The 144,179-nt window shown below is 40.3% G+C and overlaps 1 protein-coding gene across 4 annotated transcripts; it reads left to right on the forward strand.

Moving 5' to 3' along the window:
* The first annotated feature begins 2,775 nt into the window (after positions 1 to 2,775).
* PCDH19 (protocadherin 19) lies at positions 2,776 to 117,383 on the forward strand. Of its 4 annotated transcripts, none has more exons than XM_045805137.2 (6): positions 2,776 to 6,565; positions 9,291 to 9,431; positions 10,142 to 10,469; positions 65,011 to 65,069; positions 73,505 to 73,677; positions 116,122 to 117,383. In XM_045805137.2, the coding sequence occupies exons 1-6, from the start codon at positions 4,419 to 4,421 to the stop codon at positions 116,709 to 116,711; spliced, it is 3,438 nt and encodes a 1,145-aa protein (XP_045661093.1). In that variant the 5' UTR covers positions 2,776 to 4,418; the 3' UTR covers positions 116,712 to 117,383. The 4 variants fall into 4 exon arrangements, with proteins under 4 accessions (XP_045661093.1, XP_087716512.1, XP_045661090.1 ...); XM_087860386.1 differs by having other exon boundaries at positions 73,508 to 73,677; XM_045805134.2 differs by lacking the exon at positions 9,291 to 9,431.
* Positions 117,384 to 144,179: the final 26,796 nt, after the last annotated feature.

Here is a 144,179-nt window from a genome sequence, read left to right on the forward strand (position 1 = left end):
ATGTGAAAGAAGGAAAGCAAAGGCACACTCTCTGCCTCCCTCAGAGCCTGGCTTCCATAAAAGTGGTTTGGTATAGCTAGAAGTACTTGGGGTGCTCTGCTTGGAAAGGAGGGGCGCCTGAAGTGTGAACAGTAAGCTGGAAGCAGGGAACCCGATGCCATCTTCTTAGCGAACAGCGCTTTTGTCTTTGCAAATGCAGAACATGTCTTTACAATGTGATTGCAATTACAAAGGTAATGACATTGTACGTGAATTGAATTCTCCTATTTATCTTTAAAAGACAGCAGAATATAGACATTCTATTAGCACTCCCCAAGGTAAGAGGTCCGCAGCCTTCTTATCTTGTTGTGTGCATCTTTACAGATGCCACGGCAATGTTAATCATTTTACCTGAGTAATTCTTCCATTTCTCGTTACCTAGGGGATTGTTAATGGCCGAGAAGACTTCTCAGACTCTTTGCTCCCGCTCCATCAAGCCATGGAGGCGCCAGTTTACTTTTATTGATCAGCGGGTTCCTGACAGCCTTCACCACAAGGAAGCAGCATCATCCTTTTTTAACTTAAAGGGGAACAGATCGCCTTAAAGTTTACAGCTGAAAGCTTCTAAGCATAGATGCAAACATTTTAGCATGATGCTAATTGTTCTGTTTAAATAGTCCAAGCAATATTTTAGAAAGCTGCCAAACGCCGAACTCATATCCCGAGATCAGATAGCAAACCCATTTCAAATGCCTTTTTAGGGCTTTTTAATTATACTAAGATGCACTTCATTCCCACTCCACTCGCTGACATCAAAGGTAAATAACTGATAAATCAAACGAAGCCCTTCTCTGCGGAGCTCTGAGATGCGCCCACGCTGCCTTCCATGTTGTCACTCTCCTTTACTACTTGCCCATTTTTACAACCGGGTCTGCAGAAAACCGGGAGGGCCACTGGGTTCCCTTGAGACATAACTCTGCTGTTCACCCATCTAAATGATCAAAATTAAATGATACTCATTGAAGATGCTCCGATTTTCTCCCTTCTGTTTTGGGCTGAATTGCATCCTAATGCAAAAGAGTGAAAGGATCCCCACGCCAAAAGCGGATCAGGTTGCCCGAGCCCCCCCCCCCCCCCCGCATGGTTTCAGATGCACGTTCAGGGGGTTGTAACGTCACTCCTGAAATAATTCCTTTTTGTAGGAGGAAGCTGTCTTCTCCTTCCCGCCAGCAAGGTAAAGGCTGCTAAACTAGCTCCTCTTGGAAGGAGAAATATTTTTAAAAAGAAGCTGGGTTGCTTTCTGCAAGAAGATGGCATTTTCTGAGAAAACCTATTATGTTCCAAAGCCATTTCCCCTTTTCTTGTTTAACGTTTTTAAAGGGCAAAAGTGAGGCTCATTTTAGGCCCACAAGCTTGGGCCAGTGTCGCCGGGGCTAATTAAGAGTTTGCTCACCCAAGACTCCCAAATATCCGAGACGACTCACTCAGAAGGTAGGTTTACTCTTCCAAGTATTGTGAATTCAGGAGCCGGTCCCCGCCACCCCCAATCTATGATAAAAAAAAAAAAACCAACTTGTTCAGCGGGGTGTTTTTGATCCTTCCTGCTAGTGACCTTAATTAAGAGCCACAGAACAGAGCGGGGAGGACCCCTCTTCTGTCCTCAGGGCGCCTTAGTCCGGAAGGCAAGCCGAATTTGATGTCAGCCCCAGCCGCGCGGGCCTCCCGCTTCCCAGCACTGGCACAGGCCTCAGCTGTCGCCACCGCCGTCTGAGAGGAGCTGGCAGTCCCCTGAGACTGAGACCCCGCGGAAAGGCTAGGGTGCCCAGCACACCGGCGCCGGCTCCAGCTGCCGGCCACCTATGGGGACTGCGCGGCCGCCTTGCAGCTCCCGCAGGGCTGGGGGCTCTCCCGGCACCGCGCAGCACGGCGGCGTCCGCTCTACCCACTCTTCTCTAGCGAACAGTTTATTTATAGGGAGCTAAATTCTCCAACAGGGTGGGGTGAGGGGCGACAAAATTTGTCCAGCCCTCTCCGCAGTTCAATCCCTGCGACACAGACCCCATTCGATTAACAAGCAACGGACAAGAGCGAACCGAACCGGGCCAAGGGCCCTGCTCTGGGAGAATAAGTGCTGTGTTCGCCGGGGAAAGACGGATGGAGGTGACGGTCCGGGAGGATGGCTGCCGCGGTTCTCAGCTGAGGTGAAGACTCACCGGCCAAGGGCCGGACGAATGACCACCTTGGGGGCGCTTTCTCCTTTCCTTTTTCCTTCCAAAACCCGAGGAGAGGAGAGGAAGGCAGAGAGGCAGACAGACAAAACCCAGGGTGAAGAGACAAAGAGGGAGGAGGAGGGGGTGAAGAGAGAAAGAATGTAAGTATGAATATTATATTCGAGATATGAGCATATATGAGTGTGATGAACACGCCGAGAAAATCAAATCCTCATCTTTTCTGCAATCTACAAACAGAGACTGGCGCGCAGTTCCCGGGGATGCTCAGCAGCATCGCCAGCACAGCCCCCTCCCCACTTCACCCAGTCCTCTTGCCCCCGCCTGCCCTGCCCGCCGGGCCTCCTCAGACTCCCGCCCGGCTCCTCCGGCCCGGGGTACCACTTGGTCCCGCCAGTGTGTAAGTTTCCGGCTGGCCCCGCCCAGCCCCGCCCCCCCCAGCGCCTTGGCCCCGCCCCAAGCCCAGAGCCCGCTGGGCGGTGCGCTGATTGGCCAGCGCCTGGCGTAGCCCGGCTCGGCAGCTCGGGCTCTCTCTGGCTCTCTCCAGACTCCACCGCCAGTAGTTTGCGGCATCGGGAGGAGCAGCAGCAGCAGTAGCGGCGGTGGCGGGCGCAGGGGGAGACGGACCAGCGGGCGCGGATGGCAGCACAGCTCCAGCACACCATGTCGGACTTGCCCAGAGGGCAGTGGCACTCGCGTCCCTAGCCTGGCGCAGGCCCTTGGCGCGTTACGCTCGGCGGCATTCCGGCTGAGTGCATTCATCGGAGATCCGAAACCTCCCACCCCTGCTCGCTCACACTCCACACTCACACTCCCCTCACCACACACTCTTCCTCTCTCGCACTTTCACACACAGCCTGACAGAAAGCGAGCAAGACAGACCTCCCAAGCGCGAGAGCGTCCGGGAGGCAGGGAGCCCAAACGCAGCGCGGCCAGCGCCTCTCTGGGAGGATGGAATCAAGACGCTCCCGCAAGTAAACTTTGGCGGCGACATAACCGTCGACCGTGGCAGCTGCCGAGGCGGACCTCAGCGACATTCGACTGAGCTAGGAGGATTTCTTCCCACAGCGGCGGCGGCGGCGGCAGCGGCGGCAGCGGCGGCCCTCAGAGAGACACCCCAGCCTAGACGAAGGGAGGAGGTGAAGCCCCGGGTACCCGCGGCAGCGGCCCCGCCTCTCCTGGCCGGTACTGTTGTCGCTTTCCCTCCCCTCTTCCCCATTCCCCGCCCCCCACCCCGGGCCATTGGAAAGACTGGACGTTGATAAATCGCCATCGCCCCGTTTTCACAAACTTGACGTGGAGGCTCGGGCTGCGTTGGTAACTTTGATTTCCAAGACGCAAACGCCCGCAGTACAGCTGCTCTGTGGAGGGGACCCCGCGCCCACCTCCCATCCTGGACAGACGCGCCCCCCAAGCCTTCTGAAGCCAACCTCGGCGGGAGGGAGCAAGCTCTCGTCTCAGCAGCCTCCCTCTCTCCCCTCCCCCTTCTGCTGGCCCCTGGACCGCCATCCGGCTCAGCTGGATACCCGGGAGCCTGAGGCGCTTGACAGCAACTCAAAGTCCCACCTTTGATCATCCTTTCTCCCCAACAGACCTTGAAAAGGCCAGCGTGCCCCCCCCCCGGACCTCAGAGGGCGCGTTCCAGGCGGGTTCTCTCTCCGCAGCGAGCCAGAAGAGCTGGGGGGAGGTCTTTGCGCATGCCAGGTGCACAGACAACGCGTTCCGGAGCCCCAGTGCCGGTGCGCCGCGGCGGGCTGGGTAGTGCCTGAGAGGCTGCACCCCCACGGCCCTCCCGGTCTTTGCCCCAAGTGCGGTCCAGACTCAGCCTTCCGTCGACTAGGCAGCTCAGACGGCTTCGAATCCGCAGCCCTGCGCCGCTGCGGCCAGTCGCGCCCGGCTAACTTTGAAGGGGGAAAACTGAGTAGCCGGGCTGGAGGGAGGGGGCTCGGGGCCGCGTGGCGCTCCCTTGGCCCCCCGGAGCCCCCGGGCCCCCCGCCAACCCCCTCCGAGTCTGCTGCAACCTCAGCATTGGAGCCGGCGCGGGTATCTCCCCCGCGCCGCCGGGCCGCCCTGGGCGGGACTCCTCCCGAGGCCTCCGGGGCCCCGGGGCGCGCTCAACAGGCGGCCCGAGTCAGCGGAAAGCTGGAGCGCCGGCGGCGTCGGCCTCGGAGGGGTGTGGAGAGGCGAGGCCAGGCAGAGCCCCGCGCAGCCATGGAGTCGCTCCTGCTGCCGGTGCTGCTGCTCTTGGCCGTACTGTGGACGCAGGCAGCCGCCCTCATTAACCTCAAGTACTCGGTAGAAGAGGAGCAGCGCGCCGGGACGGTGATCGCTAACGTGGCCAAGGACGCACGCGAGGCGGGCTTTGCTCTGGATCCACGGCAGGCCTCTGCCTTCCGTGTGGTGTCCAATTCAGCTCCGCACCTGGTGGACATTAACCCCAGTTCGGGCCTGCTTGTCACCAAGCAGAAGATCGACCGCGACCTCCTGTGCCGCCAGAGCCCCAAGTGCATCATCTCGCTCGAGGTCATGTCTAGCTCAATGGAGATATGCGTGATTAAGGTGGAGATCAAGGACCTGAACGACAACGCGCCCAGCTTCCCAGCGGCCCAGATCGAGCTGGAGATCTCAGAGGCAGCTAGTCCCGGCACGCGCATCCCGCTGGACAGCGCCTATGACCCCGACTCGGGCAGCTTTGGCGTGCAGACATATGAGCTAACCCCTAACGAGCTGTTTGGCCTCGAGATCAAGACGCGCGGCGATGGCTCACGCTTTGCGGAACTTGTGGTGGAGAAGAGTCTGGATCGCGAGACACAGTCGCACTACAGCTTTCGAATCACCGCACTCGACGGCGGCGACCCACCGCATCTGGGCACTGTTGGTCTCAGCATCAAGGTGACCGATTCCAATGACAACAACCCGGTGTTTGGCGAGTCCACCTATGCAGTGAGCGTGCCAGAAAACTCACCTCCCAATACACCAGTCATCCGCCTCAATGCCAGCGACCCAGACGAGGGCACCAATGGCCAGGTGGTCTACTCCTTCTACGGCTATGTCAACGACCGTACGCGCGAGCTCTTCCAGATCGACCCACACAGCGGCCTGGTCACAGTCACCGGTGCTCTAGATTATGAAGAGGGCCACGTGTACGAACTGGACGTGCAGGCCAAAGACCTGGGGCCCAACTCCATCCCGGCACACTGCAAGGTGACCGTCAGCGTTCTCGACACCAATGACAACCCGCCGGTCATCAACCTGCTGTCAGTTAACAGCGAGCTGGTGGAGGTAAGCGAGAGCGCCCCCCCGGGCTACGTGATTGCCCTGGTGCGGGTGTCTGATCGAGACTCGGGACTCAATGGGCGCGTGCAGTGCCGTTTGCTGGGCAACGTGCCCTTTCGGCTGCAGGAGTATGAGAGCTTCTCCACTATCCTGGTGGACGGACGGCTGGACCGCGAGCAGCATGACCAGTACAACTTAACGATCCAGGCGCGCGACGGCGGTGTGCCAATGCTGCAGAGTGCCAAGTCTTTTACTGTTCGAATAACCGACGAAAACGACAACCACCCGCACTTTTCCAAGCCTTACTACCAGGTCATTGTGCAGGAGAACAACACACCTGGCGCCTACCTGCTTTCCGTGTCGGCCCGAGACCCCGACCTGGGTCTCAATGGCAGTGTCTCCTACCAGATTGTGCCGTCGCAGGTGCGGGACATGCCTGTCTTCACCTATGTCTCCATCAACCCCAACTCGGGCGACATCTACGCGCTTCGATCGTTCAACCACGAGCAGACCAAGGCATTCGAATTCAAGGTTCTGGCCAAGGATGGAGGCCTGCCTTCGCTGCAGAGCAACGCCACGGTTCGGGTCATCATCCTCGACGTCAACGATAATACTCCGGTCATCACGGCCCCACCCTTGATCAACGGCACTGCCGAGGTCTACATCCCCCGCAACTCTGGCATAGGCTATCTGGTGACCGTCGTCAAAGCAGACGACTACGATGAGGGTGAGAACGGCCGGGTCACCTACGACATGACCGAGGGCGACCGCGGCTTCTTTGAAATAGATCAGGTCAATGGCGAAGTCAGAACAACTCGCACCTTTGGCGAGAGCTCAAAGGCTTCTTATGAGCTTATTGTGGTGGCCCGCGACCATGGCAAGACATCTCTCTCCGCCTCTGCACTAGTCCTAATCTACCTGTCCCCTGCTCTTGATGCCCAAGAGTCAATGGGCTCGGTGAACTTGTCCCTGATTTTCATTATCGCCCTGGGCTCCATTGCCGGCATCCTCTTTGTCACTATGATCTTCGTGGCAATCAAGTGCAAGCGAGACAACAAAGAGATCCGGACCTACAACTGCAGGTAGAGCCAACTTTTTTTCTTTCCTTTGTCTTGGATGAATAAAGTGTATCTGTGTCTCTGTGTGAAAATCCGAGTGCTTTTGTTTCTTACTTAAATGCATGCTGTGTACATACTGCGCTTCTTTTTGGAGGGGGGCAAGTTTGTGGTAGTCCAAGTTGATCAATTCTTTTGATCTGACAATTTGCTGGAAGACAATCATTTACTGTTTGAGTGGTGGATTCTGTCACATAATGATGATGAGCAGGAAAGCAATTATCATTTTAAAATTTGCGCAGCTGTCTCCATGAAGTTATGGCAGGAAAAAAATGAGAGAGAGAGAGTCAATTTTCAGCAGAACCACCAACGCCAAGTCCACACTTGATTTCAGGGGCACAGTGTTTTGGGGACAGATACTGAAAGGAGAGGTAGTGCTGGTACTTGTCCGGTCCTGTTGTAGGGATAAACTGAAGAGAGCCTGTGAGTAGGTGTCTAAGGTAGGAAACAGAGAGTTGAGGGAAGAGAAAACAGGAATGTGTGGGAAAGCAGGTGACTAGTGTTTTTTAAAAGTGTTTTCTTGGCTTGTTTTGTATCCATTCCTCAAACATCTGGCTATGTAAGGTGAAATTCTACCAGTCATTCACGTTTTCACATATCTGGTTGGTTGGTGGGGTAGAGACCAAACATCCCAATAAGGGATAGGACTTCACTTCCAGATGTTGCAGTAAAAATAGCAATCTTCTGAAGCTGATGGTGTTTTTCTGTAATGTGGGATTCAGCTGTGGCATTAAGATCTGGTCCCTACCAGTGGATGTCACTATGGGCTATTGTGTTACAGTTTCTCTTGAAGCGTATGTAGGGTGTGTGTGTGTGTGTGTGTGTGAGGGGGGGATGAGAATAGAAACGCAGAAACTGGAATGACAAGTAGTATTTTTTTAAAAAAGATTTCCTGATAAACACAGAGGGTCTTGTTGAAGCCCTTTCTTACAATTGGACAGAACAAATAAGTCTAAGTATTTCTGGAGTCCAATTTAGGATAATACATGTAATTTTTTTCCAGCAGTGTCTCATCGAAACGGTTGAAAAAAAAAAGTTGTTTCTTTAGTTTGCTGAAATTGAATGATGCTGCTGTTTGCAACCAAGGTGTGTGTGTGCTTTCAACACACCTACACATCCAGTGTGTCTTTTGTGCCATCTGTGCTTGCATGTTAATCAGTCAAAATATGTTCCTGTAGGTCCAATTTGTATTTGACACCATCTGAAATGCACACTTCTGTGAATCAGAGCCCCCTGAATATGTAACAGCCATGCAATTATTGTTTCCCTTTTACTATTCTCTGCGTTACACAAGTTAGTAGACAAATGCTAACCACACATGAATATCAATCAGGTGCCATAAAAGAGCAGCTGCAATGCCTCATAAATGCTTTAATCCTGTTACTAGTGAAATGGCCGTGACTTTCCTTCAGCTCTGATTCATTTCAGATGGGAGAAATGGAAATTAATATTTCTCTTACCTTTGAAACCTGTGACTGCCAGTGGCGATTTTTATAGGAGAAAAATGCAGGGTCTGTAAAATTTTATTTATATGGAGATAATGATAGAGTGGACTCTTTTTAAGCCATTTCCTTAGTGTAAAGTAAATGTATAAGACCCTTTTCTTGATGAAAAAGAAATCATCTTGAAATAAAGATAGTGAAGGCTTTGCCACTTCTTGGTGATGTATGACTAGAAGTGAGAGCTCTTTCTGAGAGCTTGCCAGGGAGATCATTAAACAGGGAAGAGAGCATTTGAAATTAAAAAAAGAAAAAAGATAATTTCAGTGTTCTCCAACTTCACTCACATGTGTATTTTGTAAAGAGCTCTGTTCCCTATGATGGTTTGGGATTCATGAAGTACAGTTTAATTAAATAATTGGTCAATACAGAAAGGGCTTCTCAGTGAATGCCTCAGCCAAGTAATTGGACGGGGCATTGCCAAACTTACCCATCATGGGTAAACAAAATCATTAAAACTTCCCATTGATTCTGTAAACAGATTAGAGAAGAAAATAAATCCTAGTCCTGGGGTCTTTGGGATTTTATCTGCTCTCAAACTCCAGTAGCATCAGCTTGCCATCACTGCAAGTCTGCCTGAACACAGAGGGAAAGGGCGAGGGGAATGTAACTGCTCAGCCCTAGGAACATCCCCGGGACAGAGTAAGAATTTGCCTCTGGAAATATGCAATCTCCCTGTACGCCTAGACGTTTTAGAAACCTAAAATTCAAAAGCCTGTCTTCCCATATATTAGACAAGAGGTTTCCTTTTCTCAGCCCCTCCTGAGCCTCTTCCTCAACTGCATTCATTTATGAGACTTGCGAGGTGATCTGCAATTGCTGCTGAATTGGGCTCCCTTTTTATATTCAGACAATTAGCTTTGTTGAACGAGAATACAGGCATAGTCTTTCCCCTGTAAAGATCAACCTGTATTATTTATTAACCTGATTGTTTTTGCTGATTATTGCCCAGAAATTGAATTTTCAAACAATAAGGTGAATCATTATATGCAAAGTAATAAATGACTTTGAGAATCTGGCTAAGTTTTAATGTATTTCTTTTGACAAGTCTCTGAATGCTTGGTGTCTTTGGTGCACTGTGTCAGTGTTAATTAAATTGAGCTCTTTATGTTCCAGTTGCAGCACAGCTGCTTGTAGGTACACCTGAATGGAGAAGGATGCTGAAATGCACTAACCTTTAAATTCCTTTGCAGTAATTGTTTAACCATCACTTGTCTCCTCGGCTGTTTTATAAAAGGACAAAACAGCAAGTGTCTGCATTGCATCTCGGTTTCTCCCATTAGCAAGGAGCAAGACAAAAAGGCAGAGGAGAAAGTGAGCCTAAGGGGAAAGAGGTAAAAAGCACTTCCCCTCATTCAAATGGGTTTGGCTATCCTATTTCTCCAGGAGAGGAGGGGGTAGGGTGGGGAATAGAAGGGAGTAGGACTAGGGCAGGGGGCAGGAGGGTGTGGAAGAGAGATGCTGAGTGTATGTCAAAGGATGGGGTTTGATCTCCTACCCCAGTGCAAAACTCATCAGGTCAGTCAAAGAGGAACCTGACTGAGAGTGTTCACCACATGGCAAATGCCTGGAGGAACTGGAAAGGAGGTTATTTTTTAATTCCTTCTATCTCCTCTTCTGTTAAATTAATACTTGCTTCTTATTTCACCCAGGGGTTCCTTTGGGTTCCAGGGGAGCTCCAGATTTGAGCATTTTCATGCTTTCTCTCCCATAGGCTCAACTTTCCCTGTCCTCCCCACCTTTGCTAAATAGCCACTCACTATGAGAAATTCCACAATCAAAGTATAGAAACATTTTTTGGGAGGATGGAGGAATGGGAGGTTTGTGTGTTTAATATTAAAACTGTATGGCCCTTAGCTTGTGTTCACATGTAAAAAGCACAGGGAGAAACCCGATGATGTAATGCACCAGAATAAGAAGGTGGAGCAGAGATGGGGTGCAGCCCTCTGGGGTGCTTAATATTTATTAATCAATGCATGGTTTAGGAGGGCATTAGCAATACATGTTGCCTTTTTTTTTTTTTTTTTTTTTTTTGGTCACACAGAATCGCTGAGTATTCCTATGGGCATCAAAAGAAATCAAGCAAGAAGAAAAAAATCAGTAAAAATGACATCCGTCTGGTACCCCGGGATGTGGAGGAGACAGACAAGATGAACGTTGTCAGTTGCTCCTCCCTGACCTCCTCCCTCAACTATTTCGACTACCACCAGCAGACACTGCCCCTGGGCTGCCGCCGCTCAGAGAGCACTTTCCTGAATGTGGAGAACCAGAATACCCGCAATACCAGCGCCAACCACATCTATCATCACTCTTTCAACAGCCAGGGCCCCCAGCAGCCAGACTTGATCATCAATGGTGTGCCTCTGCCTGAGGTGAGTGTGGCTAAGAGGCTCTGTCAGGTCCTCCCAGATCTCTTTCCCATGCTGCTCCCCCCCTCCACACACCGCTTAGGCTTCTAGGCTGGAGAACTCCCTGGTAGGGGTGGGGAGAACTTCTCTGCCTAAGCCCAATTTGTAGTCAGGGTTTGCTACCAGGGTCTCTTGGGGAAAAGGGTAACCCAACATATTTGGCCTTGTAGGGGTGGATGTTGGGAGTGAGAGCTCAACGGGTTGTGCCTTTGAAATCTCCCTACGGTGTTCTGGCATAATATGAATTTGCTCCACCTGTTGCAAATGCAGTATGTTTGCCAGCCAGTGATTCCAGCATTCCAGTTAAAGTGGCGGAGAAGGAGTCAACAAGTAGTGTTAAAGATGGGTGAACCCTGGAATGCTCAGGGGCCAATTTCCCAGCGCGAGAGTGAGTCAGCTTCCTGAAGCCCCTTTTTGCTTTTTCTTTGGCCATATGTGTGCCCTGCCAAAAATATGGATGGGCTGTTTAAGGGAGGCAAACAAAAAAATTAAAAAGCCACTTTGCCATTTCTTGGTAGTTCTTAAGGTAATGTTTGACAAACTAGGAGGTGGGAATTGTCACTAATAATGAACATTTCAGAAATAAACTATGATTTGAGTTAGCTCTGTTTCCTTTTACCAGGTATGAATGTTTTCAAACAGAAGCATTTTTTAAACACTATGTGGTCCAATGTTTGCTGGCTCTTGAAATATTTCAGGGTGTAGGGTGATAACATGGATGATGGTGGGTGGGTGTGTGGGTGGAAGGCTATAAGTAACAGTTCTTAAGTTGGTTTCATTTTCCCATGAATTGCTTAAGTCCCTCTTTGGTTGGAAATTTGATGCACTGGGAGGCATTATACCCTCTTCCAGGCCACTATTGAAAGGAATACTGTGTATTTGTAAGGCACTTTCACATTTTTTGAACCACCTGCACAACCATTGTCTCCTTTGATCCTTGCAATAGTTATCTTGATAGATTGCCCTTCAGTAGATGAAACAGAGTCCAGAGACGGTAAGGGAGTTGTTCAGACTCACGGAGCAGGGCATGGAGAGACACACAGAGAAAGGAGGGGGATAGGGAGGGAGAAGAAGAGGGAGATGGAGAGAGAGAGGGAGGGGGGGAGGGAGGGAACAGGGGAGAGACTAGATGGCAGGGCTCTATAAACTCTCTGGCAAGTGCTGTTTCAGTGACACCTTCCTGCCTCAGAAATAATTCAGCCTGACATACCTAGGCTATGATGAATGTAAAATGGTCTTATAGTATTTGTATCAATTTCATAGGGCAGAGGGTTTTAGGACTACTTGAATCAATTGCTTTTCCTAGTTTCCTGAAAAATCATTCTCATCAGAAGTAATTGGACCAAACAGCAATGCTTTTAATGAGAAACCAATGATCTTCTGCCAGCAACAAAAGCACCGATATTTTCAGTCTATAAATCTATAAATAAGGATTTATTGAAAATCTAATATCATGCTACAGAGGCACAGTTATAATTATGGATAGCAGTATATACTACTAGGAACTAGATCACAGACTTTTTGGAGGACTACTTGTGGACTACTAAGTTCAGCAACAGAGAGGAAGAGGTAGTGTAATGTGGTGGAATCAGGTAGAACATGATTTTGAATCTGGAGGACACCTCTTGGTATGGAATCCCTCTGAGTCTCTGTTTCCTCATCTACAAAATGGGCACATCTACCATGCAAGGTTGGTCCGAGGAATAATATGATTTTGTGTAATGTAAAGGGTATGACACATACACGTTCCCTGAATCATGGATCTCTTCACTCGACAATAATTGGAGAATTATTTATAACGGCCTGCACACCCGAGTGTCACCCCATAGTCACTGTAACTAAAGGGAAATTTAAGTTGGTTTTATAAAGATAACACCTACAAAGTGGTGTGATTGGAGTATCCATATTGGACATTAAACAATGGAGGTGAAAGATGGTGAGGTTGTGGGTTCAGGTGCTGACTGCTATTGCCTGTGGAGATAGACAAAAGAATAATCATCTGAGGGCTTGGTGATTATTTCTGGAATCAATTCAAGGCACTAGAGAAATGTGGGCCCTGGTGCTTATGAGATACTTAGAGGGGGCGGGAGACATATATGACTGTGCCTGCGTGGTTTACCAAAGATCTTGGTGTTCTTTTTGATTCTCCTATAGGCGGAATGAAATAAAATATTGCTTCAATTATTCAGGAAAGCCATTGAAAGTCTGAATTCTGATCCTCTCCCCAACTCACAAAGCCCCATGCTCTCCTTATTTAACAAAATCACAGAGAGATGTAGTGTCTAGGGCTAGTCAAGGGCCAAGGCAGTGTGTACTAGACGCAGTCCTGTGAGTTCAGCTGACAAACCCATCCAGAGAGGAGAGACCCTCTCACAACTGAGCATTAATCAGGCCATTTTAACCTGCATCTGTCACAAAGTTATGCATGGGGAAAATGACACTTCTCCTTTTCTTTCCATATCATAAGCCCCTGAACGAGGACTAGGGAGAATACTTAAGTACAGTGAAATCTACAGAAGAGCAAGAATGGTTGATTCATACATTCAGCTAATACTTATTGAAGGTACACTTTTTTCTGCTCTAGGCTCTGGTGTTATAGAAATAAAAAAGATGTTTTGTCGTCTCAAGGAATGTACATTCTAACAGGGGAGACAAGCAAACAAATAGGTGATTTGCAGTATGGAATGATTCCTGCTACTATTGCGTTCAATAGGATATTCTCCGTTCCTAGGATAGTAATATCCTGATGTATTTCCTACCTTCTCTTTGTATTTTCTTATTAATTAATTAATCCATCCAAGAAACCACTATTTATTAAGAAGTTATAACAGAGTGGTGAGTGCTATGATGTGATAAAAATGAGATTCAGTGGAGATTTCTGTATTGAATCTTAACGTCACTTACATTTTTCTTTACATTATTTCATCAAACCATTCTTTTATTTGTTCATTAATTAACCCCAATAGCATTTGTCACACACTTAGAATGTGCTAGACACTGTACTACTTGCCCAGGATCCAAAAATAAAACACTTGATCCTTGACCCTAGGGAGTTTACAAGGAGACAGACAAGTAAACAGGTCAATTCAATTCAGGATAACATTTCTTTTCTGAGCATATGTTACATTATTACTCTCCAGACTGGGACCAAAGCACTGCACATTAGGTTTCTCTGCTGGGCTACCTTGTGACAAACCCACTGTTTCGTTAGCTGCAGAGTCAGTTACAAGGCTCATAATAAAGGAGTCAGAGCTTCTTCCCTTGCAGCACTCCATCATACCGTATCACCATGGCATTAGATATCTGTAAGCATTATTAGAAAATCCAATGTGCTCAGCTGTCTGGCAGGTACCATGGGGATCCCAAATAAATATGAGATGCAGCATCTGCCCACAGAGAGTTCAGTCTGGTTGGGGAGCTAAGATCACCCAGTGATTTCCCTGCAAGCAATACAAGAGAGTTTCTAACCACATGTTACTTTGTAGACTTCGTGCTCCCCTTCTGCTTCTTCCTTGGCAACCCTGCTATCATTTATATGTAGACTTACTGTTGAGCTCCTAAGGTTTGGTGCGGCCTGCAAGAGGGTAACTTTTGCATCAATGTGCAAACCTAGCCACATCTGAACATTGTTGGCTCTAGAAACCAAAGGGAATGTGATGTTAAATGCAGTTAGTAGGTAAGGTAAAGGGAATGGAGCACGAGTCTGGGGAATTGGAACTCAGCCTTTAGTGTCACAGAGACTGTCTTGCCTAGAATAGCATATCGTTATTTACCAGTCTTGTGATGTTGGTCAGGAAATCAGCTATGTGGATTTTGTGGTTTTGTACACAAATCTGAGGAGGGAAAGTGGAAGATGTCTTTGCTGTTTACAGAAGATTTTTGTAGAATTAGTGATGTGAGCTATCCCTTAATATTTTAAATTGAAGGGTGAGATTTGCATTTCTTGGCATCCTGGTATATTTAGTCCATAGATTTAGTATATGCATAAGTGAATGCATGTGTGGTGGGAGGAGAGTGAAAAGAGGGGAAAAGAGATTGAAAAAGAAAGAGAATGGAGGAGAGAGAATAATAATAGTTTTGCCAGTTTGCTAAGATTTTTCTAAAAATATTCCAGCATTTTTTGAGTCTCCTTATTATGGCAAATACTTTTTCTTCCAATCTTACAAAATGAAGGCGTGCCTACTGGGCACCCCCTGGATGCTGGAAAGTGTTACTCCTTTGTACATCAGCATCTGTGCATTACCCTTTTGTCACTCAGACTGTGATCATTGCTGGAGGAAGATGCAATTCATTTCTTCTACTGCTAATGGAGACTTGGGGTGGGACCTCTTCCTGCCTTTAGGATAGGTCAAATGGCCCAGATATTCAGTCTCTTTGGTGAAGCATGTTAAGATTTTAGTCTTCTAATGTTGAATGATTCTGAGCTGACACTCTGAGGGAGTCATAGTGAGCAAAAGCTTCCCGAATTCTAGTCATATGTGCATAGGGATTTAGGTTTTGGTTTCAAACTCAATCTTGAATTCTCTCTATTTTTCTACCTTTCACTAGCAACTGTAGCATCTTCAATATGAGACATCCTAAGGGTGTGTGTGCTCTGCTATGGCACTGAGCAGTGGAAGAGTTTGCAGACTAAGGATGTATTTGGCAGACCAAATGAATTCTTCCGATTATCTTATAGGAAGTCTCGATGCATGTTATCGTACTGCAAATAATGAAACTAAAACATCAGTTAGGCTTTGAAGGAAAATAGGAAGAAACAGCTCAGCATGCTTTGGTTCCTAAAACAGTTTTAAAGTTAGGGATTTGCAGAGATTTGAGTGAAACCCTGCGTTAAGGAACTAGAAGAGCAGCCACAAACCAATCAGATGTCAGATTCAGAAATCACTAGGAAATTGATACGTATGATGAGGCTGGTTTGGATAGCAAGGAAATGACACCGCCTCCAATGAAAACAAACCAACAAATAGTTCAGTGAGCATTTTTTATTTTACTTTTCTTGTTATGACAGCGTCTTGGAACCGTCTAAGTCTTATCCCTAAGGGTCAAAAGTAACCCTCAGGCTGCAGAAGGAAGCAATGGAAAACAGTGCAAACCTCATCTTTTCAGGCATATGCGCACTCCAGTTTTCTTTAAAAATCAAAGGCTCTACTTCTGCTAGGAGACATTCTAGGGCCACCTATTGCCTACATTGTATCTTATTCGCCATTCACATCTAGCAGAGGCAGTATGTTTCCCAGTGGGGATCTGCTTGCAAGATGTGTTCTAGAATAAACCGTTCCTCTGTCGTCTCCATGCAACTGCAGCAGAACTGAGTTAGTTTACATTAGTATTTGCTAATTTATTATTATCATTCCTCATTGGCAATTAACTGGTTACCTTAGAGATCACCTCTCTCCCCATACACCTTCACTAAAGTTGAGCTCAGCCAGAGTGCTTGCTAATGATCCTGAGATTTCTCTCCCTAGGGGACTGGAGGCAGGACATTTTCCATAGAGGGCTCCGAGGCTTTGGAATTCCTCTTATCTGACTGAGGACCACTTGTTTTGGGCCCCCATGGCCCTACCTGGTTTTTCTTTGATTGTGGATCAGATCGGACTTAGAAGGTGGGAGGAGCTGCAGCCCTCTCCTTCCTTATCCTTGCCCTAGTCTTGGCTGTGGTTTTGGTGTTCTGTGCCCAGAGGCTGAAACTAGGGGTGTGGGGGCTTGCTTGTTAGGAATTAGAGGGCTAAAAAAGGATGAAGCCACCTCTTGGCAATGCTGGAGTCTTTGAATTATGGTGCTGCAGTGGATCTGAGGCAGCTGCTTGGAGTTTCAGATATTGACCACTCTGCTTGTGTATCTCAGCTTTCAGGGCTTAGGGGAGACCAAGCTTGGCTGGATCGAGTGTCTCAGATGTGGTTAAATGAAGCCATTTGTACAAGAGGCCTGTGTGTGAGAGTTGGGAGGCTGGCTCTGGAGCGGCCATTTTCCCCTACTGGGAGGAGGCTTAATTTCTTGATGTGTGACTGGCTGGCCTTTAATGTGAGCCTCATTTACTTCGAACAATTGAGAGGCTTGAAGTGAAAGTCCCAGAGGATCAGTTGTTTGTAGAGGGAAATGCTCTTCAAGTTACATTTCCTTTTTGGCTGTTGTGTAGTTACGAGAGGTTTTTGTGTGGGCTGCACGGTGAGGGTCACTCTGCTTCCAGTGGGTGTACCCAGGCTGCTAGCGCCTCCCTGTGTCACCCCAGGGAATGGTGTGGAAAGTACTGCAGCTGCCTGGAGAACAGCTCTGCAGGCTTCAGGAACTTGGGCTCCCATGCAGAAATCTCATTTGTTGTATCATTCAGCATTTTGCTGAAAAATATTGGCTAGGACCACACAGCTCCACAGCATCCCTGGAAGAGATGTGACAAGGAACCAGTATTTACACTCTATAATCATGAAAATGGAGTTACAGAGAGGACAGATGGCTCAACTAGGCACACAACATCTGGGGCCAAACCTGACTCCCATTTTGCTTGACGGCGGTTCCTCTGGTGCAGCTTCAACGTGCTTTCTGTCACAGAACAGAAAACCCGATTGGGTGTCACAAGAGGACCTATGGATATACCTTTGAACGGTAGTTGTGTTCCTGAAAAGCCTTGCAGCAAGTGAGTGTTTTGTAAATTAGATCCTGTATTAACCACAGTGACGGCATTCCATATTTATAGAAACGCTGTGGTGGATTCGTTCATAAAAGAAAGAGCCCCATGTAATGTGAATCAACAACTCCTGACCAATGTCCTTTGTTAAGTCTGAATTTTTCACATATCTTGTTTGCTTCAAGTGAGATTCCTCACATGGGTGAGATTTACAAAACCTTTGAAAGGTGGGCCAATGCGTTATTCTCTTGAATGCTTACGGTTTGGCTTCCCTGGTTGAATTTCATTTAATTAAAAAATGTAATTATGTAATATTTAAGATACATGGAGTCCAGAGAAGACAGGTACATATCACCTGGATATAACAAATGCTACATTTCATTTTTCTTCCCAATTAAAAAAAAATAAAGGTTACCGCTACCCTCTTCCCATCCTCTTCATCTCCCTCCACTCTTTGTAAGTCTGTGGCTGGCAGAACGGAAGCCTGTGGGGAATGTGTTTGGTGCTCCTTGTTTTAGCCTCCTGAGCTCACTCCTCAAAGACATGGCTCTCACTTTGCTGCTCCAGGTTCTGAACGCTCCCCAAGTCAATAAGCCTTCCTCAGATTCAGTAGAGCCTGGGAATTACTTTGGAAAATGAAAGGGCTCTCTTATACTTCCTTTAAATTCAGCTTTTGGGGAGGTAGAATATTACTTTTCAGAAAGAAAAAGAATGAGAGTGAGAGTTAGATTGACAGACAGACAGGTGTTAGGGGTAGCTATCTTGAGTTTTGAGCAGACCCTTTGTGATTGAAGCAGGCGGGAAGCTCCATGTAAAGTCTGAATTCTCCTTGAGCTCAGTGTTCACGGACGAGCACCAGGCCTTCTTCCTGTCAGATGCGTAAGCTCTGCCTTGATGTGCATAGGCTTCGGATGCTCCATTAAGTCTCTGAGTGCCAGGGTGGCCAGTTTTCAGCTTCTCCCACTGGGCCCCATCTGGCTGCTGTTCTGTGGCAAGCTGCTCTCTCTCACTGCCACCAGCACTGGCCTTGGTGGTCTCTGCTTTCTGGATTATTTTCATTTCTAAATCTGATTTCCAGAGCATGAAGGGCACCTCTTCTCAGATTGTGTAGTTTGCTCTTCTCAACAAAATGGATTCTCTATGTAAACTGGCAAGAAGATAAATTCAGTCCAAAGGCTAGACGCTCTCCCTTTGGAGGTGTGTGTTTCTGTGTGTGTGTGAGAGAGAGAGAGAGGGAGGGAGAGAGAATGATTTGCTTCTCTCACGCACTTATTTTGCCTCTGTGATGATGGAGTCTTTATGGCCTGATTATACACATGTCTATGAGCTTAGGTGCTCAGAATCCCCCTCCCCGCACTTTGACACTCTGCTGGTTACCTTCCTGAGGAAAAGCTTCCAAGTCTAGTCACAACAGGGTGTTATTCCCCCTGCATGTGAGGCCAGGACACCCCAATTTGATATAGCCCAGGAACAGATCTCCTGGGGACGATTTTTAATCGAGAGCTCTGAGTAGAAAGCAGCCAAATAATCATTGCTATGTGTGCAACCCAGCTAAAGAAAACCTTATAGGGAATTTCAGTTCCTTGGAAATTATTTTCTGAGGCTCAGTTTCTCTTTTTGTGCCTTTTGGACGTAATTCTGTTTCAAACTCTCCTCTAACCCTTTAATTCACTTGGCTTGAGGAGATCTTATTTGGGCTGCTGATGCATACAGGTACTTAGCTATAAAACCATATCTTTTCTAAGTGAGATGTATGAGCAGGGATCAGTCTGCATTCAGGGGGATTGGTTTAACCTTTAAGCAACTTTTTTTTTTTTTTACGACTAAAGATGTCTGTAATCTAGCATTCGTATTTGAAACTTGACATGTTTGAGGGATGCAGGACCCTGAAAATGGAGGTCCAAGCAGAGACATCTGGCTATAGGTAACAGTGAATGGCTTGTTGGAAGACTGACTTCCTCCTCTGTGCTGTCAGGCACAGTGGCCCATGGTGAGGACACAGGCATACTGCACTCAGAAGATTGGCATTGACTCCGATCTTGCCATCCTGGTCATTTCTTTAACTAGTGCATTTCCATTTTCTCAAGTATAGACTCTGAAGTGATGGAGTATGCTAATGGCAACATTTATTCCTAAGAGCTTAGGGGAGAGAATATGATGGCATTAGCATTAAATAATAGCTTTTCCATGGGACTTTGACTGATTTTTTAAAATTGCAAGACAATTTATGATAGTTATGGCTCTTTAGAAACACATCTCAAATGCTACATAAGAAACACCAATTTTCTGTATGGCTTCTGAGCTTGCTCCTGGGGTGTATGTCCTTGCATCTCCAGGTCACTCTTTTAATTTTGTCTCTACTAGGTAATTTTTTTAGAGATGGAAAAAGGCCAGGTGCCTTGTCGTTGTTAGAAATACAGTAAGGAAATGTCTGAAATGGAAAAAAAAAGTTAAACTGTCTTCGCACAAACTATACTTTGTAGAGTGACCTGCTAGAGCAAAACTTGATAAAACTAGTAAAGCCATAATGCCACGGCACCGGGCGTCATTGGAATGGCATCAGGGCACTCAGTCTTTGCACATCTGATCATCTGGTGTCCGCAAAAAGAGATCACGGAAGGTGGATAAAAACCCGCAACTGCAAAAGTTTGTGGCTGTGCATGGTGCCATATTGGGAGGTATGGGAATCAAAGAATGTGTGACATTTGCATTACCTTGCTCGCCTCACCCTCTGAGCCTAGCAAACTCCATCAGGACAGTTATCTCTAATGTGTGAGCCACCCCAAGTCACTGTATTCCCAAAGATAACAATCTAGAACTGTAATTCTGGGATAGGGGAGGAGGTCACTAGCACAACAGGTGCAACAGAATTAAAAACCTCGTAAAAGAAGAGCTTTAGTTCATTGAAATCTTATTACTAAGGAAACCACTCCAAGACATTGAGAATTTCGAAAAATCCAAACAGATGTCAAACTGCATCAACCCTGGAACAATTATGTGAGGAGATTGGGTCAGGGTATCTCCAACTTCTTTTGCAGCTCCGACTGTAATTCTGTGAATTTTATAGCATTGGTTTGAAGGGCTTCATATAGCTGACTGCATTAAGGTTTGAGTCCATGTGATTACAACAGCCGCTCCGTAGGTTGTATTGAGGGTAAGGGACTTATCTATGACAGGTGAGGCAATAGGTACAAGCCTTTAGCTTTTAAATGAGGGCGACATAGTATGTGTCTAATGTAGGCTATATGTCAAAACTCAGTAGCTTCCCCATTCAAATAGGTTTTCTTGTCCAATGTAAGTTCTGTCATAAAGGTGGCAATGAGTATACTAACCTTGCTTCAGTTGGTCTGTACTTGTTCTAGGGATGTGTAGCAGATAGATACACTCTTCTTGCCTGGTAAACTAAACCTTTCAGAAGAACACAAATTCACTTAAATATAAATTATGTTGATTATCATGCTACCTAAAATTTCACAGAGCTGGAAGTCACCGAGATCTCCTTTTTAAGTTAGGTATTCTTGAGAACTGTTTTGTATATCATGATAAATTATCTAACCTTTCATGCTGTGGAAGGCCAACATTATGGAAATAAGCAGCTTTTTATTCCATTCTAAGGTCAGTCTAACCAAATTATGCAACTTTTAATGCAATTGCTTGAAGCTTCCACTTTGAAAGTTTTCTCATTTTAATACCTCACACGAGATAAATATTTTAGCTACTATTCATGCTTAACAATGTATTTCACCGATTGTCATTCTCTTTGTGGCATTTGTTGGCATGAGGGGCAGTTAGTTCACCATGGCTTTGTTCATTTTGCTGTTTGCTATAGATAATCAGCAAAGAGCCAGAATTCAGTAAAAACATGTATTTTTGTTGTCGTTATTTTTAATTTCAGACCATGGGAGGCTCACTGAGCCCTACAAAATCAATATATGTGCGGCACGGGGGGGTTTTGCTTGAAAGCCAAAAACGAGGTAGATTTTCTTTTAAAGTAGATTTGATTCCAGAATTATTAACCATTAAACTCAACGCATGTTGGAGACTGGCGGATGGGCATTCAGCAGGATTTGGGGCACTGTCTGTAACAAAGCAATCTATTTCTTGCAGAGAGTAAACTGCTATTTCAGGGGAAGGGGAGGTCAGTTGGGGAGCCCTTGGGAAGCTCTGTTTTACTTTTAAGCCCCCCAAAGAATATTTTTCAGAGGCTCCTTGAAGGCAGGGACCAATTCTATACAATTCCTTTTATATGGTGTCAGGTGTTACCAAGTTTTGTTGCTTACGGGTTTCTACAGTGGTTGTTATGCCCTTATCTTAAAGGGCATTCATTTCTTCTAGGTGAATCCTGCCCCTCTGGATATGATGATTTACCTCCAGATTTTAGTGAATGGACTTTCTGTTTGGTAGTTAGGCTCTTTTCAAAAAACATATTTTGGCTTGAAAACATTCACCCATTCATCCATCTACCAATTATTTGTAGATCATCCTTTACCGACCAGCTCCATACTCAACTCTGAGGGATAGAGAAAGTATAAGGTACCAACCCTCATAGCTTATGTTATTACTGAGGAGACAAGATTAGAGGTTAAATACATTAAAAAAACAATGGGAAAGGTAAGGATTATTTACTAAATGGTGCTATGTGATTATATTATTGGAAAAAATAGGTTTTTATTTCCCACTATATGACAAAGTAAATTCCACATTGATTAAAGAGTTAAAATTTTAAGATGAAAATGCAAATAATGAAATCAATTGAAAAGGACTTCAGAGATATAAAAACAATGGAAATGAACACAAAGACCAAAAGCTCTGACTATTAAGATTTAGAAATGTCTGTATGCCTAAAAAATAATAAGCTAAATTAAAAAATTATAAGATGGGAAAATATTTTAAATTTATATAACAAAGAACCTGTATTTATTAATTCTATAAATATTTATATAGTGCTTACTATGTGCTAGTCAGTAAACAAGGTGCTGGGGATATAAGAGTGAACAAAACAAAGTCCCTGTCTTCATTATGCACACAGACAAACAAGAAACAAATAAATATATAATATGTTAGGTGATGATGTGGAGAAAAATAAGGAAAGATAAAGGTTACATGTTCTGTCAGGAATGGGGGATCTCTACAAAGGTCAGGGAAGACATCTTGGAAAAGGGGACATTTAAGCAATGCTTTAATGTATAAAGAGCTCTTACAAATCAATAAATAAGACAAATACTACAATATGAAATTATGCAAAAGACATGAATAGTTAATTCATAAAGAGGCTATACAAATTGCCAGTAGATACAAAATATTTTTTTATTATGATATGTTAGTCACCATACAGTACATCATTAGTTTTTGATGTAGTGTTCCATGATTCATTGTTTGCATATAACACCCAGTGCTCCCTGCAAAAATATTTCAATCTTAGTAACTTAACAGTAGCAATGGAATGCCATTATTAACTTTTAACTACAAACACTATACGTACTTATTAAAAAGTATAACAATATAGGAGCATATAAAATAGGAGCTAAAGTCTCCACAACTCTCTCTTTATGAATCCATTACCTCAGGGGAACCACAGACAACAATTTGATGTGCAAGATATCTTATTTTTCCTTAGAGAATTAGGAAAAATTTAAAAACATTATATTCAGCATTGGCAAGGGTATGGCTATCATATACTGCTACATGGAGTATAATTGATAGAATTGAAATTGATATAATCTTTCTTGGGGGCAATTTGTCAATACACATTAAAAGCCCTAAAATATCTAGTTTCTTCTTCTGGAAGTTATCATAAGGAAATTATTTTAAATTTGCCTAGAAATTCATGTTCAGGGGTGTTAAATTCAGTATAATTTATAGAACTAAAAAATTGAAAATATCCTCAATATCATCAATATGTGGATGTCTAAATATATTATGATATGTACATTGCTAGAATACTGTGAAGACATTAAAATAACATTTTGATGAATATTTCATGATTCAAGAAAACACTCTTTGTATAACATACATTAATTGAAAAAAATCAATAAATGAAACAGCATATATAGATTGATTCCGATTGTTTAAAAATACGTATGCATAGAAAAAAATACTGCAAGGAAAATTACCAAAGCGTTAATAGTTATCACAGGCCGCAGGAAAATCAGGCAATTTTTACTTTTGAAATATACTTGTCTAATTTCCCAAATTTTCTATATTGAACTTGCAGTATTTTTGAGATCAGAAAAGCAATTATTTAAAAGAGATGACTACTATACTATACAGTAAATATTAAGGACCAACGAGGTGGCATAAAATTATAAATTGTTCTGAGGCAGGACATGTCATTCATATTCTTTTCATTTTCAATCAGATCATACCTTCTAAATTTTTATTTCTCCTTTTTTGGAGGTCTCTGTCAGATGAAGGTTCACATTAAAAAATAACCCTTTTCTTTACAGTTTACCTTTTAAATATGAGAAATAATATTATGAAAAATATTTTTTCCTTCTTCACTTTTCTTGCCCATATGTGTACTCTTGTGAAAGTTGATTTATCTCACCAGCGTTAGATATCTGGTTCATAAATTTTAACTTTAAAATGAGAGATTTTTATAATAGTAACATTTAACTGTAATCTGTCAGATTTTTAATACTATGAAAATGATATGGGCTTTGTCTAAGGGTCGCTTTTGGCAAAATGTATTTTTTCAGTGTCCTTTTCAGGACCAAATAGCCAGTTTGAGGAGGACCTTTTTAATATTCCTCGATATTTGATTTCATATTTGGGCTTCTTGAATCTGAGGCATACAGTAGCCCCCAACAATTTGGAACAAAAAAAAGGAGGGTGTTAATGAGTTAGCTGTCACTGAGATGCTGAAAATTTCAAATCTGGCCTTGGCTAAATGCACTCTTTTTTTCCGACAAAATAGAATGAATTCAATCTTCCTTTTTTTCTTTTCCTATTTTTTTTTTTTTGCTTTTTAATGCTTTATTGAATTCGACCTTTTTAAGAAAGGTACATTTATTTGATTGACTCCCCATTTAATAGCCTAACTTTGTACAGCATAAATAAAAAAAAAACAGCATCCTTTGGTACACCTCTTTAATTGTTGGCTGTATAAACTTCTCATATAGTAAGCACTGCACTTAAATACAAAATGTTTATTCAGTGGCCCTGTGTAGATACCAGAACTATTTAGATATTGTAAAGAAAATTCTTATTAAAAAACAAACAGATGCTTCTCTCCCCCCTCTCCCCACCCTGCCGCATAGCTAATAGAAGAGAATGTCATCTGTACAATGTCATCTTGATTGTAGATGAAGTGTTTGCCTGCTACGGAAAAACATCTGCAGCCTAATTCTGTAGTCTGTCCCTTGGATAAATAAATGGAGACTATGGTCTTTGGTAGATTGTATTTCTTATATGTGTAATCATTTAACGAAATGAGTTTCAGTTCAAATTATATGCTTTTTGTGTTTTAACATGGACTATTTGATAAAAATAAATATCTGCTGCTTTTTTGTGTTCGTGGGAGCACAGGAAGAAGGGACTAAAAAGTAAGGGAAATTAAGGAAAACACCACTACCTTCTCCCCAACCTCCCTCTTTTCTTAGTTCTTTAATGTAAAAGTCCTCATATAAAGAAATATTGAGAATGCTTCAAACTTGGTTGAAGCAACTTAAGGAAAGATTCACATTGTTCCTTTGTATATAGCTTACAGATGACATTGTTTGGCTTAGAAAAGAATTTACAGGAAATTATTTAATTGATTTTAAGCCAGAATTTGAAAGAAGTTAGTGTGATAAAGCAGAGTGGTCTGGCTGAACAAAGTAAAATGTAATACTATGCAAATTCATATCACTGCTGAAGTGAGTATAAAACTCCAGAAGGTGATACGAATAAAAACAAGGAATTTGGTGTCTTGAATTCTGATCCTATTGGCAGTTGACAGTCAGTGGGGTTTGGTACTGGCTCTGAGGAAGGCCCCACTAAACACAGGCTGCTGCACAGAATGTATGTCAAGGTCTGATTCTGAACTTGCTTATGGGCCCTGAACGGGCCGAAAGACCTTGGAGTTCTCCCTACCCTCCACTCTCCATGGCTGCTGTTGCTTAGGACCCAAGAACAGAATTGATGTTGTGGCTGAGATGTTCTTGTTTACTAGTGCCATTATGAGGGAGACTGAGCCACCTAGGGAGATACAGATACGCAAAAGCCCCCTGCAACAAATGATAATCTCAGTGGGTTGGCATCTTTGAAGACACTTCCTTAGTTGGGATAATTCCGTTTCTTTTCCCATCTTTATGTTGTATCGTAAGAGTTTTTTCTGTGTCATTAGAAAATATTTCTAAGCAAGTTGTTTTTAGGGGGTTGAATTGTATTCTGTTCCATGGATAAAATTTATTTTACTCAATCTCTAATGTTTACCCTTTAAATTCTAATTCTTTAAATTTTGTCCTATTATAATATCCTGTGATATCCTTATACATAAATTTCACTGTGATCTCTAATTGTTCCCGTAGAATAAATTCCCTAGAAGTGAAATTGTTTTATCTGAAGGTTTACGTGTTTTAAGACTTGTGATACATATTTTCCCCAAAAAAGTACCAGTATGCAGTTCTACCAACAGTGTATAAGAGCCCATTTCACTGTATTCACAAAGCATTATTATAATTTTAAGTAGAGCCTGGTGAAGTCATAGGGAAATAGGCAGTCTCATATATTGTCTCATATATTGTTTGTGGGTGTATAAACTGGTACCAGTAATGTCCCTAAAAACTGCAAATGCATATACCCTTTGACCCAGCAATTCCATTTTTAGGGTATTCATCTTATAAATATGCTTGATCATGTGCAGAATGATATAAATACAAGATTATTCATTGATGTATTATTTGATATGGCAAAAATGGAAACAATGTGTATGTCATTTTTAAAAATGAATATAATGTTTTAGGGGTGCCTCGGTGGCTCAGTCGCTTAAGCATCTGCCTTGGGTCAGGTCATGATCCCAGAGTCCTGGGATTGAGCCCGGTGTCGGGCTCCCTGCTCATCGGGAGCCTGCTTCTACCTCTCCTCCCCACTCCTGCTCTCTGTCGCTATCTCTGTCTCCCTCTCTCAAATAAATAAATAAAATCTTAAGTAGATAGATAAATAAAATGAATATAATATTTTTAAAAATGAATGTTTTATATATTGATATGGAAGAATCCCTATATTGTTAACTAAAGAAAAGGAAGATTCAGAAAAATATGTGGGCAGAGTATCATTTGGGTGAAAAAGGGGATAAAAGAGAATATATATTTTATTGTTTTAAATATTCATGAAATTGTATGAAAGGATAAGCAGGAAATTAATTGGAATGTATACCTGTTGGGAAAATGGCAAATGAGAGGATAGGGAACAGGGGTGGGAGGGAGAATTATTAGTTCCATAGATGAAAATGGATTATCTAATTTTAGTTTAAACTTGTATTTTTTGAAAAAAAATTTCCTTTTGTTGCAAAGACTTTTTTTCACTGTGTTGTATGACTTTTAATTGAGTTTATGATTATTTTTTTATTTAGAGTGTTTTGCAAGGAATCATTATATACAAAAATTTAAAAATTGTATATATGTATATATATATATACATATATATATATTTACCTATCTCACATTTTTTCCACTATCCTTATAAATTTTTTATTATGTTTTTAATTCCTTAGGAATTTATTTGGGCATATGATTAGAAGTGACAATGTATAAAAATATTTTTCTAGAGGGTTAATTGGCTGACTTTGTACCATTTATTGTTTATTTCTCTACTTCACTGCTTTCTGGTGCTGCTTCTTTTTTAGATTTTTTATTTAGAGAGAGACAGAGAGAGCGTGCGTGTGCACACACATGCTCATGAGTTGGGGGAGGGGCAGAGAGCGAGGGAGAGAGAGAATCTCAAGCAGACTCCACGCTGAGCCAGGAACTAGACACGGGGCTTAATCCCATGACCCCAGGATCATGACTGGAGCTGAAGGCAGATGCTTAACCGACTGAGCCCCTCAGGTACCCCACCCCCCATTTTTTGTTTTTATTTTGTTTGCTTTTTTTTTTTTTAAGATTTTATTTATTTATTTTACAGAAAGAGAGAGAGTACAAGCAGGGGGGAGAGTGGCAGGGAGAGGGAGAAGCAGGATCCTGCTGAGCAGAGAGCCCAACATGGGGCTCAATCCCGGAACCCTGGGATCATGACCTGAGCCGAAGGCAGAGCTTAACCGACTGAGCCACCCAGACATGCCACCCCAGGTTGTTTTTTTTTTTTTTAAGTAGGCTCCGTGCCCAGCATGGAGCCCAATGCAGGGCTTGAACTCAGGACCCTGAGATCAAGACCTGAGTTGAGAGCAAGAGTCAGATGCTTAACCGACTGAGCCACCCAGGCACCCCTCTGGTGCTTCTCAAAAACATAATATATAAGTTTTTATATGTGCTAGGATGAACTCTTTTCTGGGTTACTCTTTTTAATTTTTTATTTAAATTCTATTTAGTTAACATATAGCATATTATCAGTTTCAGGGGTAGAATGTAGTGATTCATCAGTTGCATATAATACCCAGTGCTCATTCCATCAAGTGCCCTCCTTAGAGCCCATCACCCAGTTACCCTGTCGCCTCACCCGCCTCCCCTCCAGCAACCCTCAGTTTGTTCCCTATAATTAAGAGTCTCTATGGTTTGCCTCCCTCTCTGTTTTTATCTTATTTTATTTTTCCTTCCCTTCCCTTATGCTCATGTTTTGCTTCTTAAATTCCACATGAGTGAAATCACATGATATTTGTCTTTCTCTGACTGACTTATTTCTCTTAGCATAATACCCTCCAGTTCCACCCACATTGTTGCAAATGACAAGATTTCATTCTTTTTGATGGTTGAGCTGTTTATTTTTTCTTACTGATCTGTTTGTCTACTCTTGTACCAATATCACACTGATTTAATCATTGATGGTTTATAATAGATTTTAAAGGTGGTAGGGTTAGTTTCTCCTTCTTCTTTGTCTTTTCACAAAAAGTTTTTCTGCATTTTTTAAGATAAACTTTGGAATCGTGTTAAGCTTTTAAACATGTTGGGATTTTTTTCCTAAGTAGGCTCCACACCCAGCATGGAGCCCAATGCAGGGCTTGAACTCACAACCCTGAGACCAAGACCTGAGTTGAGATCAAGAGTCAGATGCTTAACTGGCTGAGCAAACCAAGTGTCCCCCAAAAATGCTGGGATTTTGACTGGAGACATGTCAAACTGATAAATAAATTTAGGAAGGATTGACATGCATATAATATTTAGCCTTTTTATCTAGGAACATGACATCTTTCCATTTAGTCATGTTTCATTCTAATGTCATCAGTAAATTTCAGTACTTCTCCTTACGCTTCTTGTTAACCTTATTTCCAGCTATTTCATAGTTTTGCTGTTATTTTGACTGGGCTCTTTTTTCCATTACATTTTCTAACCGGATAATGCTGGTAGAGTATGTAGGAGAGCTCTTAACATTTGCAGCTGTATTTTGAAAGTAGCCCTTCTTGTTCTCTTAGACATGGCTTTCACTTGCATAGTTGGGCAAAAAAAAAAAAAAAAAAAAAAAAAAAAAAAAAAAAAAAAGCAGTACGTGGACTTATACAACCTGGCATAGAAAGGACATTGTGGTAAGAGCTTGGATTCTGGATGCAGACTGTCTTTTAGAGTTCTAAGTACACTAGTCTTTAGCTGAGTGACTTTAGGGAAGTTATTCTCTGTGCCTCAGCTTCCTCATTTAAAAATGAGAATAACAGTACCTGACTCATAGATGTTTGTGAAGATTCAATGTATTAGCACCTGACACAAAATAAGGCTTCAATAAACATGAAATAGCTATTATTATTATCATCCTTTTATGCCAGGGAAGACATAGAATTTGTACTCTCAATCTGGATGAAGGCAATCAGATTCTCGTCTCACTTAACAATGTACTGCAGAGGACAACACAATCCAGTTTCGAAATTAAGGAAAACTTCCATTTGCTTCTATTTAATTTTTACAAATAAATTCCATCCCAGCACACTTTTTCGCTTTTAGTTATCTGAAGTCCCTTTTACATGACAATATTTATTATTTTTCTTAGTGGTTCCTTCAAGGTTTCTCATTGTTCTTTACTATGATACTCATCTGTAGTTCAGTTGTGAAGTTGGAGGAGGTCCTACATGAATCAGAGTTAGCTAGATGTGCTGGCAGGAGAGCAAAAAGCCCTTCTCTGATGTTATCCCTTTGTGTTTTCTTTCTAGAGTCAGTGGATATCAATTTAGGCCTTAATCTGGCATTTTTCAACCTTTCTCCTTTGTGACTCTGTGCTGGGCATCTCCATTAGCTAGGAAGCTCTGGAGATGGCAATTTCATGGGCCACTGGCTTAGGGTTGTGACCTGCACTTTAATAAATACTGCCCCAAGTCTTTCTTCTCCTGTGACCTGCTGCTTCTGCAGACTTGGGCTCTGTTTCAGGGCCACTACTTTTTCTTCTTTCCTTCATGCGAGTGACTTACAAATGAATTTTAAATAGCCAGTTCATGATGAGGAACTTTGGAGCTCAGGTTCCCAGGACTGTGCTCTATCCCAGACATGCCTTCCTTCCACCCGGGAAACTAGTTCTTGGTGTCTCTTACCTAGGAATATTTTAACCCCCCCCTTTTTTTTTTCAATTTTGGGATGGAGTATGGTGGCCTAGGGCAAAGGCTCCAATTCCACTTTTGCCACCTGAGGACCAATTTATACTTTGGGGGGTTTTAGGGAACTGCCAGGAGGCTGCTGGGAGGTGGGAATGGAAAACAAAAACTTGGTTCTCTATTATAATATTTAACTTGAATTAAATGTGTGAACCCTGGCAAATGTGTTCTCACCGTAAGTGAATCATTGCTGCCAACAAAATAGTAGGTAGCTGGGTTCCACTCTTTCCTAATCAGGTTTTTTTTTTTTTTAATGACTAGATATTGTTCCCTATAGAGTTAGCAGTTGAGTACCAATCACTCTGTGTTTGTTCAAGTACAAGCTGATCCCCCCATCCTGCTTTTAGCTTATAAAGTTGTAATCCATGCACGTACAATTAAAATGATATCCAAATGCAGCTCAGGGTTTCCTTTGAATTTGTAGCAGCTTTCATGCTTTTGTGCGTAGGGAAGGTTGTTGCTCTGCTGTAAACCACAGACCCAGAGTAAACCTCAGCTGTGCTGTAGCTATTTTGGACGACAAGTTTCTAGTTGCTTGTGTGTAATTGCCCATATTACATCATCCTAATCATTGTGAAATGTGCAAAATACAAAGCTTATTTAATGATTCATTTCAGGTGGACAGTTCCTTTGAAAGTAATTTTAGAAGGGTTCCTGCATGAAACAGATTCCCTGCTTTGTTCTTGCTTTCTTGTTCAGGTTGAAGGTAATTCAGTGATTGATAACGATGTAGCAGAGAGAAGTGTATCATAATATGTTGCGCCCCATAACCTTGACAGTCTACCTAAAAGCTTCCACGGGATGTAGTTTCTCTTGGTTCAAGTAAAGAACCAAGGGGAGAAAATTTCCCTCCACATGAAATCAAATCAGCATTAACCCCAAAAGAAATTTAATTTCTCTATCACTGAGCAGCAGAAAAAAAAATATATTTTCAATGACCACAAGAGGCTTGGAAGCCTATCACTCAGTGGTCTTAGCCGGTTCCACTTTGTCAGATTTTGCTGTCTTTTGTGATGGTAGATGTATTCCATACAGAAGACTTTAAAAATGTCTCTGTTGGTGGATAGCATTGACCCATCTTTAATTCAGATATGTGAAATTCCACTAAGCTAAGACTTTTTGGCATTTCCCTACCACTGTTAAACATTCGCAGGCTAGGTAGTAGGTCATGTTTACTCACCTATTAGTAGGAAGAGGAATTTTAAAATAACATTTCTCTTTGGCCATGGACCTTATATATTGCACACAGAGTACAGTTTGGTAAAAAGGCCTTATAGATAATATTTCAAAGTGAGAAGAAAAAGATTGGAATCTGAAAGGTCAGACATGGATCAAATAATTCTGGGTCCTTTTATTGCTAAATAATGGACTTTGTAAATACCATATGTGACTATTAGGTCAAATGAGAATACATAGAGTTCAATATTAATTGGTTCAGTATCAGGTGGTGGCCAGTTTGCAGAATACAATGAAATTATGTTATCAATATAATGTTTTATCAACTCCTTGGTTTGCAAAATTAAATAAACATAGCATAAGCACTTGCTGTGTAAGTTGTAGCAGGGAACAGGGCTTTGATTTGGAATTTGAAAACAGAATTAAAGGTGACTGAAGTAGAAAGCAGGCTCTGGCATAAGATTTTTGCCAGCGTTTCTTGAAGTAACTAAGTATATCTGGGTGTTCGGGAGGAATGAAAACCAAAGAACAGAGACTTGCGGGGATGTGTTCCAAAATGCTTTCTTTCCCCCCCCCAAGATTTTATTTATTTATTTGACAGAGAGAGAGAGAGAAAGAGAACACGCACAAGCGGGGGGTGGGGCAGAAGGAGAGGGAGAAGCAGACTCCCAGCCCCAAGTGGGGCTCGATCCCAGGATCCTGGGATCACGACCCAAGCTGAAGGCAGATGCTTAACCGACTAAGCCACCCACGCTCCCCCCCAAAATGCTTTCTTAAGGCTTCTGCCAATATTAGCAAATCCTTTTGTTGAATAGTTTAACTTGTTTTGGTATGGATATTCGCTTATGTCATTATATACTTTTTCTTCCCAGTGTCTTCTTGGTATTTCTCTAGATAACAGGTTAAATAGTGGTGAACAAAACTGACATAGTCCCTGCTTCCATGGAGTGGGGAGACAAAACCCTGATACAAAATTATAGTCTTGTGAAAGAAATGATCATATCAAGAGACAAATGGGGGAACTTGATCTAGTCTAGGGGATTATGGAAGTCATATTTGAGTTGCCACTTGAAGGGTGAGCAAGAGTTAGTGATGGAGAAAGCTGTGGGGTGGGGTGATGGCTCAGAGCTGAGGAGTAGCATGTGTGAAGACCCTGCATTGGGAAAGAGCTTTAGTGGAGCCATACTGAGAGGACCAGTGGAGTCAGAGCAGGTGGGCAAGTGGGAAAACCTCCCATGCTGTGGCTGGTGAGAGATGGATCTGAAATTAAACCATTGGCCTGATCTCAGGGAGACCTTCCTCCCTCCCCCAGGTTGTTTGAATCTGAGTGCCGAAGTCCTGACCCTAGCCATTGGTTGGAAAAGTGGAAGGCGCTGAGGCAGGAGGGTAGTGGCGCCAGTTCCCAGGGTCTACTGTGGATAGATACTGCGGAAAGCAAATTCATTTCAGAAAAGCAGCCATGGGAAGAATTGATTTCAAAGTAAAGAAAGAAGCAGCCTGCGGCCAGCTTCAGATGGATGGTTTGTGGCTCGAGTCCACTCTTAACAGTCCCTGCTCGAGGGCCTTTTGCGGCCGTGCAGCGCCCACACGTGATGGTGGCGGTGTGCAGCTGAGCTCTGTAAGATGGGTGTCTGTGGCGCGTGCACAGTGTAACTAGTCACATTCACCGTGCGCAGTCAGTAGTTTCAAGGCGATATTTATGATTTTATCTTCGTTCTTGGCTGCTTTTGATCGAGAAGAAGACAAGGAGTTTTTCCTCTGCCTCATCCCTCTGACTAAACAGGCTCCACAGATGAAAGGACTCCTTCCTTCCCTATTTCCTGCTTCCAGTCTCCGCTGCTTTTCCCCTCTTCCCTTTCCTGCTCTTTTTTTTTCTGTGAAGTTCTGCCTGATAGTCACCAGAGGGCGCACAGATGCACCAAACTCCAGCCTTTATTCCTCTGGCTACAGAAATTTCATTGTCTTTCTCTTTTCATCTTTACATTCCTGAGAGACAGGGATGCATCTTGGCCTTTTCTCTTTGTACTATTTCTATCAAGGGCAACCATTCTCCACCGATTTTTAAAAGGTGGGCAAAAGTTACTGTCTAGATGAAAAAGAGAAATGTATTGTGTTCCTGAGACCTGGGAGGAAAATGTGTGTGTGTGTGTGTGTGTGTGTGTGTGTGTGTGTGTGTGTGAGAGAGAGAGAGAGAGAGAGAGAGAGAGAGAGAGAGGGAGAGAGAGAGAAAGAGAGAGAGAGAAAGACCGAGACTGAGACTGTGATAGATCACAGTTGCTAGTATCCTGTGTGACTAGTTCGGGAAGGACTCATTTTGCCATTAGTCTGGGCTCCTCTTCTTTTTTGCTTTCCGTGGGCTGTTGTCCTCATAGCAGCTGCCCTGCTTCTTGACATGTCCTAATAATGAGGCTGATGTGGCCAGGGGGAGATTCATCTTCTTCCCCAATCTGACTTCTTTATTGAATTTGCTCCTTGCTAAGTCCAGAGAGGATTGTCTCCTCTTAACTGTGTGCTCTGTTCACTCTGCCCAAGGTCAGAGAATCCAGCTGCGGCCTGTCTGCCTCCCACGTCACCGGCCATACAGAGCAATCTGCATATGTCTGTGACAGTTCTGTGCCTGATGTGTGAGAGGCAGAGGAGAGCTAGTTTGAGCTCTTCCAAAGATGTCTGGGCATGGCAGCGCTGATGAAAGTGGAGACTTGTTTGTGTCAGTGACATAATCAGAGAAGACAACCAGGACCCAGCTGCGGGGAGTGAGGAGGTGTGCGGTTTAGTATGGTCTTCTGACAAAGGCCCACGCGCTTCACATTTGTCTGCCCCTAGTGCCAATCTCCTTTTGATGTCTTAACCTGACTTCTGTTCTGGTTTGCTCAAATAATTCTGATGCCACAAAGAATTGCTCGGCTGGTGGTAGTTATCCTGCTAGCATGTTAATATAGATGCGGGACACTTAAGGACCAACTAGCCTCGTAATGATAACTACACACAAGGAACAGGCAAGGTTTAGCATATTCCGCCTGTTGTAAAGCATCAGGCACAGTTAAAGCTCTTCATAAATAATACTGATGGCTCCGAAAGGCCATTTTTCATGTAAATTTCCTTACTGTTAGCAAGTTTGCAAAACAGCTGTACTGAAGAACAGGTTATTTAGAAAGCAGAATGATTTCCCAATAAAATGCTTTCCAGCTTTTCCGCCTGGGGCTCTGGGGAGCCCCCCCCCGTTTCAGAGATCCACGTGGGTAGATTGCATGTTAACTGGTGAACCCAGTAGCAGCGTTCTTACTTTCCATGCCAGCAAAGTGCTAATACTCTAAACACAAAGGACATTTAACACAGTAATTGTTTCTGATGGAGCAAGTGGCGCTGCCAGCTTGCTCTCTCTTGGATGGCTTCTGTACGATGGGAGCAAGACTGGGAGTCAGGCCCAGGCTACTCCTTGGTTTGTGTGTACAAATGAACAACTTAAAAAAAGCGTTTGTATAGCCAAGGTCATTCCTGCCCTTTCTCAATAGACTTGCAATCCTGGGCTGAATGCTTATCTGGCTTGGTTTTGTGTTTTGGGAACAAAGGAAACTTCCAGTGACCAGTCTGGTTAATCACCAGCGCTTATTCCCTCTTCCCTTCTATTTTGTATCGGTTTCCTTCTACTCCAGTACATTGGGTTTCCAATCACATCAAACCCTATTAGGCTGCTTTCCATTCATAGCAGATTAGATTCCCTTACACCTCACTGCCTAGCAGGATTTTCTTCTCCACAATGCGTAGAGTATTAGGTTCCCTTACATGGGTTGCTGCTTGTTAAGTTGTGTTCGGTGCTGCGTAGTATTGCATTCTCTTTCTCATCAGCAATCACTGGGTTGTTAATTACACACTTGCGGATTCACTTCTTCTGCACATTCTGTAATGGACGTCTCTCCACAAGCTCTGACGGGACACTTCAATGCCTTAGCCACATCTGCTCACGGGTTCAGTTCCATTCAGCTGTGTGATATTGAGCACCTGCCTGTACCCCAGAGTCTGTGCTAGTTACTGCAGGGTTTACAGAAGTGAGGGGGGGATAATCCTCGCCCTCAAGGAGTTTATGGTCTACTGGGGTGGGGATAGGGAAGGGCAGTGTCTAAGATGAACTGTGTGCATGACGGCTAAGTGTTGGTTATACTACCATCCTAGTAACAGTTTATTATTTGGCATATTTAAAACACCTTAGAAAGCAACTTGTTCCTTACAACCACTTCTAAGTTGGGTAGAAGTACTTGGTTATAAGTTGGTGATAACCTCTCGTACACTGATTACTTATAACCAGCCATTATTATCACCACTCTGTTCTGCAATGAAAAAAATGTTAGGAAGGACAATTGCCTGGAAAGTGGACATTTTACCAGGTTCCACTGCAGGTATTGGAAGCATTGTGATACAACTCTGGTGTCTTTTAACTCACTCAGTCCTGCTTTCATATGTACCTAGCATGATATTAGAAATCATGTGATTCTAAGAGATACCCATCAGGCATGAATAAAGTAATAAAAATTCAAATGTAGACTATTCTATAACATGCATGGACGTTACACACAGAGTAGGGTCTAGCTCTATTTTTTTTTTCTTATGACACCAAAACATTGTGCAATTTTACTCATCTCTGGAAAGGAGGGAACCAAAAGTAATGCAAAGGGGTGTGTGTCATGGCTTCCCGCAAAGCAACAGAAGAGGCATTACCGATTGTGATCTTAATGCTCAGGAATCTCAGCTTGGTGGCAGAATCACAATCTTGTGTCTCACACTAGTGTAAATATTGCCTAATTTCTTCTTCACATAGCTTCTCATTCCTTGAACACTTACCATGTGCCAGGCAGTGTTCCAGGTGCTTTATTGCAACATCTCAGTAATTGCTCACCACAAGCGAACCTTCTCTGTATTTGCTGTCATAAAAAAAAAAATCCAAGTTTATTGGCAACAAAGGGATGTGTTTTGTATCTCTTTCTGCCAGCTCAACCAGAGCGCTTCATTAATGCCAAATTTCTAATTGGCTGTGAACAGTACTTACAGCATAGTCTGAAGCTTGGAGTGACAAATAGTCATCTCAAAAGAAATGTAGTTTAGAAAAAAGACCTAGATAATAAATGAAGTTATTTGTTACAGGAGTTAAAGAAACACCAATAATTTGGTTTAAGGCTTTTTTTCTTCAACACCAAAATATCGTGCCATTTTCTTTAAATCCCTGGAAGGAGGAGAACCAAAATTAAGGCAAAAGAGGAAGAAGTGACAGGACCAATGCTTTTGCAATTTACTCAGTCTTGTCTAACTAGTCAAATATATAGTGTTTCTAAAACCCAGAGTAATGATATCTGTATTTCCCATTCTAATTGTGTAAAGAGATTTTACTGGTATGGAACTGTGGAACAACATTCAGAACTCATTTTTCAAAAGTGTGTTACTATTCTAACATATGGACCATAACGCTGCTGCATTAGAATAATGAAGCATTGATCTTTCAGCTGAAATGCCCTGCCTACTTACTTGCCCAAGGTCATCACCAGTTGCCAGGGGACTGTTTCTTTTCTTTTCTGAGGCTTGTCCTTATTGCATAGGGCTTAACATGCACATCTGGATACAGACTTACTATTCCCTAACACTGTCCCCTACTACGTGTAATGCAGCATCCTCCTATCCTCACAAACTCTCCTACCAGAGTTTATTAACTTACATAACTCAACTACTCCATGTTTCGTCGTTTTTTGAATCCAAGACTTGTGATCATAACTTACGGATCATGGTTTCAGAGAAATAGTCAATTACAATGAACCCTATTATTCCTTACATGTACATTCCTTTCATAGTATAGTTTCCACTTTCCCCTATTGCTAGTTTTTAGCTATAAAGACTATAGAGTCAGTCACTGACTCAAATCTCTCTACCCTCTTTCACATTAATAGCATAATGGTGAATATTCTGTACATTGCCTGTGACTCACATAATCACCATGCAAAATGCATCATTCATAAATTGTTTAGTGCGACCTTTTGCACAGTAGCACTAATTATTATTATCACAGAAGCCCAGTAAACTAGACTGGTAATTATCAGGGATTTATTTGAATGGACAGCTAAGCTATTCTTGGCAAGTTAGGCAAAGCAGTTGTCATGACAGCTATACAAATATGTCTTATGAATTGGGTTAATTAGGGTAATTAATAACTGTTATTTGGCCCCCTTTCCCCAAGGTATTCCCTAAGCATTATCAAAAGAGGAGAGATAAAGTTTAAAAAAAAGTTTGCCTCCCCCTTCTAAGAAAGCTACTTTTTAAATCAATGAAAGCTACCCAGTCTCCAAAAGTAGCTCCCCTAGAGAAACCCTTACTTTTATGGGGTCTTCACATACTTTTGAGGGTTTCAGAGTCAGCAAGCACAAGCCACACTGAAAAAAAAATGTAGTTAAAAAGAGGAGCTAAATAGTTTCCTAAGGCTGCTGCTTTCTTTTTAGTCACCTGGGAGAGCTCCCGAGGGACCATGCCCCTGGTTTCGACTTTTGGCAGAGTCCTGCTTTGTTTTTGCTCATCTACAACTTTCTTGCCTTGCTCCCTAGCCTGCTCATTGTACCAGTTTTCTTATTTTTCCCTCACAAGGAAGTTGTAAGTTTTCCACACCCGGGTTTCTGCTCCTCTGAGGTTTTTCAAGTTTTAATTCCGTTGGAGGACTGGTGTTTTTGTTTTGTTTTTGTTTTTGTTTTAAATGCCTTGGGGACCATTTAACATTGCCTGGTGGCATTTTTGCTCTTTTTTTCAAAGAAAGAAAAGGGGGCTAGCTTTGAAGAGCTCTTGTCTTTCTCTTCCCTTAAAAAATAAGTAAAGGTTAAGAGTCCAGGTTTCTCTCTGTGCGTTGCAGCATATTAAGACATTTTCTTTATTATAGTGCAGAGAAAGGGAGAGGTTAAAAATGAAACTGGGTTTCATCAATGAAATCATCCTTTGAGAGGATACCATCGTTCACACAAAGAATTCAAGCCTTTTCATAATGGTTTTATTTATTTATTTATTTATTTATTTATTTATTTATTTATTTATTTATTTATTTTAAAGGAAGATTCTTCCATTTCATCACACTTTAATCTAAAGTCTAAATACTCATCTTTTTAAAATGTTTTTTATTATATTATGTTAGTCACCATACAGTACATCCCTGGTTTCTGATGTAAAGTTTGATGATTCATTAGTTGCGTATAACACCCAGTGCACCATGCAATACGTGCCCTCCTTACTACCCATCACCAGTCTATCCCAGTCCCCCATCCCCCTCCCCTATGAATCCCTCAGTTTGTTTCTCAGAGTCCATAGTCTTTCATGCTTCATTCCCCCTTCTGATTACCCCCCTTTCTTTATCCCTTTCTTCCCCTACCGATCTTCCTAGTTCTTATGTTCCATAGATGAGAGAAACCATATGATAATTGTCTTTCTCTGCTGGACTTATTTCACTTAGCATTATCTCCTCCAGTGCCGTCCATGTTGCAGCAAATGTTGTGAAATCATTCTTTCTGATGGCTGAGTAATATTCCATTGTATATATGGACCGCATCTTCATAATCCAGTCATCTGTTGAAGGGCATCTCGGCTCCTTCCATGATTTAGCTATTGTGGACAAAGCTGCTATGAACATTGGGGTGCTCATAATGGTTTTAAATAGCAAATCAATTTTTCCCTGTCTCTTCCATAAAACAGGAGAAGTGATACAAGGAGAGAAGGGGACTGAGGACATTAGTTGGACCCCGAATCTATGTCAGTTCCTGGGCTCAGTGCTTTTCATATATTAGCTAACTGAATCCTCACAACAGCCCTGTAAGAATGGAAACAGTATTATCCTAGTTCTATAGATGAAGAAACTAAAGTATATAAAGGTTGAGTAATTTTCCCGAGGTCACACATAATCAGGACAGACATGAACCTAAGTCTCTGATCCAGAGTCTTTCTTCTATACCATCTAGCACAGAGTTTCCCAGAAGAGTGATAGGCTTCTAGTACTTCACAAATTCCAGATACCTTGTTCACACCCCAAAGGCCGATTGACTAGAAATGCGCATTCTTTCTTGCTTCTCTGCCTTTTTGGCAACTGAGAATTCTGTCAGAGGCTAGCATTCTGGCTGACCCATCAAATTTAAGTTTGGGGACAATTCTGGTAAAAAGCTTTTAGTAGACTAATACCTTAGAAATGTCCATAGAACTTTCTTCCCATGTCACAGTGGAGTGTCATGATCAGGAAAAGGCAGCTTCCTTCTCTTTTACATGAAGTTGCCCTGTTAGGGAGGAAAGGCTTTGTGTTGTCTGAAGTGGCTTGGTGATGCTTGGAGGCTACACAAGACACATGGGAGATGGAGGTGCTTGGGGTCCTCTGGGTATCCCTGTCCTAGTAAAACAGGATCAAGTCCTGACATCTTAGGGCTATTCTAGGCCCATTTTTTTTCTGGTGTGCCCTTATACAATTTAGGATGAGTGTTGTACTTGTGGTATTTAATTTTTTGTGTGTAGCTTTGCCTCGTCCATAAAAAAACATTTGTTCATTTAACAAATAGTTATTGAATATCCACTTCATGTCAGGTATTGTTTTCATGGTTCCAGGAAGAGCAGTGAACAAGACAGACAGAAATTTCTAACATTATGGAATTAACATTCTAGTAGGGGGAGAGAAATAATGAAAAAAAATAGTGAAACATATGGTGCTTTGGAAGATAAGTGCTGTAGAGAAAAATAAGGCAGAAAACAGGGATTGTGAGTATTGGAGAAATTTTGCAAGTTTAAGTAGGATGGTTAGGTAAGGCTTCAGTGGGATCTAATTATATTCCTTATCACTTCACACAGACTCTTCTCCAGCCAGGCTGATAGTTCATTCATTCATTAGTGCCTACCCTACCCACCATTGTATCATACCAGGCACAGGATACACATTTAGGAACAAAACAGACATCACTCCTATCCTTATGGAGCCCAGAGTGTAGTGCAGGGGACAGACAGGAAAAAAAAAAATTACACAGATAATGACTTGCATCATGATAAGTGTGATGAAAAGCAGTACAAGGTACTAACATGTACCATGCATGAAGAACACTATACACATACTAGTCCTAGTAGGATAAAAGCCACACAGAGACCCCTGAACAAAATTTATTTTTTTAAAAATTTTTAAAGATTTTATTTATTTGACAGAGAGTACACAGCAGGGGGAACAGCAGAGGGAGAAGGAGAAGCGGGCTCCCTGACAAGCAGGGAGTCCGATGCAGGGCTTGATCCCAGGACTCTGGGATCTGACCTGAGCAGAACACAGGTGCTTAACCGACTGAGCCACCCAGCCGCCCGACCCCTGAACAAAATTTAGTCTCATTGGATTATACTGGGAAGGACCATGACAATGTGATTACAAAACAAACTATTGTTTGGTTGAGGTTGTGTCTAGGGATCCATGAGTTTGTGATTTCAAATGTCTGATTGCCATAATTGCATATAGATACCTTTAGCCTCCAGCCCAGCTAATTACTGGCATTTGATTTTAAACACACAGACATATATGGCTCTATTTTTCTGGAATACAAATAAATGACTGTTTGACATGGTGAATTGTGAGCCTGCTAGAAAACTGACTTAAAAGGAGGGAAAGCATTAATGAAGATAATGGCTGATTTTTAGAGTAGAGTGCCTATTTGTTTGTTCTCCTTTCATTGTGCCTCCAATGCTTCAAACCCCCCTAAAATGAAAGATTGTAGGATAAAATGCATCCTTTTTATTTTTAAACTATGGAGAGCAAAGTATTTTAATGAGGAAGTATATTATCTTATTCTCCTATAAACCAAGGGCTAATAGCCTGGAACTGGTACTTTGGCTCCCGAAAAAGTCCGACAAGACAAGCCAATTACAGACTCTGAAACATTTTTATTTTTAGTTTCTCGTAATAGCGATTCATTCTCTGCTATGGTACATTAACTGGGAAACAAGTTGAAATGAGAGTTTTGGCATCTTTAGAATAATTGACTATATTTACCAAACTCTGAATAGTGCAGAGAGGTTGGTGGGGAGAGGGATAGAGGAGCAAAAGATTAGGCAAGGGGAAAGTGTCTCCAAGAAGGCATGACTTTCAATAAAGTCATGACTTTCTTTTTTTTTTTTAAGATTTTATTTATTTATTTGACACAGAGAGAATACAAGTAGGGGGAGTGTGAGAGAAAGAAGCAGGCTTCCAGCGGAGCAGGGAGCCCAATGTGGGGCTCGATCCCAGGACCCTGGGATCATGCCTTGAGCAGAAGGCAGAAGCTTAACGACTAAGCCACCCAGGCGCCCCAAGTCATGACTTTCAAATTGACATCTGTGGAATACAGTTTAGCTTAACCTTTTTTTCCCCCTTTTCAGTTTATTCTTCAAATAGACAAGAGTTTGATTATTTATGCTGATTTCTGCCTTTATGTATGTTATGGTGTTACTTTGGTGAGCAGGAATAATTAGTTGTTTACCAACAAAGAGTGCAATAGACACAGCTCTGATATTCTTCTTTATACCAGGATCACTAGCAGTTCCCAGTTGTCCTCTGTATCTGGGTGCATTGGTAACGCTGTTAGCTGGCCTGTTCACTTTCCTTTTGGGTGGAGTTTCTTTTGTTTTGGAGGCCTGTGACTGTTTTGATCTGCTCTTCCTTTAGTGGCTCTGCTTGCCTGTCTGGTGGTCTTTTTGGAAGTTCCAACCCAATGCCAATCTGAAGTGGAGCTGGTAATGCCAAGGGGAGGGAATCTTTGGGAGGGATAGAAATGTAATAAGGGAAGAAAGTTGAAGTTAAATGAACTGCTAAAACAAATATAATCTTAGGCCTCATTAATGAAGTATAGTTCCCTGATTATAGGATGAATTAACCCTTCTGAACTCTCTGCTGCTTGGATACATCTGGAGTATTAAATTAAATTCTGAATGCCTTATTTCAAGTAGCACACTGACAGACTAGAGTAAGCTTCAAAGAAGGTTAAGAAACTGGTAAAGGGCCTGGAGACCACGTCACTTTTGGAACAATATTTGTATTGCTTAATTCTGATGGAGGCAAAAAGTCAGTTGCATGAAGTCCACGTTATCATTGGGCTGCACTGGGCAAGTGTGTTGAAATGAAGAGACTAAAACTAAAACATCGCAAAAGCATAAAGCATTCTTCTTCTTTTTAATGTTTGGATTGTGAGAGTTAGTTTGAGTAACACTATGTGGGCATACCTTGGAGGTATTGTGAGTTACGTTCCAGACCATCACAATAAAGCAAATATTGCAATAGAGTGAGTCAAATGAATTTTTTTGTTTTCCTAGTGCATATAAAAGTTTTTCATTATACTGTAACCTGTGAAGTGTGTAATAGTGTTATGTATAAAAATGTACATACCTCAATTAAAAATACTTTATTGCTAAAAAATGTTAACCATCATCTGACCTTTCAGCGAGTCATGAATTTTTTGTTAGTGAAGGGTCTTGCCTCCATATTGATGGCTGCTGACTGATAAGGGTGCTGATTGCTGAAGGTTAGGGTGGCTGTGGCAATTTCTTAAAACAAGACATCAATGAAATTTGCCACATCAATTGATTCATCCTTTCACAAATTATTTCTCTGTAGCATGTAATGCTGTTTGATAGCATTTTACCCATAGTAGAACCTCTTTGAGAATTGGATCACTTCTCTCAAACTCTGCTGCTGCTTTATCAACTAAGTTTATGTCATATTCAAAATTCTTTGTTGTCCTTTCAACAATATTCATAGCATCTTTAGCAGGAGTAGATTCCATCTCAAGAAACCACTTTCTTTGCTTATCCATAAGAGGAAGCTCTCCTAATCCATAAAAAGCAAGTTTTATCATGAGATGGCAGCAGTTCAGTCCCTTCTTCGGGCTCTACCTCTAATTCTAGTTCTCTTGCTATTTCCACCACATCCGCTGTTACTTCCTTCACTCAAGTCTTGAACCCCTCAAAGCCATTCATGAGGACTGGAATCAACTTCTTCCAAACTCCTGTTAATGTTGATATTTTGATCTCTTCCCATGAATCATGAATGTTCTTAATGACATCAAGAATGGTGACTCCTTTCCAGAAGATTTTCAATTTACATCTCCTGGATCCATCAGAGTAATCACTATCTATGGCAGCTATAACATTACAAAATATATTTCTTAAATGACAGGACTTGAAAGCTGAAATGAATCCTTGATCCATGGGCTGTAGAATGGTTGCTGTGTTAGCAGGCATGAAAATATGAATCTCATTATACATCTCCATCAGAGCTCTTGGGTGACCAGCTGCATTGTCAATGAGCAGTAGTATTTTGGAAGGAATCTCTTTTTCTGAGCAGTAGGTCTCAAGAATAGGCTTCAGATATTCAGTAAACCAGACTGTAAGCAGGTGTGCTGTCATCCAGGCTTTGTTGTGCCATTGATAGAGCACAGACAGAATAGATTTGGCATATTTCATAAGGGCCTTAGGATTTTCAGAATGGTAAATGAGCATTGGCTTAAACTTAAAGTCACCAGCTGTATTGGTCCCTAACAAGCGAGTCAGCCTAAGGTTGAAGCTTTGAAGCCAGGCATTGACTTCTCCTCTTTAGCTATGCAAGTCCTAGATGGCATCTTCTTCCAATAGAAGGCTGTTTCATCTACATTGAAAATCATTTGTGTAGCGTAGACACCTGCATGAATGATCTGAGCTCATTCTTCTGGGTAACTTGCTGCAGCTTCTACATCAGCACTTGCTGCTCCATCTTGCACTGTTATGTCAAAGAGACAACTTCTTTCCTTAAACCTCATCAGCCAACCTCTGCTAGCTTCAAACTTTCTTCTGTAGCTTCCTTACCTCCCTCGGCCTTCATGGAATTGAAGAGATTTAGGGCCTTGCATTGGATTAGGCTTTGGCTTAAGGAAATGTTGTGACTGGGTTGAGCTATCCAGACCACTGAAACTTTCTCCATATCAGCAATAAGGCTCTTCTACTTTCTTATTATTTGTGTGTTCACTAGAGTAGCGCTTTCAATTTCCTTGGTTAAATGACACAAGAGGCCTGGCTTTCAGCCTATCTCAGATTTCTATATGTCTTCCTCACTAAGAGTTATCATTTATAGGTTTTGATTTGAAGTGAGAGACGTATGACTCTTCCTTTCACTTGAACACTCAAAGGCCATTGTAGGGCTATTAATTGGTTTAATTTCAGTATTGCTGTGTCTCAGGAAATAGGGAGGCCTGAGGAGAGGGAGAGAGATGGGAAATGGCAGGTTGGGGGAGCAGTCAGAACACACACACTTATCTATTAAGTTTGCTATCTTATATGGGTGCAGTTTGTGGTGTCCCAAAACAACTACAATAGTAATATCAGAGATCACTGAACAACCATAACAAATACAATAATAAAGAAAAAGTTTGAAATACTGTGAGAATTAATCAAAATGTGACACAGAGACATTCAGTGACCAAATGCTGTTGGAAAAATGGCACTGATAGACTAGCTTGCTGCAATGGCTGTGAAGGGCAATTAGGTGAGGCACAATAAAAAGAAGTATGCCTGTATACTGTTTGAACCCAGGACCAGCTAATTATTTGACCATCACAAGAGCTTTCGTATACACAGCATGGTAAATCAGTTTTCAGGTGTAAGGCCCTAACCTGATAGATCACTGGGTGATCAGGGACATTTCCCTTCCCCTTCTAGAATGCTCTGTATTTAATCTTCTCATCGTTAATGAACAGATAATCACTGCTGCCAGAGGCAGGGTTGTAGAAAGGATGGATGGATGGCTGCTATGCTGTCTTCCATCTTCGTGACCCCTTTTACAGCTTTGTAGTGGTGTGCTTTCAGTGGAGTTAGGAAGGAGTTAATGTCTTTGAAAAACCTTGGATGTGGCTTGTTTTCGTCCTAGGAATACTGAAAAGATGAACATGTAGTAGGAAATTTCAAGATTTTTCTGGTATTAGAGACTCTTTTCCCCCCAAAAAAAGCACTTCTAGTAATAATAAGCCCAAATGACAGAAGAAATATTAACTTAGGAAAGTAAAATTTCAAAAGGCAGATTTTATGAAATGGTTGACTGCTGTTGTATTCTCATTATTTTTAGAACACAGGGAGAGGTTGTTCATACCTTTATTTGTTCTCTATCTTCTCATGCCTTATTCATTTATATTTTAAAGCACAGTGAAGAAAACTTTGTGAGGCAAGAGGTAAAAGTCGTCTTTGTTTACACAGAAACACAATGTGTACATTGTTGGCTCAAGTCCTGCAGTAGATAGTAAGGGTCTGGCTTCAGAGTCATCCATGCCCTGTTATGTAGGAAGAGAAGACACAGAAACATTGTTCTCAGAGCAGAGACAATGTTTCTGAATAAGTCAAGATTTCCCTTGTTTCTTCTTGTGACCTTCCCTCACCTTGGTCTCTAGATGGGGTCAGGCTTCCAGGGATGGCTTGTAGTTAGCTGGTAAGTGATGGGGAGGGACTAGGGCTTGGGCAGCACCTGGAAGGCAGGAGGGCTGCCCAAAAACTTTCAGCTTCTGGAGAAAAGACACGGTGTCAGGTGATCAGAAGAAGGATGGAACAAGCATAAAATCCACATCTTCAGACTCCATAAAAAGGGAAAAAGTGCTTGCTTTGCTCCCTACCAAGCGCGTGAATTTTATGGTAATCTCTTTACAGGGCGGAGAGTGAGTGGGTCTGAGGTGCTGAGGAAAATGAAGGTCTCCACCTACAGGCTGCTGCCTGAAAGGGCTGTACCTTCCTTTTCTTCCTCTGACAAGTGGACAAGGGGAAGTTTTAAGAGGCTATCCAAGCTAAGGCCAACTTGCTCAAGATTCATCTTTATGCAGAAGCTGCAAAAAGAATTTGGAAGTCATGAACATCTGACCACTGGAGAAAACCTTTACAGGCTCAAAAATCAGTCTCTGTGGTTTAATTAGCTACTCATCCAGACATTGATTTTTCTAGCACTTGTACTGAATGTAACTTGTCTTCCAAACTTTACAGAAGAGCCAACCCAAATCCAGCTGGATTTGTGGCTGTAGGGAAGTTGCTTGATTTTATTAAGCATGGCTTATGCTCTTTCTCTTTCTCTCTCCCCTGACACTCATACGTAACTTGCAAAATCAAGAATTAGAGCTAGAGAGAAGCAAACTCTTCCCCCCAAACAAATATTTCCCCACTTCCATCCCCCGTTTAGATCTCATGTGTCTGAAGGCAGTTCTGATGGTGTTACCCAGAAGGGCTTTCTAGGTTGCTCTCTCCTCTATGCTCCACATGTATATACATTATACACAGTATGTATATACATTATACACAGTATGTATATACATTATACAAATGATATTTGTGTCTTCTCTTACTCGTCCCCAACACTAGAAATGTGAGCTCCTTGAGGGCAGGACTGGAAATCTAATTCATCTCCATATCCCTAGCATCCACCATGGGGCCTGGCACGTAGTCTAAACAGTATTTGTTGAATTGAATTGAATTGAATTGAATTGAATTGAATTGAATTGAATTGAATTGAATTGAATTATTTCGGGCCCTAGCTGTACTAGCTGCCATTTGTTCTGCAACAGGCAGTCGTGGACAGCTAGGGCGCATGAAGCAAATCTTTTCAATTGTGGGGAAGACTCTGAATGATCTCTTTTTGCTTTTTATTCTACCCCTTCTCATTGCTCCCATCTACCAGTTTCCGCTACTGGTTGCCTGCAGTTTGTGCAAGGAAAGGTCCTAAACATAGTGCAGGGTTTTCTGTGACTTTTATGCCTTTTGACCCAGGACTGATGGCTTTGTCATTTTACTCAGCCTTTATATAGTATGGTCAAATTTGATTAATTGAGACTAACTTGGGGGCAGGCCATTGGGAATTACAGATAGAAAAGAAATGCAATTTTATCACTTTGAAGTTCATAGAGTAATAAGTAGACTAACAAAGCCCTTGCCAGGAAGTTTTGCCAAGTAGAATCCTTGGTCCTGCTTTAATGAATAAATAAGAATGATGTGCAATTAACATATTTATTGTTTATAAATTGCTTCTAAAGTGCTTAAAAACAATTTATGCTCTTAAGTAGTTTAAACACTTCCCTTGTAATCTTGTCTACACCATAATTCGCCCAGCAAACTTTTAAAAAATAGATACAGCAGCCTAGTTCTATGTGAATCATCACCAAATATGAATCAGTGATATCTGAACTACAAAGGTGTGACTCCAACACATAAAACAAGTAAACACAAAAAACGAGTAAATTTGAGAATGATGCTTTGAGGAAATGGGCAGAGCAGATTCCTTCTTTCCTATTTAGATGTTGATAGTGATAGAGGCAGGAGCTTAGATTTAGTTCTTCAGTCCTATTTAGAGAAGAGAAAATCTCTCTCAGAAGGAAGCAATACTTGCCATCATTCTAGCCACCCCCTCAGTGGTCTAATGCCAATTTCCACTGAGGCAGTAAAATGAGCAAATTTACCTTTTAGATAATTTCCCTATGATCAAACAATCCCCAGTGGGCAAGACTAATAGAAGATACTGTATTTTGATTGCAGTTTATCTCTAGCAATTATAGATGAGCAATTTAAGTGGCAACAAAGCAAGTCATTTGCTAGAATGAGGCCATATTTCACAGAGCTTTATCATTCGACTTTCTCTGAATCACTCAGCTAAAGACAGCCAGTTTCCTTGGGTGGATCATACATTCTCTTTCTACAGTATCCTGAGGAGCAATTCCTTTTCTTAATGATAGGATGTTGGTAAGAAATGATTTACAAACATCGTTTGCACTAAGTTTCACTTTTTCTTCCCATGAGAAATCTAGCTCACAGATCATAAAACATTTAGTTTTACTCTTTGGGGACTTCTTAGGAGAAATAACAGGAAGGAGAAACTGGGCAAGAGGAAAAAGATGAGGCCTGGCTTGGGTGTCAGAAGATATGAGTTCTAAACCCATGCCTGTGTTTGTATTAACCAGCTTTGTTGCTTGGGGTAGTTGTGAGGTTCCCTGAGCTTATTTCCTGGTCTTCAGAGTAGTGTGTTTGTGTGTGTGTGTGTGTGTGTGTGTGTGTGTGTGTGTGTGTGTATGTGTGTGCATGCATGTGAGAGAGAAAGGGGAAGGGGGGGAGAGAGACTCCCAAAGAGGTTTTTGTTTTTTTTTTTTTAGTGTTCTATGGGTATATAGGTTTTGTGATGGTCATGAGTTCAAAAGGAAATTTTTCAAAGCCTATAGTGGACAGCATAGCATTGTCAAGTTGCACTAATGGTGTGAAGAAGCTTTGCAAATGACCATTTCACAGTAAAGCAACTGAAGGCTCTATCATTATCTGAAGAAGTAATTAATATTGCATAAAAGGATTTTTTTTGAATTTATGAGGGATAGATCTCAGAAGGGACTATATAGATTGAAAGCAAAAGCAGTAGTCAGCCTGTTGGGCTTCCGTTTCCTGCTACCTCTAAAGTTAGACTGGGTCACAGGTCCCCTGATCCAAGAAGCAGGAGTCTTAGTTTCTTGCACTGACTCTGCCAATCCTAGGCTATTTGATCTTGAATTCAAAAACTCTCTGCACCTCAGTTTTTTTTCGTCTGTTAAAAAGGGGAAATGATACTTTGCCTATATACTTCTGAAGTCTTTTGTGGTTGCTGGAGAAGGTCATACATGAGGGCTCTGTGAAAAAAACAATTGCCACACCAGTACAAGGTACTATTTAAGAAAATAACATTTTAAATTGGGCCATTGAGATATGCAGCTCTACAGGTGTTTCTCATTCTGTTAGATTGTAAACATTCCCTTTAAAGGTGTGGATTGCTTCGTGTTTGATATAATGTATATTACATAATGGTGTCTTAATATTAATAAACATGGCTTCTAAATCTTTAGGTCATACTTTGGGTGGATGAAACAGATGGAAATAGAAAGATGGGAAGACAGAAAGTTAGTTTTTTACTTAAGCCAGTTCTCCCTCCTGTCTAAATTCTTAAGAAATGTTGGAACAAATACAAGTCTAGGAAGCACAGGAACTTAAGGGAAAGGCTTCCAGCTTTTCCCCATTGAGAATGATATTTGCTGTAGGCTTTTCATAGATGGTTTTTAAGAGATTGAGGAATGTACCCTCTATCCCTACACTCTGAAGGGTTTTAATCAGGAAAGGATGCTGTATTTTGTCAAATGCTTTTTCTGCATCTATTGAGAGAATCATATGATTTTTGAATTTTTCTTTCTGGATAAAATCCAAGACACTGATAGATTTGTGAATGTTGAACCACCCTTGCATCCCAGGGATGAATCCCACTTGGTCGTGATGGATAATCCTTTTAATGTACTGTTGGATTAAGAAGTTGTGGTCCATATATACAATGGAATATTACTCAGCTATCAGAAAGAACGAGTTCTCAACATTTGCTGCAACATGGACGGCACTGGAGGAGATAATGCTAAGTGAAATAAGTCAAGCAGAGAAAGACAACTATCATATGATTTCTCTCATCTATGGAACATAAGAACTAGGAAGATCGGTAGGGGAAGAAAGGGATAAAGAAAGGGGGGTAATCAGAAGGGGGAATGAAGCATGAGAGACTATGGACTCTGAGAAACAAACTGAGGGCTTCAGAGGGGAGGGGGATGGGGGACTGGGATAGACCAGTGATGGGTAGTAAGGAGGGCACGTATTGCGTGGTGCACTGGGTGTTATACGCAGCTAATGAATCATCGAACTTTACATCAGAAACCAGGGATGTACTGTATGGTGACTAACATGATGTAATAAAAAAACATTAAAATAAAAAAAATAAAAATAAAAAAATAAAAATCCTGTAAGAAAAAAAAAAAAAAGGAAGCACAGGAGCCTTTTTAAAAAGAGCTTTGCCAAACTTTCATTTCTGATTCAATCTATCAAAGGGACAAGTGAGCTCTTCCTATCTCGTAGACATGTCTAACATCTGCTGTTATTGAATTAACAAACAGTGGGTGAGCACCTGCTGTGTTCCCAGAACAGAGACAGGAACTGAAGATTTGGACGCTAAAGATGTGGTCCTTATCCTTAAGGATTTTCCAGCCTAGTGGTGGTGACAAATAGGCAATGCAACGTGTTAACATGATATGATAGCGATAAGTATACTCTTTATATTTCCTTAGGTCACCAAGTGCCTCACATTTCAGAACTGGAGAGTCCTAAGTAAGAGGCCAACAGTCTTGCTCTAAGGCAGCACTGCCCAATAGAACTTTATGTGGTGATGAACATCTATATATCTGTGCTGTCCGGTGCGGTAGCCACTAGTCACATTTGCCTATTGAGCACTTGAAATGTGGCTACTCTGATCAAGGAACTAAATTTTTTTAAATATTTTTTTATTATATTATGTTAGTCACCATATAGTACATCCCTGGTTTTTGATGTAAAGGTCGATGATTCATTAGTTGCGTATAACACCCAGTGCACCATGCAATACGTGCCCTCCCCACCACCCATCACCAGCCTATCCCATTCCCCCACCCCCTCCCCTCTGAAGCCCTCAGTTTGTTTCCCAGAGTCCATAGTCTCTCATGCTTCATTCCCCCTTCTGATTACCCCCCCTTCCTTATCCCTTTCTTCTCCTGCCGATCTTCCTAGTTCTTGTGTTCCATAGATGAGAGAAACCATACGATAATTGTCTTTCTCTGCTTGACTTATTTCACTTAGCATTATCTCCTCCAGTGCCGTCCATATTGCAGCAAATGTTGAGAAATCGTTCTTTTTGATAGCTGAGTAATATTCCATTGTATATATGGACCACATCTTCATAATCCAGTCATCTGTTGAAGGACATCTCTGCTCCTTCCACGATTTAGCTTTTGTGGACAATGCTGCTATGAACATTGGGGTGCATATGGCCCTTCTCTTCACTACGTCTGTATCTTTGGGGTAAATACCCAGTAGTGCAATGGCTGGATCATAGGGTAGCTCAATTTCTAACTTTTTAAGGGACCTCCACACTGTTTTCCAGAGTGGCTGTACCAACTTGCATTCCCACCAACAGTGTAGGAGGGATCCCCTTTCTCCACATCCTCTCCAACAATTGTTGTTTCTTGCCTTGTCAATTTTTGCCATTCTAACTGGCGTAAGGTGGTATCTTAGTGTGGTTTTGATTTGAATTTCCCTGATGGCTAATGATTTTGAACATTTTTTCATGTGTCTGTTAGCCATTTGTATGTCTTCCTTGGAAAAGTGTCTGTTCATATCTTCTGCCCATTTTATGATTTGTTTATTTGTTTCTCGTGTATTGAGTTTGAGAAGTTCTTTGTAGATCTTGGATACCAGTCTTTTATCTGTAGCGTCATTTGCAAATATATTCTCCCATTTCGTGGGCTGAAGGAACTAAATTTTTAATTTTATTTTTGTTAACTGAAATTTAAAGAGGTACATGTGTGTATCCTATTGGACAGTAAGGCTGGAAGAAATGGTAGAGTGGGCCCATAGTCAGGCTCCAAGGCAGTCCTGAGTTGAAATCTCTCTTGTTCTGGATCTTAGAAAGCCCTAGTCAAGTTGTCCCCATTCTTTAACCGTTTTTCTATTCACGTACTACGCTAGTCTTTGAGTGGCTCATTTCTAGCTGACAGCTCTGAATTATGCATGCTAATGTGCTTTACTTAACCCTGGGATAAGGGTTTTTTTTTTCTTCCTTTCTCTCCCTCTCTCTCTTTTTTTTTTCTTTTTTTAAGAAAAGAGATTCCGTGACAGTTCAGTCATAACAAAGGAAGGAAATCGGGTGAAGGAAAACTAGTTTATAAAGGCTTTTAAAATGTCACAAACTTTGATTTTCACATAATTTCAGATGGTATGAGGTCATTTCAACTCTTTAAGCTGAGTTTTCTCTGTCTTACACACACACACACGTGCGCACGCACACACTTTCCAGCTAAGGTGTCTGCTGCAGAAGGTTGGGTGCCTTCTATTCCTATTAAATCAGCAATTAGAAAAGTTGGCTCCATATATATTTTTTCTCTCTCATGCCAAAACCAAGAATGTTCACTGCATTATTTCTTTTTCTGGTAGAACAGATAGGAGGAGAATGAGCCAAAATATCCTAGGAGGGAACTCCAGAAAGAAAACTCTTCATAATGTTCAATGGGAATTTAGTTGGAAATAGAAATAAATATGCAAGGTAGATCAAGTTTATGACCTGATGATCAGATGACTTGTCATTTGTCTAGTAATACAGTATTACAAAAAACCTGCACATATATTATTTTACTTGATCCTAAAAATAATTCTGTAAGATAGGGCAGATGTTATTTCGATTTTATAGATTAGGAAACTGAGGCGAGGTTCAGTGATTTCTGCAAGGTCACACAGCTGGTAAGAACTTTTTCTTTTTCCTTTTTCCTTTTTTTTTTTAGTGTTCAGTGGTCCATTAGTTGCATATAACACCCAGGGCTCATCACCACACATGCCCTCCTTAATACTCATCACCCGGTTACCTCAGCCCCCCACCCCCTCCCTTCTGTAACCCTCAGTTTGGTTTCCAGAGTCCAGAGGGTTCGTCTCCCTCTCTGATTTCTTCCCATTCAGTTTTCCCTCCTTTCCCCTTGTTAAGAACTTTTTCTATTTTTACTTTGAGGGCTCTGTATTTGGAGGCTTTCTAGGGATTTCCTTTGAATATTATGTGATCTTTTCTAAGCTTATAACCATCTGCAAAAACAGTTGCCAGGGTGACCTATGGCCCTAACTGAAGTAGTGTCCACCAGGATCAAGCATTTTATAATGACCAAACACAAAGGTACAACATTCTTTCCCTTGCCAAAATTATGCATTATGTGTGTGTGTGTGCACATATGTGTGTGAATTAAGACATAACTGCCCACAGCTCTTTTTACTTTAACCTCAAAGTGTTTCTGTGTTATCAAGTAGACACATTGTTGAGCAGACTGGGATGAAGAGTGTGCCGGTTTCCTTTGATAAAAGGGTGGAAAAAGAGGTGTCTAAGAGTATTTGAAAGACCAGCAGGAAGCTGGGGAGGCAGAAACTGAGAACAGGGCAGGGAAGGAAGGTAGAAATCAATCGCACAGGCTGAAGAGGTATGACTGCCTGACAGAGGACAGTGTTAAGTTTCTGACAGCGTTATTTTTGTTGTTGTTGTTGTTGTTTTTGACAGGTAAGTTTGGGATTGTTCCTGGTTTTTGCTGCTGGGAGTCTGATGGTAGAGGGAGAGTGAAGTGTTCCTTCTCATTTTTTCTTCTTTTTTTAAATTTTCCAGTTTTAATGAGAAATAATTGATATCCGTCACTGTATAAGTTTAAGGCATACAGCATGATGGTTTGATTTACATATATTTTGAAATGGTTTGCCACAGTAGGTTCAGCTAGCATCCATCTTCTCATATAGATACAATAAAAAGAAAATAAAGAAAAAAATATTTTCTCCTTGTGATGAGAACTCATAGGATTTACTCTCTTAACTTTCTATATATCCTACAGCAGTGTTACCTGTAGTTATCATACTGTATATCACATCCCTAGTACTTATTTATCTTATACCTAGAATTTATACCTTTTGCACACCTTCCTCCAACTTCCCCTCCCCCACCCTCTGCCTCTGGTAACCTCAAGTCTGACCTTTATTTCTGTGAATTTGGTGTTGTGTTTTTTAATTCCATGTGTAACTGAGATCATACAGTCTTTGTTCTTCTCTGACTTATTTCACTGAGCATAATGCCTTCAAGGTCCAGCCATGTTGCCACAAATGGTAGGATTTCCTTGGTTTTTAATGGCTGAATAGTATTCCATTATGTGTGTGTGTATGTGTGTGTACGTATATAAAACAACTTCTTTATCTACTTTTTCATCAATGGACACCTAGGTTGTTTCCATGTCTTGGCTATTGTAAATAATGCAGCTGTGAACATGGGGGTGCAGGGATCTTTTCAGGTTATTTTTCATTACCTTTGGATATATTCCCAGAATTAGAATTGTTGGATCATATGGTAGTCTATTTTTAATTTTTTTGAGGGTCCTCAATACTTTTTTCCATAGCGGCTATGTATTAATTTACAATCCCACCAACAGTGCATAGGGTTCCCTTTTCTTCACATCCATTTGCTATCTCTTGCCTTTTTGATGATGGACATTCTAACAGGCATGAGGTGATACCTTACTGTGGTTTTAACTTGTATTTCCCTAATGACTAGTGACTTTGAGAATCTTTTCATGTACCTGTTGGCCTTTCATATATTTTCTTTGGAGAAATGTCTATTCAAATCTGTTGCCCAAGTTTTATCTGTGTTATTTGTATTTTTGCTATTGAGTTGTATGGGTTCTGTATATATTTTGGATATTAACCTCTTATCAGATATATGGCTTGCAAATATTTCTCCCACTCTGTTTTTTTTTTTTCATTTTGTTGATGGTTTTTTTTTTCTTTGCTGTGCAGAAGCTTTTTAACTTGATCTAGCCCCACTTTTTTTTTTTTAAAGATTTACTTATTTATTTGAGTAGGGGGCAGAGGGAGAGAGAGAATCTCAAGCAGAATCCCTGCTGAGCATGGGGCTCATGCAGGGGTTGATCTCACAACCCTGAAATCATGACCTGAGCTGAAATGAAGATTCAGGGGCTCAGCTGACTGAGCCACCCAAGTACCCTGAGTCCCACTTGTTTTTTATTTTGTTACTTATGCTTTAGATGTCATATCCAAAAAATCATTACCAAGACCCTTATCAAGGAGCTTTGTTTCTATGTTTTCTTCTAGGAGTCTCATAATTTTAAGTCTCATATTTAAGCATTTTATTCATTTTGAGTTAATTTTTGTGAGTGATGTAAGATATGGGTCCAGTTTCATTTTTCTACATGTGAATATTTAATTATCCCGGCACCATTTATTGAAAATAATTGTGTCTTTTTCCAAGAGTATTCTTTGCTCCCTTGTCAAAAAATAGTTGACCTTATGTACTTGTCTTTGTTTCTGACCTCTCAGTTCTTTTCCACTGGCTAATTTCTCTGTTTTTCTACCAGTACCATACTGTTTTGATGGCTGTAGCTTCATAGCATACCTTGAAATCAGGAAGTATGATGCCTCCTGCTTTGTTCTTCTTTCTCAGGACTTCTTTGGCTATTTGGGTCTTTTGTGGTTTCATAAAAATTTTAGGACTCTTTTTTCCTGCTTCTATAAAAAATGCCATTGGAATCTTGATAGGGATTGCATTGAACCTCCCCTCATTATTTTTTAATCTTCCTGCAGGAGGAAATTGCTCTAGTTTCATTCACCACCCTTGAACCTGTCATGTTCAAGCAGGCTAGGTTATTTTTCTCCTCTCAAATAGTATACCCAGTTAGCTAATCCTAATTACTTGTATTTCACTGCATTTTCTAGAATCCTAATGAGATGTGTTCCTAGTGGTGTGAGTGAAGGATATGGAGTGAAACATCTTGGATTCTAGTTGCAAATGTGACACTGCTTCTCGCTAGTAGAGGGCAAATCTCTTAACCTGTTCTGTCCTGCTGTTAGTGGGGTTAATAATGTTTATTTAGCTCCTAATAGTAGCAGGAGAATTAACTAGTTAATGTTGGTTAAAAGGCAAAAAAAAAAAAAAGAAAAGAAAAAAGAAAAGGAAGGAAGGAAGGAAAGAAATGGCAAGTTTTTGTGTATTGTGTCCCTTTCCAAATGCTAATTCTTTTTTCAGGATGATATTAACAGGCGGCATCTGCTCCACTGCAGTCATTAAGCACCTCATGGATGTCTTGCTGGCTTGATGAGAAGCAAAATTCTTCAGTTCTGTGCCATGAGCTCTGTAGAAAATGTACCTACCTTCAGCCCCGGTTTTCAACTTGGGTGTCTATTTTCTGCGCATCTAAAAATATTCGTTTCCCTTATTGCTTCTCTAAGGTTTAGTAATTTTTCTTTCTCCTGAAACCCTTTTTATTTACTGTTACCGGTGCAAAATGACTATTTTGTTTCAGCTGTGGGAGAAAATGATCCCTTTTTATAACAGCTTGTTAAACATTCTGGAATTCTTTGTGATATAAAGTTCCATATAAATGCAAGATGCTTTAGTGATTATTGTTCTGTTCGTGCATTGCATAACCGCATTACAGATTTCTAATACTCTGACAATTTCAAGCTGCGGATAATATTAGCCACTTTGTGTAATTATGGCTTCACTGTGCATGGTTGCCAGCACTCTTATGTCAGAAAGTAGCCTTTTGATTAATCTCTGTTTTCGAATCAGGTCAAATTCTAACCTGCCCTTACCTCACACCCTGCATAAAATGAGAACGTGTATGACGATTTGGGAGGACAGGTAGGGGCTTTTAGAGAATGAGTAAACATTTCCATTACTTTCTTGAATCCTCTTCCTATTTCTTCTCAGTTATTGTCCATGAAGTGATGCTAAAGTTTGAGCGCTTTCTTGCCTCCAACACTGATTTGGTGCAGTGCTTAAGTTGCTAGAAAATGGAGGCTACTGTGGATCGCCTTCAGTGTGCAATGCCCTTTATTTAAACTACAGACATAATTAGAGAGTTGCCAACGTTAAGCAACCATGGAGTCTGATTTTGAGAAATATTTATTGCACCTCATTAAATTTGAAATTAGTACTTAAAAGATCAGAAATAAATAATCTGTTTATATTTTTTGTGACAGTAAATATAAGTGGATGCTGTGTATGCACATTTTTGACTCTACACATTCCACTGAACTGAGATATGCCTCTGTTTGCCATGGCAGTAATCAAAATAGCTGCACCAAAAGAGAACTACGGAGAATTTCATTGACCACAAACAAGAATATGGTCTATTGTATTGTATCTAATTAGAAAACATCAAGCTGACACAGTCACAATTTCTAAGATTGTATATTACTTGACTGTTTTTGGTCAGCATGATTACATGTTACAAGCTCCAGCAACAAGCTGGACCAGGGAAGTGAATTTAGAATGATATGCCAAAGGCTGTTACTCCTTCAATGTTAAATAAGCTTGTGGAAGCAACTGGGTTTTAAGTGATATATAATATAAACAATGAGATTGGGGTTGGAATTGGATTTGGGGGGGTGTTGTTTTGGCCCACAGGCACAGGGCCACCCACTGTTTTCCCTCCAAATATTTTAAGTCTTTTCAGCTGATGAGGTTCCTCAATAGAAATTATACTCTGCAGGAAGTTAGGCCTCCATAGCTGCTAAATAACAGATTTGAGGCACCAATAAACTCGAATTTAGCAGAAAGGAATGGACCAGCTCAGTGTCTGAGAGTGTGCTGGGCCTTCCCTGAGCCAGAAGGGCTCAAACAGAGGCTGTATTCAGGAGAGCTCATATGTGACTCCCTGGGCCATTTCTTGTGGGAGGTCTTATGTTTGTTTTTTATTGTCCGTTGGGCCAGATTTACCAAGTCATAGTTTCTGAAATTGGAGCTACCCCATAAAGTCATCACTAGTCCTGTTAGGTCACCTTGTAAAGATGGTTGCTAGTGCCTTTAAAGGACAGCTGAAATAGTTACCAAGGTCTAGGGATGAAAGTGGCTCATTCCTGGAACCCTTGGACTATGTGACTAAGCTCTCCAAGTGGGACTGGAGAACTACCTTCAGTTAGTGTGTGCCAAATTTATCTTTGTCTAATTGCTCGACTATACTCTCTTGATTCACTCACTGAAAGGAACTAAGAAAGTCATTCTGAGGAAAATAGGTATAAAGCAGACTAATCACTTCCTTGATGTTACCATCTTGTGTTTGCTTTCTGTTTCAGTAGTTGGTAATGCCAAGAACAGTGCTCCTGGGAATTTTTCTTGCTGTCCTTGTTTTTGTGGCATGTTCTAGCTGAGTCAGTATTTAACATGGCTGTAGCACTTAACCTGTGTGTTTGTTTTCTTGGCTCCTTAAGAGGGGAATAACAGTTGGCACCTGCTTGTAAAGTACTTTGATATTTGGGGATGAAAGGCACTCTGTGCCTGCAAAATAACTTTAATATGTTGTAGTTACATATTTGGGGATGGTGATTGGACTCCAGGGTTTGTTCCACTGGCAAATATGATTGATAGCTACTTGCTTCTCGGGGTTAATTTTGTTTATGTGGGATAAGACAGCGTGGCTCACATGACTGGATTCATCTTATTTACTCTTAAGCTATTTTTACTCGTACTGAGGTCTTGTTGATTTTGCATTTCTACATAGAATAGGCATTAACTGGTTCCTGAGAGCTTTTTATAAGCAGATACTATTTTATAGTGCACCATACCCCACAGAACACTTAGAAAAAGATCCCAGAGCCTTATTCAGAAGGCCTTGCTCATCTATTTAATGGTATGGTGCTTAGCCTGGTCTTTCAGCAGGATTTTGCCTCTGAATTACATGGATTCCTGCAGAAAGCTGCTGTGTTTCTCAAGGAGGTCTTTGTAGTAAAATTTGCAACTGGGTTGTTCTTCTAATGGCACAACTTTGGCCCAGTCAACAATGAAGGCGGAGAAAAGCACTTTCTCTAGGCTGCCTTTGTCACCTCTAGGTAGTGTGACCACATTGATGGTGCTAGTGAAATTTTAGGAGTGATGATGAAAGGCTACCAAGAGGGGAACTCTTTCAACTTAACTTTTTGGATGTTAGTTAACCACATGGCCTGTGTTTCCCCGTAGATAGCCCTGTCTTGAAAGCCACTGGAATCCTAGAGTTCTCTTTCACATGTAGAAAAGTAGCTGCCACACTGTCAGTCTGTGACTCAGAGGACTGCAATCTGGCAGAGCCTTATCTTCTTACAGAAATTTTATCTGCTTTGGTTTGGAAACATTATCTTGTGTCACTGCTGCCATTCCCAGAGATGTGGCAGGACTGATGGATTTAGATGGGCAGAAAGCACCAAAGTGTGTCAGCTTATCCCTGGCAGTTATATCCAGACTACTGTATATTTATAAGGTAATGGTTGGGAGTGAGGACAGAGAACAAATTGCAACTAGAAGGCAGTGTGTAGAATGGATGCTTTCTGAAGAAACAGGACCACTTGGCCTAATAGAATTGATCATCGGCTTTAATTGTGATAAGTAGCCTCATTATTAACCTCTTCCAGCTCTTCTCTGTTCATTCACTGGTACATATTATGAATACTTGCTAAGTGTCTAGCACTGTGGCAGTGAGGACTCAAAAGAGAGCTTCCAGTTCAGCTGGAGGATGAACTGACATACTACACATGAAATAATCATAGAACCCAAGGAAATGCATAAATATATTGTACAGTCTGTACACAGTGCTGAGAAATTGCTAAGTAATGTGGCATGACCAGTGATGTAGATATATTAAAAATGAGGGAAATTAGATACGGAAGAAGTAGAGGACTGATATTGGATGACCACTCAACTAAAGATTTAATTTAGATTTAATGCTGAATGCATCAAGAAACCCCTGTAAAGAGTTCCTTAAACCCTTGGAAAGAGAAGCACTGTGATGAAAACAGTGGGCGAGGAAGATTATCCACATGGCATTTTGCAGAATGGGCTAGAGTAAAAGGCAAATACAGATGAGAAAACAGTGGCATAAGGTGAGGAAGGCTGTGGAAATGTAGCTAAAGGAACAGATACACGCACTAGTTCTAAAAACTTTAAGAATTTTATAACCCATTTGATAGGGGAGAGAGATTGCCTTTATATATGATGTGAGTTTGTATGTGTAAGAAATATAAAGGCCAGATCCTCCTCTGTGAGTCACCTACTCTCATCAAGCCGTTATGGTACTATTTAGCTCTATGAAGTAGCAGTGTAATTCTCAGAGTTGTACTCTAGTGGCCTGTGTGTAAGTATATACATGTATCTGCAGGAGAGCATGTGCCACTCTTTGTGTGTGTAGGGTGTGTGTGTGTATGTGTGTGTGTGTATGTATTTTTCATGTTTTTTTTCTGAATGGTTGTCATTTTAACCATCCCTGGTAGGAAGTCCATTAGTTTGTGACCTCCTTGCAGGTGCAGCCTATGTCTTTTTTTTTTTTTTAACCTGCAGGGGTTGGTGCATGTTTATTGAATGGATGAATGAATGAACAAATGAATGAATGAGAGCCTTTTGTTTTAGAATCCTAGAATTTTTGGAACTTAAAGGGAACACTGACATCATTTGGGTTAGTCTCTTCATTTTATAGATAGATAAATTAAGGCCCGAAGAGGGATAAGGTGATTTATTCAAGGCTATCAATGAGTCAGTGACAAACATAGGAAGGGAATCCAGGTTATCCCACTATACTATATTGCTCACTGTAGTCAAAATGGATGTCTGTGATTGTGCATGTGAGAGAGAGAGGAAGGGAGGGACAGGGGGAGGGAAGGGGGGAGGGGGGAGAGAGAGAGAGAGAATGAATGAATGAGAATTAGTCCTGAGATATGTGTGTAGGCATAGTTACTCGGAGCTTACTTGGCTTGTTTTCCAGTTCAGGGTAAATATGAGCTTTCTAGTGATGGCAGCTTTAGGGATGGTGCCTTTTATTCCATCTTCACTAATTCCTGCTTCAGCTGCTGCTGTCTGATGGATGAGTCTTTGAATATACATTCTAGCTGGAGGCATGCTGGCTTTATTTTTTATATAGAATTTACATTTTCATTTTTATGTGTTGGGGATAAGAAGTAAGAAAAAGCCATTTGTCAATTCATTTCCTAAACATGCCTTTGTGAAGAGATGTCATTTGAACATATAAAACAGCAATCGGTTTTAGAAAAGGGTCTTTTCATCACTGATCCATAAGTACAATTATCATTATTAGACATCAGCAGTTTAAAAAAGGATGAGCATTTTAAAATCACTCTGCTGTGCATCTGATTTGTGATTCCAGTTTTCCTGTTTGTATTGCTAAAATGATTATGAGTTTAAAACAAAATAATTAGCAGATTGCAGTTAGGATGTTTTTCAGTTTGATGAGACTTTTAAAGTGTATTTTAAAATGGCTATTCGTTTTCAAATGAAAACCTTAAGGTTGGAGGATTCTCTGTTTTAATCTCAGTGTCTGCAACCTTTTTTAGCTTTGTGTAGTGACCTGGGGATTTGTGCTACTGGGCAAAGATTCTAGTTCTGGATATCTGCATTTATTAGTTTCTTTCTCCTTCGAGTTGAAGTCTCTCCTGGTGATAAATGTGGTGCTGAGAGAGGCACAGTCGCTCTTCCAGAGACTAGGGTAAAATTCAATGAACTGGAAAAGTAATGCAAAATGACAATTAAAGTAGGGCATTCTGGTACCTTGGGGGCCTGACAAAATGGAAGAATTTGACTTGTGATGTGCCAGACTTATTAACATAGAGACATCATACCATACCACCTACCCAGAAGTCTTGTTGGAAACCTCACATTTCCAGAAAGGAGCTCAGAATAGAAAGTGGTGATCAAAGAAGGCTCCAAAACAGGTAAAAAAACAAAAAACAACAAGAACCAAAACATTACACAAAAGTCTCTGTATTAAAGATCATGTAATTTCCCTCTTAGAACAACAACATTTCAGCTCTCTGCCCAGACCTTAACTCTTATTTTCTAGACAAATACAGTTTCTAAGAACACAGTAGAGTAGGAGAATCAGACTCAAAATGGAAGAGGAGCTGTTTTTGATATATTGATAGCACTGAGAAGTAATAATACAGAAGTGTTTGATAGCAAGGTGGTGAAGGACATATGTTAAAAATTAAAGGTAAGAACTCAAAAACCAGAGCACTTTGGGGCCAGTGAGTATCCCGGCAAAACCTGCATGGCACAGTGATATATGTTTAGAAGGGTGCTCCTGAGTAACGATAAACAACCGATAGATACCCTTCAGAAACCAGGCAGAATGGTTAGGATTTTAAATCAAAGTCTTAGTCCTTGCAGAGGAAAGCCCTAAGCTATCTAAAAAAACTCAGCTATCCAGAAGTACTTATTCTTTAGGTTTTCAGAAAATCAAGGTGTTATTAAACCTAAGCCAAGTGAGAAGTCTGTTCTCAATGAGTTCCTAGGATAAACACTTCTAATTAAAGAAAGGATTTGGGAGAAATACATTAAATAGTGGGAAAGTGACTCTTATTTTCCATTCCATTGAGACTGGAAGTAAAAGTTTGCTCTAGACCCATTTTTTTAATGTCAAAATTAGTTTTTTCAGAAACAAATGTTGTTCTTGTCTCTTTACTGTGTTCCTGTGTTAACTTGGCTGTCTCATTAGAGATGGGGACATTTCCTAGTGAAATTAATGTGACATTTAGAGAAAATTTCCCCTCTCAAATGTTTCATGTTATTTGCCATTTAGAATACTTAGAGAGGGGATTGGAATAATGTCAAGCAAATTTTGATTAAATAAGGCTAACCAGGAGCCAATATTTTCATGCAAAAAAGAAAAGCTCTTTTAATATTTCTTTAAAAAGTGTATTTCTGCTCTGCTTCTTTAGTCTATGTTGAGATGACCTTGACAAATAACCTGACAGAAGAGATGCCGTCCTCTAAACAGCTGGGCTTGCATTAGAAAACACAGCACATCAGGTCAAAGCCTGTGGTCGGTCCTTTGCTCAGGACAGTTCTCTCCTCTGGATGTACATTAGAAGTACCTGGGGAGCTTTAAAAAATAGCAGTGCCTGGACCCGACTCCGGGCCAATTACCTCAGAATCTCTTGGACTGGTACCTTGGCAACAGTATTTTTAAAAACCCCAAAGTTCCCTAGTTGTTTCTAATGTGCATTCGGGCTGAGAACCCTGGCTTAAGACATGCAAACTATTCATTAAGAAAAGATTATTTCTTTCTTCAGGTGGTCTGAGTCTCATTCTTTGCTTCATCTGAAGTGTGGAAAAAATGTTCCCTTTCAATGCACAGAAGTTGGGTTTGAGCACATACCTTGAATCAATATGAGCAGAACACTTGACGTCAATATACACAGACTGATAATAGGGTATCTGTGGCCAATTAGCTCAGTTGTTTGGAATGTAGTATTAAGGGGGTCAGGATGGTGTATGCTGTCAATTAGAATAATTCTGTTTCATAGGTTGTTTCCATAACTCCAATCAAGTGGCCTCACGAAGAGACCTGAGACCGATTACAAAAACAAAAAGACAATGGATGACTCAACATAGGCCCATCTGCTATGGGAAAATTGGTTCTAGAAATCTGCCTCATGATTAGTGCTTCAGGTTCCATAGAAAGCAGGGGATAAGGATTCCCACCATTACCACCATGAGTCATGATAAATTCAGTTGAACTTCCCCTTTGGATTCATGTTCTATTGTCTTTATTTTATATAGGGAAGAAAGCGAGGCATGCAGAAATTAGGTAATTTAACCAAGGTTGCACAGCAAAACTAGTCATTGAACTCCTGAGTACTTAATCAATTTCCTGTTTTAACTGGATAGCATGCTTTTTGGCAGGTGGAGACTTCCACTTGTTAAATTATATATTGTATTGACTATCATAAAATAGCACACTTACCCAGCACAATTTTTGCCTATTATGTTGGTATAATAAATTAATTCAAGAAATGCTTGTTGGTTGACTGACTGATGGATAACCTCTTCCAGCAACACTTCCAGCATTTAATTCCCAATGCAGCTTCAAGTTTGCCTCTTCTTCCTGTAATTATATTTGCAACAGTTTCAGCGTCCATTTTCTTATGAACAAATTAGAAATGAACTGACTCTTTTGATTTTTTACTCTCCCAACCCATTCCTGACAACAGAACCAAAAATCACTTGTGGTTTACATTAAAGGGGATTTTATCCTCTAGATAAAAACAGTGTGAGTGGATATTACAGAGCCTGTCTTCAAACGAGGAGCATGTAGAGGGCATGAGCATGCCTGAGTAAGTACAGGACAATGGTGGGATTTAGTTTTCTTCACAATACTCTCTCCTCCTTTCTCTCACCTACTCACCACGGCCATCCCCTCCTACTCTAGATACTTAGGGTCTCTACCCTGATTTTTTGCTCTTTGGTACTCATGCGGTGGTTGATTTACTATCACCTATCCTGTTTTCTCTTCTACCAGACTCTGAGTTCCTTGAAACCAAAAGCTGCATCTAAGAGCCCCGCACAGTTAATGTCTGACAGGAAGTCATCTGAAAGGAATCTGCTATTTTGTTAGCTGGACAGCTATTGTGTTTCCTTTTTCAGGCACTTTTAGTCGAAGTGATTTCAGAAGGCCCCAAAGAATGGTAAGCGTGGTGAGGATGTCTGGTAGGCTAGCAGGAAGATGGAGATACGTTTAAGGCATTTTCCAGTATATACAATGATTCTTTGAGAGTAGTACTTTAGTGTTGGGGGTAAGATTCATTTTACTAGGACTTTCGGTTACTTCAGTGTCAACTGTTCCCTGCATTCCCACCTTCTAAGGCTTCCCCTCTGGGTGCTCATAAACGTTTTTCCATCTCTTTCATCTGGCAGGTATTCTGCATTTGCTTTTGTAAAGCTGTTGCTCAGGCAGTCTACTGGAACCAGATTAGGCAGTAGTGTTTTAATGATAGGAGCCGAGACAGGGTTTGCTTGCAAACTTCATGTTTCACATGAAAGGCTTTGGCACCCCCTGTGGACTGCCCTTCACCCGGTTTCAGGCATAATTCTTGTTTGCCTTTATATCTGTGATAAAACGGCAGCCTTCCTGCATAACCAGCACTGAGCAAAATGTCTTAAAGGGAAGTGCACAGTTTAAATCCACAGTAGGGGATTACCTTGCCCACATTTCCATGTCTATGGAATAAATATTTTAACATGTTAATGATCTACTACTAATAAAAATACCTTTGTACTTCCAGTCAATTTGATGGACACAGAATTATATCCACTGGGAATGGGAAGCAATTAGTTTCTGTAAAGATTAGGGGTCATGCTGTATCTTCCTCTAAGTGCTTGCATGGTCAGTAGCCATCCATATTCTAGCGGATGTTTGTATCAATTTCATCTTGGCCTGCAGCAGGTGAGGGCTGCCTCCACAGAACCCCCAGGGCCCTAAGGAGGCGGCAGGCATTCCTCAGGCTGTTACCCCACTATGGCCTCAGTTTCTGATTCATTCATTGCTTCTCGCCCAGCAGAAAAATCCCCCTAAGTAGGACAGGTTGGCTCTTTTCATGAATCATCTATGTAACCTTTTTAATCTTTTTTTTTCCCGTTGCAGACTGAAAACTATTCCTTTGATTCCAACTATGTGAACAGCCGAGCCCATTTAATCAAAAGGTATGTTGGTTCGCTTGCCTATTTCTACAACCAAGCTTCACTTAATATAAAAAGCAAAACAGATTAAACCTTTTAAATGATGCCTTTGTTTTTTAAAAATATTTTTTTAATTTATTTGAGAGAGAAAAAGAGAGAGAGAGAGACTCTCAAGCGGACTTCCTGCTGAGCACGGTGTCTGACTTGGGGCTGGATCCCAGGACCCTGAGACCATGACAGGACTCAAAATCAAAAGTTGGGTGCTTAACCACTGAGCCACCCAGGAACCCCATGATGCCTTTGTCTTTGGATTTTAAAATGAATGCCTATCTGCTTATTGTAAGAGATTTGAAAAATTCAGAAAAACATAAAAAAATAAAAATCACTGGTAATTCCACTATGCCAAAATAATCACTGTTGGCATTTTACCATGTTCCTTTACATCAAAATGTATGCATAAACACAAATTTAAAAAAAAACTGGGGTCATATTAAAATATGGTTTTATATGATGATTTTGAAATCTAATATTAGAAAACAGATACTCTCAAAATCATGTTGATAATCAAAATTCTTGTTGCTCTGCACTTTAAATGAAGAGAGGCCTTAAACAGTTTCTCATGTGGACCTTTCAGTGAATTTCAAGATTGCCGTTATTTTGTCAGCTTTGGAATCATTTTAAAGCTATGTTAATGGCAGATTAGCTAATTTATCTTTCAAAAACTTTGTAGATGAGAGAGGAAAACAATCTTTGCATGATTCAATACTTCCTAAATTATTTGGAAGTGTTTCAAATGTGGCATTCAAAATTAAAATTTGAGTGATTGGTTGGTCATAACTCAGTTATACATGGAGCTACAGAATGCAGAGCTGAATACGGCCAAGGAACATTCCATCTGGTGGGGCACCAAGGTTCAGGGAGCCCTCTACGGAGGGAGAACTAAACAAAATGGGGAACTTCTTGTGCTGAAAAACCAGTACTGATTATTCAGATGATGCCTTTATTACTGCTTCATGCAAATATCCTCTTGAATGGTCCAGTGGTTATTCTGCAGCTAAAATTGAACCCTGAGCGTGTTTGTTAAAATAATATAAATAAAATAGAGAAGCAAGCAGAGTATGTTAGAGCTACAGTAGAGAAGATGCAAAAATTCTATTATTTTGCTGGCTCTAATCCCATAATTTAAATCATCAGATGAGTAGGATTTGAAGAATCAACTGGCTTGTCGAACAAGCCACTTTAATTCATATTTAATTTAATTCATGATGCTGCAGTAATTCCTGAAAACATGCTAGGCTTATCTATATTGGTCTGGAATTGCTTGTGACCTTAAGTGATGATCGTTAATTATCGTTAATTAAAATGAATAGCCCAGCATTACCAGTGGTGGCACCGTTTGGAATTTTGTTTTGAGGGATTGGGAGGAATCCATTTTGAATATTTTCTTAGTTCACAGAATAAACTCAAAAGGTAAGGAATTCAAAATTATCTGGCTGATCTGTTTTAGTAGGAAAACGACCCCTCTTTATGTGCACTGATTAACTTCGCAGCAAAATCTGCTTTATTTTCTGCTTTAGGACTGTTGTTCCAAACCTTCTGGTAAAAATTCTGGTAAAAACAGTGACTTGACTTATCTTTACAGGTCCCTTCACAGCTTTGCGTACCTGGGAATTCTAAGACCAGGTTAAACTGATAACATGAACCTGAATTTCACAGCGTGGCAGAAAGCCTTCTCCTGGGAACCCTCCCTGTCTCAGACCCGAATATACAATGCACAGGCAGACTGATGAGATGAAAACTTAATGTTCAAACATTTCATTTTGGGAATACGTGTATTTCCACAGCAGCTTTGGGACTCAATAGAAACCTCTGATTTTGATTAATTACTTTATATGTTTTTGTCTACATACAAAATGCACAGCCTGGACTTAATAGGCTTTCGGTGGAATTTCTCCCGATGTTGCCTGAAACCAAAAATAGTGACTTTTTACCAGGGTCCGCTTTGATTAAGAGGAAACATCTGAAAGCTCAGGGACACATGCATTTTTGCCAGGTTCTGTTTTTGGAACCTTGAGGGCTGTGGAAAACCACAAAGGCCTTGGAATTTACGGGATCCATTGAGTTTAGACAAAGCACAATACCTGGAAAGATACAGGAAATCTTGTGTGCTATGCTTTTCTGGGGACTAACCATTTTAAATGTAAAATGTGTGGAAAATGTTAAGAGAGAGTGGTAACACCAGGTGATAAAAACCCCGCAAACTGTGTTCAAATAGCTCACAGTGATGTTTGAAAGGGATTTCACTGTATGTGGTTTCTTGAGGATCCATTTACATGCATGGAAAAATCTCCCAGCCAGGAAATTCTGAATCTTGTTATCAGTTTTAATTTTACTATCAAGTCCTGATTCTTGTTTTTTTTTAAGATTTTATTTATTTATCTGAGAGAGAGGGAGACAGAGAGAGAGAGAGAGAGAGAGCGCGAGCGCACAAGCAAGGGGAGGGACCAAGGGAGAAGCAGAGTCCCTGCTGAACAGGGAGCCGGAAGGGAATCAGGGCTCGATCACAGGACCCGGAGTTCATGACCTGAGCCAAAGGCAGACACTTAACCAACTGAACCACCCAGTTGCCCCTCAAGCCCTGTTTCTTTGAATCCAATCTCAGGAGAATTTTGAGAACTTCTTTTCCTATCCAGTTTCTTTTCCTCTGTTCACTTCCTACTTATCGAAGGATGCTTCTTGGGCCCTTCTTTTTATCATTCTCCAGCAGTTGCTAACTGTCTTGTCCAGACAGTTTACACACAGGCTTCTTTTTCTCTCTCACATCTATTTACCTCGGGTAAACGGAGGGAAAGACAGAGAGCAAGGGGCTTCCCCCAAGCACAAATCAAGGTTGAGAAGGGTAAAGAGTGGATCTGGAAGGGAAAGGGAAGGTGGAGGCACATAATCTTTGCACCACGGAATCTGGTGTTATATTTCTGTGTTTTTGTTTGTTTTCAGAACATCACCTGCAGCCTGCAGGTGTGCCCAAAGCTTATGTCAGGATTCTAGATTAACAAGCCAAGACAGTTCAGAATTTGTTCTGGATGGGCTTCCTTCCTGCGATGTTTGTTTCCTTGGTATCTTCTCAGAGCAAGGAAAGCCAGCAGTTGCACTTTGCCCTGGTTGTAACACTCTCTTTCCTCATGCTTGGTTTCTGTGCTGCGGTCTGATATCTACGCCTGCGGTGCTTTTGGAGCAATAACAAGCAGGGCATGAGGCTGTAGCACAAAGGAAATAAAGCAGGAAATGAACAAGATAGCGAAGTGGTGTGGGAAGGAAAATGAACATTGGCTCCTAAAGCATACAGAGTGCTTTCCTTTTCCACCCACATTGTTCTGGGGTTTTGCCGCACCTGGTGTCATGCCTCGTCTATAACAAGTGCTGGTACATGTTTATTGAATGAATGGATGAAAGACAGTGAAGAAAATCTCGGCATTTTTCCAATGAGAGCGAGCACTTAACTTCCCTGTAAACCAGGAATTTCTGACCTTTGATGTGCGTTAGAGTCACCTAGGAAGATTGTTAAATGCCAAGTCTTTAGCTCCATCCCTAGAGAACCTCCAGTTTTCATAGGTTCCCAAGGTGATTGTGGTGCAGGTAGGAGATCCAGGAACCACTGTAGAATCATCCTTATATTCTCTAAATATTGTGACAATACTCTTGACTTTTACTGCCTTCTCGTTCTTACTCTTAGATGGCATTCCTTGGGTTTGTGGTGTCACCTACTACAAAGATATGACCTGTTTCCTTTCAGATTATTCTGTCTTTTAGAAAGATTTCCAATATTTGAAACGGTAAATTTGGGTTAGAATTTGAATAATGTTTATTCATGAAGGATTTTCTGAGTAACTCTTATGTTCAGAGTCTTGCTCTGGGTGTTTTCAAACAAATCTGTCCCTTTGTTGGCTACCAGCACAGTAATAGAAACATTTGCATTTACAATGCCATTGCAAAGGGTACCCCTAATTTATTGTCCCACAAAAGTTGGTTTACAAGTCTTTCATCTCCCAAGAGGTACACAGGTAATAAAGCAAGTGAAATCAGCATTTTTTATGCCTGGCATAAATTGTTATTTGTTTTGGGTGAGTAGCCATTTACCAGGCTGTTTTACAATTTGCAGCATCTTGCTCACTGGGTCTTAAACTGCCTTACCCAAATCCATTCATTAAGCCACTAAATGTCCTTACAAGATTAGAGTAAGTGGTACTTAGTTTGTCAGATGGGCAAACTGATCTTTAGGTGGGTTAACTATTCCAGGGTTTGGGGGAGGGATGTTAGACCCCTTGCATTTTTTTTTTCAGAGAATACATGACTATCATTTTTGGAGTCTTTTAAAAAATTTTTTATTAAGTTTTTAATTTTAATTCCAGTATAGTTAACATACAGTGTTATATTAGTTTCAGGGGTACAGTATAGTGATTCAACAATTCTATATATCACTCAATGCTCATCATGATAAGTGTACTCTTTTTTTTATAATTTTTATTTTGTGATAAGTGTACTCTTAATCCCCATCACCTATTTCACCCATTCCCCTACCTACGTCCCCTCTGGTAACTATCAGATTGTTCTCTGTAGCTAAGTGTCTTTTTCTTGGTTTACCTCTCTCTCCCGCTCTCTCTCTTTCTTTGTTTTGTCTCTTAAATTCCACATGTGAGTGAAATCGTATGGTGTTCATCTTTCTCTGACTGACCTGTTTCTCTTAGCATTATATTCTCTAGCTCCATCCATGTTGCAGGTGGCAAGATTTCATTCTTTTTGTGGCTGAATAATACTCCATCGTATGTATATATATATCACCTCATCTACTGATGGATGCTTAGGCTGCTTCCATAATTTGGCTATAATAAATAATGCTACAATAAACATAGGGGTGCATACAGCCTTTCAAATTGGTGTTTTTGTATTTTGGGGGTAAATACTCAGGAATGGGATTACTGGATGGTAGGTTAGTTGTATTTTTAATTTTTTGAGGAACCTCCATACTATTTTCCACAGTAGCTGAACCAGTTTGCATTCCTAACAACAGTGCATGAGGGTTCCCTTTTCTCCATATCCTCACCAACACTTGTTGTTTCTTGTGCTTTTTATTTCAGCCAAGAATACCTGACTTTTTATACTCACACTACCAGTTCCAAGCAGCTAATCCTTCACTATTTTATTATTTCTCTCATTTCTACCTAAAAAAAAATCTCTGAGGTGGTTTGTAATATTCAGATGCATATAAAAAGGGTGATCAGACTTTAAAAAATCAGATCTAAACCAATTGGGTGAAGATAAATAGTGATCCTTGGCATCCAAATCACAGCAATTAAATATTATGTTTATTGTGAAGCTTTTGAGAAGCCAAGACAAAATGGTAAGTACACCAGGGTATATAGTTCTCGTTTTTCAATAAAGGAAGGACACACATTTGACAGGAGAATTTCTTTTCCTATTCTTGAATTCTAAGAGAAATGAACATAGTGGACAGTGTCTGACTATAGTTTATGGAAGATATAAAAACATTATCTAAGTACATATTTCCTGTATCAATCCTATAAAAAGACCACACACATAATGTTTAATTATAACTCAATGAAGATGTTACCATGTGGAGTAATGATCATATTAAACATAACCATTTATTGAGCATTTGTGTCCACCCAGTACTTCATGTACAGTATCTCATTGAGCCCTCAAAATGGCCTTGTGAAGAAGGTTTTAGCAAATGCATTTTACAGACAAGGAAATTAAGGCTCAAAGACATTAGATATCAGGCCCAGGGTTCCATAGATGAAGTGGCGCAGTATGGATTGTCACTTATTTTAATGACAGTGCTCTTTCCACTACAGCCTGGAAATCTAACATGCCACAGGAATAGAGTTTGAAAGAACCTAAAGCAGTGGTTTTCAACTGAAGGTGATTTGGCAACGTATAGAGACCTTTTTGGTTATAAGTTCTGGGAAAAGCACTACTAGCATCTAATGGGTAGAGGCCAGGGATGCTGTTAAACATTCTACAATGTACAGGATGGCCTCTGACCACAAAACATTATGCAGCCCAAATGTCAATAGTGCCAAGGCTGAGAAACCTTGGTCTAAGGGATGGTTAATTGCATTGTCCTTATATTAGTCCTCAACGTATGTCTCAAGCATATTTTGGCAACTGCTGAAATGCACTCAGTGCAGGGTTGAAGTCTCTGGTTTAAAGCAACAATTTTGTGTTGTAGATTAAAGAAATTTTCAGGTGTTCCAGATGCCAGAAATACAGGTCAAAAATATAATTTTGTTTTAAAAATATATGAACCAAGCAGGTCATTTCCTTTCTTCTGAGATGCAGGAGTCCATGTGGGCAGGACCAAAATTTTTTTTTCTAAAAGACAAACTTTGAATCTGTTCAAGCTTATGGCATTAGTACTTACAGGACGCCCCAACATCTGTGCCATAAAGCTAGAAATGGCTACACAGTCTAAAGCCTGTGTTTCCAATTGGTCTTCCTGACCATAAAAGAATTTTAGGATGATTGGTTTTTTAATAGAACTGTATGCTGGTGGGTCCACAGGGCTGCGGAGCTGCATGACATAATTTGGAGGAGCTGAGTGAGTTGGCTTATTGAATGATTTTAGTTTTAATACAGGTGATGCTCTGTGATCCTTTCTGAAAATAATTAGCACACAGGTCAATGCTTTACTCTCTCCTGCTCTTCATTTTCTTATAATTATGGCTTTCCAGTTACTGCCCTTTTGATCTTTTCCTTTTCATATTCAGAGCAGCAAGCATTCTACATCTAGGTTGGTCATATGTTAAAAATCTGCGGTGATTCCTTTTGACCAATATAGAGAATGACAAGGGATCTATTGTGTCCATGGCATAGCTCTTCATCATATGTACTGAATGTTCTTATCAAAGCCTCAGAGAGCCAGGCCTGCAGATGTTCAAGGTTGAGCACACCAGATGAGTTTGCACTATCATCTCCACAGGCTCCCTTTTCAGAGGTACAGTAGGTCTGTTGGGACTTGTCCTAATTCACGAGCATGACACTCTCCCGTTGTTGAGACAACAACACATTTTCTTGAGTATGCCTTTGCTACTTCCTCACTGATTGGGGAATGGATTCTCAATTCACTAGGTGTTTCAGATTCATAGTTTATGGTCCATAGTGTTGCACATCTGCAGATGCTGTCAGGGCATACAAAGTATTAGAAATAGCAGGTGGGGCCTCTATGGATGTACCTTATGTATCATTCTCTATTTTTGTGTGAGGTTCTTGGATACTATGTTTAGTGCGTTGTATGGTGGATTGATTTAATAAATGCAAGAAAAATAGGCCCATAAACTCCTCAGCTGAAAGTTTTCATATTCTTAGCATAACTACACTCACAGTTTTATTAGATCTCACTCTCTGGTTCTCACTTTTATCTTACTGTGCCTGCACCAAGGCTTCTCTTCTCAGCTCCTGCCTCTCCCCATTTTCCTTGAATCTGTCTCTCTGACTTTCTCAGTTAAAACTGACCTGAGTTCTCTGTTCCTGATAATTCTTTCTATTTTAGTTGAAGCACCTCAATTTCTGCCACTTCAGTTTTTGCAGTTGATTAGTAGACATCGTTGGAGAAGTGTTATACATAGTGGTTAAGGTTCCAGTCACTGGAGCTAGACTGCCTGGGTTTGGTCTTAGATCTGCTACATTTTCATCAGCTGTATGACCTTGGGCAAGGTATTTAACTTCCATGTGCTTCTGTTTTTTTCATCTGTAAATGGGAATATTAATGGTACCTTCCTCTTATATAGATGTGGTGACTAAAAATGTTAATTCATGTCAAGCACTTAGAATAGTGCCTTATGTATAGTAATTGCTCAGTAAACATTAGCTACTATTTTACCTTGGTTATATAAAAAGAGAAAACCTTCTGAAATGCAGGTGGTTGTTTCAGATTTGTACCTTCTTCTACCTTCCTATAGTAGATAAGTGAGTGAAAGTATTAGCTACATCAGCATCCAATAGTGGGAACCTCTCTGCAGTGTTAAGTTCCATTATCTTTATTTTTTAAAGATTTATTTATTTATTGAATCATGGAACTTTACATCAAAAACTAGGGATGTACTGTATGGTGACTAACATAATATAATAATTTTTTTAAAAAGATTATTTATTTATTTGAGAGAGCCCACTGAGCATGGAGCCCAGCGTGATGCAGGGCTCGATCTCACAGCCCATGAGATCATGACCTGAGCCAAAATCATAAGTTGGACAGTCAACCAACTGAGGCACCCAAGTGTTCCAAGTTCCATTATCTTTAAACAGAAATTCCTCTTCTTTCTACTCTTTTGGACAATCCAGTCACTGTTGGCCTCACCACAGAGCTGACATCATCCTGGCTCTGAAAGATTTTAAAAATCAGATTATCACAGTTGTAAATGATCATTCTTTCTTCAACCCAGCAGCTCTACCTTCAAGGACTTAGAGGGCAACAGCCTGAAGGATAGTGGTCATGAAGAGAGCGACCAGACTGACAGTGAGCATGATGTCCAGCGGAGCCTGTATTGTGATACTGCTGTCAACGATGTGCTGAACACCAGTGTGACCTCCATGGGATCGCAGATGCCTGACCATGGTAAGGGCTGGATGGGTGTAAATTGCAGCCATAGATCCCACAGAACCAGAATATTCGTAGGTACATTGTACTACTTTACTGTAATGTGTGTGTTGTCGATGTGTGCACTGTGCTCATGCCTGAATTGCATCTACAGAGTTGTGAGATGTCCAGACAGCAGACCAGATTCTTCTTTATCCTCCCTGAGTGGATCCCCTAAGTTTGTATAATGTTCAGGCATTTTAAAAGCTGACTACATATACATATCGCATACATTCTCTTCAATAATAACTGCACTGAGCACATAGAAAATGAGCAGATGCCTTCTCACCAGGAATAAATGCCTCTTTTTGCTTTAGTACATGACATTTAACTGATCAGTCGAGTTGCACAGAACATAGCACTAATGAGACCAAAGGGGCAGGTTTTATTTCCAGATCAGGCTGGTTAACTTTACCTAGAGAGAGACTCTGTTCTCCGACAACAGATTGTATACCCTTTACTGAAGAAAGTACCGAACTTCACATTTTGTCTATAGGGCTGCTCTCCCAAATCCCTCTAGCTACCACACAGATGCGTGCCATTGGTCATAGGAGAGACCAGCGTAAGAAAATGTGGCCGACTCCAAGTCAGTCTGTGCATATGAAAAAACACCTCAAAGCAAATCTCAGGAATGGCATTCTCATATATGAAGAAGAGTTATTTTTGTGAATGCAGCCACACATGCTTTAGCAAGAGGAGCTATTTAAAACTGTGCTAGGCATAAACCAGGGTATAAAAACATTAGCAGAGTTCAGCTAAGGCAGAATGTTCAGATGGACTTGGGCACAAATGTCATTTTCAATGTTTTACTGATGCAAACATGCTAGGAAAACAGCCTGTCTTTTTCAATTAAGAACTATGAATTCAGCTTGGTGTTTAGGCTCAGTGAAGCTTCAGAATGCTTGGCTATGTCTTGAGAGAAGCTAGACGCAAGCTCAGCTGGAAGCCCCACTGCTAAAAGACTTAAAGATGAGAAAACAAAATATGGTGATTATGTGCTGGTCTTCAGCTGTTTCATTTCACTGTAAACATCATTAAATGCTTTTGTTTTGGTCTTATAAATGAATCCAAAGGAAAAAATTGCACAATTCAAAACAGGAAATGTTTTTCATACAAAAAAAAGTTTGTCACTGTAGATTCTGTTAAACCGTCTCTTCCATCCCCTCCCCAGCCGGCTCAAGTGTCAAAGTCTATAATATATAGAGGTCACTACTGATTGTGCACTGCTGTCTTCCCTAATTGGCGAGTGGTGACATATGCAGAGATAATACACTTTCTGGGCAACCTTACTAAGACTAAAGATGAGAAAACTAAACATTTATATAACTGAAACAGAGACTGTTTAATTCTCAGGGGATTAGTAGTGTGTCACTGGGTACAGACTGGTATGTGTCATTTACGAGCCTTGTATCTCAAAAAAGTGCCTTTTCATTTATACCAGAAAGGGTTTTAGTTAGATGCTTTTTGAAATAAAGTGAATCCAGAGAAGGAAATGGTCATAATTGATTCTCACTTTATGCCTGGCTAGAACAACTCTGTTTTAATTTTTTGTCACATTTTTCTAGGAAAACAATATCAGTGGACTATGCTTAATTTTTCTGAGGGAGTATTTCTTACAAACGGGATGTATTGTGTGTGTGTATATATATATATACACACACATATATATATACACCATGTCGATCGTATCATAATGAGAGTATCCTAAAGCAAAGATGTGGCATTATTCCAAGACTCTCCTACATATAGGATGATGATTACACACGTGTGTGTACACACAGACACGTTTTTCCGCTCCATTTTGGCAACACTTCATATTTTTTCCTCAATATTCAATTTGCGTGTATATGTCTTAATTTTTTCCATCATTCCAGCAGTGGCTAAATCTTAAGCCAACCCTTGAGTTTGCTTTTTTCAATTTGGTTGAGTCATTAAACTTTAGGTACAGATGGAATTCCGGTCTTGCTTATATCTCAGGCTCTACCTTATGAGTTGCCAGTACTTATGAGCTTTCCATGATAGTACTTAATTGTTATATCCCAAATCGACTCTAGGCTGGGCACATAAATTGTATCACCTCAGTTATTGCTACCTCAAACAACATCAACAATTTCAACAATTAACATTTTATAGCATTTTACTATCTCAAACCTGGATTCATATAATATTTCTCATTTTATCCTGAGGCAGTGTAGTTGAAAGGCAATCACTGAGGAAATTTACCATGTATGCCTGATCTTGGAACCATTCTAACTAGAATAGTTCTAGGTATATTAATTCCAGGGCAATATGGTATTGTTGCTTCTGACCAATTTAGAAAGGTCATGAGGGAAAATGGACTCAGACCTGCACGAAAGTCTCAAAGTTTCCTTGAGAAAAAAATAAAAAGTCTCAGCTCTCTTTGGTTCATTGATACCATGATGGGCATCTCAAACCCAAGTGCCCTAAAATCCTGGTGGTTCCAGGGCTGGACAGTTTTTGAGTTTTGAGTGGATGTCTCTGGAGAAGAATAAGGGTTGTAAAGACCTTGTCAGACTAACTCTGATTCTGATAATATTTCTTCTGGTCCTGTCAGAACCACTACAAAGTTGGGTCAAATATACCCAGTAGAATGTACCTTACACCTTTTTTTGACTCACCTTGGATTTCATGTCTGTGGTTTTCTGTGTTTTCTAATTTGGATATTAGCACAGCATTTTTCTTTGTACATATAGGGACACATGATTGATAGGGCGTGTCAGGATTTTCAAAAGAAAGATAATTTTATGCATGTTAATTTTTTCCTTGAGCAGGAATGGGTTGTTCAGGGAGCTATTATTGTGTTGGCAGCATTTGAGGAAAAGGTACAAATTGTATTTGCTCCCCACTTCCCAGATACCTGGGCCCTGTGCTTCTTCACACTGCCAAAATTTCTTTGGGTTTTGTTCTTATAACTGCTATAGCAGAAGAATGCTTAGTGTGAATGTCAAAGGTGCTTCATGGCTTTCAGAGTAAAGGCCCAAATCCCTTAATTTTCAGCAACCCATCCCTGAAAACAGTCCTCTAGGGATGGAACCCAGAATCAGTATATTCAACCAAAGAAGGAGAATGTCTGGAAGGCTTTTGCACCCAAAGGGCAAAGCCAGGGGTTTAGCCACTTGAGTTTGGATTGTTTTGACTACCCCAACCTAATACATCCATGAGCTGGGTCAGGGTGGAGATAAGAAGGAATGACCGGAATCTCTGCTTTCCAGATTGTTATTAATCCTGGTATCGCTCTCAACTTGCCTAAGACCAGGTCATTTGGTTGATGAACCAGCTGAGCTGAATTTCCTTATTGACAGGTGACTGAATTACAAATTCATTTATCATCTGAGTGCCCTTGAATTAATATGTCTCAGCTTATCCCCAGTAATTCAGCTCTTAGTGTCATGGCTTCCCAGAAAAGAAGGTGATGGAGAATTCTTTACCCTATACTTTCTACTCACTTATAGCACTTTTTGGAATGCTATCTCTCTCTCTGCAGCTCTCAGAGTGCCTCGAGAACAAGTAAGTGTTGCCATTCAGCATATTTTACCACCTGCTTTGGTTCTTCTGAGGTGATTTGGTGCTGAGTTTGGGAGTCACAATCAAATCTTTTAATCAATGCCTTCTCTTCCTGAATTTGACCAACTTCTGGCAATCAATAATAACTGCACTGAGCACATAGAAAATGAGCAGATGCCTTCTCACCAGGAATAAATGCCTCTTTTTGCTTTAGTACATGACATTTAACTGATCAGTCGAGTTGCACAGAACATAGCACTAATGAGACCAAAGGGGCGGGTTTTATTTCCAGATCAGGCTGGTTAATCAATGCCTTCTCTTCCTGAATTTGACCAACTTCTGGCAAGGCCAACAATTTTGCCTTATGCAATTGTAGCAGACAGTCTCCAAGAAGAGTTACTGACCATTAGACAGGTCAGAGGTGACAGAGGTTCATGGGTTTGTTTCACAATTAGGAATATCACTGGGTTTGAATCTCTTCCTTTCAGAGTTATTTCTGGTTTGAGTAGTGCTGGGGTTAATAGGCTTCTGTCTCTTCCATGCTTCTTTGCATGACCATTTGTGATGACTTGGATATACCATTATGTTTATTTAAATATGTAGTCGTTTTGGGAATCATGTCCTAGAACTATACATACTAGTCCCAAGCTCAACTAATTTGTTTCAAATCATACTCATTGTCTCTTACTTTATGATTTAAATTATTAATTATGAATTCATCAATTGAAAAGATGACTCTAATTGCTCTAATGTCGACCTAGTTTGGAGTTCACTACAACACTGAATTGGTTTGCCTCCCATGCTAATCGATACCACATGGAAGCAACATACAGAAACTCATAATAACATCTATCTGCTTTTGTATCCAAATGCATCCAAATGCAATGTAATGATCGCTTTATTTCTGAAAGTATAAATCCTTCTGCATGTTACTAAACTTGTTTATTTGGTGGTTCATCACCTGAATATCTTTTTTTTAAATTTTTGTTTTTATAATAATTTTTTATTATGTTACATTAGTCACTATACAGTACATCCCAAGTTTTTGATGTAAAGTTCCATGATTCATTACTTGCGTATAACACCCAGTGCACCATGTAGTATGTGCCCTCCTTACTACCCATCACCAGCCTATCCCAATCCCCCACCACCCTCCCCTCTAAAGCCCTCAGTTTGTTTCCCAGAGTCCATAGTCTCTCATGCTTCGTTCCCCCTTCTGTTTACCCCCCCTTCCTTCTTCCCTTTCTTCTCCTACTGATCTTCCTACTTCTTATACTTCCTACTTCCATAAATGAGTGAAACCATATGATAATTGTCTTTCTCTGAATATCATTTAACACGTTTGTTGTGTAAAACAAGGATCGAAGGAACTTGATCTGTGCCTAATTCAACCGCTATTACAAATTAGCCATGAAAATGTTCTGTAGGTTTCACACTACGCATATTCTAGTTCCAATCACAGGTGTATTAAGACGTTTACACTTCCAACACCCTACCAGCAATGTGTAATTTTATTTCCTCTGCCCTTTTAATGAAATTATGATTTAGTGACTGAACATCCTTTGCTTATCCTCTTACCTATCCCCCTGACTCACCTCTCACCTCACTAAATTTCCAAACACTCATTTCAATTAGTCTCTTGGCAAAATAGGGAGTTCTCAATGGAGAATATTTTGTGACATTGCAAAGCAGTGTGCTGCTGGGCTCCAGAAATGGTAGCATGGACCAGATGTTCATAGAGTAATTGAAAATTCCATTTTATCAGAATAGCATTTGCTGTCAAAAAGTTTTATCTTTACTTCAACAAAGAGGTTGATTAGATCCCCCTGGACCTGAATTAGCATCTTTGAAACTAGATATACTGTTTTGCAATTCATGTGGTTAGTTCTCCCTTGGTTTTGCTCATATAGAATTTTTTAAAAATGTCTTCCTCCTCATGCATATATATATACAAGGTAAAATGTTTAATTATTTGAACAATGGAATGTGTATGTATATAGTGAATCTATATGTGTGACTTTCAGCTGTTTTTATCTATCTCAGGTATACAGTATTCTAATGAGAGGTAGGAACAATCCATGAGTAGATACATATCTTTCGCCCATTCACTCAGCAATATTCTTGAGTGCCCACTGTGTGCCTGTCTCTGGGAATTGAATGTGTCAATTACTGCTATTATTGACTGTGAAAGTTCTCATCTCTTTAGCTTTGCTTATATCTGGTGTTTGCTGAATTGACCAAGGTCAGCTCAATGATGAAATGAATAACTCTTTATGATTTTAGAAATCATTATAAGAATAGAGCCTGGTACTATTAGAAACCTTGTTAATGTGTCAACAAAGGGAAAGAAACAATAAAAAGAGACTATTACAATCAAGATCTTATTTTTAATAAGAATATCATGGAAGACTCTTCCTTGATGTCCTCATTTGAACAATGTCACAGAGGTGAGCATTTTCTTTCCAAATCTATCTGCTCTGAGGCTGAACTTCTTGCTTACTTTTAGTTAACTTCATTATAAGATGATAGGTTTAATCTCTGATATGCTTAGTTACCTTGCTGGTTTAGAGGCACTCAGTGGTACTCAATGCCCTGTCTCCCTTTTTCTCTGATGTCCAGGAACTTTTATCCATTAGTCTCACCAGTGGCGGGGCAGGTGGGAATAGAGAGACAGGTGAATGCTTTTGCTCATTTCAACTACATTGCTGCACCAGATAATTGGACTCCTTTCAAAGCATTATTTACATTTTATTGGCAAGACAGTTGCTGGAATAAAAAGTTGTCCTTAACTAATGGAAACATCCATGCTGTTAACAGTTGTTTGCTAGCATTATTTTGGCATGGGCCTTTTGGTCAGAGAATTCTTTTAGAACAGTTCTCTTCATCTGCTTTGAAGTAGAAACACTATGTCCCCCACTTTTTTAAAAAAATAAAATGTTTTCCTGATCCACTTGGAACTTTTAGTTGTCTCATATTCAATGTCTATTTTAAATTTTATTATTAATAACTACCTGTGAAAAAGGATTCATTACTCATCAAGAAAATAAATGTCAGGGGCTTTCTTGACTGGTTGACACTAAGAATTTCTGTATTTTTAAGCACTTAGAAAGTATTGGAGGATGGAAATTATATTAAGGGAGCACACTGGACAATTAAGAATTTTATTCTCTAGGAGTTTATGGCCCAGTAGCACAAATAGTCCAGTATGGAATAGACTGAATAAGATCAGTGAAGAAATTAATTAAGATTATTTGAGCTGGAAAGCAAAATACATTTCAAAGGACACTTTGGTGTAATGGGATCCCTTTGGAGGAATAGTGGAAGCCAGGCCCCAATATAGTAGGCTAGATAAAATTATGCTCTGTTTGGGTGATTTGCTAGGTGAGCGTTTTCCAATTGCTCTATGATAAAGCAAGTTCCATAGGCCCTGATAAGTAGGGACACTGCCAGTAGGATAGCAGATGAGAAGCAAATCAAGTTGTTTTATATCATATGGGTTGCTTTGCATACTCAAGAAAGTTCATTGAAATGTCAAGATCATCATCTTCTTTGGGTCTTTCTATCTATTTAATGATGTATCTGTCCTATCATAAGATGGTTAAGAACCAAAAACTCCCTCACGATGGGTAAACATAAATCTAAATTTGTCATTTAAGTATTTATGAAGTTGTTTTTCTGTTCGTTTTCCCTTAACCCCTTTATTATGAAATAAATATGGGGAATCAAGTCCAGTCATAATTTAAAAAGCAATTTCAAGAATACCAAAATCACGTGTTATTTCTTTATCGTATGGACAAAATACTTGAGAGATGGTTTTCCTATTTTATAGATGCTTTTTGTCATCCAGAGTTTTGTCTTAGCCCCAGGTATTTTTGGTCTCTGTCTTTACCAGATAGGTGACTGCATTTACTTTGGGCCAAGGAAAGGCAATTTCACACATCTACTTTGGAATTGTGGCTTTTTGACAAGCAAGTCTTTTCCATTTTTTTCCCCTACATGGCTTATCCCCAACAAATCCCCAAATGTGGAAAAATCAGGAGCTCCAGACTGGAAAATGTTTGAGCTGGCCCTTAGAGCCATCATTAAAGTTGCTTTTTAGAGACTTACACACAGCTCAAGGTAGGCAGACAAAGCCGATTCTTTTGCAACTGGGCAGAATGGAGTCCCATAAACCAATTATTCTGCCATGTAGAGAGAGAACAAAAGCAGTTATCCATAGCTTGGGCTAAAGAGATTATCAATGAGATACCAGTCTCTAGAATTGTTTTGGAGCAAATCCTTTGGGGCTGGACATTTGTGTGCAGGTGGCAGAGCCAGGAGGGTGTTGTGGGATTTTAGGTTTTATGGTGAACCTTGAACTTCTTCACTCAAAAACGTGCAGGTGTAAGATCTATTCTGTCATTGGAGGAATTTGCGAGATGGTGTGTCACAGAGGTAATTTGAAAGGTACTGAATCCAGAAGCGGCCAAAGGAGTTTATAAGAAAACAAGCTCTTTGTGGCTGAATTTATTCAAAGTTTTGTCCCATTGAGGTAGCCTCATGAGAGGCATTTTGTCTTTTGAGGGATCCTGGTAATCAGAAATAGTAGTTCTACTCCATTATTCTTTGCAATATTATAGACAACAAACTTGCAAGCTGTTAAATCTGAAATAATAAATGATACCATTTTATCATGTTAGTTCTTTTATTTATTTTTATTTATTTGAGAGAGAGAGTACTTACGTGAGTGGGGGGAGGGGCGGAGAGAGAGAAGAGAGAATTTCAAGCAGGCTTCCCACTGAGCACATAGCCAGATGCTGGCTTGATGTGGGGCTCCATGCAAGGCTTGATCTCACAACCCCGAGATCATGAACAGAACCAAAATCAAGAGTCGGTCACTTAACCTACTAAGCCACCCAGGTGCCCCATAAGAGTTCTTTTAAACCTTAGTAATAGCCACTTTAATGGCAAATGATGCGCTTTAGGTTCCTGTTTTAGTTTAACAAAAAGATTTTCAGTTTGGTGTAAGTTAGAACCTTAAAAACACATTCATCTTCTCCTCTGCCAGTTAGCTAAGCCGTAGGTTCTTTCTAGTTCGTGGTCTAGTACGTAGTGGTGCAGGAGTGCAACTGTAACCTGCTTTAAATAAAAACAACTTATTATGTTGTCATTTTAAATAGATACCTGTAAACAAACACTGCTGTAATCACCTGGAGAAACTTGGTAGCCTTAGTTGATTGCAGCAAGGCAGCTTTCCAGCCATGAGTTTGCAAATTTAAAGCCAGTGCCAGAGATGTTTTCCAATTTGTATGAGTCCACTTTCTTCACCTCTTAGCTCATATAGTCTCTCCTTTTCTATCCTTAGCTTGCATAATAATAGATGTTTGACCACTTGCTTTCTTCCCTCATCTTCTACCAGGTATGGAGTTTCCAACCTATGTGAACAATAGGATCTTCCCTCTTTTAATACATGGGTAAGAGGGAAAAGAGGAATAGCATAGGTTCCAAGATATTTAGACTGGTCAAACTGTTCCAAGGCAACACCATCTGCTGTTTTTAATCATTAAAGAGGCTGTCAGTTGTTCTGATCTGAGCATCCAAAAGAATGCTTTTGATTTTAATTTAGTTTAAAAATCAGCTTATTGAAAAAGAAATGCCTCCAGCATTTCTTCCAACTCTGAAGTCAGGTTGCCCACTGTTGACAAGTCAGATGCAGATGTTGACCCATCATTCATATGCAAATGTATACCGGTTTAAACTTGGGGAACTATTATTTTTATTATCAGTAGCTAGAAAATTTAGTCCTTTTATTTTATCATTTTTTAGTTTTTATTTTAATTCCAGTAGTTAACATATGGTATTATATTAGGTTTCAGGTGTACAATATAGTAATTCAACAGTTCCATACATCACCCTGTACTCATCAGGACGGTGCACTCCTTAATTTCCATCACCTATTTAACCCATTCCCCCACCTGCCGCCCCTCTCCTAACCATTAGATTGTTCTCTATAATTAAAATTCTGTCTCTTTCTTTGACTCTCTCTCCCATTATTTTCCTTTGCTTGTTTGTTTTGTTTCTTAAATTCCACATATGAGTGACATCTATGATATTTATCTTTCTCTGTCTGACTTACTTTGCTTAGCATAATACTCTCCAGCTCCATCCATATTGTTGCAAATGACAAGATTCCGTTCTTTTTTATGGCTGAATAATATTCCATTATATATATATATATATATATACACACACACACACACACACACACACACACACACACACTTGGGCTTCTTCCATATCTTAGCTATTGTAAGTAATGCTGCTATAAACACAGGGGTGCATGTATCCCTGTGAATTAGTATTTTTGCATTCTTTGGGTGAATACCTAGTAGTGAAGTTGCTAGATTATAAGGTAGTTTTGTTTTTAAATTTTTGAGGACCCTCCATACTGTTTTCCAGAGTGGCTGCATCAGTTTGCATTCCCACCAATGGTGCAAGACTGATCCTTTTTCTCTACATCCTTGCCAACACCTGTTGTTTCTTGTGTTTTTGATTTTAGCCATTCTGACAGGTGGCCATCTGGATGTCTTCTTTGGAGAAATGTCTGTTCATATCGTCTGCCCATTTTTAATTGGGATTTTGGGGTGTTGAGATTTGTAAGTTTGAGAGAGAGAGAGAGAGAGAGAGAGAGCACGGGGACAGGGACAGAGGAAGAGGGAGAGAGAATCTTAAGCAGACTTTGGCTGAGTGTGGAGCCCAATGCGGGGCTCGATCTCACGACCTTGAGACCTGAGCAGAAACCAAGAGTCTGACGCTGAACACGCTGTACCACCCAGGTGCCCCTCACATTTAGGTCTTTAATCCATTTTGAATTTATTTTTGTGTACAGTATGAGAAAGTGGTCCAGTTTTCCTAACACCATTTGTTGAAGAGACTGGCTTTTTCTCACTGGATATTCTTTCCTACTTTGATGAAGATTAATTGACCATATAATTGTGGAGTTATTTCTGGATTTTCTATTTTTTTATTTAAATTCAGTTAGCCATCATTAGTTTCAGATGTAGAGTTTAGTAATTCATCAGGTGCCTATAACACCCAGTGCTCATCACATCATGTGCCCTCCTTAATGCCCATCACCCAGTTACCCCATCCGCCCACCTACCTTCCCTCCAGCAACCCTCAGTTTGTTTCCTATAGTTAAGAGTCTTCTGGATTTTCTATTCTGTTCTGTTGAACTATGTGTCTGTTTTTGTGCCAGTACCATACTGTTTTGATTACTGCAGCTTAGTAATAAAACTTTAGGTCTGGAATTGTGATGCCTCCAGCCTTGTTCTTCATTCTCAAGATTGCTTTGGCTATGCAGGGTCTTTTGTGGTTCCACACAAATTTTGGGATTGTTTGTTCTAGTTCTGTAAAAAGTGCTGTTGGTATTTTTGGTAGGAATTATATTAAATGTGTAGATTGCTTTGGGCAGTATAGACATTTTAACAATATTTTTCTTCCAATCCATGGACATGGAATGTCTTTCCATTTCTTTGTGTCATCTTTGATTTCTTTTATCAATGTTTCATAGTTTTCAGAGTACAGGTCTTTCACCTCTTTGGTTAGATTTATTCCTAGGTGTCTTATTAATTTGGTGCAATTGTAAATGGGATTGTTTTAATTTCTCATTCTGCTGCTTCATTATTGGTATATAGAAATGCTATAGATTTCTGTACATTGATTTTGTATCCTGTGACTTTACTGCATTTGTTGATCAGTTCTAGCAGTTTTTTGGTGGTCTTTTGGGTTTTCTATATATAGTATTATGTCATCTGCAAATAGTGAAAATTTTACTTCTTCATTGCTGATTTGGATGTCTTTTATTTTATTCTACTTTATTTTTTTTGTTGTCTGAGTGCTGTGGAAGGACTTCCAGTACTATGTTGAATAAAAGTGGTGAGAGTGGACATCCTTGTTTTGGTTCTGACCTTAGGGGGGAAACTGTTTTTTCCCATTAAGGATGATGTTAGCTGTGGGTTTTTAATGTAAGGCCTTTAATATGTTGAGGTGTGTTCCCTCTAAACCTATTCTGCTGAGGGTTTTTATCATGAATTGATGTTGTACTTTGTCAAATGTTTTTTCTGCATATATTGATATGATCATATGGTTCTTATCCTTTCTCTTATTGAGGTGTTGTATCATATTGATTGATTTGTGAATATTGAACCACCCTTGCATCCCAGGAATAAATCCCACTTGATCATGGTGTATGATTTTTTTTAATGTATTGTTGAATTCAATTTGCTAGTATTTTTTGAGGATTTTTACATCTATGTTCATCAGAGATTTTGGCCTGTAGTTCTTTTTTTTAGTGGTGTCTTTATCTGGTTTTGGCATCAGGGTAATGCTGGCCTTCTAGAAAGAATTTGAAAGTTTTCCTTCCTTTTCTATTTTTTGAAATAGGCTTAGAAGAATAGGTATTGACTCTTCTTTAAATATTTGGTAGATGGGGGATTAGGATAGGCTGGTGATGGGTATTAAGGAGGGCACATATTACATGGTGCACTGGGTGTTATATGCAAATAATGAATCTTGGAACATTGCATCAACAACTGGGGATGTACTGTATGGTGACTAATATAACAAAATAAAAATTATTTAAAAAATTAAAAAAAATAAATTTAAATAATAGATGTTTAGTAGAAATCACCTGAGAAGGCTTCACCTGTGAAGCTATATGGTCATGCACTTTTGTTTGTTGGGAGATTTTTGATTACTGACTTAGTTTCTTTGCTGGGTATCAGTCTTTTAAATTTTTTAAAAATTTCCTCCTGTTTCAGTTTTGGTAGTTTATATCTTTCTAGGTATTTATCCATTTCTTCTAGATTGTCCAATTTGTTGGCATCTAGTTTTTCATAATATTCTCTTGTGGTTGTTTTTATTTCTGTGGTGTTGGTTGTTATTTCTCCTCTCTCGTTTGTGATTTTATTTTTTTGAGTCCTTTCACTTTTTTTCTGGATAGTGGTTTATCAATTTTATTTATGTTTTCAAAGATCCATCTCCTTGATCTGTTCTATTGTTTTTTTAGATTCTTTTTAAAAAAGATTTATTTATTTATTTTTGAGAGAGAGAGACAGAGAGGGTGGATGGAAGAACAGAGGGAAAGGGAGATGGAGAGAATCTCAAGCAGACTTCCTGCTGATCACGGAGCCCAATGCAGGGCTTGATCTCATGACCCTGAGATCATGACCTGAGCTGAAATCAAGAGTTGGATGCTTCACCAACTGAGCCACCCAGGTGCCCCATGTTTTTTTAGATTCTATATCATTTATTTCTGCTCTAATTCTTATTATTTCTTTCCTTCTGCTTGTTTTCGGTTTCATTTGTTGTTCTTTTCCTAGCTCCTTTAGGTGAAAGGTTAGGTTGTTTATTTGAAATTTTTCTTGAGTTAGGCCTTTATTGCTATAAACTTCCCCCTTAAACTGCTTTTCCCGTGTCCCAGAGGTTTTGGATTGTTGTGTTTTCATTTTCGTTTCCATGAACTTTTTAATTTCTTCTTCGATTTCCTGTTTGACCCATTCATTGTTTAGTAGCATGTTGTTTAACCTCCATGTATTTGTGGTGTTTACAGATTTTTTCTTGTGTTGACCTGTAGTTTTATCATGTTGTGGTCAGAAAGTATGCATGGCATGATTTTGATTTTCTTGAATTTGTTGAGGTTTGTTTTGTGGGCTAATATGTAATCTATTTTAAAGAATGTTCCACGTGCACTTGAAAAGAATGTGTATTCTGCCATTTTAGGATGCAGTGTTCTGAATATATATGTTAAATCCATGTGTTCCAGTGTGTCATTCAAAGCCATTGTTTCCTTGTTGATGTTGTGTTTAGATAATCTGTCCATTGATTTTAGTGGGGTGTTAAAGTCCCCTAGTATTATTGCGTTATTATCAATTAGTTTCTTTATATTTGTTATTAACTGTTTTATGTATTTAGATGCTCCTATGTTGGGTGCATAAATATTTACAATTGTTATATCTTCTTGTTGGATTGTTCCCTTTGTTATTATGCTGTGTTCTTTGTCTCTTGTTACAGTCTTTGTTTAATGTCCATTTTGCTAGTTATAAGTATTGCTATTCCAGCTTTCTTTTCACATCCATTTGCATGTTAAATGTTTCTCCATCCCATCACTTTTAATCTGCAGGTATCTTTAGATCTAAAATGGCTCTCTTGTAGGCAGCATATAGAGGGTCTTGTTTTTTTTTTTTCCTTAATCCATTCTGACACCCTGTGTCTTTTTTTTCTTTCTCCAAATTTTTATTTAAATTTAGTTAACATAGAGTGTAATATTAGTTTCAGGAGTAGAATTTAGTGATTCATTAGTTATATACAACACCCAGTGCACATCACAAGTGCCCTGCTTAAGACCCATCACTTATTTAACCCATCCCCTTGCTCACCTCCCCTCCAGTAACCCTCAGTTCATTCTCCATAGTTAAGAGTATATTTCTTGGTTTGCCTTTCTTTTTTTCCCCTATGTTCATTTGTTTTGTTTTTTAATTCCACATATGAGTGAAGTGATATGCTATCTGTCTCTCTGGCTGAGTTATTTTGCTTAGCATAATACTTTCTAGCTCCATCTATGTTGTTGCAAATGACAAAATTTCATTCTTTTTTATGGGTGAGTAATATTCCATTGTCTTTTGATTGGAGCATTTAGTCCATTTACAATCAAAGTAATCATTGATAGATATGTATTTATTGCTATTTTATTACTTGTTTTGAGGTTGTTTCTGAAGATTTTCTCTGATTCTTTACTCTCTTTAATGTTTTGCTGATTTTATTTAGTTATATATTTGGATTTCTTTCTCTTTATTCTTTGCGTATTTGTTAGTGATTTTTGATATATGGTTACCATGAGGTTTGCATATAACCTCTTCTCATATAATAATCTTTATTAAGTTTATGGTCATTTAAGTTTGAACCCATTCTTTTCTCTTCTCCTCCCCACATTTTAGGTATATGTTATTATATTTTATATCCTTTTTTGTGAGTTCCTTGACAGACTTTTTACAGGATTATTCATTTTCACTGTGTGTTTCCTACCTGTATACTGTCACTTTTGGTCTCTCCTTTGCACTCAACATGTCCCTTTTAATGTTTCTTGCAAAGCTGGTTTAGTGGTCATGAACTCCTTTAGTTTTTGTTTGTCTGGGAAACTGTTTATCTCTCCTTCTATTCTGAATGATAGCCTTGTTTGATAGGGTATTCTTGGCTGAAGATTTTTCCCATTCAGCACTTTGAGTATATCATGCCATTCCCTTCTGGCTAACAAAGTTTCTATTGAAAAACCTCCTAGCTTTATGGGTTTTCCTTTGTAAGTTAAAGACTTTTTTTGTCTTGCTGCTTTTAGAATTTTTTCTTTATCACTATATTTGCAAAATTAATTACATTATGTCCTGGTGTCAGTCTTCTTTTATTGACTCTGGTGGTGGTTGTCTGTGCCTCCTGGATCGGGATATCTGTTTCCTTCCCCAGATTAGGGAAGTTTTCAGTTATTATCTCTTCAAATAAATTTTCTGTCCCCCTTTCTCTCTCTTCTTCTTCTGGGACTTCTATAATATGAATGTTATTATGTTTGATGGAGTCACTGAGTTCCCTAAGTATATTCTTGTCTTGCATAATTCTTTTTCCTTTCTTTTGTTCAGAGTGATTACTTTCTATTACTCTGTCTTCTAGATCCCTAATTTATTCCTCTGCTTCTTCCATCCTGCTGGTCATTCCATCAAGTATGTTTCTCCTTTCATTTATTGTACCTTTATCTCTACTATGTTATTCGTTATCTCTATGTTCAGGGTCTTACTCATGTCCTCCACTCTTTTCTGAATTCCAGTGAGTATCCTTATTTCATTGCTTTTTAATTCTCTATCATGCACGTTACTTATATTTGTTTCACTTAGATTTCTGGCTGTCGCCTTGTCCTCTTCATTCATTTGGGATAAATTTCTCTATCTCCTCATTTTCTCTGCCTCCCTCTATTTCTCTGTGTTAAGAAAGTCATCTGGGTCTTCTGCTCTTGAAAGTAGTGACTTTATGAAGAGGTCCTGGAATGCCTGCAGTGCAGTGTCCCTTGTCCACCAGAACCTGGTACTTCAGGAGAGTGTCTTATGTGTGTTGATTATTCTCTGCCGTTGTATTTGAGTCACTTTGCATTTCCATGTAGTCACCTGCGCCTATTCTCTGCCTGTTGTGGTGTGGACTTGCTCTCTGTGGTGTTAGTGGGACCCAAGCAGGCCAGCTCCGGTGGGGCATGCCTGCCAGGAAACTTGGGAACAGAGCGGTGGTGTTAGAGAAATGTGCTCTGGGTCAGTAGTCATCTGCCAGATCCTCTGAAGTGCTCTGGTGGCTGGGGGCTAGGTGCCAGGGAAGCCAGGGGTATGAGGCTAGGTGCAGTGTGCAACACTGGCTGGGGACATGCTGCTGAGCACAGGGTGATGGTTTGGCCTGGTGCAGTGGCTGGGGTGGGTGTGGAGCATGGCTGCAGCTGTATATCTGGTGGCTATGCCCGACGTGTGAATATGGCCTGGGACGCCTGACTTGGAATGGTGCAAGACACCTATGGATACCTGGCTGGGAGTGGCATGAGGCAGCTGCTGGGGTATGTGGCTGGGTGAGATACACAAGGGTGTCTTGGGTACACAGCTAGGTGTGGCACTGTGGATGTGCATGGTACTTGGTGGCAGCTGTGCACCAGGCAGCTGGTGAGGTGCATGCTTACCTTTAACAAAATTTGCCCTGACTCCAGGGCTGAGGTCAGCAGGCTTGGAGTAGACAAGTCCTCAGGAGAACTTGTGCATGTGGTGCACTGCTAGATGGTTAGGTAGCACGTGTCTGTGCAGCCCTGTCTCTGGCAGGTGTCTCTGTGCTTATGCTATAGTGTGGGGAGGAAAATGGCTCCTGCTAGCTCCCTTGTTTTCGAGGTCCCCCATGTTAAGAAATCAGCATGAATAGATCTGTCTCTTGTTTGCCCTGGTGTTGTGTGAACTGCAGTTTTTGTGTTGCCCCTCTGTACTGCACAGGCTGCTGTCTCTTTAAGGGTGGTGACTGGCTATCACTGGTTCTCTGGGCTCCCCAGTGTTGAGTCAGCTGACCTTTAAAGCTCCAGGTTAGAAGCCCCACTGGTTTTACAAGCTCATGTATTGTATTCAGCCCCTCTGCTTTTTAAAGCCAAACTCTATGGGGATTAGTCTTCTCTTTGTGAACTCCCTGGTGTGAGGGCCAGTTTCTAGGCTCTTTCTGAGTGTGCAGCTCCCTCCCTCCTGTGGGCAGCCTCCCTCTGCTTTTCTGTCCTTACTAACCTTCCAGTTGCAGCTTCTTCTCTATATTTAGTTGTAGAGTGTGTTCTTCTGACAGTCTTCAGATTGCTGTCCAGTTTACTGACTTAAATGTGGGTGATATCTTGTTGAAAACATTGGATGGGGTGAGCTCAGGGTCCTCCTACTATACCATCTTCCCAAACTCTGAAAATTTAGTCCTTTTAATTCAAGGAGCCATTTTATTCCAGAGACATGCTTCATATAAATATCTGTTCCATTTATTTCTGGAAGAAAAACAGATGCACCAAAGGTTTAAAGATTTTATAAATGTCAAAATGCAAATCAATGGCAAAGTCCAGAGTAAAGACCAAAGTGCAAATTCTTTTGCTTGACTCACTGACTATCAAGCTGCACATTTTAGAAGTTGAGTGATTATCTGTGAGTAACCTATGAAATCTGGATTTTCCTACACTGGATGATTTTGCTGAATGGCAAAATGAGCATTCAGAAATACATTGTCTATGCACAACATGGATTGTTAAGACCTGGAACAAGACCTTTGTTTGTGGCAACTGTCAACTTAGAAGATATCATAATGCCTCTCAGAGCTTCGCCAAATCCTTTAAGATTTGTAATTGATGTCAACTGAAGTTGAAGGCAAAGACAAACTTCCTCCTTTGACTACCGAAAACATTACCTTACTGTTGGACCCTAGTTAGCCGTAGGATAGGTGTATTGAATCACACTAGCCTTCTGCTACCACAGCAAGTGAGCGCTTCCTGAATTCAGCTGATAATCAATCAATGCAACTAATGAGTCTGCAAACACATTGAGCTGCTGGAGCTGGCACCAAGAAACCACCATTCTAAACTAACCATCTCTTATTAACCTTTTGGTGTTTCCTTTGTGACGCTAATTAGAGACCCATAAAAGTATCTGCTTTGGATCTGTGGTTTAAAATACAATTTTCAAAGAGATACAATCCACTTTAAGGCTTCTATTAGTATGGTATTTCTCCTTATGAAGGAAAATGACTGACTTGTCCTTAAAGTAAAGTTTGTGTGATTAATCCATAATGTTCCAGTAATTTAAATGCTAGAAAAAGTTGCCTCAGTAGTTGGTACAATTTATCATGCTCTCAAGATTCCAGTGGTACTGAAGTGGGTGGCAGATGTTTCTATCAGCATTGTATGTTGACAGTCTGAAGGTATCCATTCCCAGCCTGTAGCCTTGCCTGCCAGACTGCCTTTTGCTTTCGACTTAATTCCTCTTGATTGCCTGAAGGGGCTAGGGGTGTGTTTTGCTTCCTTTCTGCAAGATGATGAGCCAAGAAATGAGAATTGTACTGTTGGATGAAGGAAAGTCTACTGTATTGTATAAGAGCTGTTTAGCTCAAAACGATAGCTTATCAAATGGGCCCACTCAACATTCAAATTATTATATTTGCATGGTAAAGATGAAAGGGGAAGGATTTCTTGCTGCCATAGTGCCCCATCCCATTCCATCTTTGATAGTTTTCACACCCAGAAGTGCGTGCATCACTGAGCAAAGAGCATTGTGGCATAAGTGTTCAAAGCATGTTGGACCCATGTCTTCATCCTGTGCTTTTGCTTATCCATCTACAGCACCTTTAAGTGCCTCATTTCTCTTTGACTTGTCTTAAATAAAAATGACCTAAAATAAATGACTTATATGATCCTTGGGGACAGAATCTCTGGATGAGGAATTGGCTGTCTATTAAATAAGTGAGATTTGCAATGTTAGACATTGTCTTATTTGATTCAGAAAAGGGTACTTCTTCCAGAAGCTTAATATTAATTATCTAGGACCTTTTAGAGATTAAGATACCAATACCAGAAATATAGGCCCAGAACCTAATATTCTACTTGTAGCATTATTTAGAGCCCCTTTGGTATCTTAGTTTTCACTGTCATCAATATAGAAAGTTTAAAGTGCTGAAACATCCCCAAAATCATTGTAGTAGGGAGTTCATGTTATAATGTTATAATACATTATTTATCCCTTACAGCAACCCTGAGAGGGAGACAAGCATAGAATTCCAGAAAATTAACAGAGGAATGACAGCCATTTAAGCTGAGACTCAAAGTCAGAATCTTAACTGATTGACAAAGAAAGAAGAAATTAAAATGAGGAGTTATGAGATAAATAAGATACAAATATCTGGGGTTGAAACTGAGGATGACAGGGACATGAGAGGCACAATCCAGACTTCCCTTAATATGTACTAGCTAATCTTTATATGTACTGAGAATTCTAATTGTCATTAGAATCTTCCAGGTAGATGATATACCATCAATTTAGGCTCTAAATAATATGAGTAGGTCATATTGAGTCAGTACCACTGCTTCTACTCTATTCTGTTCTCAAGATTGACATCACTAGTCTGCCTGTAAATCCAAAGGCAAGCATAGCATCATGGTGGCAAAGAGTAGAGATTTTGGAATAAGACAAATCCAAGTTCTACTCATATCTTTGCCACTTAATAACTATCGACCTTAGTCAAATTATTTTTTCTTGAATCTTCAATATTCTTATCTGCAAAATGGGAATAAAAAAGAAGTTACTTATCAGGGTGGTTGTGAGATGATCCAGGTAGGGCACTTAGTATACTTTCTGGTACATAGTAAGTGCTCAAAAAATAGAAAGTGCTGTTATTACAGAGATTCAGTTAGTGAAATATCCTCTTTGCATGATTTCAGGGACACTGCTATCCAGAACCGCTTCTCTCTTTGCTTCTGCCTATGATCCCTTTAACAGAGGGTTAGGCATTTCGTTTTACAATAACAGTTCAAACTTCAAGCAACCCTTGGGAAAAGGGAATGCATTTGTTCAAATTTACACTAAGTTGTTGACTGCTATTGGATTGTTTCTAAATTTGGAATTTGGCATACATGAGGGATTGTTTCTAGAATATTGAACATTAAGAATCTTAAAGGGGGGAAGCACAGAAAAGGGGTGGTAAGGGTGACAACCTTCTGAGTTTGCCCAGAGCTATCAATGTCCAAAGTAACATTGGGTAATTGTTATTTGATTTACTCACTGTCAAATGTCTGGATGCTGAAAAGCTGCCTTCGCTATCAAATCATTTTTCTGAATTAGTCCAGATTCTGATTTGAGGAATTATAGAATGTCAACAAGATTTTTATGAAACTTGGAAGAGAGGTTTGTGTTAATCTACATTACAAAATGCACATACTCTTGAGCACCTGTGGTGAGGCAAGCAAAGCTATAGTTCTTTTCTGGTGGCATCGACTCTGCTTTGCTCTCCCTATGTAAAAATGTGCATACCCCAACCCCCAGGGTCCCAATCCTTCCGTTCTCTCCCTTTCTTGCTTCACTGCTCTTAAGTGGCTAATGGGTAGCAGATAACATTTGGATTCTATTTTGGGGGGGGGTCCTATTTCATGCCCAGATTTTCATTAAGAAATAAATGAGGAGATACATTTTTCATTTCTAGCTTTCCTTTAAAAAAGTCACCCTGCAAAGGATCCTTTCTATTCTTTTTTTCTGCAAATGGACTGAAAAATGCACAGCTCCTACCTGAAAGGTCATATCTCCTTGTCATATGAATGAGCTCACAGCAGGTCCATGGGGACAGTGTCATCTGAGTAATGATGGGAATTTATGTGTCTTTGGATTTCTGCCTTTTTTGTAGTGGAAAAAATGAATTTGTTAATGATAAAAAAAACTCAACAAAAGTCCCTTATAAAGTCCTTTCTATATAAATGCCAGGAGAGAGCCACTCAAATATACAGTTGATAAATGAATTTTTTTTTACTCCTGCCTTGCTTAGAGCTGGTTGTCTTATATTAGTGTAAGTCACATGGCTCATCTTCACTGGTTACAGTATGTTGAATTTAGCTGGCACGCTGTGGTTTTATGGCATAAAATGTTTTGGCTTGTAAACGACCTTCTGACATGTTTGTGTTGGCCAATAAATGGAGACAGAGAAAGGGGAGGGGAGAAAGAAGGTGGGAGGAAAGAAGGGAGGGGGCAGGAGGAGAGGGAGAGGGAGAAGGGGGGATAAATACACAGAGAACTGTGTGGAATTAGGGATAGTCAAAAAGAACTTATAACATAGGGACAAGTACTGTGTTTTTGAAAAAGATTCTGAAAAAGTTTCATAGCTTGAACATAACATTCCGGGATCAATGTAACTGGAAGTGCATAATTTTTGTCTTCCTAAAAATCCAAATCTATGTGCTATATGCAAAACACTAAAAAGATAATTATAGTCCTAAAATAATGCCATGTTGCCCAGGGGAAACTGAGAATTATAGTTTTCACTCTATTATTTATTCGTCACAGAGCCCCAGATAAGTCACTAACCTCTCAAAATCTCAATTCATATATTTACAGATGGGCTGATGAGCAGTGTTGCAATAATGTTGCTAGGATTAATAACCAAAGTGGTATTTATATTTGTATACCTTTTGTTAGTACAATATAATTGTGAATCAGATAGCTAGTTTGTTTGTTTGTTTGTTTGTTTGTTTGTTTTCTGTGTCATTCTCCTTGCTGGCCTGTTGACCTGAGCACTTATACTTTCAGCACAATCTAGTTTAGCAGAAAGAGAGCACTGACCTGAGAGTCAGGGGCTTTCAGTTCTCATGATATTCCACAAATTAATAGCTGTGTGATTGTATACAAGTTACTTGTCCTGTGTAGTCTTTGGGTTTCTCATCTGTAGAATGGAGGATTCTGGTAGTACCTACGTTATAGAGTGGTTGTAAGGATTAAATGAGATCACACATATAGTAGACAGTCAAAGAATGATAGTAATAAGGTGAGGCTGATGAAGTCATTCTTCTTCCTGGTTTATTTTCCTTCTTCATTGTCCATGTCTCTTTCTCACTTTAAGATCTTGGGCAAAATTGAAGTCTTCTAAGAAAGAAGTCTTTCTTGACTAAGTTTGCCTTGATTTCTCTTTTACTTGGCACCTCTTCAACACCTATATACACAGTTTATATCACATTAATTTGCTTTTGCCTTTTTTTAATGTAAAATGAGGGGGTTGGTAATTGTTAAGAGCCTTCAACTTCTAAGCTCTTTTTTTCCCCTGCATTTTGGGTTCTGGGCACAATTTTTTCAGATTCCTGAGCACACAGCCATTTGCCAGTGGATCTGTAATGAGTGCCATACTCAAGTTAACAGATGGTATGGTGTGCTTGCTTTGAGGGGTAATTGCTCTTTCATCTTAATTTCCTCCCTTTGGCATTCCTTTCTTGGAAGCTGCTCAATGGCAATGTCATGAAGCATGGGGTGAAAATCAAAGTGAAGTCTACTTCAGAAAAAAAAATACAGTTAAAAACTAAGGACCAAGGGAGAGGCTTTTCACCCTAGTATTAGGGGCCAAATAAGTCAAAGGGTACAATGGACTTAGATTATCTGTTCATTTCTCTTTTCCTAAACAAGGTGGCTAGTCCTAGTTGTTAATTGTCTCTATATTCCATAAACAAAATTTAAGATGACTCCTGCTCCTAACATGTGACACCTGTCTATTCTTAAAGTCTAACACTCTAAGCCAAATCTCGCATTCTTTTCTCTGCGGGGTCAGTTGTAAACTGCTGCCTTTACTACAGACTTTCCTTCCATCTTTTCTTCCCCCTCCCTCTCTCCACACACTTTTTTCTTTGATGTTTCTCACTTAGCTCTTTCTCCAACCCTCCCCCTTTTAAGCTCAGCCTAGTTTATCCTCTTTCCTTCTAGGGACAACTTCTCTTTCATCATTTTTACAAAAATGGAGAAATTTTCAATGACATTAAGTAAGAATTTTTTTGGTTGTAGTAACTCAGCATTCCCTTATGGAAGATTTTTATGGCTTCTTTTCATTTGGTACCGTTTTCTTCTTTATCACTTTTTTCCCTCTTCCCACACAGCTAATAGCACACTACTCTGAGTGGAGAAGACCTTCAGTGAACAGATCTCGATCAGTTCATTGCTGTGAACAGTACCAAACAACAGATGCCATCCGCCAATGTTTGAGCCTCAGGGCAGTTCTCATCCACCCCATTTAAAAAATGCCAGAGGTGAAATGATTTACTCTTAAGACAGGGCAAGGATTAAAGAGAGTTTGTGTTTCCTGGCTTTGTTATGTTACTCCAGGGCATTGTTCTATTTTTCCATTTGAAATCTCAAAGCATACTGGACTAGCAGGAAGTTCTGAAAGGACTACCTCCTCCAGTTCTGAAAGGACTACCTCCTCCAGTTAAGAAACGATGTTGTTTAGGGAAACTGCAGCAGGGTGTAACAGTGAAGCCAGAAAGATCAGGGAGTCAGAAGCATTGCTATGAGATAGAAGGAAATAACTGGTGTGCCTAACTAGCCCAGGAGGCATGTTTGATAATACCCAGGAGTGTCTACAGTGATGGCATCTGTATAGATACTGGCCTTTTACTTTGTTTCTTACATTTTACTCTTTGAGTTGGCCTGCTGTGTTTCTGTGTCACTGGCAATTCTGTTGACCACAACACTTCAATTGAATCACAGCTTGAGTTTTCTTGAAGTTTCATTCCCTCTAACCTTGCTGGATTCTTGCTTATGTTAGGGTTTAAAACTTTTTCTTTCAAAAAATACCTGATGAAATTCAAGTCTTTAGCTTCCGTTCCCCTCATCATTTCCTCTAATCTGGGCTTATGGGTTGAATGTTTTTATTATGATAAATGCTAAAAGTTTTGTCGGATGGCCCAGTCATTCTAGATTGCCTTGTTCTTTGTGGTACTGTATGAGCATTTTGGTGATGGTCAGTTCTCAAAGATGATATAAAAAATATCTTCCATGTTGTTAAAGCACCTGTAATACCTCTTTACTTTCCAGTAGGTATTGAAAAAAATTCTTATATTTTCCCTTCTCATTGGGGTTTTTGTTGTAGAGAGGGAGAAAACCCTGATTCAGGCGTCTGGATTCAAGTCCTGGATCTGTTACTAACTCCATTTGTGATCTCAAGCAATTTACTTTCTGTCTTTGGGCCCCAGGTTTCTCATCTGTAAATGAGGAATTTGGATTGGGGTGATTTTTATATAGGGCCTAATCATTGCTGATAGTTTAGGACTCTTTATTTTTCATTTGGTATGAAAAGATTATTGGGGAAGTGGAAGGGATTTTGGCTGGATTTCCCTCTGTATTTCTAAAGAACGAGGCAGGATGGGAAATCTTAGTCATGAGGTTGTAAAAATCATTCCATCGTAGTGAGGGAAATTAGCACGAAACATTGGTGATGCTAGCTTGTGTTAAACATTCTGAATTTCTTTTTTTTTCTTTGACTTTTGTTTGCATGTGTTTAGCTTAACTCTGCTTTTAAGTGTGTATATTTTCGTGGAAATGGTCCTCCTTTCTTTTTACGCTTGCTTCCTGTTCTCATCTTCCCTCTCCCTTACTGAATCATTCATTTCTGAATAGTTTGCAATTTTCAACTTAATTAGGTCTTTCCCCTAAGTGAAGAACACAGCTGTTTCTTCTCTAATGCTTTGGCAGCTGCCTCTGCCTTTCCCAAAATGGAATTAGCTCTTTCCTTTGATTTCTTAGTTGGTCATTAGTTCAGGACTACTAGCCCATCTCCTGGTGCTAGAACTCCCAAATCTCATGGCCAGAGTTGCTCCCGTTGCCTTTGGTGCCTTTCAATCTTTTGGGGGTTTAATTCTTATGAAAAGAGATCTAGCAGTCCTTCAGAGTTCTATTTGCCTCATTATCTCCGGTGATTCCATTGTTCAGCCTTTTGAGGTGCTGAATGAGGAGAACCTAGCCTGACGTCCCCAATGTGGTTTTGATAGAGAAAGAGAGGATAAGAAGATCGTAAATGTACTTTGTCCCTGAATTAAATAGCCCCTGTTTGTCCTCTTCACAGATTTTACACTACAATTCCTAAGAAGCCCTCTTGCTCATTGGTCTTTTCATTTTACTTTTATGTACCTGTGTTTCAGAAAGTGATTGCTATTTTTCCCTAGATGCTTTGACTTTATCTGCCCCTCTGGCCTTTAATTTTATGATTACTCACTTCCATGGTTAATTGTCGGGATTTGCATGTATTGTACCTTGCCGTTACATCTAAGATATCAAGTCAGCTTCTGCACTCCACTTCTCACATTACGCTCCCTGTTAATCAACCAAAAGCCTTCTGTATTGTCAGTTTAGCAGTGTTGTTCCAAATGTATTTGGTGAAGCCTGGCTTTGCTTCCCCACCCCAAGTGTCTCATTCAATTTAATTCTTCACACTTAGCATATTAGGTATCTTGTTAATACTTCCTTTCTGAGGTCTAGATTTTAAATTTGAGCGCATTCTGCGTGTGTGTTTATTTTTCTTGAGTGGTGAGATCTGTTGCAGTAGAGAGTCAGAATTAGCTCTGTACCTAGGAGGAAAGAAAGCACAGAGAAAGAGCATTGCTCACATTCTCAGAAGGAGTATTCAAGGGTGAGCCCTTGGCAAAACTGTGTCAACAGTGTGACCATATCTATCTGCCTGCATCTTCCCCTCCATTTGGGAGCACAGGCATCCAGTGCTCCCCTTGGGTTTTCTTAGTTTCTGTCACCATTAGCCTTTCTACTCAGGGCCCTCCATTCTCAGGCTTTCTTTGCTTGTTTTCTGCTTCCCACATATAAACTTATCTATTCCATGTTCCATTTCCCCAAGGTCCTAATTATTTCAAGGGACCTGTTAAACTCATTAGTCTCCCTTTGCAAATAGCATTTAATATCTTTTTTTATTGAAGTATAGTTGACATTCACCATTATATTAGTTTCAGGTGTACAACATAGTGAATTGACAATTCTATACATTATGCTCACAATGGTAAGTGTAGTTACCATCTATACCACACGATGTTATTATAATATTATTGACTATATTTCTGTGCTGTACTATTCATCTTCATCATTTATGTTATAACTGAAAGTTTGTGCCTCTTAATCCTCTTCACTTACTTAATGTGATGATAATACAAAGAAAAAAAAATCAATGGTGGCATTTGGGTCACCAAGGCAGCCCTGATGAGGGTGATGTCTTTAACATGGGGTCTATCCCAGCATCCCCTCCTTGATATCCCACCATAGTTGGCTACATGGTCTAAGAATAAGGCCAGCTTGGACTCCATCTATCCCAAAGAATCGGAGCTTCCTAATGGATAACAGTACTTAACGTGTAGTGAGTTCTTCCTTTGTGCCAGGAACTCTTTAGCTTGGCTTACGTTGCATTTCCACTTTAAATCATCCCAACAACCCCAGCAGGTCAGTGCTATTATTCCTATCTTACAGACGGAAAAAAAACCCAAAACAAACAAACCAAGGCACAGAGAATAAATAACTTCAATACAATAGGGCTATTAAGTGGTAGAACTGGGACTTGGACCAGGCAATCCTGCTCCAGATCCCAGAATCTTAGATCCTATGCTACACTGTCTCTGGAAGAGAGATGGTGCTTTTTCCAAATGAGCATTTCACTGAGAAGAGCTGGGTTCAGATGTGCTACAGGGTAGAAGTAAGCTCCTTTGACAAGGAGCAGATTGTGTCTTGAGTTGCTCCAGTAGAGGTGCCGTATGTATAAGTCATTTTTTCTTGAGAGAAGCTTGCCTTCAGATACAGTGCCCCAGCAGAAAGGTTTGCCTTTGCTTTTCGGCACCCCCTAAATTAGCAATGTTAAAAATTTCTTCACCAGTCCCTATGGCATGGGGTCCTCAGCAGGAATGGTTGCTAAATGCCTAAGACCAAGCTTATACTCTATTTCCCCCTACTCTTGGAGCTGAGGGAGCTGTGGGGAGGTCTCTCCTTGGTGTTGGTGAGCGGGAACATGGCAAACTCACAGTGGGGGTTCTCTGAAGGGCAGAGAAGACTCACCCTTACTCTCAAGGGCCATAATGGTCAGAAACCCCGCCTCACTGAGGTAGTGCCAATCTTTTCATTATAAGCAGTTTTTCCATGTAGTGGTACAATGAATTGTTTTCTGAGGGGGATGGTTATTACTGCTTTTCCTCTGGACTTAGCTTTTATTGGCCGCTGCTTACTAGGAGACAGAAACCTTCACCCCGTGGGCTGCTGCAGTCATGGCAATGAACACTCTGCTCAGGAAGGGAGCTTTCTCTTTCTTTCCCAGTAGCTTTTACCCCAACACTGAGAATTTAGTACATTCACTTATTCATTTATAAACAGGACTAGATCTAGACTGAAGCAGGGAGCACTGTTACCCAGTCTGTGCTTTGCATGAGTTTTAGGGTCTCCACAGTTCCAGCTGTGTAAACACAATTGAAGAACTTAGGTATTATCTAATGGAGGACTGCAGTTTGGGAGAGGCCCATCATGGCTGGGCTGGAGCCAGACATTCTTCCACCCACTCCAATCCACACCCTGTGAGGTTGGCTTGCTCAGCTCCTAGAGTCAGAAGTGAAAATGGGGCAGCTGGTGTTAATTGTACTGTTTCATGACTTCTTATCAGTAAGAGATGAGAACTAGGTAAGGTTTAGGAAAATCTAAAGCCATATCCTCCAAGATGCTCCAGTTGTGGTGCTAGGAAACAAACAAAGGGAAGGCATTGGACAAAATAAGAAAGCCCAAAATGTTAAATATGACAATAAAAAATCAAGTATCTATTAAAATTAGAGCTGCATTTATATTTAGTTTGATTCTTTCTGTGCTCACTGGAAGAAAGAGCAGAGGAATACCTGTTCAGGAAACCAATTTGTTCTGATATCTGGACTCAGCTTTGTCATTGAGATTTGTTTACATAATTACTAGCTCAGTAACGCTAAAGACATTCAATATATATGCGCTATTATTGTGGAAGGAAATGTGGTTTCTCCATCACAAATACAAATATTCTGGATGATCCAGTTCATAAAGTCTGGGATCTGTCTAGTAATTATTCTGTCCCTCCAAAGCGGCATATGGGCATGCATATTCCTGAGTGCCAAGGTATGGACTTTCTGATGAAGTAGCAGGTTTCCATTCCTTGGATTCTCCAGGTTATTCTTAGGGAAGGTGAGCTTTCCCTAAGGCAGCTGGCTTTCCACTGGGTGTGAATGCGAGGACATGGTTCTGATCAAGGAAGAAAATAAAATATTACCTTTTAAATGCACTGGGATGCTATTGCATTTAGGGATAACCCAAATGGTTATATTCACTGCTAATATAACTGACTATTGAAAAACTGTTTTCCTGAGCAACTCATTTTAAACCAGTGTCTCTCAGACACAATGTTCTTTTGCAGAGTAGAAAGCCTCTGGTTTGAGAAGAAAACCCATTGTGGCAGAGCACTGAGTTTGGGTCATGTGGCAAGTGTTCAAGAATAGGATGGGGAGGTAATTCAATAAATTACCTTTCAATGCAATATTGGGATGTCAGAGAAATAAGAGACTTGCTAGAGAGTTCTCGGCTGTGATGTATACACATACATTCCTTTGTCCACTAGTTGTGGGAATCTGAAGAAGCATAAGCAGGCCTCTATACTAGCAGCAGGGCATATGGAAACCCCTACATCTTCCATCATATCTAACCAGGGAGGGGGCAGGCCTGTCAATACTGTCCATGTGGTATGCCTGGAACTCGAGAGTAGGACGCCTGTTAGTGCTATGCTGAACGCTGTAATTGTAACATGTGCAGAGCATCCTATAACACTTAGATCCTGGATGCTTGTCTGAATCATTAGGCACGAGCACTATGGGTGCCATAATAGCACAGGAATTCCTGCAACTGAAAAGGAAACACATTTGGCTTGTACTTCATCTACAATCACTTACACTTAAGCTATTGGTAGTTGATTGGAATCTATAGACTGCTGGGCTTGTGCCGCGGGACTTCTAAGCATATTTGATGGATGGAACAGACAGGGAGGCTATATAGATTTTGGCAAGCTGTAGTTCCCATTGGTCAGGATGACTGTACCTGACACTAGAGATACCAGTTCACTAAGATGAAGCTTACTTCTCTAGGCTTTGGCTGATGGCCCAATGATATTAATGTGAAGAACAGGAGAGGACCAGTGTTACATTAGACTATGAATTTCCAATGAGCAAATCATTGAGTAGTTTACTGAATACCCTGTTGACTTTTTGGGAAGACATAAAATCTGTGGCAACTTCTTTAGAATTTGAGGCAATTGTAAATTTTTAATTCTTATTTTATAATAAATGTTAACCATTTACCCTCCTAATAGGGAAATGTGGTCTCTTTATTATAGGGTGTGCAGACTGTGTTTGTAGTTGTACAGTTAATATTCCTCTCCAAGTTTTTCTTGTGAGTGGTGCTGGAAAAATACCTTGGTGAGGACATTCCAGACACAGCTGTTTCTAATATTTGGAGGGGGCCCCCCACAGAATCATTAGGCATATTCTGAAGGTTCCTTGGTGGGAAGGAGGAAATGTCCCAGAGAACAGATTTTTTCCATATTGGTGGATTTTCTGTCAGACTTGGCCGCTGCTAGTGTTTCTGATTGCCTCCCTGTAGCTTCCCTGGAGGTGTGAGTTTCTAGGCAGAAAGATTTGATGTGACGAGGAAAGGCTACAAAGCTGAAGGAAGAGAGTCTGAACAGAATGGTAAGACAAGAGGCTATTTTGGGCATGGCAGAAACAAGTTAAATACTGTGGAATGGAGAAAAGGGAAATGAGATGAGAAAAGAGGAATACGAATTAATTCATGAGAGCACTATAAAGTGGGAATAAAAGGTCCATTGAACTCCAGGGGAACCTTCCTTTATGTGACGCCCGTGAATATGTTGAAATTTTGTAAAAGCAATTCCATCTTAAATGCACTGGGGGAGCTGACAGCCTGCAGTTCGTGGATCACATTTACACTATCTGGTACCTAATCAATTTACTCTTCCTCCACCCTGGACAATCTTCAGGGTGTGGTCAGGAGAAAGTAAATAGAACAGACGGAAGATTTCCTCTCAGGAGAGTTCAAGGGCTTCCTTAAACAAAGGCAAGATGTGAGTGTCCCCTTTTACACTTCAAACAAGCTTTCTGAGAACTACCTTGGAAATTCTCTGGCTTCCTCACAATTTCTAAGTAATTTCTGAAACATTTAGATACTCTGATTAGTTTTGCTTTTTAAAATAAAAGTTGGTTTATGTGTGCTAAAAAAAAATCATCTGGACAATGTGTCTATTTGGGTGGTGCAGAAGAAAGGCGAACACTTGTATCAATCTTTATTCCCTCTGTAAACACAGATGACCAGAAGGGAAGGCTGTTATTAATGGTAATGCAGACCAGAAAAAAGGCTATTATTTTCAGTCTGTTGAACAATACAAAAATGCTTCTCAAGCACTGTGTTCAGATGTTTCTTTTTATTAGCCGTCACACAAGGAATTACACTCATTTCAAACAGTTCATTTTCCCACTCTCGTCTCCATAAAATCATTACTCATGAGTGGTTTCTTTGTTGAAATACCGCTGACCTCCCATATTGGAATGGGTGTTAAACATATAAACTTTTCAGTTTGCATGAACTCTGGAAGAAGGGGGACAAAGATTCCCCGGGAGAATAAAATCATTCGTCAGTGTCCTTGTTTGTTACTGTCCTATATAAGCATCTTATCCAGGAAGCGATGTCAGCATTGCAATTCTGTGTGTGTGTGTGTGTGTGTGTGTGTGTGTGTGTGTGTGTGTGTGTGTGTGATTAATAACAGGAGAGAGCTCTTTGAATGCCAGCAGGAGGTTTAAAAATATAATTCTGCATCTGCCCCGCTCTTTTCTCCTTTCCAGTCTTTGTCTACCCCCTGCCTCCAATCCAAGACCATTAGGATAGATAAAGGAGTTGTGCCATGTCTTAATATATGAGCAGATGATGATCCTTAGCTCTTCAGCTAGGCGCCGTTTGCATTTTGCCAAAGCTGATTATTTTATCTGCAGTTTTAATAACAAGCCAGATTATTTTCTGTTCACTAACCGATAGAAGCAAATAAAAAAAGATTGCAAAGTGGAATTAAGGGGATAAGAAAGCTCTAGGGCCAAAGAAGGCTTTTTCTTTAATTAATAATTTCAGTTTACTCGTAGAATATTTCTATGATAGAATCCAACATCTTGTATTAAGCAAGTCGGCACCCTCCCTCTCTGTAACTGCCAGATTGGAATCTCAGAGAATAGAAATGATGCAGGCTTGAATGAAGCTTCAAATCCTCTACTCTCAGTGCTGTCTTGTTTTCTGAACGTAGAACTAGACTCCTCAGGGCTTCTCTAGCCACAGCATGGCATTCCTTCATTAGGTACATGTTTTGCAGACTCAGTCATGAAAGATTGGCATTTTAACCAACAAGGGGCAAATGCAATAAAATGGAGTTCAGGAGATGTAATGTTTTGGAAAAACAGATTATTCCAAGGCTGTAAAGATACATGGTCTGTACTAAATGGACAGAGCATTTAAATTTTACCAGACTAGTTTTAATAATCTTTTGATTTGTTCCATGGATTTTTTTTGCAGCTTTGTTGAGATGTAATCAACATACAATGCTCCATTGTTTTAACCTGTGAATGGAAATGAGTATTCAGGATGATGAGGACTGGTGGTGGTGTGTGCACATGCATGCGTATGCACGTGCGTGTGTGTCTGTGATCTATTTTTGTGCCTATAATCTAGGCTCACTATATGTCAGTACTTACACAGATTTTACTAGACCTGTATCAGAGTGTCTTAACCCCAGTCATCTCAACCAAAAAGCCTTCTGCTACTCATAATTCAGATTTTGAGCCAACTCAGAAGAAGCCCTCACAGCTGTGGCCCAAAGAGATTCCAGGAGTTCTTTGATGCTTCAGAAGGAGCGGCCATTTTTTCTTTCAAAGAAGAGTTGGACAAGCTAAGGGCCGGGGGGTCAAACATTAACTGCCCTGTGCTAAAGGTGTAAAGGACTTTCTCTTCCTAATAAGAGCAGCAGGACAAGCATAGGATGCCTTCAAATGATCAAGCTTCCTCAAAGAATAGATAAATCGGTCTCACTTCTGAATTTGTCTAATTGCTTTTGAGGTAACACCCTGAAAAACAGAACTTGCTTTCTCCTACTAGTATGATTAAGTGGACACCTGGAAAAAGAATAATTATGAGTATTTCTAAGGAAAAGAGCAAAAGAATGAAACTGAGCATTGTCCATGAAAGATGGATAATGACAAGTAAACATACAAGGTGGTGTTTGATCCCTTCAATTTTGATATTCATTATTCATAGTTATTATTCATAAATTCCAGCACAAATGTTAGGCCTGCACCCTAGTGACACATTTGCATTTTATTTTAAGTTGGTTTCTACCTGGTTTTGCAAACAAGGATTTAATGGTTTTGCTTGTCTCTCACTCTCCCTCTGTTGCAAGCGCTTGTCTTTTTCATATACTGACTTCTATCCCTTTCACACTCTTTATCTCCATCATCTGTCTCATTCCCTTATCCAAGATTCATTCATTCCTTTCCTCCCTCCCTCCCTCCCTTCCTTCCTCCCTCTAATGTTCTAGGAGAAAAGATTTCTAACACGTAAAAGTGATATTTGAATAGATTCCCCCCAGGCAATCAATTTACTTTTAATTTGTCTGGAACTAAGCTTTTCTTTGTTGCAATGAGGAAGGATTGAAACTGCTGTAGAATTTATTAGCTTCCAGGAAGATATTTGAAATGAATTTTTTTTAATGATTGTGCTGTTTGCTATACCCAGAAGCAGTGTCATAGCAATTACAGTATTCCAGATGGTTGCTGAAGTTACACTGAAACATCAAGATAATGCTAGACTTTTCTATGAGGCTTTTCTTGGTAACGAATAGTCCAACCTAGATAGTTAATAGATATTAATCTTTCTGACACTCCTGCGTGCCTCCCGTGACTATTTCTAGTGACTCCTACCTAGCTGATGTCATGACATACACTATCCTTTTGAATCATTGCAAGGGACAGTGATTGGTTTACTGAGCACTTTATTTTTCGAATGTGAAGGAAGTGATTGGAGAATTACTAATGTTGCTTCTTAGCTTCCCCACCCAGTAACAAGAACATTTTGGCAGTCAAAAATCTTCAAAGAATTTAGAAATTACTGTTGCAACATCTTTTGACTTATGTACAGTATTGCCTGTTTTATAAAACTGAATGTCCTGGGGCTTGACTGAAGGAAGTGTCAGTTCCTGTTAAGAGGAACACCAGCCTTTTTCCCCCCCAACATTAAATTTTCATTAAAAAAGAGGGAAGATTTTGTTCTCCTGACTAGCATCCCCTGTCCCTCTTGCTTTCTATACCCGTCTTATTTGTGCCGTCCTCACTCTGTATTCTATCTAATACCCTGAAGCTCATGACCAACATAAAAGGGGCTTTTTTTTTTCTCAAGCTAATGATGTGTTAGCAATTTCCTTATTTTCCAGGAAAGAGTAAAACCAAGTTGGCGGTGACTTTAATTCAGCACCACTTGGAATCATCTGAAGGCTCTGTCTTGCCAGCAGCGTAACTACCTGTAGAATGTGTGAAATGGTCTGTTTTTAATCTACACAAAATCAAGCAACTGGTTTGAACTCTTCACAGAAGTGACTAGGTATTGTGGGTGTCTACCAGATATAGGCTGAGGGATTAATTCTGTGGACACTTTAGAACGAAACCTTAAAAAACGGTTCCACTTTGCTCAGAGTTTCAGTATTTCAGTGTTCCTCCTTTGGGGGACTAGTTCAATGGCCTTCTTTGACAGCTCATATTTGAGACTTGTAAAGATGCCTTTTCATATAGTTTCTAAAGCACCCAGATGAAGTCCGGCACTTTGTCGGATAATTTTCTTTACCATAGAAGCCAAAATACAAAATTCCAGTTTAGTCAATTTCTGCTTATCTCAGTCACACCTCTTATTTCTTAGTCTCAATTTTCCAGGCAGCCTTCTGCTTCATTTCCTTGCTCCCCATGCATCAGCACAAATGATTTATACTTATATACATCTTGAAATCTCTTCTTTATGGGTTGAATTGAATTGAGTCCTAGTACAAAAATGAAAACTCCAGGAACTATTGTGATTGCCCAAATTGCAACTTAGATTGTAGGACTGTACATGCCACACTATCATCTATCATAAATATTCAATTCTCAAGCACTTCTACTTTGGTATGTTATAACTTTGTCTCTTTGACCAGCTCAGCACTGAAGATTCCATTGAAGATAATTCAATTGCTTTGAATTCTGAAAAGGGCATCTTTTTAATTTATTTTCGTGTTGCACCGGGAGTAAGTGAATTTCAGGTGCATAGACTGTGAATGAGGAGAGAGGCTTATGTGCCATTTGGCGTCACAGAGGCCAAGTGTCAGGTGGCACTTGCTAATTGATGCTGATCTGTCAAATGGTCTAGGACAAGATTGGGGTCCATCAGTTTTTTTCAGCCCTCCTCTCCACCCTAAGCTTAAACCCAACTTTACAGATTCCTGCTGTTTAACTAGTTAGCCACCCTGAAAATGCCAAGCTATGCTAATCAGGGCTGCCTTTTTTCTTTGCCTATCTGCTGGTTTTTGGCGACATCTCTTTGTCAGTCTCAGGAATTTTGTTCCTACACCCTATCCCCCACCGTGCCCTTCCTAGGTATCTCTACCTCTAGACATTTGTAGCCTTTCTTCCCCCACCAAAACTCTCCTATCCTGGGTCCTCTTCACCCATGGTTTTACTGTATGACCAAAGAAAATCCGATGATCTCAATTTGGTAGTGGATTCTCTTATTTTAACAGGGACCCTCCATGCTCGTACCCACCTGAATAAAAATTTGTGGGAATTTCTCTCTCTGTTACAAGGGCTGGTTTTTGGATAGCTCTTCTTTGGCATCCATCAAATAATTCCACATAGGTGTTTTGAATATCAATCACAGTTCTGGCATCTTACTCCTTCTGCCTGTTGTCTGTCAGACCATAGTGCTGTGGGAAGGGCTGCTGACAAGTCGGATGCTAGGGAACAGGAGAAGAAAAAAGAAGTATTAGGAAGGAACTGAAATGGCAGAAAATTCTGGAAGAAAGAAGAAGGGAATGAGAAAGAGACAAGTCATTGTTTGCAGTGTAATTTGTGATTTACTTCTTATTACACTAGAGTGGCTGCAGGATAGCTTGGTGTCATTGGTTCATGAATCTCTAGGAATATCTCAGCCTTCACTGATGTGCCCTTGAATATTTTACAGACGGAACTCCAACTTTCCTTGCCAAAACTTTGGGTCCTTTAGGAATTGAGTGGAAACTCCTTTCAGAATTACAACCTGGGAGGAGTCTGGGAAGTCATTTTGCAAAGTCATAAGCCCTTATTGAATTTTTGCTAGTTGCTCTAAACAACCAAAAGAGCCCAATCCTGAAGATGTCAATTGGATCAAAACCAAGACAGAATGTTTAAAGCCCGGATAGTGTTTCCAGCTACCCTTCCATTCCTCCCTCTTTCCTTCCTTCTTTCCTCCTTCCCTCTCTTTCCTCATTCCTTCCTCCCTTCTTTCCTTCCCCTCCTTTCTCTCTTTTTCACTGACCCCATTGCTACTCTGCTTGCCCTGTTAAGTTACAGATGTTCTTTCTCTTGATGTTGCAGGCCTAAAAATGCTTTTACGAACTCTTTCCAGGAAAACTATTTCCTGGAAATTACCCCCTTTGGTAATTCCTTGGCATATTTGGAGCATTACTTTTGCCATCCATATATTTTTAAAGATTTTATTTATTTATTTGACAGAGACAGACAGCCAGCGAGAGAGAACACAAGCAGGGGGAGTGGGAGAGGAAGAAGCAGGCTCCCAGCAGAGGAGCCTGATGTGGGGCTCGATCCCGGAACGCCAGGATCACACCCTGAGCCGAAGGCAGAAGCCCAACGACTGTGCCACCCAGGCGCCCCTGCCATCCATATTTTAATTAGTTTTGCCAGAAAGAGTCAGCACCTGCAGTTGGTCTGAAAGGCTCACTATAGGTCCCATTTTTGGTTTATATTTTATAGGAATTAGCAGCAGTTGTGTTTGAAGCCAAGAAACAATGCTTCATATTTGAATAGCACATTCATTTCATAAAATAGATGCTTCTGCGTATTGTGTTGTTAACTTACTAGAGTACGAGGCCCATTAACTATTGTTAAACTTGAAAACTCCAAAGCACATGACGAATATATTTTCAACTGAACATCAAAGCATATTTTTCTTTAAGACTTGCTTATAGTGTTTGGGAAACCGCTGAGAGGCTAAGATGACACTTGACTTTAATGTTTCTGAAGTGCTACATTTACTTTATTGTTTCTGACACAGCTACCTAGTTTTCTTTGTAGGTTGTCATGGTGTTTCTACTAAATAGAATAGTAATTTCCACTTGTAGGAGTTGTATCAGTAGCACAGTATCTGGTGTGTTGACCAAGGTTTTTTGTTTTATCGCTATCACTCATATACCTTTTTTTAATCCAATTAAATTAAACTGTTACTGAGTACCTGCTGTATGCTGGACACATTACTAGCTTCTGTGGGTATGGGAGGGAACAAAATAGATATAATCTTTGTTCATTTAGAGTTTACAAGCTAACATTGAATATAGATAATAGACAACTATAATGAGTGCTATAAAAGGAGGTGGTGGTCTATCTAAGGGATCACGGAAGGAGTCCCTGAGAAAGTTAAATTTAAGTTGAGACTTCAGGGATAATGTATCGATTAAAAATATGGGGCGCCTGGGTGGCTCAGACATTAAGCGTCTGCCTTCGGCCCAGGGCGTGATCCCAGCGTTCTGGGATTGAGCCCCACATCAGGCTCTTCTTCTATGAGCCTGCTTCTTCCTCTCCCACTCCCCCTGCTTGTGTTCCCTCTCTCGCTGGCTGTCTCTCTCTCTGTCAAATAAATAAATAAAATCTTTTAAAAAATAGTGTTCAACTACTGGTAATAAAGACCCTCCTCTCCCACCGAAGAAAATGAATTAATGACCTAACCAGGAGGGAGGCTTATTTTTCCTCTTATGTGAAAGAAGTTCAGGTGTAGTGAGGTGGGTCTACAATATCTTTGATACCCCAGAGCTCGTCTGTCTTTTGATTTTGCTATCCATAGGTACATGGCTTCCTTCCTCAGAGTTGCTTCATGGTGGTAATATGGATACTGTACCTCCAGCCATTATGTCTCCATTCCAGACAGGACAAAGCAGGAAGGAATAAGGACAAAAGGGTCTCCCAGCTACATCACCCCCCTCTTCCTTTTAAGGAGTTTTCTTGACATCCTTCCTGCCTTCATAACATTGGTCCAATCTTAGTTACATGGTCACACCTATCTACAAGGGAGGCCAGGAAATGCAGTTTTTGAGCTGGCATATTGCCAATCCTAACAAAAGAGTGGTTCTTTTCCTAAATATTAAATATAGATATGGATATTTGGGTGCAGTTCATTATGTGTGCTTCAGATGAGTAAGAGGTAGGCAGGTCACGAGGGGATATTTCCTAGCAGTTATGTTTTCTTGATTAGGTGCACACGATAAATTTTAACAACACTTAACCAGTTCGTAATTGGTGCTACCTTCCCTTCCATTATATCTTACAAAAATTGGCCCTGCTTTTGTTGTAGATTATTTTGTTCAGGGTGTGATGTAGATTAACCTAAGTGGATGCATATGGGCACAGTCCAGGAAGCTTTCCTGATTTATACATCACTTGCTTGTCGGTTATGTTACTGCTGCTACTTAAAAGTAACTACTTGAGCTCTGAGGAACTGGAACTCACTTTAACTTTCCCTTTCTGCCTCATTGACTGCAGATCCCTTCTGAGGGGGTAACACATTGTCTTGTTAACTGTTACCTTGAACTTTTTTAGTGTTAGAGTTTTGTCTCTGATCATTGGGATCTTTGAGTTAAATACAACCAAACTCTGAATCACAATAAAGAGCTGCAGCATTAGTGAACACATCCATTGTGGCTGGACATCTATACAAACCCAGCAGAGCCTCTCAGCTCTTCTATTCTACCAGGACTTTGAAACTTTTAGCAAAGCCTGAGATGTGTTTTCATCATTTTCTTTTTTTACTTTGGTTGGGACCATGTGTAGGCTCTTTCTGGTGTGGAAGCACATTGTTTGCCTACATCTGAAGAGACAGTGGTTTTATGAGGAGGAATTGCTGCAAAAAGTTTTGCTAATATTTGCAGAAAATAACATATTTTCTTCTTTTTCTATTTGAATTACTTCCTTATCTATCATGTCTTAATCATTGCTGTCTCTTATGCCTTTTATTTAAGATATAATTTTTTTGTTTTTTTTTTTAAAGATTTTATTTATTTATTTGAGAGAGAGCAAAAGCGAGAGAGATCACAGAGGGAGACGGAGATGAAGAGGGAGAGGCAGACTCCTGGCTGAGCTGGGAGCCCAATGCAGGTCAATCCCAGGACCCCAGGATCATGACCTGAGCTGAAGGCAGACGCTTAATGACTGAGCCATCCAGGCGCCCCTAAGATATAAATATAGATAGATACATCTATCTATCTATCTATCTATCTATCTATCTATCTATCTATCTATCTATCATCTATCATCTATCTATATTTATTTTTTTGCCAGAGGTTTTAGGTTTCTCTCACTAAGATCCCTAAGGACAGATTGTGACCAAACAAATACATATTACCACCAAATTGAGAAAGCTTTATGTTTTTCTCTGTATTTTGAATTTTTGTCTAAACCTGATCTAAGGAGTGGCTTTGAGATTTGTGCGTCCCTCTTCCAAACTTACGCATTTTATTTATTTGTTTTTGCAAATCTTAGGGACAAGTTCAGAATCAGGGAAGACCAATTTACAAATTCATCATTCACCCCTAATTTATGTCTACATTTGAATTAAAGATGCCTGCCTTCACTTATCTGTACCTGGCAATGTGTTTGAATTTCCACAACTATGTGTGGATTTTAGAGGTTTACATTTTGCTTTGCATAGGCTCAGGTCAAGATGTAACAAAGTATAGAGTCATAAATAGGCACATAAGAGGAATCTTCTCAGGGAATTAGTGAATTGTTAGCTGACCTCTGTTTCAGCTGGATCCAGCATCTTGGCAGTTAATTTTTTTTGACAGCTAATTTTTATGATACAAAATGGTTCCTCTCTACTCTCATACCTCTATCCCTAGCGACAATGCTACATGACGGCAGGCACATAACCTCTACCAGTCCTATGCAATTCCAGAAGTAGTTTCTTTGCTTTTCACATCTAGTCTGTCTTCATTGCTATTCTTAAGGGGCTTTGTATTGTGACTTTCTCACTTTTAATATGCAATTTCCTTACTAAACTGAAGTTTTGGCTTTTGAAAAAGTAATTTATCTGCAGTACATTTATGAATGTAGTTTACCTTTGGCTGGGAAGACATTCTTCCTGCCTATCTATATTCAGCATGTTTTCTTTCATATTTCATATGGCTATAAACACTAAAGCTAGGTTAGATTTTTGTTTCAAATTTAATTAGCCAACATATAGTACATCATTAGTTTCAGATGTAGTATTGAATAATTTATCAGTTGCATATAACACCCAGTGCTCTTCACATTGAATTGACACAAATGTCACGGAGTGTTGTTTGATACTAAAAATGATAAGCAGCAAGTCACTGCCCTTAGTAAGGATACAAGGAAATAAAGATATCAGATCTAAGCCAGGGGTGAAACATTGTGAGTAAATGAGTCTCTCAGATTCAAGTCTTTGCTTACATTGTGGTAAGAGTGGTGAACATATAAGTTTGCATAATTAATCCAAAAAAATTACCTATTTTTTTTTTATCTCGTATAGGGCTGAAGTAGGCTTAGTGAGATTGGTGGGTAGGCTTATGATCACATTCCTGGGAATGCTGAGTGAGTTTCCTTTTTCCTCTTCCTAGAGGGTGATTTATCCATTTAGGCAGTGGGTAAGTTGAAAGCAAGTACTATCTTTGCAGAGAAGTTTCTGAGAAGACTGAGTTCCCTGCTCTGGTCTTCCTAGATTCATAAGATCTTACAGGTGTCTGTCTCTGGGGTCTCTGCTCTCCTTCCGTATGTGGTAGGGATCCAGGTCTTCCCGTGCTATTCATTTGAAGCCATTTAGTATGGGAAAGAGCACTGTACTTGCATTCAGTATAACCCATGGATGGCATTTCCTACTAAATTGTGTTAAAAACAAAAAACCCACATCTCCAAATTGGAAGGCAGCTACTAGATACTAAAAACTTGAAAGAAATGAGAGCTGTATGTTGAGCTTATTGGGACGATTCTGCTGGATTATAATTCACCACTGTTCTACTTTAGGCGTGTGAACAAGTGGCTGATAATATCAGTCTGAAGGTTAGCAGGGATTTCCTCTTAATAGCTGGTCCTATGTCCATGGTTCCAGGGTTCAAAGACTAAGTCCTTCATGCCTTTATGCTATAAATTAGGAACGAAAAGGACAGGGACATAGCCTTCTGGACATTATTTTTTCTTTTTGCTGACTTCCAAGGGACTCTTATTCAGATTTGTAGAAATAGAAGTTAATTATTAAGCTATTCCCCAACTTGCACCTCCTTAATCTTCACCTCAGAACAAATACACTGTTTCTTTAGAGCTATTACTTGGAAAGTTATGATATGGGCTTCAGAGGAGATGGAGAAGAAAAAAACCCATCTTTTTGGGAAATTCTGAACATGTGAATTCTGTCCTACTGGAGGGATCTTGGGGCTTCCTGGGAAAACACTGGATTTGGATGAAATTAATTGTGGATAGATCATCTGTACACTCTTCCATTGATGTTTGAGTCTATACAAATTAAATGTTTCCCAAGTACGTTCCAACATGTTTTCCTTACTTTCATACTTTCTGTCTCCCAGAAACATATACATTTTGAATGATGATAGGCTATCAGATGGTAGCATTGAGAGTTTGCAGGGAAAAGGCAGAGAAAAGGCTTTGACAACTCTTTATTTTGTAGAGGTGGTCATGCAGCCCTCATGTGGAAATATGCTGGAGTTTGCAGAAGCATTGCCCTATCCATGTGGAAGGCACTTATCTTATTGGTGATAATGCTCGTTTGTTATTTGGCTTCATATCTGCAAAATTCTGAGTGTTTATTCTCCACCACTGAAAGGGAGCATAAAATGACCATCTTAAAGATAAATTGGCAAATTGTGTCCCAGTACCCTGAAAGGGTCTTAACTTTGATTGGCTTTTCAGTAGTTTAAACTAGGTCAAAGGCCATTCCCAGAGTTGTGTTGAAGTCTGGACTCAGCCTGGATTAGGCCTTGACATTTAGCTGCTTCCAGTGCCTTTTCTCCAAATAATGAAGTATACATCCAGTTCAACCATTATTTCTTGAGCCTCCCCTTCTATGTGCCCCTTTACCAAAATAACCTTTGATAGATGAGGCAGAACATTGCCTCTTTGCTATGCCATTTACTATTTAAAAACAAGAAGCAAACAAAGAAATACAAGTGGTTAAGGAAGGTGTGTTATATAGAGAGTATATCAGGCAAGACCCTGAATTTCAGACTTCTTCCCCCAGGAAAAAGGCAATCACAGAATGTATTTTCAACTTCTTTTGGCATGCTTTATTTCTGTCTTTGCAGTCTCTCCTCATCTCCCCACCTCCTCCAACCCTGCCCCAAGGTTTTCTGTAAATGTTAAACTGCTCATATTTTGATGCACTATATAATGTGATGAAAATTTTGATTAGGTCATCCTTGTACAGGAATGTAATATAAGTAAAAGTAGATCTGGAAAACTAGGGCTATAAACCAGACATTGAGATGAACAATTTTCCAATGGACAAGCAGATATTAACCCTGGGTCCACGCTTTGATGAAAACCATGTAGAAAGCCTCTCCGAGAGTCAATTACAGCCTTAACTCTAAATGAACCTGATTTGAGAAGAGAAAAAAATGTCTCACCAATAATTATGAATTCTAACTGCTGAGATCTTCTATGATAGGGTTAAAGTAATCCATGAAAGGTTTCTTCAAGAAATATGACCCTAATAAAACTGCAGATGAGGAAAATAAGGAGGGATGTCTAGTTGAGTGTCATTAAATGATGCTCAGTCTATGAGTGATGTGTGCTTAGGGTCAGTTGAAGCTTATGGGTCAGAGGGAAGGAAAAGATCTCAGTATATTCCTTCTAGTGGGAAATCAAGTCGTGTAAATAACTTAGTGAAAAGATTGGCTGGTGGAACTGATGGTCAAAAAGAAGTGAAGTGATTGGGTTTTCAAAGACAGCGTGATACCAATCTAAAATTAAGCACGGCATATCATTGACAAGTAGGGTGGAGTCGTGGTTGGCAGTGCTATTGCTCAAACATATGGCCAAGACTTCTCAGATATACTGACTGTTGGATTCCCTGCTCTGCCTCCACTCCCTCTTCTGCTGGAACCAGTTTCAAACGCAGTTGATTTTTAACAGGAGTTGTTGATAAAAATGCTGACTCTCAGCGCCTTGACAGGATAAATTTTTTTTAAAATACATTTTTTCACCATAACGTGTTTCCTTTTAGGTTTTTAGTTTTGTCAGCAGTGAGAGCAACAACAAAAATAATAATAAAAGAGAGGAGTATACAGGGGGAGATCTACAGCCTTTTAAAGATCCAATTCTTCACACTTGTCCCAAAAGGCAATAAAGGACTATCTAAAAGTGCCATTTCCCAAAAGGGCCTGTGGGTACCTAAGAAACCAGAACACTAGGGAATAACAATGATTCCTGGGAAAAGCTGATGTAATCAACATTTTATTTTCTCCAAACAGATCAGAATGAAGGATTTCATTGCAGGGAAGAATGTCGGATTCTTGGCCACTCTGACAGGTGCTGGATGCCCCGGAACCCCATGCCCACCCGCTCCAAGTCCCCTGAGCACGTGAGGAATGTCATCGCGCTGTCCATCGAAGCTACTGCGGCTGATGTTGAGGCTTATGACGACTGCGGCCCCACCAAGCGGACTTTTGCAACCTTTGGAAAAGATGTCAGTGACCACCCGGCTGAGGAGAGGCCCACCTTGAAAGGCAGGAGAACTGTCGATGTGACCATCTGCAGCCCCAAGGTCAACGGCGCTATCCGGGAGGCAGGCAATGGCTGTGAGGCTATTAGCCCTGTCACCTCCCCCCTGCACCTCAAGAGCCCTCTGCCCACCAAGCCCTCCGTGTCTTACACCATTGCCCTGGCGCCCCCGGCCCGTGATCTGGAGCAGTATATCAACAATGGCCCGTCTCGTCCCTCTGAAGCTGAGCCCCGTGGAGCTGACAGCGAGAAAGTCATGCATGAGGTCAACCCCACTCTGAAGGAGGGTCGTGACAAGGAGTCTCCTGGTGTGAAGCGTCTGAAGGATATCATTCTCTAAAGCAGTCTCGGGGAAGAAGAGAGAGAAACCATGCTGGTTACATCGAAGAAGCAGGAGCTGATTGTTTTAATTGCTCACCAATGGTTGGTTCTTGAGTGGCTGTTATTTCAGAGCTTTCCCTAAGTGTATTGTTTATAAGTGACTATCATTCTGTGACAATCCCTCTCGTTTCAACAGGCAGCAGGGGTGTTCAGTTGGAGCAAATTAGCTTTGGCTTGAGTTGTTCATGGGGCCTTGATGTTGGGGAAACAGAGACAAATTCAGTTGTGAAAAGTATTATGTATTAAGTGTTTGAATTTATATATTTTTCTATGTCAAAATTATAATATAAATTACCATTGTTTGTGGAGGATTACATTAAAAAAAAACAAAAAAAAAAGAAAGCTCTGGACACCTTTAATAAGCTCGCCACTGTTTTGTAGTGTAGACAAGTTAATGGTCATTTATTGTGTACTATTCTTTGATTCAGTGATGTGAAATTTGAGCCCCCAAAAGGTTGTTTCTGAAGCTTGAGTACTTTCCAATGCCGCTACTTTGCTGGGACACCCCTGCTTTAAGAACCCTTTTGCTAGCTGTGCTATTGTTGTATTTGATATTGCAAATTGCTACGTGTGTGGTGATGGCAAAAGGCTTTTAGAAGTTGGTGTTTTTTTTTCTTAAAAAAAAATAAAACTATAGACAAAAACAAAGTGCAAAAAACTGAGATGGCAAGTGACTGAGCAACTCCGCACATATAGATTGAGTACTTGGAGGATACTCACTCATGGAGGATAGCCGTGGAGTGATTACTCACCACCTTGCAGAGTATTTCTCCTGCCTTTCAGTCTTCTGCCCAGATCAGTGATAGATCATCACAGAAAGTCATTTTTGGATATTCTGCTATCTAATTTGCAGTTGTCAGAACTACTGTGCTGAAAGTTTTATGGCATCAATTTTTAAAATTTTCAGGCCCTGAATGGGAAAGTTGCTCCTGAATTTATCAGTTTCCAGGCTTAGAAATTCCCTGTCTCCAATCATCTGAAATTCAAAAAGACTGAATCTATTTTGAGGTCTAAATTAGCATCTTTTCCGACACATACTTCCTGATTCAGTGTTTCCCAATCACGATGAGAATTAGACTGCAAAGCATGTCGGGGGCTGGAACTGAGAACTCCATGTTGCTCTGCGTTGTAGGATTAGAAATAGGAATAGAGTAAGCAGTACGAAGTGTACATTTAGGAAAAGACAGGTAACCAGTAACAGCATCACTAATCCAATTACTGTGCCTTCTAAATGGAGACACTTGGACACTTGAACTCATCTCTTTATGACTAACACTTTTTTTAAATTAAAAATGTGAACAGGAAACTATTAAAAAAATCCTTTAGATTTAGCTAACTCTGCTGTAGGCTAGGAATACACCTTTTATTATTAACAAGTTTATTACGCACATTTTTTTTGTTTTGTTTAACATTTCTCCAACTCCCCCCATTTAGTAAGCATCTGTTAATATTTAGTAGCCAACATAGTATTCTTGCAGCCCAAGCGTTCATTATTTGAAACTAAACAGATATGTCACCTTTACTCTGCCTTGGTCTTAAAAAAGTTTTCTAGAGAAACAAGTTTTGTGGTTCTGTTCTCATTTGTTTCATTTTTTGAAATTCAAGAGTACCCAGAAAAAAGGCTTGGAGGGTAGAGTACTAAAATGCAAAAGAGGATTTATTTTCTTAAGTTTAGTTAGATAAGTGAGCTCTTTTAAATGTTTTAGTTATTTTTGTCTGAGTTCCTGGCTTTATACATTACTAGGAATATTTTCCTTTATGGGAGGGAGGGTTTTGTGGGAGGGTGGTAGCTGAGGCAGTAGGGATGGCTTTAGGTAGGGGAGAATATTTCTGAAAAAGAACCTAAAATGAATCTATAAATCCATCCTTATTTCTTACTCAGTGCTGAATACTACCTCATGCAAAATATTGGTGTGGCTGCAAATTTCCCTCTGAAACTGATATAATTAGAGATCAGTTACCGTTATATCTTCATTTCGGCTCATTTCATTATCTCTCACACTTCTTCTCCCCTCCGATTCATTTCATGTTAGCAGATTTTGAATTAGGGATTTATTTGTGTTTTCAAGTGCTTTTTGATTAACGCATTAAAATGTATTTTTTTCCCTTTAAGTTATGGTGGCTGCCTGTAGAATTTAGACTGTTCTTCACCTGATGCATCCTGATATTAGGTTGTTAGCTACCACATCAAGGTCACTTTCGAGTCAGATTTGGCAGTTTTTGTACAGGTGTATTTCCTACTATGCTCAGTGGGAATGAGGGAGCTGAGAAGATTGTGGCAAGTGGGAATATTAAATATTATATGGCTGTTGAGCCAGAGAGGGCACTGGCTGTCATGTCTCTTACCAGCCAGGTTTAAAATGGTTAGAGTAGCAGTGGCATTGATTTTGCTGTTTTTCTCCCATTTTCTTCAGAAATCAGTTTCAAGCTACAGACCAAGCCCCTTTCCTTACCAAAATACTGTTTTTATTCCTTTAGTGGGAAGTCAGAGTGTTTTTGGCTCCCAAACCCTTTATTGAGCATGTTCAGAGAATTCCCCTCATTAAGAAAGTACCTTTTTTCCCCCCTCTACAACTGTCTGATGTATATGTACTCCCAGAAGCACAAATGCATCCTAGGAGGGCTTTGTAAGCTAGTTTTATAGACAGGCTCTGCCTACAAGCAGGGATTTTGTGCAAGGATCCTAGATTTCCCTTTGGCTCATGTTTTTCCCTTCTTCTTTTCAGTATGTCTGATGAAAAGCCACATAAGGCCAGAGGGCCAAATATTCTTCCTTTTCCCTCTCTAAACATGTTACACATTTAAATGTAAGGGAGCAGTCTCAGTTCCTAAATTCTAGGGAGTTCTATTCCATCTATTCTGATGTCCCTTTTGGGAAGGAGTTGGTGTCGAGGCATGACTTACTTTTCTAACAGCTGCGTTGGGCACATCCCTGGGCAGGTAAATTTCTTCATGCAATATAAAGGCTTTAGTTTGCATTGATTGCTTTTCCCCAAATATGGGAATATGCTATATACAAGGAATAGGAGGAAGAAGAGGGCCACGCTATGTGGAATCTCTTCTTTCTTTTCTCTATACTGACTGATAGAACCTGTTTGAACCTGTTCAGAATGAAATGTACCATCTCTTTGACCCTCTTAAAGCCAGTGGAGTAAATTATGGTCGGCCTTATTGTCCAAATAGGTAATGGGCCGAGGGATCCCGAAGTTCCTGAAGGGCAGTTGTTCTCACAGTGTAGTCTTTGAACCAGCAACAACCACATCACTTGGGAACTTCTCAGAAATGGTAATTCTCTGCTCTCGCCCAGACCAACTGAAGCAGAAGCTCTGGCAGTGAGGCCTCGTCATTCATATGGGTCAGATGCCCACTAAAGGTCGAGGGCTTGTTAAAGCACAGGTTGATGGACCCCACACTTAGAGTTTCAGTAGGTCTGGGGTAGGTCCTGAGTCTTTGCCTAGTCAAAAATTCTAAGGGGATGCCGATGCTGCTGGTCCAGGGACCGCACTTTACCACTGCTCCAGAGTAAACCTGCCTAAGAGAGCTAATTGCACACAAGGTGCCCATTTAAACTAATTTGTTGACATGGTGACCCACCGACCATGAATCAAAAAGGTTAAAGGGAATACAACGTAGAACTCTGAAAATTAGCAACACCCAGAGTAACATCCGGATTGTGTTCCTTCAGCATACAACTGATCGTGTGATGGGAATTCAGTTGAACTTTTCATATTGCGCTATCATATCATTAACAAGCAAAAGAAAAGTGCTCCACTGAGGCAGCGAGGACAAAGGGCAGTTTGGGGAGAGGCAGGGGTGTAGGGGATAGCTCAATTGGGCATCCAGGGTGGGAAAAGGATTATTATTGTACATAATAGCAGTGCTGGTTGGAATTTCAGTTCACTCTATGGGGATCATTTTGATGTTGAATGTTCCCCAAAGCATCCTGATAAGTCTGGTCCACTTGGCTCTTTTTCCAGGGTCATAAGACCCTGACTGACTTTGAAAACCTGGCATACATGAGCTTACGAAGTCCATTGTATACAGTCCTAGTGTTTGCCTTCTCAGTAAAATTACATTTAAGGATGTCATTTCATGAGTCAAATTGTATCTGCTGACACTAAAGTGTATTGAGATGTTGTTCTTTAGTTTAAGTATGTAACAAAGTAATATTCAAAGGGGTTGTGTGGGGGTGGGGCTGGGACCGGGTGGCTTTATATTGATAATGAAATATTCCAGAGCAAAACACATTGTCCTAATGAAGTTGTTGCAGCTCTTTTTGTTTTCTTGTGAGGCTGGAATTGGCCTGTGGGTCACTTGTTGTGCAAAAGTGAATTAATTTCAAATAGAACTCATATCGCTTTTGTGAAACAAAGGAAATCAACCACCTTGTCTGAAAAGCATATTGCAAGGCGCTCTTGGTAAAGAACAACCCACAAAAACCTGATCTTGATTGGAAAGCACTGTAGGTCATTAGGGAAAACTGATGATGCTGATTGTTGCTCCAGCTGTGTTGGCAATTAAAGATGACCTTGTTACTAACTGAACGTTGCTGTCAACCTTAGCAAACAAACCAGCTAACATTATTACAGCACTGGTTAAGTAGGTTTTTACTGGCACTGGCTGGCGTTCAGCTGAGGAAGGCTAAGATACAGACTTTAATGACCAAGAGCCAGACTAGCTCAAGCTAGAAATTGAGCAACAAATACCTCCTTGTGCTATTTGAATGCTAAGGTATTAGTTGCAAAAGGCTTACGCCTTCGCTCCTCTAGTGAGGGGAATGAGCCTGATGACACTATTACTGTTTACCTGTCAAACCAGGGTGGAAATTTAGAGGGATGCAAGTACAGTATGTCTCATTAAGCAGTCTCTGTTGCTGATTATATGAAGATGAAATTGTTGTATATGCTGATCTGTATGTTATGTACATTTTCACAGTGATTGAATCATTGTAAAAAGAAAAAAGAGACAAAAAAGAATCACCACTTTGTCTATTTTATGAAGATGATAAAGCAGCTTTATTAAATTATTACAGTTATGTTTTAAATGGTGTTATCTGCCACATTGTTTCCTTTTATCTGGTGGTTCTCTGTTTCCCCCTTAAATGTGTTTTCTCTGCTTCAAAAATTTAATGCATTTTAGTATTAAAGGCTATTATGGAAAAATTGTTGAGTGTTTGGTGAAATGTGTCTTAGAGAGCATTGGTTGGCTCCAGGATGGAGTAACTGTTAGGCCAAGGAGGTAACCAGCTCTTGGTGGGGTCACTGGTGTTCAGGCCCAAAGGGTTCCTCTTGCCTTTTCCACTTCACACAGTTGCCAGCTCCCCAGCTAAGAGGGGATTCTTCCTTCCACCAGGCTCCAGTCATTTCCCGAGTGCCTCCCCTCCTTCCCACCCTAGTTAATACCTTTTTCTGAGGAGAGAGACCCATTCACATCCAGAATGGTAAAGACTTTTCTGGGTGGTACTTTAAACAAGAGCACTAAAACCATTCTTTAAGAATAACCATTTCAGGCCAACTTCACAGTGGGCCTTCTCTGAAGAATTAATTTAAAAAAAGTGAGAAGTAGTAGAAGCTGACAGCAGGAGAAAAGGGAGTTTGAAACAAAGATGACCTGGCTGTCCCTTTGATGCCTTCCGGTTTGAAAGTGAAGCAACAGGAGAGGCTCTGACTTTGCACATAACAAGGCTACAGTATAAATCCTGATAATCTTTCTTTATCCAAACTGTTGTTCTCTGGGACTTGGCACTTAGGCTGTAAGTATTCATTCTGGCTGCAACTGGCAGAAAAAAAAGTCTCAGTAGAGTAAAAAAAAACGGGCATGGCAGAACATTTCCAAAGAGTGCCTTTAGTGGTTAAAGGCTAACTTGCTTCAGCATGTCCTACTCTCTCTGGACCTTAAAAAAAAAAAAAGATCTCAAGGAAATCCACTGTTTCCCTGGATCTCCAGCTTCCTGTTATCTCTACCCACCTGTGTTAAATTGAGAGTGCATCTCATTCCCCAGAATTAGCCCTAAAGTCAAGCAATACCCAGATACTTGATGCTGCAGTTTAACAGGTGTTACATCAGAATACGAGCACAGACATGCTGGGACAAGCGAAATCACATATGCAGATGTATATACAGATGTTCACACGGACTCACAGATGTTCGTAAAGGTGTATTGGAAGGAGGCTGATCTGTCACTGGCTTGGAGGTCATGAAGTCATAGGAGGCCATTGTGAGTGCTTATGTGTTAGCCCACACCAAAAGCGCAAGGAAAAGAAGTATCTCTGACCCTCTTCCATTTACCTTTTTTTTGATCTCAAAAAGGAATGGAAACTCCTCCTTAAAATAAGATCCTTCAAGGAATGAGCAAGAAAAAAATAAGTTGTCACATGACGAAAGGCATTCATACATGCAACACGAGTACATCCGAGGTCATGGACAACTACTGTTACCTCTGTCAAAAGTGGGAGAGTTACCAGATTAGAGGCATAATCTCAAAACAAAGCAGATTATTGAAATAATACACTTCTTCATTTTGGCAAAGTACTTGTGACCTCACCTCAGATGTCATTGATTTTTGCTGTGTATGGGGTGAAGAAATCATGGTGAGAAACTGCCTAAGAGGACAGCTTCTGATAAGAGGTGACAGCTGCTCTAGGGATAGATAGGACTACCTGTTCTCATTATTTTGGTTTTGGGGTAGAGATATGCTACTACTTGTGAGGGGATGGGACCCTTAACCCGTGAAACAAAATTCTCCAGGATGGGTTAGAGTGTTAGGTCCTAACCTTCCTTTATGTAGGCACATGACCTGCTTCGCATGTCTCACACTTCTGTCAATGTGCTGCTTTTGATATGGAGGAGGATGGGTGAGAAGTGACGTGAGATTCTCTTAGTTACATGCAATTACTAGCTTGCTGTCTATAACCCTACCGCATTCTCTCAATGATCAGTGTGCTGCAGGGAGTCAGTCCACAGAGCCCTGCTGGGAACCTCTGCTGTTTCTGCCCAAAGGTGAGGGGGAAACTGTGCCAGTGACCCCAACATTTCCCTACTTTCCTTCTCTCTGTGTGTCAGTGTCTTGACTTCCCCCCTGGTGCCCAAAGCTTTAATTTTCCTTAGACGTCCAGGTTTCCAGTATGCTCCCTTCTCCCCGAGCAGAGTTTTCTCTTCTATTGTGATTGTCTCCCCCACGTCCTTTTCTACTCTAGATTTTATCTCTAAAATTTAGCCACATCCCAATTTTCTAGAGTTCTTTTTTTTTCCTCCTCTAAGGTTCAAGGGAGCCAGACTTTTACTGAGTATCTACTATGTGCCAGACACTTTATAAATATCATCTCATTTTATCCTCACAGTCACCTTATGTAGTGGATGATATATCCATTTTCTATACACATAAATTGAGGCTTAGAGAGCTTGGGGGACTTGCCCAAGGTCACACAGCTACTAAGTAGCAGAGGTAGGATTCAAAACCACGTCTGTCTACTTAGAAATTACTACCCTTTTCAACTACTCTTAAGAGATAGGTAACCAACCTGATATGTTTTTCCTTACTAGAATATTAACAATGGATGCTAATGTCTTAAAACATATTGACATTTTAACTGAGATCTTTGAGAACCCAATGTCATGGTCCAAAGAAGTGATTGTAGCAGTGGGATTTTCAAGCCAGAGGGCTTTTGATCGGCCTCATAGGCATCTCGCTACTCTCGCTCTATACCCAGTGCCTGCCTTTCAAGTTGCATTAGTCATGCATGACAGGACTATGGTTCCTTTTAGAGTCTGTGCGCTCTAGCTAGTCAACAGCCCTTGAAATGAAGGTCTGGTAACCCTATATTCATCTGTCCCTCTGGGTTTCAAGCAATCTGTCAAGGCTGTATTCATGTGTGTTACAGGTCAGCACAGCTGGAGTCAATCCCAATATATGTTCACAATAGGCCCTGGTGACTTTTTAGATCCAGAAAGTTGGTTGAGAATGAGGGAGGTTGAGGGCTATAAAGCAGGGTGATAGGGGTGGTGAGGAGGGGGGGCATATTTGAAAAAGAGATCGAAACCCTAGTCTTTCACAGGAAGGATATCAAGGAGTTAAAAAATTAGCTGGGAAAACGGGCTGAATCAGTTGTGAGCACTTGGCCGCCAGAGGCCTAGGAATTGGTTCTCATGCCTGCCTCATAGCTCAGGTGTAATTGAAGAGGTGTTGATAGGCCCCCAGGGGCTCTTTATCTGGTCCTTCTCAGTCAGCAAGGGCCCTGACAGAGAGCTAAGCCTGGAAGTGAGGTCAGACAAGGAAAAAAAAAAATGGGAGGGGAGGAATGATTTCAATTACATGCATAAAGTCTTTGGTAATGAATTCATCAACTTCCCCAAAGGAGGCCTTGAGATAAAGAATTTAAAGACTAACCCATTTTAAAATTCCTGTTGTTGAAGTGTTCTTATCCAGTTTGCCTTGGTAGCCCAGCACTTTCTCAGTCTGGGATGTAGTTCTCAGGGTTTTGGATGTCAGAACTGAGTAACATGCAATGCTAAGCCTGCGATGCTTTGCCAACACTGTTCTAGCATTCATTTTTTTTTTCTTTAGCAGAAAAAAATATGGAGTTTCAGAGACCAAGACAGAAGTATTTTACGTCCCCAAATTAACACATCGGAGCTTTTCAGAAAATGTCTGATAAACTTTCCTCATTCCCATTGCCACCACTGTAGTCTGGGCCATAGCATCCCTCATCTGGATGATGGAAATAGTCTCCTAATTTGCCTCCTCTCATTTACCCTGCCTCTCTTTATCACATTATTCACACTGCAGCCAGAAGGATCTTACTAAAATACAATGCTGGTGAAATCGCAACTCTGCTTAAAACCTCTCAATGGCTTCTTTCAAGATAAAGTCCAAACTCATTACCATGGACTAAAGTGTTTTCAATTTTTTGAATTGCTCCCATAGTGAAGAAGGCATTTTGCATCATGACTTAGTATCACACACGTATAACTGAAACAAACATCTCACACACAATATTCATCCTTATTACCTGCAGTGCACTCTGAGATTTTCTATTCACATCTATATGCCAATGGTCAGCAGACTTTTCCTGTAAAGGGCCAGTTGGTAAATATTTTAGGTTTTGTGGGCCATAGAGTCTCTGTTGCAACTGCTGAACTTTACCATTGCAATGGTGTACACAAATACTTTCATTTACAATTCCCAGGATTTTTTGTGAATCCCCCAAAGACCACCCCCCCCCCCAGTTTTTAATGGAGAGCACCCCACACTCTGTCCCAGGTAGAAAGCACTCTAACTAGAGACATTTCAGTATCACACAGTGCCTTACTCACAGGTCCAGATCCTGAGCAGCTCCACACCAATGTCCCCTTTATATGTCATTCTTCATATTTTTCTTATATGTCTTCTCCTTGAAATATTTATGAATGAGGTATTTGTCTAATCTTGATTAGCAGGCAATGAGAGAAAATAATTTTCACGATCACTAGAAAGAGGGAAAAAAAGTCCAATGAGTCACAAAACAAGCTCTATCTCTTTTCTTTGTTTCTTTCTCGATGTATATAACGCTCACATGTATGTATGTAATAAGCAAGTACATACATATATATGAGAAGTAAAGCACAGTTTAACATAAATTCCATCTCTCTCCCAACTTCACAAAATGAATCTTTGCAAAGAATGCAACTTCGAGGGAGAAAGAAGTACCCTTGTTTCGTAGCACATTAGTCTGAGGCTTTAGATTATGTGGCCTATAGACCTTATGCATTTTGAGGGAGAATGCTGAAGTTCAAATCTTACAGTTAGCTGTATAGTTGTTTCTTCACACAGTTTCTTTCCTGACTTCACATTCTAGCGTTTACGATGGTGTTTAAGAAATTGGGCCAATTATTTTCCCCTTGGCCTGCCTCTATTTTTCTCCTATCTTCAAGCATTAATCCAAATCTGAACTGCCTAAGAATTCTGTGTCCAAATGCCTTCTACACTGAGAAGTAGAAGTCTGTATCATTCATGTATCATAACTCTACCTCTACAACCTTGAGCCCATTGCACATGGCCTGAGCTTTGAGGGGCCTGGGAAAGCATCACTTCTGAATGCTTGCTGAATACGAAACTTTTTGAAGAATGGATGGACAATGGACAATGGATTGGACACTGGGGAGATTAAGTCGAAAACTCTTGCTATAAACTAGGCACGAGGTATGAGGACCTTAATTAGGATAGTGACAGTAGGACTAGAAAGAAAACTTGACAGGTCTTACTATGTGATTAGAGGTGAAAGGGCAAGAATTAAAAGAGTTGGTAAATGGGAGCATTTATGATGGTCTGATTAAAGGAAGATGATCATATAGTACAATTTTCTACCTGATCCCTCAACCTGCAGTCCTACCAACACACACACACACACACACAGACATAGATACACAGATATATATACCTCTGTGGTTTCTAATTCATTTGTTCCTTCAACAAGTATTAACTGAGCACTTACTACACGATAAGCAGTCTGCTAGGTGCTGGGGATATAATAGTGAACAAAATAGACAAAAACCTTTGCCCTCAGAGTTTATATTCTGTGGGGAACGTAGACAATAAGGTAAATGAGTATAATATATATTATGTCAGATTGTGATAAATGCTAAGGAAAGGAAAACAATTAGGCAGAAAAGGGAGATAGTAAGTGTCTATGGGGTTACTGAAACTTTAGTTAGGACAGCCATGAAACACCTCACTGAGAAAGTAATTTTTGAGTAAGACCTAAAGAAGCTGAATTAGTAGCCACATGGGTATCTAGTCCCGAGATAGGAGGAAGGTATCTCTAGGTTTTGAGCAGAGTAGTAATCTGACTCAAAACTTAACAGTATCACTCTGACCAGTGGACTGCAGAAAGTCAAAGGCAGAAGCAGGAAGACTGATTAGGAAGCTACTGCAGTAATGCAAGCTAGAGAAAATGGTAGCTAGAAATGGGGTGCTGGCCATGAAGAGGGTAAGAAGTGATCCAAGCTGGATACACTCCTTACTGCCTCTTTGTAGCCAAAAGTGGGAATATCGTTATCAAAGGAAAATAAACACTAGAGAGTAGCAAGAACAATTGTAAAATGCTAGGGAAGCATAAAGTCCTGGTGGGTAAGACAGAATAGGGCCACATGGGAGAGAGAAGACGGGCAATTAGAATGTGTGAAATCAGTTTTCATTACCAGGTGTTTCTGATTATACAGAGTGGACGATGTTAGGCATGTTCCATGGCTTTCACAGTGTTGATCTCTTTGTAAGGTAACATGATTTGCAGCATTTTGAAAGAATAAACTTGTTCTTTTTTATATGGATAAATTAGGGAGATACTTATTCTTCTACAGGCTAAATGAGGCAAAAGGAAATTCTAATTGGCCCTGGGAAAAGTAATTCATGGGTCAGAAGAGCCCTATTCATTTTTGCGTGTTTGTTTGTTTTTGAGGAGTTCTCCCTGCATGAGTGGACTATAGGCAAATGCCCTCTCTTTTCTGCTCCCTGATCAAGTGTGGGATGCTACTTCTGGGGTTCAGGACCATCTAAACAACTTAGAATTCCTTCCCGTTGTCAGAAGGCTGGAAGCAGGGTAAGGAGTATCGGCAAATTGTTTGGGCCTTGAGTTTTTTTTTAATTATGAAAATCTTCAAACATACATAGTAGTTGAGAGAATAGTGTAATAAATGTGATGTCCCCATCATCCAGCTTTAAGAATTATCAGTACAACTGGGCTTTGTATTTCATAGAAAATGAAGGGAAATGTGAAACCTGGGTTAAACTTTGTCTTTCGGAATTTTGACATTTTGATCTCCCTGCAATCAGAAGGCTCAGCATATGATTAGTCCAGAAATAGGAAGCATCTCCAGGGTTTGCAGACTGAAGAACATCTGAGGGGAGAGAGAGGAGGAATGATAAATTTGAAAATTGGAAAAATTCTACAAAGGAAAAGTAGAAAACTCCAAGCTTTTGGTGGAACACAACCCTCCAGAGGTTACAGGGTTGGCATATTACAGTTAACTTCTTTCTCCCTGAGGTTTTCAGCTTTGTTTATTCATTCTACTTGGGGCTTTTCCTCTTTTTCTTTTGATGAAACACTAATTCACCTTTATATTTTAGCATTGAAATCCATGGGAAAAGTAATATACTTTGCCAATAGCTACTTTTCAGTCACTGTCTTTTATGCAGTGCATTTTGCAGTGCATTGACTTTTTGAAGTTCAAGCTCTAGGTTTCTAGAAAGATATAAGGTCTTTACAGTTTACAGTAGTGTTTCCTCATAGAATAAATCTCAAGCTTAACTTTGCGCCATCTTCACTATTCTTATCCCTGAATTTTTATTGTGTTGGGGACAAAAAAAAAAGTTTGGATATTTGTGTGTGTGTGTGTGTGTGTGTGTGTGTGTGTGTAAGGGTGTTTAGGAGGTTCTGGGATGGAGTGAGAGAGAAGAGGGAGTACTTACAAATGTTTCCACTCTTTCGGTCAGCAATTATTGCCAAAAAGGGATCAAACTTATAAACACTGGTATAATTTTGCTTAGAAAATAGCTATTCTGACACACAGAACTCTCTGGTGAGGTTATATCAGGGAAAGTCATGCTCATTTGCCATAGACCAGGCTCGTGGTGTGGAGGACTAGGCTGGACTCTAGAACCTCCATGCAGGTGGAGCTTGAGTTGACCATATGGTAGCTTTGTTTTTCACTTGCTTAGTTTCAGATGGTGGGTCAAATACTTGGCCTGGATCAATCCCTCCTGAGGTCTCCAAAGGCAGCTGAAGATGTTTTAAATCCCTCCCAACACTTTGTCAGGGAGCTGCACCTGGCTTTGATAAACCGTGGAGGAACGTGATCAAAACAGCAACCTCAGCCAGAAGGCGGGGAGAACAAAAAGGCTTTCCTTCCCAGGACTGCATAAGAAAGAGAATTTGCACGTTTGGAAACCGCAAGTTGCCACTTAGTGGTGGCAGCACTTCTGAGACAGGCTTTCCCTGGCTGATCCTAACTGAAGTTTCAGTAACCCGCTAGATATTTACTATCCCCTTAGCTTTTATCACAAGCTGACACGATATACAGATGCTGCCCAGCAATGTGACACAGGTAAGAAAGCTTTGTGGGGACCGAGGGCTTTCATTTTTTCATCTGACAGCTCAGGCCCAACCCAAAGGAGGTGAGATTCAAAGACATTTCTGAAAATCAGATCTGATATGCAGATTGGCCCTATTTGACATTCCTAGGTACAGCTGTATGGGGAGCAGCCTCCCACAAAGGGCCTTATGAATGGCAGGCACATCATGGAATGACAGGGCTTAAATAATATTAGCCACTGTTTGTTGAGCATTTAGTATGTGCCAGGCACCATCAAAATGAAATATGTATATATATATGATTTAGTCCACCAGACATGACAACAAGATAGTTGCTATTATCAGTATTCCCATTTTGTAGATGAGAAAATGGAGGCTTGGAAAGCCTTTACTTGAGTCAGGTTCAAACATCTAAAAAAGTACCAGAAATGGGCTTCTAATACAAGCAGCCTTATCTGAAAACCCATGGGTTTGGTCAGCATGTTATATTTGATTTCTGAGCTGGAAGAGACCTTAGCGGTCATTCAACTCCCTAATTTTACAAATGAGGAAAATAAACCACAGGGAAGGGCAATGACGAGGCTGTAAGATCCACAGATCCATGAGGGCAGAGATCATAACTATTTTGCTTACCATTGTAGGCCCCACTACCAATTTCAGGATCAAGCCTATAATATTGAATGGATATAAAATAAATTAGCAAAACGGAAGGTTTGAATCATGAATCTATGAGATCTCTTACATGTGTGACATTTGATTTCGTTTGAGCCTCAGAGATTTTTCTTAATTACTAAAGGTATGTACACAATATTTGATGTAGTGAGGGAGGCCATGGACATGAAAGGTCAAATTTCAGTAGCTTCACAGTTCTCATGATGGAGGGCTGGCACAGACTAGAGGGACAACATTCATTTATTCATTCTACAAACGGTTTTTGAGGTCCTAACCCGTGCTAAGCACTGCACTAGGCTCCAAGGGTACAGATGGAAATGATAGCTAATTTTCCTATATCTGTACAGGATCTGTTCTAAGTGCTTCGTGTATAACCAGTTAGCATATTTGTCCTGAACACTTATTGCATGCCAGGTATGTTATGGGATGCATACTTGAACAAAACAGACACAAATTCATGTCTTCGTGGAACTTATACTCTAATCTTCAGGACACATGTATGAAGTCGAGTCTATCTGCAGGCCCATTTTATAGATGCGGAAGCCGAGACACAGAGATAACCAACTTGTTCAAGATCTTACTGGCAGGAAGGGACACAGCCAGCCTTACGCTAAGGTAGTATGGTTCTCAAGACTACTTTTAACTATTGCATTCTTTACCTTTCAAAGAGGAATAAGACCCTTTGCACTCAAGTGGCTGATGGACTGTTTGGGGAGACTAGGCAAGAAAATTAACAACTGTATAATAAAAATAGCAGTAGCTAACGCTTATTGAGGGCTCTCTCTGTTCCTGTCTTTGTGTTAAGAGTTTGACATATTTTCTTTCATTTCATCCTCCTAACAACCTAAAGGATACATAACATTTTGACCTCCATTTCACAGATGAAACAATTGTTGGGCTCCATTTCCCATATCCTTAGCTGCTTTAATGTAGGGCTATCCAAATAAGTATTTAAAATACGTTACCCAAATACATGAGCACAATCCAATGTAGAGAATAACAAAGTTATAACCTCCCCACCCCCAGCCTTTGTATTGGTGCTGCAGGCTGCTGTCGTAACAACATTTTTAAGGAATTTAAAAAATGGGACTGTGTCCCTCCATGAAGAGGCAGCACGGTGTAGTGGAAAACTAGAGTACAAATCCAGCCTACTACCTCTTTCTAGCTTGGCAAGTTTCTTAACCTTTCTGCACCTTAGCTTCCTAGCACTTAAAGCAAATTCTAGGAGCTTTAAGAGGAGGGCAAAGTCTATATTTAAAAAAGGACTAGGAGAACTACTTGCTTTTTTTTCAGTGCTCTGTGTGTGTGTGTGTGTGTGTGTGCCGTGAGTGTGAAAGTACAGACCCAATCTCACTGTTTCCAATTCCCCAGCCCAACTGGCTACAATATAAAGAAGTATTCTTCCCATTCATTTAGCCATCCTTTACAATTTTCCCTTTAGAAAGTGCCATATAATAGAATCACACATAAAACTGTATTTCATATCTATCCTAATAATCAGAGTTCACTCTTGACCACATTTGTTAAAATGAATATCAAATAATGATTTTCCACTTATTGTCAAATGTTAGCTAACTTTATATCCACCTCTAGTTATCATGTAACAGTTGAACATTAATATTTATTACTAGATGTTAGCAATTTTACAGAGCTCTGCTTCAAATGTTTGGTACCTCACAATCTGTTGGCACGGAAAGTGTAACAAAGCAAATGACAGAAGAGCAGATTATAATGGAGTCTGATGGTTCATTTTTAAAAGGGAAACCTATTTCCAGAGAGAACATCTGCTCTTAATGCGGAGTGCAGGGCCATAGCTGGAGCTGCTATACTTTTAGCAGATGGACGTGGCGTGGACTGGAAATTCACAGAGCATGGGAGACTGAGGTTTGTCACCTCACCAGATTGCTTCCTAGATAGTTCCTTGTCTAGTAGCCTTGAACCTGAAAATGCCAAATGAGTGCACATTGTCTTCTGAGTAAAAAGACCTTCCCATGTGTCAGTTTCAACATTACTCTTTTGTTGAGAGATTCATGGCTCAGAGAGTTCCATGTTTCCTTCTACTGTATACATGGGAAGATCACAGTCCATTTCTCTGTGGGTGCATTTGTAAGAATTGAATGATAAAGTCATGGCTATCACATATGGAAAGAACCTATCGAGACAATTAACTTCCCCCTAACCATGGCAGCATTGTTCCCTCAATAATCAGTCTGGCCTTTGTCCAGTTTCACTTTGAAGAAAAAGCATTTGCAATATTCCCTTTCACATAAGACCGTTAGCCTCCTGATTGTAATATGCTTTCTTTCTTCCCTCTCCCCACCTTTTCTTGGTCAATAGTTCTCTTAAGATAATGAGATCTATTCTGTGTTAAATTACTTAAAGATCTAAAAGTAAAACCTTGTTACAATATGACGGGACTGTGCTAAAAGAATATCATGTGTTAGTAACTTTCCATTATGTTAACTCCCTATTGTGCCCAGAAGTGGAAAACACAGAGTCTGCAAAACAACTAGTTCTGTAACAGCCTCACTTCAACAAAGGTAGCTGCGTTCTGATGGTTACATTTAATGCAATATATTTATATTTTGAAAACGACAGTGAAAATGTGATTTGGAAACTCTTAAACTTTGTGCCAAAGTGTCATTCCTATCTCTACCAGGAAAGGACAATATATTTAATATATTTGACTTAGTGCCTATGGCTGATGGGCTAATGGACACTAGAAATATGTAGAGGGATAGATTTAGATAAGACAGGCTAATAATTCACTCTCACTTATCAAATGATATTTCACTCAGAGTTATGCATAAGCCATAATAAACACGGTGCTATGATTTGTAGCTGAGCATCAATAAAAGAAGATGAATACGAGTCGTGAAAAAATAAGCAATAACTAGAAGAGTTCCAAAAATTACTGTAAGTAAAAGACTTTTCATCACTTAGGCTTCTGTGTCTCTGGGAAGAAGAGGTTTTAAATTCTTCAATTTTTAAGCAATAAAAATTGAAACAAAGGCATTGGCAAAGTACTACATACACATTGCACCTTAAATATGTGTAAAGCCTCCTGGACCTACGGAGCACGTCTTATTCAACAGCACTTTGTATTAGTTAACAAAATCTCGGTTGACTACCTACTCTGTGGAAAGCGCTGTGCTAGGTGCTATGGAAAGAACGAAAGGGTATGCCATTAACTTTTTGACATGTAAAACTTTTGACATGTTCAGAGCCTTGGCCAATATGCTCTCTTCTTCACATCCTCTTTTTATTTTGTATTTTTAACAATCCATCCACATGTGGCAGTCTGCAATATCAAGGCAGACTAAAGAGGCTGCTTATCAGCAAGATGATTTCAATCTAAAGAGACAAGTAATGTGCATAATTTGTGAAGCCCAAAGGGCATGTTTCAAGGCAATAGCACTTCCATGAATCTAACTCATCCTATAGGACTAAGGACTAGAAGACATTAGAAGTGCAATATGTGTGAGTTTACAGATGCATAATAACCAGTTATCAGATTTGGGTTTGAGGATAAGACAGAATACCATAGTGCTTGCTGTATTTGTCAAGTGTATATAGTTACATATCCTAGTGCTTTAATCATTTAGATGTTGGACCCTCTTTTCTTCCACTTGGTATGTGGTCTTTTAGTAATGTGTGGTTGCTTAAAAATATTTAGACATAAAGTTTGGAATATTGAAGCATTTTGGAATTTTGCATGTGTATGCCTGAACGTTTTTTTTTTTTTAATAGAAAGTATCAGGTTTCTTTAAAGGGTTCTTTTCACTCATTTCTGATTCTAAGCAAAACAAAACAAAAGATCCAACCAGCCTTGTATTGGACCTACTTTAAAACTGGCCCTGGGATTTTCCCTCTCTTTGTAGTTTTTTTTGTTTGTTTGTTCGTTTGTTTTTTTGGTGAAGCAATGGGAAGTCAATCAACAATGGCTAGGGTAAAACCTAGTGGGTAAGAGTAGGAGGACGAATCCTAGCTTTTTTTTTAGAGGTTGAGAATGGTGGTACTCATCAGCAAAAGTCATAGCTAACATTAACAGGTACTTCCTGTCCGCCAGGCTTTGCTTTAATTACTTTACATGAACTCTCTCACCATAACTCTGTGGTTTAGGTTAGTTGAGGCAACCGAAGCACAGAGATTAAATTAACTTGCCCACCAACTCACAGTCTTAAGTGGCAAAGCTCGGAGTTATACTCAAGCAGTCTGGCTTCGGAATCCAAGAGAGTAACCACTAGTGTCCCACCCATGGGACAGACCCGAGGATGGTGTGGCCTGGTAATTGGCATTTAAAGAAATCTCCTTGGGGATTCTGATGAGCTTCCGGGGTTTAGAAGTTCTGTTTGAAAGCAAGCTGAACTTACTTCTTTGAAAAAGAGCCAGTGCTCAGGTCTGAGAAGAAAAGGGAGGCAGACAGTAGAGATGCTCATGAGCCATCGGATGATAAATACCCACCATATGGTCAAAGTGATTCCCACTGCCTCCCAGTGAGGGAAGCAGACACTTTGCATATGAAATGCACTGTTTATTTTCTTGTGCATTGGTTTCAGTTAGAATTAAATGTTTCACATCAGACAAGGAATTAATAACATGATCTCCTCCCTCAGTGGTGCAGTAACAAATATGTAGTAATTTGAAGGCTGGAAAGAAAATTATTACTCCCAAAGATGCAATAAATATACGATATGTTTAGAGAGTACTCTGATGAAATGAACACTGAAGGTGCTGCTAGCAGTACTTCTGCTTAAGAAAAAAAAATAGAGTAAAAAAAAAGCAGCATTTAAAAATGCTGTCTGATCTGCCAACATTTTGTTAACACGTAATACCTTAAGGACACAACTTAGAAGTAGAATCTTCAGTGAAGCAAAAAGTCATTCCTTCTTCACATCACAGGAGAGGAAACTAGAAAGTAGAACAGCCAGGCAAAAAAAAAAATGCAGTTTAAAAGCAACTTAGCGAGATAGGTTGCTTCTGCCTCTTTTCTTTCTTTGCTTGGTCTCTGAAAAGGACAATGGCCAAATGTTATCATTTTCTTCAGTGAGGTACCCTAATGCCTGCCCCCAAGACCCATTTCCATTTGGAGATCTGTGGTACTCACTGTGGTACATGTTAGCATGTACAGTATTCTGGGAGATCTGCTATTTTTCTTTCTCTGCCAGGCTCCCTGTTTCAAGACCTCCAAGGAAATCAGTCTCTATATTCAATTGACTCTGGCCCTGATCTAAAGCATTAGCAGAAGCAAGACAGAAGTCCAAGGCCAGGACTAGCTGCTGCTGCTAGTGTCCAGTCCCTGGGGAGAGTCCAAGTTTGGGTCTCTTCAAAGGGCCTTGCCTGCTTAGTGCTTGGCACGACTAGCCTTTCTCTTACTGGATCCTAATAGGCAGGGCACCACAGCGGAAGGCAGCAGCACTCCATGTTGGAACTAGGCTTTGTCCTTGCATTTAAGAAAATTTTTGAAATACATATAAAGACACATAAGAAGTTGCAAAAATGAGTAAGGAGGTTCATGCACTATTCCCCCCTCCTTCCCCAAAGTTATCATCTTGCAAAGCTATAAGAGTAAGGTATTAAATAGTATTAAAACTATGGAATTGACATTGGTATGATCCACTGAGCTTATTCAGATTTCACAAGTTATAGTCACACCCTTTTGTGTGTGTTGGTGTGTGTGTGTATGTATGTATAGTTTTTACGATAAAATTTGAAGGCTGGAAAGAAAATTATTACTCCCTACTACTAAAATTACACGTAATTTTATCACGTGTATCTGTCTTGATTGCTGTAGCTATGCAGTAGGCCTTAACGGCAGGAAGAGTGATTTCTTTCTCACTTTTTAAAGAAAAATACCTTTCCTTTATTTTTTCCTCCTTTTTCTCATTCCATTCCAGAGTGACTCATCAGGAAATTTTCCTACCCGCAACTTGGCTATGGCTAAGAGTTCATGCTATCTAGTCTGAATGGAGCTAGTACATTCTGGAAGCAGACAGAGGAACCACTTTCTTCGGGAGGATTTCCAGGTACACAGCTTAGATTTTCCTTGGGGAAGAGAATGAGGAAACTGGAAGATATATGTGGTTTGCTTTACTACTAACTCTTCAGAAATGCACTCCCAAACATCTCAGCCCAGATGTATCACCTAGAAGAGTTGTCTGATTTTTCTTTCCTCTGTGTTTCTTTTCCATTATGGGGGAACTTAAAAACACGGGGGTTAAACCATTGGCTTAATTGAAAAAATAAATCAGAGCAAAACAAGATGCCTTTAACTTTCTAATATAGTCAAGTGAAAATTTGAGGAAAAATGACATCCTGGTGATGTGGTATAATTTGGGGTGTACACCAAGGTGCCCTTAATTTTCAATGTTTCTCCCGAACGATATACTACTTCATCCCTTTAGCAATCACTTTTAAGTCCCTATAACATGCAGGTATCCATGGGAGGGCTGATGCTTTCAACACTTTTTAATAATTTACATCTTAGTATGAGTCTGTGTATTTCATGAGATTGATCTTTGTGGGGTAAAGCCTGTGATGATGCTGGGTACTGGAAGCTTGAGAAAGCCAGAGAAGGGCCCAGAATGGAGGGGTCGATGGCCTGGGGACAAACTTTGTTCTGATTATAGTATTTTCTGAAGCAAATTTTGCCTCAGACTCTCAGATTTCTGACCCAACTGTGCAAATCATCCTTCTCTTTTACTTAGATGGTTATCATTATAAAAACAAAACAAAAACAAAACCCAGCTCTATCTTTGTTCTTCCTATTCTGTATGCTCTATTGATCATTTGGTTATTCTCAGATTGTTTAAGGAAGTTTGAAATGGGACACTTGGAAGACTGCCATATATGTGAAAGGAAAGACCCCATTTAATACATCCAAACCAGTTGAATTCTATTTTAATTCAATTTAATTATATGTGGTTCAGTTCAATTCAATTCAATTCAATTCAATTCAATTCAATTCAATTCAACATTTATTGCATGTTAAGCAAATGCCGGGCATTGCGCTCTGGTGATGAATGTGTGTGTTAAGACAATACAGAATCATTTCTGTGACATGATATTGATACCCAAGCCAGTCACTCACTTTTACCAGGACACAAAGTGGCATGTTTATGTTTTTGTTTTTGTTTTTGTTTTAAATAACGACAAAAGCAGCTAGGTTATGAACTGCAGATGAAAAAGGGATTTCTGAATGGAACTCACATCTCTGAGTCAAACTGAGACATGCTCCCTGGAGTATGAGTCCATAATTTCCTGGCTTTACCTGGTCTGACATGTCAGCAGTGGATCAGAGGGCTGCTGAAAGGAAGAGGGGGTTGGGACATAATAGTCAGACCAAGATAGTATGGTAATGGTACATTCAACCTCAGAGCAAGCATCTATTATTGGGATTTATTCCTGAAAATGGCTGTGGGTTGATGCCTCCATTACAAGCCTTACACTCTTGATTTCAGTGAGCTGCATAAGAGGATTCACATTATGTTTTAAAAGAGCTACAAGCCTGTGCTGACTTTATGTCAAGCTGGGTAAGTGCAAATGGGTTTGAATCTTAAAACACCTTCAGTTGCTCCTCCTGTCATGTTGATCTGTTGTGCTACCTGGCTAACACAACAGTGGCCCTGCTTCAGAAAATGATGCTAGCTAGTTCTTGGATCCAATTAAACTTTCGAAGCTGAGAAGGGAATCTGGATCAAGCAGAAGTGAATTTCTACATCATGCACCAAACAGCTTCACGCTGTTTCTCAGGCTGATTCTCAGAAGCGAATACCCCCCGTGTAGAGACTTTTCAGGCAAAGTCATCTTCATGCAGGAAAGACATGTAGCTGAGCCTAGATGAATAGCCACTGTGACAGTCCTGGCTAGTAAGCATCTAAAACTTCTTAGGGAGCTGGTATTTCTCATGCTATGAAGGCAGAACTAGTGTGGTGTGTGTGTGGGGGGGTGTCCGGGTTCCTTTCCTGGCCCTCAGAACACAGGCTATCACCTGAGAGAATCACTCATGGGGAAGCTGCACATCTTCCACCCACCCCCAACTCTCCTGACATACAGTGTTGAGCCAGTAAGATCAGCCTATCACACCTTGGGACATGCCACTGACAACTAACTGCATGAGTGCGAGGGAGGTGAGGTGAGAGGCAGGCGTGAGAAATATGTCAGATCTTGATGTACAAAGACTTATAGCATGCCCTACACTCCTTGTAAATTGAGAGGCCTTTTAGTGGTGAGGAAAGTTAAAAGCAGGAATGATGACTGATCTAACTGCCTATTAAGCAAGATCTTCTAAGTTCAGGTTTCCAAAGCAGGCCCTTCTTGCTTGTTCTTTAATAAAATGCTTATAGGTAATGTTTATGAATTGCAGAGGCAGTGGGAAAGTACTTTACTTCTTGCCCACCTCAGATGAAGCTCACTCAGTAACTGGAATGTTTGTGGTGGGTGCAGATGTAGAGGCAGGAAATAATGTGGGAAGGAGAACTTCTTGCCAACTATTTGCAAAATCAAATCAAATTATTTAGGAGCCATCTTAAAATTTGAGGCTTTTCCAGATCATTGTTTTTGCCTCCTCCTCGCTTCTGGGGATCACTTCCTGGGTAGGAATAACGGAAGTGTGAATCAGTAAAATCTGTAACATGTTAGCATCACTGGTCAAAATGTCCAGTGGCAACATGCAAAAAATGTTTAGCTTTCTTGGTAATCAAAGAAGTGAAAGTTAAAACATTAGAATTTCCCCCCATTGGGGCGCCTGGGTGGCACAACGGTTAAGCGTCTGCCTTCGGCTCAGGGCGTGATCCCAGCGTTGTGGGATCGAGCCCCACATCAGGCTCCTCTGCTATGAGCCTGCTTCTTCCTCTCCCACTCCCCCTGCTTGTGTTCCCTCTCTCGCTGGCTGTCTCTGTCTCTGTCGAATAAATAAAATCTTAAAAAAAAAAAAGAATTTCCCCCCAATTAAAATAGTAAAGGAGGGGAAGGGAAACAATAGAGCTGAAAAAGGTATGATGAAATAGAAACATTCAAATGGTGCTGGTGGTTGTAGAAGTTAATACAACTCATTTGGAAGATAATTTGACAGAGTTTATACCTTTTGATGTGATAATTTAACTTCTGGGAATTTATATAACTTAAGTGAGTAATATTAATTAGGTGAAGTTTTAAGCACATATATACTCATTGTTATTTATTTTACCCAAGTGGAGGATACAACCAAAGTGTATGAGAGTGTGGGAATATAATTAAGTACATTGTGGCATATCCACGTGATACACTAGGCAGTCATTTAAAAATGTGCTTACAAGACACAGATATGCTCATTGTTACGTATTTATTTTAGCCAAATGGAGGACAAAACCAAAGTGTGTGAGAGTGTGGGAATATATTTAAGTACATCGTGGCATATCCACAATGACTACACTGGGTAGTCATTTAAAAATGTTTTTACAGGGCGCCTGGGTGTCTCAGTTAGTTAGGTGACCTACTCTTGATTTTGGCTTAGGTCATGCATGATCTCAGGGTTGTGAGATCGATCCCCACATGGGGCTCCACGCTGGACGTGGAGCCTGCTCAAGATTCTCTCTCTCCCTCTGCCCCCTCCCCCCCCATTCTCTCTAAAAAAATGTGCTTCCAAGGAGCTTTCAATAACACAGGAAAATACTTATGTTATGATATTACTGGATAAAAAAGAGTGCAAACCTTTATGTAGAGAGTAAACACAACCATATTTAAAAATACGTATATAAATGCACAGTGGAAAGGAGGGAAGGAAATGCAACTGAATGCTAGCAATGGTTGAATTTGGGTGGTGGAGTTATGACTGATTTTTCTTGATTTTTATTTTTATTTTTGCATTCTTTCAAATTCTCTACACTTAACATGCACTATTGGTATAATTGGGAAAGAATTTTATTCAAAAAAATATTCAGTGGGGGTCTGGGTGGGAATTGAAAATATTGACAAAGATGAATTTGGGAAATTATCCAAGAGTTCTATTTGGCTGTGTTCTTTCTATTTTTGTTTACCTCAGAGAGTTGAAAAGTAGTTATGTTTAAGTCTCAGGCTATGTGGCCTTGCACAGATCATTTTACACATTCTTCTGACTCTGTAAATGACTTTGTCTTAGGCCCCATATGGGAGAAAAGAAAAATACTGCTAGCTACCTTTTATTGAATGCTTACTATGTACTGGGCATTAGGCTAAGCTCTTGGCATTTATTAATTCACTTAATCTTCACAAAAACTCTATGAGGTAGGTTATGTAATTATTATAATACCATTTTTACAGAAATGAAAACTAAAGCTTAGAGAAATTAAGTAACAATCTAAAACACACAGTCAACAGTAGACTAAAAATTCAAACCCATGTCTCAATTATTATATTTGACATACTTCTTGCTTTCAGTAAGTGGGTGGATAATAACTACAAAAATTTTTCTGGTTGGGGCACCTGGGTGGCACAATCAGTTAGGCATCTGACTCTTGGTTTTGGCTCAAGTCGTGGTCACAGGGTCATGAGATTGAACCCCACATTGGGCACCATACTCAGTGGGGAGTCTGCTTGAGACTTTCTCTCCCACTCTCTCCGCCCCTCCCCCTAGCATGTTCTCTCTCTCTCTCTCTCTCAAATAAATAAATAAATCTTCAAAAAAGTGTTTCAGTAGTGCATGAGTGCCTCAGTCGGTTAGTCATCTGACTCTTGATTTTGACTCAGATCATGATCTTGGGGTTGTGGGATTGAGCCCAGTGTGGGGCTCTGTGCTCAGTGCAGAGTCTCCTTGAGATTCTTTCTCTCCCTCTGCCCCTCCTCTCCCTCACTCTCTCAAAATAAATAAATAAAATCTTTTAAAAAATGTTTCAGGTTGGACACTTTTGCCTAAAAGTACCAGAAAATTCTACTAACAGTTTAAGCTACAAGGCCACTATATTTTTACTTACAGTCAAGCCTGGAAAAGTAGATTATTCCTGGGGTGTTTCAGCAACTGTGTGATTCTTGGGGCCTGGGTAACCATCCCTGGGATTCTTTTGGTCTCTCCTCAGAGTTTCAAGATGGCTGCAGAAGTATTAATGCATCATGTGAGCATCATGTCTTCACATGTACGTGTTCTAGGCAGGGAGAAATGGGAGGGGCTCTATTTTTGCAGGTTTTTCTTTTTACTATGGAGAAAAATCTTTCACCAAAACCTCTACACCAAATTCCTTTGGGAGACAACTCTTTTTTGGAGGCAGTTCTCCAGTGGTCACTTGCATTTCAGCATGTCTTATGAGCAGAGATCATGACTGCCTTTGTTTTGGACTAGTTTTTCAAAAATGTTTGTGTAGTAGATAGCCTTGGGAGATAGAGATAATGTCTTCTTCCAGGGCAAAGAGCAGGCCTGCTTACTGCCTATTATAAAAGACTTGTGCTTCCTCAACTCAGGATTCCTTTCCTATAACCTAATGTACTAAGTGCACAGTTGTCATGTGGCTCTCTTTGTATCAACCTGTGGGAAATGGGGATGGGAGAACAGGCTGAAGAAAATGCTGATACTCTGGTCACTAATGGTGCTGTGAGTGAAGAAATCTTTTCTTTGGCTCAAGATTTGTGCGTCTTCTGCCAGCACCCATAACACTGTGACAGGTTAACCTGTTAGTAGTAAGTAGGGTAAAATCTCAGACCTTTCACAGTTCTTGACAGTCTCATTGGTTAGAATATTTTTCATATGGCCACCCCCAAATGTGAGAAAAAAAAAGATAGAGGTCGTATGGCAAAGGAAAATGGAATAATCATGTTTGGCTTAGATAAATTAGAATTCATTTCCTGGGGCTTGGCAAAATGCTTCTCCAACCAAGGTTTCTTTTGGGAAGAAGTGGGAGAAATGGTTATTGAGTAGGCAACTGACAGTGTTTGCCATAAAAAAATGAGTGTCATAAAGGGATAATGTGACATGTACTTTAAGGCAATGAAACTGAAGACAGTAGCTGCAAAAGAAAAAAAAAGATATTTTGTTTGAGAGCTTGGAATTAGAGAAGGATTCATAAAGGAGGTAATAATTTATATGTCCCATGAAAGAATTTTTATAGACTATGATGAGAATGGCCAGGCTGGTAAGAAGATGTTCCAGGCAAAGGAAAGCATCAGTCAAGGTATATAGTATGAAGGAAACACATGGCATATTCGGGGAGAAGTAGAGATGAGTTAATTTGTACCCTAAAGTCCATTCTTCTAAGTATTTTACAGAGTAAAGAGGGAATATTGTGGTTTCTAGTGAACTCTGTGAATTTGGAAAAATCATTTAGTCATTGTCTCTCAGTATGTCACATGCAAGATGAGACTTTTTTAATTTGCAGAGTCGTGGCAAATAATAATACGGATAGTGGCTCTGAAGTTACATGGAGGCAAATGGCCAAAAAGATATCATTACTATAGTTTATGCAATTAAAAGGGCAAATCAGGGGTGCCTGGGTGGCTCAGTCAGTTTGGTGTCTGCCTTCGGCTCGGGTCATGATCCCAGAGTCCCGAGATTGAGCCCCACTGGGCTCCCTGCTCAGCAGGGAGTCTGCTTTCCCTCTGCCCTTCCCCCCTGCTCATGCTCTCTCTCTCTCAAATAAATTAAATTAAATTAAATTAAATTAAATTAAATTAAATTAAATTGAAAGGGTAAATCAGTTGAGAACTATCATTAAATAGCTTATCCTTTGGAAGTTCCCATTGTGTAGAGAAAAGCAAGATACATATGAGGAACCAGAAGCCTGGCTTTGAGACCTAATTTACTCCCTCTTGATTTATTTTCCTCATTTATAGAACGAGGGCAATGAATTAGGGGTTTTCAGTGTGATATTTTATCTATTTCTAGATCAGGATAATTACCCCCAGTCATATACAAGGAGTCCGTTCTTGATTTCCTCCACTTTCTCCTACTTAGCACACATACATATCACATGCTGGAAGTATGATGCATACACATACTAAGACATGAACCTTGGTCTTACTAAATATTTTTGTGTCAAACTCATGTTTAAGCTCTGCCTCCCTTGTGGAGTTTATTTTTAGTTTACCCCTTGCAGATATCAAGTCATTCTGTAGTAGGTGAGGTCAAGATGGGACTAGGAACTGAAAGACTCCTAGTTTTGTTTTATTTATTTATGTTTTTATTTTTACTTGAGTATAGTTGACACACAATGTTACTTAGTTTCAGGTGTACAACATAGTGATTCAACAAGTTCTACATTATTCTATGCTCACCACAAGTGCAGCTACCTTCTGTCACTATACAACACTATTACAATACCATTGACTATATTCCCTATGCTGTACCTTTAATTCTCATGATTTATTTATTGTATAACTAAAAGCCTGTATCTCCCACGCCCTTTCAATCATTTTGCCCATCTCTGTACCCCCTTAGTTTTAGAACTGGCATTTTAGTTAATATACATTGGGTTAGTTCTTTATTCTATGAATTCTATTAGAGTGAAAGCTTATTTCTGGAATTTTTTCTGTCTGCTACTTTTAATGTCCTATCAAATGCATTATCAATTTGTATGACCTGTGATGGCTCCATAACTCAGCTCACAGAGGAATTAGGATGAGACCAACCTCATGCAGAGAACTCTCCAAGTCATCAGCTTTCAGCTTTCATTTTGGAGCTTCCTTTGTCATATCTTTCAAAAACCTGTCACTATGGAGTGTTCCTTTTAGTGCAAAAGGGCAGGAAGGTG

The sequence above is a fragment of the Ursus americanus genome, chromosome X (genome assembly GCF_024610735.1).
Source record: "Ursus americanus isolate L20-20 chromosome X, mUrsAme1.1.p, whole genome shotgun sequence".
Lineage (NCBI taxonomy): Eukaryota > Metazoa > Chordata > Mammalia > Carnivora > Ursidae > Ursus > Ursus americanus.

Excerpts from the sequence above, each read along its gene's own strand:
- PCDH19 (XM_045805137.2), top strand. The coding sequence starts at position 4,419 with ATGGAGTCGCTCCTGCTGCCGGTGCTGCTGCTCTTGGCCGTACTGTGG. Across the intron at positions 65,070-73,504 it reads CGAGCCCATTTAATCAAAAG|CAGCTCTACCTTCAAGGACT; the intron begins GTATGTTGGTTC and ends TCTTCAACCCAG. Across the intron at positions 73,678-116,121 it reads ATCGCAGATGCCTGACCATG|ATCAGAATGAAGGATTTCAT; the intron begins GTAAGGGCTGGA and ends TTCTCCAAACAG.